At 37.3% G+C, this 144,179-nt stretch overlaps 1 protein-coding gene across 13 annotated transcripts; it reads left to right on the top strand.

The window, feature by feature from the left end:
• The first annotated feature begins 65,796 nt into the window (after positions 1 to 65,796).
• CD55 (CD55 molecule (Cromer blood group)) lies at positions 65,797 to 111,494 on the top strand. Of its 13 annotated transcripts, none has more exons than XM_054471102.1 (11): positions 65,797 to 66,365; positions 66,881 to 67,066; positions 68,994 to 69,185; positions 70,057 to 70,156; positions 71,183 to 71,268; positions 75,528 to 75,716; positions 81,089 to 81,214; positions 81,725 to 81,805; positions 83,825 to 83,845; positions 91,909 to 92,023; positions 104,005 to 104,128. In XM_054471102.1, the coding sequence occupies exons 1-11, from the start codon at positions 66,266 to 66,268 to the stop codon at positions 104,126 to 104,128; spliced, it is 1,320 nt and encodes a 439-aa protein (XP_054327077.1). In that variant the 5' UTR covers positions 65,797 to 66,265. The 13 variants fall into 13 exon arrangements, with proteins under 13 accessions (XP_054327077.1, XP_054326554.1, XP_063528783.1 ...); XM_054470579.1 differs by lacking the exon at positions 91,909 to 92,023 and adding an exon at positions 84,824 to 84,941; XM_063672713.1 differs by lacking the exons at positions 91,909 to 92,023; positions 104,005 to 104,128 and adding an exon at positions 111,222 to 111,486.
• The last annotated feature ends 32,685 nt before the right edge of the window (positions 111,495 to 144,179 follow it).

Below are 144,179 nucleotides of genomic sequence, written 5' to 3'. Positions count from 1 at the left end.
TGGGATCTGGAGAACAATGGCCCTCTTCTCACAGCTCTACTATGCAGTGCCCCAGTAGGGACTCTGTGTGGGGGCTCCAACCACACACTTCCCTTCCACAGTGCCCTAGTAGAGGTTTTCCATGAGTGCTCTGCCCCTGTAGCAAACTTCTGCCTGGACATCCAGGTGGGTGTTTCCATACATCCTCTGAAATCTAGGTGAAGGTTCCCAAACCTCAATTCTTGACTTCTGTGAACCTACAGGCTCAATAACCACGTGGAAGTTGCCAAGGCTTGGGGCTTGCACCCTCTGAAGCAATGGCCCAAGCTGTACATTGGGCCCTTTCAGCCACAGCTGGAGCTGAAGAAGTTTGGACGCAGTGCCCCATGTCCCAAAGCTGCACAGATCAGAGGGGCTCTGTGCCCAGCCCAGAAAACCATTTTTCCCTCTCTGTGAAGGTCTCTGACATGCCCTGGAGACATTTCTACAATTGTCTTGGTGATTAGCATTTGGATCCTCATTACTTAAGCAAATGTATGCAGCTGGCTTGAATTTCTCCCCAGAAAATGTTTTTTTTGTTTTGTTTTGTTTTCCTATTGCATTGTCAGGCTGCAAATTTTCCAAACTTTTATGCTCTGCTTCCTCTTGAATGCCTTGCTCCTTAGAAATTTCTTCTGCCAGATACTCTAAATCATCTCTCTCAAGTTCAAAGTTCCACAGATCTTTAGGGCAGGGGCAAAATGCTGCCAGTTTGTTTGCTAACACATAACAAGAGTCACCTTTGCTCCAGTTCCCAACAAGTTCCTCATCTCCATCTGAGACTACCTCAGCCTAGACTTCATTGTCCATATCAGTATCAGCATTTTGGGCAAAGCCATTCAACAAGTCTCTAGGAAGTTCCAAACTTTCCCTCATCTTCCTGTCTTCTGACCCCTCCAAGTCTCTTGGAAGTTCGAAACTTTCCCACATTTTCCTGTCTTTTTCTGAGCCTTCCAAATTGTTCCAACATCTGCCTGTTACACAGTTCCAAAGTCACTTCCACATTTTTGGGTATCCTTATAGGAGCAACCCACTATCTAAGGTACCAATTTACTGTATTAGTCCATTCTCACACTGTTAATAAAGACACACCCAAGACTGGGCAATTTATAAAGAAAAGAGTTTTAATTGACTCACAGTTTAGCATGGCTGGGGAGGCCTCAGGAAACTTACAATCATGGCAGAAGGGGATGCAAATACACCCTTCTTTACATGGCAGCAGGAAAGAGAAGTGCTGAGCAAAGGGGGAAAATCCCATTATAAAACCATCAGATCTTGTGAGAACTCACTATCATGAGAACACCATGGGGGAACTGCCCCCATCATTAAATTACCTCTTGCTGTGTCCCTCCCATAACATATGAGGATTATGGAAACTACAATTGAGGATGAGATTTGGGTGGGGTGGGGGCATTTATTATTATAAACTTTCCTTTTAATACCACTTTTGCTGCATTCCATGTTTTTGTCTTGCAATCTATTTTGTCTGATATGAGTATAGCTACTCTTGCTCTTTTTTGGTTTCCATCACCATAGAATATCTTTTTCCATCCCCTTATTTTCAGTCTATATGTGTCTTTTTAGGTGAAATGAGTTTCTTGTATGCAACAGATCATTGAATCCTGTTTTTTTTCATCCATTCTGATACTCTGTCTTTTTACTGGAGAGTTTAGTCCATTTACATTCAATATTATTATTGATAAGTAAGGACTTACTTCTGCCTTTTTAAAAATTTGTTTTCTGGCTGTTTTGTGGACTTCTCTTTCTTTTTTCCTTCTTTTCTGTCTTCCTTTTAGTGAAGGTGATTTTCTCTGGTGGTATGATTTAATTTCCTGCTTTTTATTTTTGGTGTATAAGTTGTATTTTTTTTTATTATAGGTTGCCATGAGGCTTGCAAATACTATCTCATATCCCATTATTTTAAGTTGATAACATCTTAACACTGTTCGCATATATAAACAAGCAAAAAGAAAACTAATAGAAACTCTATTTTTTAACTTTGTGCCCTGCTTTTTAACTTCATGTCTCTATTTATATCTTATTGTACTATGTATTGAAAAGTTGTAGTTATTATTTTTGATTGGTTCATCTTTTAGTCTTCTACTTAAGATAAGACTTCTTTACATACCACAGTTACAGTGTTATCATACTGTGTTTTTCTGTGTACTTACTACTACCAGTGAGTTTTGTGCTTTCAGATGATTTCTTACTACTCGTAATGTCCCTTTCTTTCTGGTTGAAGTGTTCCCTTTAGCATTTCTTATAGGACAGGCCTGGTGTTGATTAAATCCCTCAGCTTTTGTTTCTCTGGGAAAGTCTTTACATCTCTTCATGTTTGAAGGATACTTTTGCCAGATATACTATTCTAGGGTAAAAGTTGTTTTCCTTCACCACTTTAAATATGTCATGCCACTCTCTTCTGGCCTGTAAGGTTTTCACTGAAAAGTCTGCTGCCAGACGTATTAGAGCTCCACTGTATATCATTTGTTTCTTTCCTCTTGCAGCTTTTAGGTTCCTTTCTTTATCCTTGACCTTTGGGAGTTTGATTATTAAATGCCTTGAGATAGTCTTCTTTGAGTTAAATCTGCTTGGTGTTCTGTAACTTTCTTGTACTTTGATATTAATACATTTCTCTAGGCTTGAAAATTTCTCTATTCTTATCCCTTTGAATAAATGTCCTACCCTTATCTCTTTCTCTACCTCTTAAAGCCAACAACTCTCAGATTTGCCCTTTTGAAGCTATTTTCTAGATCTTGTAGGTGTGCTTTGCTTTTTGTTATTCTTTTTTCTCCTCTGACTGTGTATTTTCAAGTAGGCTGTCTGCAAGCTCACTAATTCTTTATTCTGCTTGATCTATTCTTCCATTAAAAGATTCTGATACATTCTTCATTGTCAACTGCATTTTTGAACTCCAGAATTTCTTCCTAATTCTTTTTAATTATTTCCATATCTTGGTTAAATTTATCTGACAGAATTCTGAATTCCTTCTTTGTGTTTTCTGTAATTTCTTTGGGATTCCTCAAAACAGGTATTTTGAAAACTTTTCCTGAAAGGTCACATATCTCTGTTTCTCCAGAATCAGTCCCTGGTAACTTACTTAGTTCATTTTGTAAAACCATGTTTTTATGGATGGTCTGGATGCTTGTGGATGTTTGTCAATTTCTGGAGATTGAAGAGTTAGGTATTTATTGAAGTCTTTGCATTCTGGGCTTGTTTGTGCCTGTCCTTGGGAAGGTTTTTGAGATATTCAAAAGGACTTGGGTGGTGTAATCTAAGCCATGTCTGCATTAAGGGGGACCCCATATCCATTAATACTGTAGTTATTGCAGACTCATAAAGGTACCACCTTGGTGGTCTTGGATAAGATCTGGAAGATTCTCTGGATTACCTGTTCTCTTTTCTTATTTTCTCCCAAACAAACAGGGCCTCTCTCTTTCCATGCTGAGCTGTCTGGAGCTGGGGTTGGGGTGACACAGGCACCTCCGTGGCCACCATCACTACTGTGCTGGGTCAGGCCTGAAGCCATCACAGCACTAGGTCTCGCCCAAGGCTCACTGTAATGACTACCTTTCTACTGCCTATGTTTGGTGAAGGCTCTAGGGCTCTACAATCAGCAGGTGATGAATCCAGCCAGGCTTGTGTCCTTCTCTTCAGGGAAGCAAGTTTTCCACGCCCTTGGTAGGTATAGAGATGGCATCTAGGAGTCAGGGACTGGAGTTGAAAACCTTAGGAATCTATTTGGTATTCTATTGTCCTGCAGCTGAGCTGACACTCAAACCACAAGACACAGTCCTTCCCATTCTTCCCTCCCCTTTCCATAGGCAGAGGAGCTTCATTCCATAGCCACCACCACCACAGGCCCACAGTGAGTCCTGCCAGGCTACCACCAATGTTCACTAAAGGCACAAGGGCTCTTCAGTTAGCTTGTGATGAATGTCACCAGGCCTGGGACTCACTCTTCAGGGAAGTGGGCTCCCCTCTGGTCCAGGGAATGTCCAGAAATGCCATCCAAGAGCCAAGGCCTGGAAATAGGGACCCCCAAGAGCCTGCTTGATGGTTTACCCCCTGTGGTTGAGCTGGTATGTAAGGTACAAGACAAAGTCTCCTTCACTTTTCCTTCTGCTTTTCTCCAGCAGGAGGAGTCTCTTCATAGCCACAACAACTGGTAATGTGCTGGGTCTCACTTGAAGCCAGCATATCTCAGAGTCTTACCCAAGGCCCAGACTGTACTACCTGGGTCTCACTACTGATTATTCAGGGCCCAAGGCTCTTTAGTCAGCAGGTGATGAGTACTGCTGGAACTGGGTCCTTCTCTTCAAGGCAGCAGTTTTCCTTCTGGCCCAGGGTATGTCTAGAAATGTCATCCAGGAGCTAGAGCCTCGAGTGGGGGCTTCACAATTCTGGCTCGTACCCTATCTTACTGTGGCTGAGCTGGTATCCAAGATGCAAGACAAAGTCCTTATTACTCTTGCCCTTCTTCTCCTCAAGCAAAAGCAAGAGGTCTCTTTTGGAGCCATGAGCTGTGCTGTCTGAGGTTTGGGGAGGGGTGGCACAAGCCCTGGCTGTCCTGGCTGATGTCTCAGTAGGTCACATGCCCCCCAATTCCATGGGCTCGGAGCCCAGCTCAGAACTAGGACTTGCCTTGGAGTTGCAGTTCTTGTGGCCCAGACTACATTTCAAGTTTATTTAGTCCTCAAAGCACTTTAGCCTGTGGTGGCGAAGCTTGCTGGAACTCAAGTTCCAACTACTGGGATGGGTGATTCCCATCTGGTGAGGGCTCCTCAAACTGCTTCCTCTATAGGTGGGCATCTGCTGAGTTCAGCCTTATTTTGTTTTTCGCTGTGACAGGGGAGCACTGAGGTCAATGCAAAGTCTCACAATTGCTGCATTCTCCCTCTCCCAAGCACACAGATTCTCTCTGCCCCATGTGGCCACTGCCAGGGGATGGGGTGGTAGTGTCAGCAATTCAAGACTGTCTTTCCTATTGTCTTTGGTGCCTCTGTCAGCAGTAGGAAGTTAAAACCAGGTACTGTGAGTGTTCACCTAGTTTTTGGTTCTCAAGAAGGTGCTTTTATTGTGTAGATAGTGTTAAATTTGGTGTTTCTGTAGGAGGGACAATCAGTGGAGATGTCTATTCAACTATCTTGCTCCTCCCCTATTTCCAGATCTAATTTTTAATTTTTTATTGCTATACTATGGTTGTACACATTTGGGGGTGCATGTAATATTTTGACACATGTACATAATGTGTAATTATTCAATCATTGTAATTGGGATATCTATCGCCTTAAACATTTATCTTTATGTTGAAAACATTACAGTTCTCTTCTAGCTGTTTGGAAATATACAATAAATTATAGCTAACTATCAAATACCAGAAATTACTCCTTCTATCAATCATATTTTTGTATCCCTTAACCAACTTCTGTTCATCAGTCTCCCCCTACTTCCTTTGCAATGTAATTTCTGACATTCCTGACTGTCACATCTAATCACTTCTAATCAGAATAACAATGACATTAAAAATGTCATTTATGCCAGGCACGGTGGCTCACACCTGTAATCCCAGCACTTTCGGAGGCCGAGGTGGGCAGATCACCTGAGATCAGGAATTTAAGACCAGCCTGGACAACATGGCGAAACCCTGTCTCTACTAAAAGTACAAAAATTAGTTGGGCATGGTGGCGGGTGCCTGTAATCCCAGCTACTCAGGAGGCTGAGGCAGAAGAATTGCTTGAACCCAAGAGGCAGAGGTTGCAGTGAGCTGAGATCACGCCACTGCACTCCAGCCTGAGCAACAAGAGAGAGACTCCGTCTAAAAAAAAAGAAAAAGCCCTTCCGATTTAGAGTTACTGTGAACCTTTTCAAAGAACCTAAGTATATATTCTAGATGTGGCACAGAGTGAGAAGTCTCCTTATGTGCTTTATATTAAGATTCTGTCAGTTGATGAATAAATATATGATATTTGTATTACTATAAATATATCCTATATGTACACTACTATGATTAATGATGACTGTTAAAGCTATTTATTGTATGTGCAAAAAACTTTTTAATATTTAAATAAATAGGAAAATTGTTTCACAGTTAATATAAATACCAATAGTGCATTATTTAGAGAACATTAAGAAAAACATAATTTTTCTGCCAACAAACATCTAATAAAATTAAATAATTGTACATGTCAACATACAAATACCTGTAGCATTTCTATAAAACAATATCAAACTAGCTGAAAAGGAAGTCAAGAAACCATTTACAACTGCAACAAAAAAATAAATACCTAGGAATAAATGTAACTAGGGAAGTGAAAGACATCTATAAGAAAAATTACAAAACACATTGATGGAAGAAATTGATGACACAAAGAATTGGAAAAACATCCCAAGCTCATGAATTGGAAGAATTAATATTGTCAAAATCACCATACTGCACAAAGTAATCTAAAGATTCAGTGAAACCCAAGCAAAAAATATCAGTGATATTCTTCACAGAAATAGCAACGACAATCTAAAATTCACATGGAACTAAAAAAGAGCCCTAGTAGCCAAAGCAATCCTGAGCAAAAAGAACAAAGCTTGAGGCATCATGTTATCTGATTTCAAAATATAATACAAGGCTATAGTAACCAAAACAGCATGGTGTTGGTATAAAAATAGACCTGTGGAAGAGAATAGAGAACCCAGAAATAAAGCCACATATTTGCAGCTAACTCATCTTGACAAAGCTGACAAGAATTTACACTGGGGAAAAGACATCCTCTTTACTAAATGGTGCTGGGTAAACTGGATAGCCACATGCAGAAGAATGAAACTGAATCCCTATCTCTCATCATATTAAAGAATCAACTCAAAATGGATTAAAGACTTAAATGTAAGACCAAAATCTATAAAAATACTAAAAGAAAATCTAGGGAAAAGTCTCCTGGATATTGGCCTAGGCAAAGAATTTATAACCTCAAAGAACCTCAAAGTACAGGCAGCAAAAACAAAAATAGACAAATGTGATTTAATCTAACTAAAAAGCTTCTATACAGCAAAAGAAAAAATCAACAGAGTGAAGAGATAACTTGTAGAATGAGAGATAATATTATTCATCCAACAGAAGACTAGTATCCAGAAAACACAAAAACATCAATACAAAGAACACAAATACAAAGAACAGCAAAACCTCCTGAAATAATCCCATTAAGAAATGGGCAAAAGATCTGAATAAGTACTTATCAAAAGAAGACATACAAACGGACCAGGCATGGTGGCTCATACCTGTAATCTCAGCACTTTGGGAGGCCAAGGCGGGCGGATCACCTGAGGCTAGGAGTTCGAGACCAGCCTGGCCAACATGGTGAAACCCGTCTCTACTAAAAATACAAAAATTAGCTGGGTGTGGTGGCAGGCATCTGTAATCCCAGCTACTGGGGAGGCTGAGGCAGGAGAATCACTTGAACCCAGAAGGTGGAGATTGCAGTGAGCCAAGATCGCGCCACTGCACTCCAGCCTGGGTGACAAAGCGAGACTCCATCTCAAAAAAATAAAGTAAAAAAAAAAAGACATACAAGTGGCCAGCAGTTATATGAACAAATGCTCAACACCACTAAGCATCAGAGAAATGCAAATCAAAACCACAATGAGATATTATCTCACCCACTTTAAATGACTATTATTAAAAAGTCAAAAAATAACAGATGTTGGCAAGGATGCAGAGAAAAGGGAACTCTTTTTTTTTTTTTTTTTTTAGATGGAGTCTTGCTCTGTTGCCAGGCTGGAGTGCAGTGGCACAATCTCAGCTCACTGAAACCTCCGCCTCCTGGGTTCAAGCGATTCTCCTGCCTCAGCCTACAAAGTAGCTGGGATTACAGAGATGCGCCACCACACCCAGCTAATTTTTTTGTATTTTAGTAGAGATAGGGGTTCACCACGTTGGCCAAGATGGTCTTGATCTCCTGACCTCATTATCCACCCACCTGGGCCTCCAAAAGTGCTGTGATTACAGGCGTGAGCCACCGTGCCCAGTTGAAAAGGGAACTCTTATACACTGCTGTTGGGAATGTAAATTAGTATAGCCATTATAAAAAACACCATAAAGGTTTCTTAAAAAATTAAAAATAGAGCTACCATATGATACAGCAATCCCACTACTGGGTATTATTCAAAAGAAAGGAAATCAGTCTATCAAAGGGATACTGGCACCTCCATATTTATTACAGCACTGTTCACGGTAGCAAAGAGATAGAATCAACCTAAGAGACCACCAACAGATGAATAAATGAATAAATAATATGTGGTGGCTGGGCACAGTGGCTCACACCTGTAATCCCAGCACTTTGGGATGACAAGACTGGTAGATCACCTGAGGTCGGGAGTTCGAGACCAGCCAACATGGAGAAACCCTGTCTCTACTAAAAAATACAAAAATTAGCCTGGCGTGGTGGCACATGCCTGTAATCCCAGATACTTGGGAGGCTGAGGCAGGAGAATTGCTTAAACCCAGGAGGCAGAGGTTGCAGTGAGCTGAGATCGCGCCATTGCCATTGCACTCCAGCCTGGGCAACAAGAGCAAAACTCCGTCCGAAGAAAAAAAAAAAAGAATATGTGGTATATGTGCTATATGTACACAATGGAATATTATTCAGCCATAAAAAGAATGAAATCCTGTCCTTTACAGCAACACTGAATGGAACTGGTGTTCATTATGTGAAGTGAAATGAGCCAGGCACAGAAAGACGAATGTTGCATCTTCTCACTCATAGGTGGAAACTAAGAAGTTGAACTCATGGAAGTAGAGAGTAGAACGATAGTTACTACACATCGGAAAAGGTCTGGGAGAAGAATATAAGGAGGTTGGCTAATAGGCACAAATATACAGTTAGACAGAAGGAATAAGTTCTAGTGTTCCATAGCACAGTAGGGTGAGAACAGTTAACAATAATTTCATGTATATTTCAAACTAGCTAAAAGAGAAGATTTAAAATGTTCCCAACCCAAAGAAATGATAAATGTTTGAGGTGAGGGATATCCTAAATACCCTGATTTGATGATTACACATTGTATGCATGTATCAAAATACCACATGTATCCCATAAATATGTATAATTGTTATGTATTGTGATGGTTAATATTTGGTGTCAACTCGATTGGATTGAAGGATGCCTAGATAGCTGGTAAAGTATTGTTTCTGGGTGTGTCTGTAAGGGTATTGCCAGAGGAGACTGACATTTGAGTCAGTGGACTGGGAGACGGAGACAAACTCTCAATGTTGGTGGGCACCATCCAATCTGGCTGCCAGAATGGCTAGAACACAGCAGGCAGAAGAAGGTGGGATAAGCTGGCTTGCTGAGCCTTCTGGCTTTCATCTTTCTCCCCTGCTGGATGCTTCTTTCCATTCCTCCTGCCCGTGGACATCAGATTCCAGGTTCTTTGGCCTTTGGACTCTTGGACTTAACACCAGTGGTTTCCCAGGGTCTCTCAGGCCTTCAGCCACAGACTGAAGGCTGCACTGTTGGCTTCCCTGCTTTTGAGGCTTTTGGACTCAGACTGAACCACTACTGACTTCTTTCTTCCCCAGCTTGCAGACAGCCTATCGTGAGACTTCACCTTGTGATCATGTGAGTCGATTCTACTTAACCCATTTATGCCTGAGGTTGCAATTTTTTTGTGTGAAAAATCAGACCTTGGTGATGACCTTGTGCTCAAGGATATAAATAACTCCCACATGCTTAGCATTCCAATAATGGAACATTAGGCATATGTAAACTCCCTTCCAGATATACATACATATATCCTATTAGTTCTGTCCCTCCGGAGAATCCTGGCTAATATATGTATCAATAAAAGTATTGCTTGTTAAAAATTAATTATACGACACAGAGTAATAGATTAGATATCAAAGTGATAACTTTTACAGAATTTTTTATATGCTGGCACTCATTGTATTAAACATAATGAGCTCTAATAGCTGTATTTTACTTAATTTAGGTTACTATGCTTTTAGAAACTAGTTCTACAGGGATTCATCAAAGCAGAATGGAAAAGAGAATGTCAAATATTACCACCTCAAAATCTGACAAAGGAAAAACCTCCAAATCATAAGTAACAATCATGATAAATTGTCATCAATCTGAATATAATACATTATTATAATATGTATAAAGAAATAAAGAAATTATTAAGGAAAAATGAAGCCACAACTGAATAGCTAGCTCTTCCTCTCACCTCAGTTGAAAGTGAGGGTTTACAGAGTGTTGTAAATAAGTGGTATAGCAATCATAAAATCAATCAAGCAGCTGGCAGTGCTAATAAATTCCTGTTTCTGCATGAGAATATAAAACTTTTTAAAATGTGAATATTAAACTTTCATAATATATTTGTAATAATTATTAAACTATTTTGGGTGAGACTTCTAATTTTCTTCCTGCAACCTCCAAGCGCATTTCATGATACTATTGTAAACCTCATCTTCTACTTTGAGAAAATACTATGTTTTAATACTTGGCCATCTGCTATTAGGACAAAATGTATATTTGGTGCACTTCTAGAGACCTTTTACTAAATGGTCACCTCTAACTTTAAACTTCAAGCTTTTCCAGGCATAGTTCATTCTACTTCCAGGGCCACCTTGCCACTGGTACAAATTCTCTTTCCATGGCTCAAAATGCACATCAAGATTCTTATTGATTTATATATTTAATGGGTACAACATGGTGCTTGGATGTACATACACACAGTGAAATAACTACTACAGTCAAACAAATGTAAATATTCATCACTTTCCATAGTTACCTATATGTGCTAAGAGCACCTAAAATCTATTCTGTTAGCAAATTTTCAGTATACAATACAATATTATTAACCATAGTCTCCATGCTGTATTTTAGAGCTCTAGACTTATCATCCAATTTAACTGCAAATTTGTACCCTTTGACATACCTCTATTTCCTCCCCCTCCTTACCCCTGGTAACCACTGTTCTACTCTGTGTTTTTATTTAAAACTCCTAGAAGAAAACATGGAAAGAGCTCTTTGATACTGGTCTTGGAAATGACTTTTGGCTATCACCCCAAAAGCACAGCGACAAAAGCAAAAATAAACAAGTAGGATTACATCAAACTAAAAAGATTCTGCATAGCGAAAGAAATGACAAAGTGAAAAGGCAGCCTGCAGACAGGGAGAAAATATTTGCAAACTATATATCTGACAAAGGGTTAATATCCAAACATATAAGAGACTCACACACCTCAATAGCAAAAAACCCTCAATAATTCAATTTAAAAATGAGCAAAGGAATGAAGTAGACATTTTTCCAAAGAGGGCATATGAATGGCCAACGGGCATATGAAAAGGTACTCAGTATCACTAGTCTTCAGGGAACTGCAAATCAAAACCACAATGAGATTATCACTTCAACCCTGCTAGGATAGCCATTATAAAAAAGTCAAGGAATAAGTGTTGGAGAGAATGTGGAGAAAAGAGAACCCCTTAGACACTATTGGTGTGAATGTAAATTGGTATAGCCATTATGAAAAAAACATGGATTTTCCTCAAAAACTATATGACCAGGCAATCCCTATGCTGGGTATATATACCCAAAGGAAAGGAAATCAGCACTTTGTAGAAATATCAGTGCTTCCATGTTCACTGCAGCATTATTTATGATAGACAAGAAATGGAATCAACTTATGTGTCCATTAATGGATGAATGGATAAAGTAAATGTGATATATATACACAACGGAATATTATTTGGGCTTAAAAAAGAGGGAAGTCCTGCCATTTGTAACAGCACGGAGAACCTGGTGGACATTTATGCTAACTGAAATAAGGCAGGCAAAGACAGACAAATACTGCATGATCTTACTTATATGTGGCATCTAAAAAACTCGATTCCCTTTAAAAGTCCTCTTCAATGCTCTCCACATCTGTGTTGACTGAAAATGTATCAAGTTGATCCTGAAATAACTCCTTCACTGCTTCCCAATGTGCAGGCAATAAAAATTAGGTATCAACTCACCTGCACAGTGTTTTTTCTATATCATCTTTATCCTCTCACCCACAACACACCCATTTTATAAAGTACTATTTTCATCCTTGACACCACACCAAACCAATGAACACTGCCAAAAACTTCAGCTTCTTGTAAATATGTGATAGATCTTTCTGGAAGATCTTCAGAGCATTTTCTAAAAGGTGAAAGAATGGGATACAATGCATGTTCCTTCAGTTCCTAAGACCCTGAAGAGAAGGAACCAAGTCAGAAAACTCATGGGCTCACCTGCAGATACATATGCATATGCAAAATGCAACTCTGGTGAGTCCAAAATAGTCCACTCAATGGCTTCTGTTCATGCAGCACCCCGAGCCACAGGCTGAAACCAGGGTGAGGCAAGTGAGGTACTCACCTTGAGCATAAAATGTAAGGGGGACATCAACAACTCAGTAACCAACATAAATTTTAGTGTAATATTTTGAAAAATCAAAATTATTGCCCCCCAAATCATGATGAACAGTTCATGAAGGAATTGATGAAACTAATAAATAGAATTAGACATAAATAAACATGAATTAATAACCAATTCAGTAACCAATTTACAGGGATTAATGATTCTAAATTGTAAATTGCGGGTTGTAGGATAGGAAACAAGGACTGAAAGGAAAAAAAAGAAAACACTAGGATTTCAAGCCTCCCTGAAAATAACATCATTATCAAGAGAATGGCCATCCAATTTGGGAGTAAATTGACAGTTCAGTTCCAGACCTATAATGAAAAATAAAAGTAGCACTTAGAGAATTTTATATTGAAAGGAAGAAGAAAAACAGGATGTAATATGAGGGGGCACCAACTACCAGCAAAATCGATTTCAGGTTATAGAGTGTTTTAAAGTCAAGTTAGTGATGATAGGTTATAATGGAGGGATGAAACACCCAAAGGAAGACAAAGAGAAAGGAAATAAGAGAGGTATTGTCACATAGTTACAGACATAGAAATAACAGGAGGAAGAAATATGGGTGGGGTTGCACTGAATGCATTCAGTGACCAAATTCCCCAAGACAAGGAAGTCTGAGTGAGGGGTATTTGAATTAAACCACTCTGTCATACAACCTGAGCTTTCCTCATGCCTGTGAGCAATGTTAAGGGTAGCCTTCATCTTTTTATGCAGGTTATAAATGTAGGCATCCAGGAGCCTCATGAAGTCAAGACTCCCTCCTGCCTAGCTTGAATTCACATTTGACCATCCTTTGGCTAACTCATGCTCTCTTTCTCTCTCTCTTTTTTTTTTTAACTTTTGTTTTAGGTTTAGGGGCACAAGTGCAGGTTTACTGTATAGGTAAACTTGTGTCATGGAGGTTTGTCGTACAGATTATTTTGTCACCCAGGTACTAAGCCTAGTACCCAGTAGTTATTTTTTTCTGCTTCTCTCCCTCCTCCCAACTTCCACCCTGAAGTAAACCCCAGTTTCTGTTGTTCCCCTCTTTGTGTCAATGTGTTCCCCTATTTCACTCCCAATTATAAGTGAGAACATGCAGCATTTCATTTTCTGTTCCTGTGTTAGTTTGCTAACGATAATGGCCTACAGCTCCACCCATATTCTTGCAAAAGACATGATGTTTGTTTTATGGCTGCATAGTGTTTCATGGTATATATACCACATTTTCTTTTTCCAATCTGTCATTGATGGGCATTTAGGTTGATTCCATGTCTTTGCTAACTGTGAATAGTGCTGCAATGAACATTCACATGCATGTGTCTTTATGGTATTAATAAATACATATTATTAAATATATATGGCATATAATAAAGCCATATACTGTGTATATGGGCATATATGCAGGAATCAGATTGCTGGGTCAAATAGTAGTTCTGTTTTTAGCTGTTTGAGGAATCACCACACTGCTTTCCACAATGGTTGAAATAATTTACATTCTCATCAACAGTGTATAAGCACTCCCTTTTCTCCACAATCTTGCCAGCATCTGTTATTTTTTGACGTTTTAGTAATGACCATTCTGACTGGTGTGAGATGGTATCTCATTGTGGCTTTGATTTGCATTTCTCCAATCATCAGTGATATTGAGCTTTTCTTTATATGCTTGGGCAAATTTATTCTCAGTTTCCATCAATCTCTATTGGCATTTACCCCAAGGGACTAAATGGTCTGTCTTGGTACCCCAAAGTTCCCTGCAAAATATCTAAATCAGATCCCACTACAACTCCTGACACAAAAAATACTTTAAGCAACAACCAAAGTCTAATGGGAAAATGAATGTTAATTAGATATATTAAGGCATGCTAACTGCTATAACAAATAAGCCCTTAAATTTCAATAGTGTAACACAATAGAGGTTTCTTTCTTCCTGTTGTAATGTCCAAAATCATTGTTCCGGTCAGATCTCCTCTAGACAGTGACTGGGGACTCAGACTCCTACCCTTTTGTCTCCACCATTTTTAGCGTGTGCTAAAAGTCACCATATTTATCTACATCAAAGAAAAGGAAAGAGAGAGTATAAAGTAGACCTCTTATTAACCACCTCTTTCTGGAAGTAACACACCTCAACTATGTTCACATTCCCTTGCCTTTAAAGCTGTCGGAGCAGCTGCTTCATGGCTAATACTGCTTTCTAAGGAACAGAATTAAAGATCTTTGGTAGGCAGTTAGTCATCTCTACCACACATCAAGTGAGTGGGATTTCCACGATTCTAGATCTTTCTTTGGGACTACTATAGCTGGGCCCAAGTGCAGAGTAAATAGACATAGATATGACATGAAGGGTGATGCTGAGTTGGAAAATGGGAGAGCAGGCATGGCAGAGGGTGGGCAGAACTGTCTCTTTGACATCTCCACTTGGGAACTCTCATAGGCATCTCCAATTTAACATGTTCCCAAAGGAGCCCTTTGCCTACTCTGTCTGCCATGCCTGGCCTATAGCTACCAACTCTCTAGTCTCCCCACCATGACCTTGTTAGTAATTACCACTATCAGCTACCCAGGGCCCAGGTGAGAATCCCAGTGATCACCCTTTCTTTCTTTCCCTCTTTTGGATTCTCAATTTAATCTATGCTCAATTTCTGTTGACTCTACTTCCTTCTACACTATATTTAAAATATGTCTGGTTCTTCCTATCTCTTCTGTCATTGCTCTAGTCTAAGCTGCCATTATCTCTAATTCTTAATATCTGCAACAGCTTCCTAATGGTTCTCCCTGCGTCTACTCTTGTGCCCTTTAGTTCATTTTCTACAAAAGGAACCAAGAGATCTTTTCAAAATGTAAATTTAATCACATTAACCTGCTCCTGAATCTCTTAATAACTTTCCATTGCACCTAGAACAAATTTCAAATACCATAACACGGGCTAGAAGATTTTTCTAGGATGAGAGTCCTATCTGACCCTCCAACTTCATCCAGGACCACTTTTGGTTTTTTCGAGGTGGGGTAGTTGGGGCAGGTATTCATCCCCTCAAGCATTTATCATTTCTTTTTGTTACAAGCATTCCTATTATACCTAGTAATTTTAAAACATACAATGAATTGTTATTGATCATAGTCATCCTGTAGTGCTATCAAATACTAGATCTTATTTATTCTGTCTAACTATATTTTTGTACCCATTAACTGTCCCCACTTCCCTTCCTCTCCCCACTACCCTTCCCAGTCTCTGGTAACGAGCATTCTACCGTCTATCTCCATGAGTTCAATTGCTTTAATTTTTAGCTCCTACAAATAAGTGACTACATGTGAAGTTTGTCTTTCTGTGCCTGGCTTATTTGACTTAACATAATGACCTCCAGTTCCATCCATGTTGTTACAAATAACAGGATCTCATTCTTTTTATGGCTGAATAGTACTCTATTGTGTATATGTACCACATTTTCTTTATCCATTTGTCTATTGATGGACACTTAAGTTGTTTCCAAATCTTTGTCATTGTGAATAGTGCTGCAATAGAAATAGAGGTGCAGATATCTCTTCAATATACCATTTCCTTTCTTTTGGGCATATACCTATCAATGGGATTGCTGGATCATATAGTAGTTCCATTTTTAATTTCTTGAGAAATCTCCAAACTGTTCTCCATAGTGGCTGTACTGATTTATATTCCCACCAACAGTGTAGACAAGGGTTCCTTCTTCTGCACATCCTCACCAGCGTTTGTTATTGCCTGTCTTTTGGATAAAATCCATTTTAACTCAAATGAGACCACACCTCATTGTAGTTTTGATTTGCATTTCTCTGATGATCAATGATATTGAGCAACTTTTCATATACCTGTTTGCCATCTGCATGTCTTCTTTTGAGAAATGTTTAGTCAGATCCTTTGCTCACTTCTTTTTTTTAATTTATTTTTTAAAATAATTTTTATTGTTAATGTTGGTGGGTACATAGTAGGTATATATACTTATGGGGTACATGAGATGTTTTGATATAGGCATACAATACATAATAATCACATAATGGAAAATGGGGTATCCATCTCCTCAAGCATGTATCCTTTCTATTACAAACAAACCAATTGTTACTCTTTTAGATATTTTTACATGTATGATTATTATTGACTACAGTTACCCTTTTGTGCTATCAAATACTAGGTCTTATTCATTCATTTTTTTTTTTGTACTCATGAACCACCCCCTACCTCCCCCTCAACCCCTAGTCTCCAATGCCATTCTCAGCCTCTGGTAACCATCCTTCTACTCACTATCTCCATGGGTTCAATTTTGATTTTTAGTTCCACAAATAAGTGAGAACATGTGATGTTTGTCTTTCTGTGCTTGGCTTATTTCACTTAACATAAAGACCTCCAGCTCTATCCATGTTGTTGCAAATGACTAAATCTCATTCTTTTTATGGCTGAATAGTACTCCATTGTGCAAAAGTACCACATTTTCTTTATCCATTCATCTGTTGAAGGACTCTTATGTTGTTTCCAAATCTTGACTATTGTGAACAGAGCTGCAGCAAACATGGGAGTGCAGATATTTCTTTGATAGACTGATTTCCTTTCTTGTAGGTACATACCCAGGAGTAGGATTGCTGGATGGTATGGTGGTTGTATTTTCAGATTTTTGAGGAACCTCTAAAGTGTTCTCCATAGTGATTGTACTAATTTACATTCCCATCAACAGTGTATGAGGGTTCCTTCTTCTCCACATCCTTGTCAGCATTCATTATTGCTTGTTTTTTGAATAAAAGCCATTTTATTAACTGGGATGAGATGACATCTCATTGTAGTTTTGATTTGCATTTCTCTGATCAATGATGTTTAGCACCTTTTCATATACCCGTTTGCCATTTGTATATCTTCTTTTAAGAGATGTCTATTCAGATCTTCTGTTCATTTTTAATCAAATTATTAGATTTTTTTCTTCTAGAGTTGTTTGAGCTCCTTATATATTCTGTTTATTAATTCCTTGTCAGATGGTTAGTTTGCAAATATTTTCTCCCATTCTGTGGGCTACCTTTTCACTTTGTTGATTGTCTTCTTTGCTGTGCAAAAGCTTTTTAACCTAACATGATCCCATTTGTCCATTTTGCTTTGGTTGCCTGTGCTTCTGGGGTATTACTCAAGAAATCTTTGCCCACTCCACTGTCCTGAAGAGTTTTTGCAATGTTTTCTTCTAGTAGTTTCATAGTTTGAAGTTTTTGATTTAAATTTTTAATCCATTTTGATTTGATTTTTTAATATGGTGAGAGATAGGGATCTAGTTTCATTCTTCTGCAAGTGGATATCCAGTTGCCCCACACCATTTTTTAAGACTGTTCTTTCTCTAATGAATATTCTTGGCATTTTTATTGAAAGTGAGTTCACTGTAGGTGTATAGATTTATTTCCCAGTTCTTGATTCTATTCCACTGGTCTATGTGTCTGTTTTTATGCCACCACTATGCTGTTTTGGTTACTATAGCTCTGTAGTATAATTTGAAGTCAAGTAATGTGATGCCTGCTGTTTTGTTCTTTTTGCTCAGGGTGGCTTTGGCTCTTCTGGGTCTTTTGTAGTTCCATATAAATTTTAGGATTATTTTTTCTATTTCTGTGACCAATGTTGTTGGTATTTTGATAGAGATTGCATTGAATCTGTTGATTTCTTTAGGTAGTATGGAAATTTTGAACAATATTGATTCTTCTAATCCATAAACATGGAATATCTTTCCATTTTTTAGTGTCTTCTTCAATTTCTTGCATCAATGTTTTATAGTTTTCATTGTAGAGATATTCCACTTCTTTGGTTCAGTATATTCCTAGGTATTTTATTTGTAGCTATTGTAAATGAGATTACTTTCTTGATTTCTTTTTCAGAATGTTCACTGTTGGCATATAAAAATAATTTTTGTATGTTGAGTTTGTATCCTGTGACTTTACTGAATTTGTTTATCAGTTCTAATAGTTTTTGGTGGAGTAGTTAGTATTTTCCAAAGATTAGATCACATCATCTGCAAACAATAATAATTTGACTTCTTCCTTTCCAAGGAAGGAAAGGGCTTTTTTTTAGATTCCCTTTATTTCATTCTGTTGTCTGATTGCTCTAGCTAGGATTTCCAGTATTATGTTGAATTACAGTGATGAAAGTGGGCATCCTTGTCTTGCTCAAGATCTTAGAGGAAAGGCTCTCAGTTTTTCCCCACTTAGTATGATACTAGCTGTGGGTCTGTCATATGTGACTTTTATTGTGTTGGAGTATGTTGCTTCTCTACCCAGTTTTTTTTTAAGTTTTCATCATGAAATGATGTTGAATTTTATCAAATGCTTTTTCAGCATCAATTGAAATGATTTTATGTTTTTTGTCCTTCATTCTGTTGATGTGATGTAACACACATTGATTTGCATATGTTGAACCGTTCTTGCATCCCTGGGATAAATTCCACTTAGTCATGGTGAATGATCTTTTTAATGTGTTGTTGAATTCAGTTTAGTCATATTTTGTTGAGGATTTTTGTTTCAGTATTCTGATATCAGAGATATTGGCCTGTAGTTTTCTTGTTTTGGATGTGTCCTTGTCTGGTTTTTGTATCAGAGTAATATCAACCTCATAGAATGAGTTTGAAAGTATTCCCTCCCCCTCTATTTTTCAGAATGGTTTCAATCGGATTGGTATTACCTCTTCTTTACATGTTTGGTAAAATTCGTCAGTGAAGCCATTGTGTCCCAGGCTTTACTTTGCTGGGAGACTATTTTATGGCTTTGATATTGTTACTTGTTATGGATCTATTCTGATTTTGGATTTCTTCATGGTTCAATCTTGGTAGGTTGTATATATCTATGAATTTATCCATTTCTTCTAGGTTTTCTAATTTTTTGACATATAGTTGCTCATGTATCTAATGATCCTTTGAATTTCTGTACTATGAGTTGTAATGTCTCCTTTTTCATCTCTGATTTTTTTTTTATTTGGGTCTTCTCTCTTTTCCTCTTAGTCTGACTAAAGGTTTGTTGATTTTGCTTATCTTTTCAAATAGCTAACTTCTCATTTCATTGATATTTTGTATTTTTTATTTCAATTTCATTTATTTCTGCTATGATCTTTATTACTTATTTTCTTCTACTAACTTTGAGTTTGGTTTGCTCTTCCTTTTTTAGTTTTTTAAGATGCATTATTAGGTTGTTTACTTGAAGTTTTCTTCTTTTTTATGTAGGATACATATTGCTATAAACATTCCTCTTAATACCGCTTTTGCTGCAGACCATAGGTTTTGGTATGTTGTATTTCTATTTTCATTTGTTTCAAAAAATTTTTAAATTTCCTTCTTAATTTCTTCTTTGACTCACTGGTCATTTTGGAGCACACTGTTTAATTTCCAAATGTTGATATCGTTTTCAAAGTTCCTCTTGTTTTTTATTTCTAGTTTTATTCCATGTGGTCAGAGAAGATACTTGATATGGTTTCAATTTTTTTTTGAATTTTTTAAGACTTGTTTTGTGGCCTAACATATAATCTATCCTTGAGAATATTCCATGTGCTGAGGAGAAGAATGTGTATTCTTTAGCCATTGGATGAAATATTCCGTAAATATCTATTAGGTTGATTTGATCTAGAGTGAAGATTCAGTCTGATATTTCTTTGTTGATTTTCTATCTGAATGATCTGTCCAATGCTGAAAGTGGGGTGTTGAAGTCTCCAGCTGTCATTGTATTGGAGTTTATTTCTCTCTGCAGCTTTAATAATATTTCCTTTATATATCTATGTGCTCCAGTGTTATATTCTCTTGCTGAATCGACCCCTCTATCAATATATAATGACCTTCTTTGTCTCTTTTCATGGTGTTTGCCTTGAAACCTATTTTATCTGATATAAGTATAGCTACTCCTGCTCTTTTTTAGTTTTCATTTACATGAAATATATTTTTCCATCCTTTTATTTTCAGTCTATGTGTCTTTATAGCTGAAGTGTATTTCTTGTAGGCAGCAGGTGGTTGAGACTTGTTTTTTATTTGCATTCAGCCACTCTATGTCTTTTGCTTGCAGAGTTTAGTCCATTTACATTAAATGTTATTATGGATAAGTAATGACTTACTACCTCTATTTTAAAAAATTGTTTTCCGTTTTTTCTGTGGTCTTCTTCTCCTTCCTTCCTGTCTTCCTTTTTGTGAAAGTGATCTCTGGTGGTAGGTTTTAATTTGTTGCTTTGTATTTTTTGTGTCTCTATTGTAGGTTTTTTGATTTGAGGTTACCAGAGGCTTTCAAATAACATCTTCTAATCAATTATTTTAAAGTAATAAAAACTTAACATTGACTGCAAGAAACTAATAAGTGAAGAGAAAACTAATAAAAACTCTACACTTTAACTTCATTCCCTGACTCCCACTTTTTAACTTTGTGCTGTTTCTATTTATATCTTATTACACTGTCTATATCTCAAAAAGTTATTATAGTTATTATTTTTGATAGATATATCTTTTAGTCTTCCTACTCAAGATATGATTAGTTTATATACAATTGTAGTGTTATCATATTCTGTATTTGTCTATTACTATTTCCAGTGGGTTTTGTACCTTCAGATTATTTTGTATTATTTGTTTACTTCCTTTTCTTTCAGATTGAAAAGCACCCTTTAGCATTTCTTGCAGGACAGATTTGCTGGTGTTGAGGAAATCCTTCAACTTTTGTTTGTCTGGGAATGTATTTCTTCTTCAGATTTGAAGTATATTTTCCCTGGATATACTATTCTAGGATAAAAGTTGTTTTCTTTCAGCACTTTCAATGTGTCATGCCACTCTCCCCTGGCCTGTAAAGTTTCCACTGAAAAGTCTACTGCCAGACATACTGGAGCTGCTTTATATGTGATTGGTTTCTTTCCTCTTGCTACTTTTAGAATCCTTTATCCTTGACCTTTGGGAGTCTGATTATTAAATGTCATGAGGTAGTGTTTTTTGGATTAAATCTGCTTGGTGTTCTATAACTTCTTGAGTATTGATATGTTTCTCTAGATTTGGAAAGTTCTGTTACTATTTCTTTGAATATAAACTTTCTACTCTGATCTCTCTCTGTACCTTCACTTTAAGTCCAGTTACTTTTAGATTTGCCCTTCTGAGGCTATTGCCTACATCTTGTAGGCATGCTTCATTCTTTTTCTTTTTTCTTTCTTTTTTTTTTTTTTTTTTGATGGTCTTGCTTTGTCACCCAGGCTGGAGTGCAGTGGCGCGATCCTGACTCACTGCAACCTCCGCCTCCCGGGTTCAAGAGATTCTCCTGCCTCAGCCTCCCAGGTAGCTGGGACTACAGGCATTTGCCACCACACCTGGCTAATTTTTTTTTTTTTTGTATTTTCAGTAAAGATGGGGTTTCACCGACTTAGCCAGGATGGTCTCAATCTCCTGACCTCGTGATCCACCTGCCTCGGCCTCCCAAAGTGCTAGGATTACAGATGTGAGCCACCATGCCTGGCCACTCTTTTTTTTTAATCTCCTCTGATAGTGTATTTTCAAATAGCTTGTCTTCAAGCTCAGTAATTCTTTTTTCTGCTTGATGAATTCTGCTGTTAAGAGACTGAAGCATTCTTCAATATCTCAATTGAATTTTTCAGCTCCAGAATTTCTACTTATTAAAAAACTATTTCAGGCTGGGCATGGTGGTTAGCGCCTGTAATCCCAGCACTTTGGAAGACCAAGGCGGTGGATCACTTGAGGTTGGGAGTTCGAGACCAGCCTGACCAACATGGTGAAACCCCATCTCTACCAAAAATACAAAATTAGCTGGGCGTGGTGGTGTGCACCTGTAATCCCAGCTACTCAGGAGGCTGAAGCAGGAGAATCACCTGAATCCAAGAGGCAGAGTTTGCAGTGAGCTGTGATCGCGCCATTGCACTCCAGCCTGGGCAACAAGAGCTAAACTCCATCTCAAAACAAATAAACAAACAAACAATTTTATTCTTTTCTTTAAATGTATCTATTAAGATTCAGAATTCCTCCTCTGTTTTCTTGAATTTTATTGGGCATCCTTAAAACAGCTATGTAGAATTCTCTGAAAAGTCACATATCTCTTTGACTCTGAAATTGACCCCAGGTGCCTTATTTAGTTCCTTTGGTGAGGTTATGTTTTCCTGGATGGTACTGATGCTTGTGGATGATTGTTGATGTCTGGGCCTCCAATAGTTAGGTATTTATTCTAATCTTTGCAGTGTTGGCAAAGATTAGAATATGATGGATGTTTGTGCCCATCCATCCCTCTTGACAAGGCTTTCCAAGTATTCAAAGAGAATTGAGTGTTGCGATGTAAGTCTTTAGTCATTGCAGCCATATCTGTGTTATGGGGCACCCCAAACCCAGTAATGCTGCAACTCTTGCAGACTTCTAGAGTACTGTCTCAATCATCTTGGGTAAGATCCAGGATAATTACTTGAATTACCAGGCAGAGTCTCTTCTCTCACTTTCCCCCAAACAAACAAGAGTTTCTTTCTCTTTGTGCTGAGCTGCCTGGAGTTAGGGGAGGGGTGATGCAAGCACCCCTGTAGCCACCAGCACTGGGACTGTACTAGGTCAGACCTGAATTCAGCACAGTACTGGGTCTTCTTCAAGGCCTGTGGTGACTATTGCCTGACTACCATTGATGTTTATTCAAGGCCCAAGGCTCTTTAGTAAGCGGGTGGTGAATCCAAACAGGCTAGTATCATTCCCTTCAGAGTGGCAGGTTCCCTTCTGGCATAGAATGGGTCTAGAAATGCTGTCTAGCAGCTATAGGACCTGGAGTCAGGAGCTTTAGGAATTTACTTGGTTTCTTTATTTTTGCTGTGGCTGAGCTGTTACCCAAGTTACAAGGCAAAATCCTTTTCACTCTTCTCTCTCCTTTCCTCAAGCAGAAAAAGTCTCTCCCCATGGCCACCACAGCTGAGAATGCACTGGCTCACATGGTACTGGGTCTTGCCCAAGGCTCTTGGTAAATACTGCTTGGTTATCCCTGATGTTAATTCAAGGCCTAGGGCTCTTGTCTGCAAGTGATGAATTCTGCAAGGACTGGGTCCTTCCCTTCAAGGAAGCAGGTCCCCTTCTGCCCCAGAGTGTGTCTAGAAATGTCATCCAGGAGCTAGATCCTGGAATGGGGACTTCAGGACTCTGCCTGGTGCTTTATTTTACTGTGGCTGAGCTGGTATCCCGGGCATAAGACAAAGTCCTCTTTACTCTTCTGGAGCTGTGAGCTGCACTGCCTGGAGTTGGAGGAGGGTGACACAGCATTCCTTTGGCCACCCCAACTGGTGTCTCACTAGGTTACATATACCCTGTGTCCATTGGCGCTAAGCCCATCACAGCACCAGGACTTGCCCAGGAATTGCAGTCCTTTTGGCCTAGACTGCCTTTCAAATTTATTTGGAGCCCAGAGCCCTTTAACTCACAGTGATGAGACTTGCCAGAACTCAAGGTCTGGCCACTGGGATAGAAGAGTCCCCTCTGGCTAGAGCTTGTCTAAATGCTCCCTCCATGAGCACCAGCTGAATTTCACCCTGTGTTGCCTTCTGCTGTAACAGGGCAGCTCTGAGTTTTAATGCAAAATCCCACAGTTACTGTGCTCTCCTTCCTCCACACACCATGTGGCTGCTGCCTGAAGCAGGGGATGAAGGAGGGGTGGTGTAGACAATTTGAGTGTCTGTCCCATACACGTGGCCAGCAAGCATATAAAAAAAAAGTTCAATATCACTAATCATTAGAGAAATGAAAATCAAAACCACAATGAGATGTCATCTCGTACAAGTCAGAATGGCTATCATTAAAAAGTCAAAAAATAACAGATGCTGGTGAGATTGTGGAGAAAAGGGAATACTTATACACTGATAGTGGGAATGTAAATTAGTTCAGCCACTGTGGAAAGCAGCTTGGTGATTTCTCAAAGAACTTAAACCATGCAACCCAGGAATCCCATTATTGGGTATATATACAAAGGAATATAAATCATTCTACCATAAAGACATATGCACACATACGTTCATCACAGCACTATTCACAATAGCAAAGACATGGAATCAATCTCAATGCCCATCAATGGTAGACTGGATAAAGAAAATGTTATATACCGTTGAATACTATGTAGCCACAGAGAAGAACAAGATCATGTCCTTTGCAGCAACATGGATGGCGCTGGAGGGCATTGTCTTAAACAAACTAATGCAGGAACAGAAAGCCAAATACCACATGTTGATCACTTTCTGTGAGCTAAACATTGACTACACATGGAAACAAAGAAGGGAACAATAAATCCTGGGTCCTATTTGAGGGTGGAGGGTGGGAAGAGAGCAAGGATCGACAAACTGTCTATCGGATACTATCCTTATTACCTGGATGGTGAAATAATCTGTACACTAAACCCCTGTGACATGCAATTTACCTATATAACAATCTGTACATGTACTCCTGAAACTAAGAGTTAAAAAAAAAAAAACTGTCTTTCCTACCCTCTTCAATGCCTCTTTCCTTGATAGGATGTTAAAACCTGTTGCTGAGATTGCTCATCTGATTTTTGATTTTCATGAAGGTGCTTTCTTGTGTGCATAGTTGTTCAATTTGGTGTTCCTGTGGAGGGGGAAGATCATTGGAGGGTCCTATTCAGCTATCTTGCTCTGCTTCCTCTCAGAACCACTTTCTTGCTTGCTCTTGCCACACTGGCCTTTCCTGTCCTCAAAATTGCCCAGCACTTTCCTGTCTCAGGCACTATGTACATGCTATTGCTCCTGTTTTGTACTCACTTTCTTCTCTCACCTAGTTAATTCCTACCCATCCCTCACACCTTAGCTTCAATGCCACTTCCTCAGAGGGCACTTCCATGACGCCCCTAATCAACAGTTGGTTCCTCATTATTCTCTCTTAGTATTCTTCATAGAGCTTCATTTGTAATTTATTTTGTAATTACATATTTATTTGTACATTTGCTTGTTTATATGGCTCTTCTGTTAGATTGTGAATTTCATGAAGGCAGACATCCTGTCTGGTTTCTTTCTGAGCCACATCCCAGCACTTAGCACAATGCATGGTACTTGAAATGAGTGCCTGAGACATATCTGTTCAAAGAATGAATGTATGTGTGGATTATAGGAAACGATTGAAAAAAACCTGGACTCTGTTAAATTGCAAATTGTGTAACTATAACGGATTGAGTGAAAAAATATTGACTGAGACATCAGAGATCCTGTTGACAGTCAAAAGTTGGTTCAATAGTTATGGCAAAATGGCACCAGGTCAGTAAAGAAAGAAAGAAGTGAGGGGATGGTTCAATAGGGAGATGTGGGGACTGAGTGCCGGGGCTCTGAGATGAGCAGGGTGAGGGTGCACACGCTGGTGGGAAATGCAGAGCAGATGAAGACTGGTGAGCTGAGAAACAGGAATTGGGACAAAAAGCTGTCAAAGAAGTCAACACAGTGGATACAAATAGTCTTGGCACTTAATGGGGTGCCGTATCCATGAAATGAATAATAACAGCAGAAATCCAGATAAAGAGGAAAAATAGGAGAGCATTTTGAATGCTCTCTCATTCTATCCCATGGATTCTACTTTGAATCCATGTTTATGAAGTCTGTGGAGTCAGTAAGTCATAAGACCATACCCTGCTTTTCTCAGGCTTCAGAGACCAAACATGAAAAACAACATCTTTCTTTTCAGCCCAGTTGTCACTATTTTTAAAAGAGGAGGAAGTTCTTACTGTAATTCAACAGGTTCTTTTTCCTACTCATTAGTTTTCTAATATTCGTCATGCAGTTAGAGTGACTGAATTTATAATGACAAATATGCCTGCCCTCAATAAAAGTCATGAGGATCACGGATTTACATTCTGGAAATAAGAAAATGTAGGGGTCAAGGCTTGGAAAGATTGTGAATAAAAATAAATTGATGGGCTGAAAGGTACAGCAATATAAATTTCTCTTCCACCATAAAACATGTAGGGGTGGAAGATGGAGATTTTGCAGGAAAGGCAGTGAGGCAAGAAGCATCAAGATAGCTGGGTTTCTGTTTTATCTGTAAAATAAGAGTAAAGGCAAACCTGTCCAACAAGGCCAAGTGTGGGCATGGACAGGGTAGGGTTGTAGTCACTCAGATTATTTTGAACAGAAAGCAAAGTTGATGGTTTTGATTGGTCTGTTTCCAGTTTTGTTTTTTCAGGTAGTAGGAGTAGATCGCAGACATGAAGGAAACTGAAGGCTTAAGGAATGGGCTGGGAAAAAAAATTCAGCAGGAGGGCAGGGAAGAAGCAGCTAGGGCAATTCCTGTAACTTAAGGGAGTTTGCCCTGAGCAGCATGGAAATGAGGAGTTGATTCATGTAGCCTTGGTTTATTGCAATTAGACACTCCCAAGTTTTAGTAGATATTCAACAGCTAGGCAATAAATGCATTCTAGAACTGTTTCCTTTTCCAATGAAGAGAAACTACTTTGAATCCCTGTTTATGAAGTCTGTGGAGTCAATAGGTCATAAGACCACATCCTGCTTTTCTCAGGCTTTAGAAACCAAACATGAGAAATAACACCTTTCTTTTCAGCCAGTCGTCACCATTTTTAAAAGAGGAAATTCTTACCATAATTCAACAGGTTATTTTCCTTCTCATTAGCTTTCCAACACTCATCATGCAGTTAGAATGACTGAACTTAGAATGACAAATATGCCTGCCCTCAGTCATGACCAAAATATCAAATGCTCTATTTTGGTAATTTGAGCTTGTGCATTGCAAGCCCCGTTTCTCCTGACTCCACAGGTCTTCTCCTTGCAAAGACTCATCCAACCTTAACAGATAAATCCAGGGTTCTGTATAGCCTTGGGCAAGTTGATCTCATAAGAATAGAGACTTTAGTGGCTAAAATCTTATACAAATAAGTCAGTAACAGTCATTTTATATAAAAAGTATAGTGGTAAAAAAGTCATCAAGCCTCTTTGCTTCAGTAAGCACTCCAGTGATGTAAACCCACTGATGAGCTGCTGGGAAAGGAAAAAACTATGTAGTTCTCAGTGTTAATTTGGGGGAGGTGATGGCTTATCCTGATTTTTACAGGGCAAGGTACAGGTCTTGAACAGCCCTCATCTCCTCACTCACTCTCACCGTATGGACACAGGAATGTTATGTTTATTAATCATTTATGGTATTTTACATTATTGAACCTCTACAGGATGAAGGCATCTTCTGGTGTGTGGGGCTGAGGAAATTTCACCTAAAGATTGGGGCCATTTATGGCATCAATCATTTGGCTAAAATATGTATTTCTGTGGCCAGAACACGGAAGGAAGCCCTGCTTGTGCTGATTGGGGAGGAGAAGAGGAAGGCCCTGATGGTTGTGTGGAAACCAGTCTCTCTTGATCTTCACCACAATGTAGCCAAGATGTCTAGAAGGAGTTTTAGGATGTTCAGATGGTCCGCTCAATAGGAAGCTAAGATAGAACTTTGGAAGTAAGAACACAGGTACAGCTGTAAATTTGTCCCAGCCATTTAGGGTTAAGTAAAACCACTCCGATAGAGCATAAACTAGGACAAGGTCTATAAGCCCTGGGTGCACACCACCATATACAAAATCAGAAAATGATAGTTTATATGCCAGAGAGTTTTCATATATTTATATATTTTGTGTTCCTTTTATTTATTTGTTTGTTTTACTTGTTATAAAAAAAAAGAAAACCTTTGTGAAAGGTCTTAATTGTGCTAAGGGGGAAACAAAGAAATGAGTTTGTGCTCACACTTTGGCCAAAATTAAAGGGCACAGTGTTCAACTAGGGATCAGTATGAGTGACAGCAACAATTGAAATGTGAGAGCCTTAAGCAGAATGTGGATCTGGGAGGCTAACTGTTGGGTTCCATTTGAAGATTCTCTTACAAAATAGAAGCATAGTTGTGCCGCGTTTCCTTTTACTGAGGAATTCGGTTTTCGCTTTCCGGTAAACCCAGACCTTTAAAGTGAAAGCATCATCACAGTCTCAGGACTAAGATTCAATGCTGACCTTTAGCTGTTTTCATTGCAGGATATTAGCTCACCAGACAGCTGGGTGAGATGACCTCTCTTTTAAAATAAAGCAACCCTAAGGGATTGGAGCAGCAATAATTACCCTCTTATTTCTGCAAGAAACATTTATTACATTTGGAGCTGCCCTCATGATAGTCAGTATTTGCTTGAAAAACAGATGTGTTAGTTCATCTGGACTGGGCTAATGCTTGAATCTTATTATTAACAATGTATTTGTGTTCATCATTCCTCATTTCTGCATATTTTTGAGGAATTTTTCCTAACAAGGGAAAAGTTATCAAGCCGCATTTGCTTTTAGCAGATTTTTTTAAGAGTCAAGAATAATAATAAAGAACTGGACAATTTATGTTGGAGAAAGCAATGGAATTGTTAGTGGGAATAGGACAGTGACTATGTGAGTACATTTAGGACAAACATTACCTACATCCAATATGCCTAGAATTGGCCATAATTGGTTTTTGTGACCAAATTTCTTTTCATTTTGCAAATGGGAATGGCCTTTAAGGTTGAAATCAGAGTGACACAGAAATATTATTTAACAAGCTTTTAACCCCAACTTTTAGCAAAATTTATATAACTAACACATTATGTGTTTTACTTGGCTTTCAATGTCACTGCAGTTGGAAAATAAGTTTCACCTTCTTTCTTCCATGGCCTGCTCTTCCCCAAACAATGCCTGTCTGATTTTTACTGAGGTCAGTCTTGTGAAGATTAATAGCCAGAATCACAAAAACAGTTTGCTAGTTGGGCTCTAGAGTCCAAAATGTTGAGGGAATCAATTTTGTCTGATGGGACTACCAGAAGAGAAGACAGGAAGAATTGCTTATTAATTAAGCAAGTATTTAATGAGAGTATAATATGGGCTTATTGAAGTAGATGTCACTAGAACATAAAGGGAAGGCTAAAACAAGGCCTCCACCCTCTCACAATTCAAATCCACTTGAGGAGATGAGATATCAATATCAGAATAACTAAGTGGAATCAGAGAGTATTTTGGTTGAATGTCAGTGCAATGTATAGGAATTTGGGGTCAAGAAAGACCACGAATTTCCTTCCATGGCTGGAAGGATTTGTAGAGGAGGTAAGACTTTACCCTTAAACTTTACACTTAATAATTTCTTCTTTCCCTTGAGTTTGCCTAAGAATTTGGAATAATTTTTCAAGACCCCTATTAGTCTAACCAAGGACAGAAAAAAATCAACATGGCAGGCCTATGGGTCAATGAGATTTCAGAAAAAAGGTTAGCCGTCACTGACATGATTATTTTACATTTGCTGAACCCTGTTGATACTCAAACCTCAGGAGAAAAGGTTGTTGTCTTCTGCAGGGGATCCAGAACAAAGCAAAAGTCTGCCTTTGTGACTCTGGGAGTATCATTATATACAGCTGAAGCTTTTCCATTTCAGTTTCATCCAGTTATGCCTAGAGCCCAGCCAAAGGCATTTTAGGATACCCAGCAGTCTCTTTCCATAGCAGGGAATTAAGATCAGATACTTCTTTTCATTCTTCACAGGAGCCTGTTTCCATGTGAAACTGGGCAGAGTTGAGCCTGCCAAAAGGCATGCTCTCTGGATGTTGAAGAGAAATTTGCAGAAAAAGGAACGCATCAACTCCACGAGATTTCAAAATATGGTGGGCATAGGGAATGGAAATTCTAAGGATGTAGAGAAAGAAATAAATATGAAAACAAAACAAAACAAAACAAAACAGAACAAGGACTTGTCCTGCAGAGGGAATGCCCATGAATTCTCTCGTACTCATAGAACAATGAGTGCTGTGTGGAAGGTAACGGTCTCAGTGGTATCTTAGTTCTTAGCTGCGCACCTGCTTTTCATCTTCCTGTGTGGCTTTCTCTCTAATTCCAGTAAGGAAGCTTTCTAGAGGTTTGAGTTGTTCAGATGTGTGTAATATACATCCTGCATGGTACACTTTATAAGCACTTTTCCTGAAGCAGCAGGTAGCTCTCGTGTCCCTCTTTCCCCCTTCACTAGCAAATCCTATTTCTTTCCTGGAATATTGTTGGCAAGACCCAGAGAGAGGAGTTTGTCAGGAACTCGTCGGGTTTAGCATTGACCAAGCCACTATGAGATGCCTAGTTTAAGGGGCATGGCTGTTTTGGCCAGAATATGCCCTCTCCAGAACTTCCCACTTTTAGTATTTGCAGTAAGGGATTTCTCAGGCAGTCAGTAAGTTGTTTCCAGTTATGAGAAAATATTAACTGCATCAGTGAAATGAAAAGATGTGGCACTTGGTCAGTAATTTCTTTGTGGCTCAGAATCAGCAGTCATCACATTCTCAGCTTTCCATTTCTGGCAGTAAGAATGCAAAGTCTAAAACATAGCTCTGTAAAGTATTTCCATAGACATAACATGGGTGTGTGTCTCTCTCTTCAGATTCCCTCCTACAGAGCGCTCATTTCTCTGTACTTATTCTCTTTTGGATTTTAGTGTATTTGTTTTAAAGGATTGCAAATGAAAACCAACCCCTCCCCAGGAATTCACCATAAAAGTCACAGACTTTTTTTTTAATGGAAAAGATGTTTTTCCTGCAGATTTTCATCTGGTTCACACATTTAAAAAGACTTGCTCAGCATAATTGTCTTTGGGTGGGCTGGTCACATTCAGGGATTCTACAAGTGAAAGGAGGATGCTATTTCTGTTCTGAAATAATTTATATTTCAATGTTGCATCAGCTATGCTTAATGAGAAAATGAATGTATTAGTGCCATTGGTGTGTATAGCTTCTTTCCTGCTCTAAACTAATAATGCTTCTAGACTTTGTAACAAAATTTATCTGCAAAGCAGATGCTTTGTTGTAGAATGGGGAGAGATTCCAAAGTCATTTATTGCTGATAGCAAAGAAAAATGGCGGCTGCCTGGCATTTGCAAATTGCATTAATCCCCTTAATATGGACTAGATGGATTTGGGCATTTAGAGATGATACCATCATATTATGCTATTCTGTATTCCTAGATCAACAGATAATTTAACAATGTTCCTTCTCCTTAAAGCCCTCCTCTCAAGAAAAAATAAGTTCACTAACGAATTTCCCATTTTTTCCAGGCATATTTTGGGAAATATTCTATGAAAATCTGAACAGTTTGTGGGCCTTGAAGTATCCTAAAGATATTTAGAAGCTGCTAGTTAATACTGGCATGAAACCTTTCAGTGATCTGTATCAGAGATTATTAATGAAATGTGATAATGCTAATGAGTCAAAGAAAGCTCAAATTTGTGATGTGGGCAGTTGCACTTGAAATCGATGCACCAATCTTCCCCGGACACTCACACACACATATGGTGCATTTGAGCCAGTGGTAAGAGTTTGAATCCACGCATTAGCCTCAGGTTAATCAAAGACAAAAACTGCTTCTCTTGCCCTTAAATCTTCCCCTCAGGCTGCTGCTGAGCAACGTCTGAGGATCCCAAGGGCTGAGGCAGCCAGCTGCGGTAGGGAATCCATTTAGCATTTGTACCACCGGGACTCTGCAAAGAAGTGCAGCTTATAATTCCCAAAGTGAGGGTCCAAGAGAGAAAAGAGAAATAAATAGGTCTCAACTTGGAGCACATTCTAACCAGTCATAGCTCCGTTTGGAGGAATCCAGCTCAAAATGTACCTGGGAGTTACTGGAGTTAAGAGTCCAGTGATTACCCCCATGAGAGTACAGCAAACATAAAGGTAAGGTAAAATTTGGGTGACACGCTCTTCCCATGGCCAAGGTCATTTCCCAAATAGGCAATTGAATGGAGACAATTTTTACAAGTGTGGTCTATGTGTAAATGGGAGATTCAAAGTTTAGCCTTTAAAAAAATTGTTCCCAGTGGTGACCATCTCAGGAGCCAGACTGAGAGTTGCCAAGCAACAAGAAAAACAAAGGCAAGTTCCAAGAAGTTCATTAAAATCCGCAACTGCAGAGCTTTATTCTAATGTTCTCCACCCTAGTGGAAAAGACAACCCAGTCAAAATTGATGCCTCCTGTCTGTTTCCACCCTCCGCCCTTCCTCCTTTGAGCTCCAAAAGCACACTGGTTACACTGTCAACTTTAGCAGAAAATATATTTTGTCTTATACCATAGTTTTTTGTACATCTATATGTTTCCCAGTTAGATCACCGACTGTTCTAAGGCAGGAACCATGTCTTATTTGTCTTCTTACTACTATCTTAGGGCCTAAAACAATTCCTATACATAGTAGGTTGACAATAAATTGAATGTTAACTGCATAGTAACAATCTCTGCCTATTGAAGTTCTAGTTTTTCTTTAAGGCTGATTTCAAATGCTCCATCTCTTCAGAAGCGTTTTCTTATCTCTGTTGTGCTGTCATTTATCCTCAAATTCTTACAGCATCTTTTGTACCTCTTTTGTGAAACTTACTTTGTCTTGTATTACAGACATTCTCGTTTGGCCTTACTTTGTGTGCTCTGTCGAGATAAGAATCAGGCTTTACTTGGCTCCGTATTCTTGGATACAAAGTCTTGCACACAGGCTTGCTTATTCATTTATTAATAAAACTGAGCATCAACTATATGGATTCTGTAGGACTGAGCATATAAAGTGAATTAAGTAGACATGGCTTTTATTCTCACCGAACTTAAAATCTTGTGGGGAATTTGGACAAGTAAATAGGAAATCAAAGCTCAGTGCTTTGATGAGAAGGTATAAAGATCATGGGGTCACTTGACCTAATTCAGGGGATCAGAGAAGACATCCATGAAGAAGTGGTACTCACACTAAGTCCTGAAGAATGAAAAACAATGCATATGCAAAGGCCAGGAACTGGTACATTTAAGGAGCTGAAAGTTCAGAAGTTCTAATGAGCTCAAGAGAAGAATGCTTTAAATTTATATCACACCTTTCCCTCTAGAAAACTGAAGTGTAGAGGGACAAGACATAAAAAGGGGAAATCCAAGTTCACATGATGGCTAAACTAGCAAGAAGCTCAAATATTTTGTCTTCCAGATCAGTTCTTTTTCCACTAAATATTTGTTTCTTTCAAGGTCAAGACCCTCTTTCCTCATTAAGTCATGAAAACCTGTTAATGCAGGAAATACATACATGCAAGCATTTGATGTAGTTTATTTCTCCCTAAGTCATTCGTATATTTCTATGCTGTAGTAAAACAGTGTTGCCTCTGATAGTTCATCCTTAAGAAAGAGAAAAACAGAAGTCCAAGTATGTTGGCTGGAACTCTGCTATAGTAAGTTGGCTCTCTACATGTGGGGAACAACCTCACAGTCTGTGAGCACATACCCCTGAATGCGACTTAGGCAAAGCTGGTTATTGGATGGAAATCAGCATTTAGAAGGCTTTTGTTTTGCTTATCTACATAGCTTCAATGAGGAAGGAGGAAATGAGACTATAAGTACCGTGACCATATAATTTATTATCCATACTAGAACACTTTAAGAATGAAAAAGAGGACTCTTAATAATTATGCAAAGAAAACTGGTGCAAACTGGGACCACCCAGGTAAATTAGGACAAATGATTATGCTATCTATAACTAAAACACCTTTACAGATTTACACATTAATGTTCAAGGTTTCCCTTTTCTTTGCCTTTATTCTAGATCATTTTTTATAGAAGATGTTCTGTGAATAGTTGATGTTCAAAGAGTATAACCTAGAAAGCAGGAGAGCCACTTCACCTTCTCTCATCCCTAGAAAACTGGGTCTTAACATATAATTACAACATTTGTAAATCCTAGCCAACTGCATAATCAATTTTCTTGAGCCTATGTAACTACCTCACAATTTTCTTGAGCTTACGTAACTCCCTGACACTGGATCAGCACTGTCCAGTAGAACTCTGCAATGATGGAATGTCATATATGTGCTCTGTCCTACATAGTAGTCACTAGCCACATGAGTCATTGAGAAATGGAAACATGGCCAGAGTAACTGAGAAACTATATTTTAAATTTTGCTTAATTTTTCTTAATTTAAAAATAAATTTAAATAGCTACATGTGGTTAGCAACTACCATAGTGAACATTTCTAGATCACTGGAAGTAAAAAGAGGCACCAGTTGATATGGCTTGGCTGTGTCCCCACCCAAATCTCATCTTGAATTCCCATGTGTTATGGGAGGGACCCAGTAGGAGGTAATTGAATCATGGGGGCAGGTCTTTCCCATGCTGTTCTCAGGATAGTGAATAAGTCTCATGAGATCTGATGGTTTTAAAAAGGGGAGTTTCCTTGCACAAGCTTTCTTCTCTTGTCTGCTGCTATGTGAGATGTCCCTTTCACCTTCTGCTATGATTGTGAGGCCTCCCCAGCCACATGGAACTGTAAGTCCATTAAACCTCTTTCTCTTGTAAATTGCCCGGTCTCGGGTATGTCTTTATCAGCAGTGTGAAAACAGACTAATACAGTAAATTGGTACTGGTAGAGTGGGGTGCTGCTGTAGATACTCAAAAATGTGGAAGCAACTTTGGAACTGGGTAACAGGTGGAGGTTGGAATAGTTTGGAGGGCTTAGAAGAAGACAGGAAAATGTGGGAAAGTTTGGAACTTCCTAGAGACTTGTTGAATGACTTTGCCCGCCCAAAATGCTGAGAGTGATATGGACAATAAAATCCAGGCTAAGGTGGTCCCAAACAGAAATGAGGAACTTGTTGGGAACTGGAGCAAAGATGACTCTTGTTATGTTTTAGCAAAGAGACTGGCAGCATTTTGCCCCTGCGCTAGAAATTTGTGGAACTTTGAACTTGAGAGAGATGATTTAGGGTATCTGGCAGCAGAAATTTCAAAGTAGCAAAGCATTCAAGAGGCGAGTTGGGTACTGCTAAAGGCATTCAGTTTTAAAAGGGAAACAGAGCATAAAAGTTTGGAAAATATGCAGCCTGACAATGTGATAGAAAAGAAAATCCCATTTCTAAGAAGAAATCTAAGCAGGCTGCAGAAATTTGCATAAGTAGTGAGGAGCTGAATGTTAATCCCCAAGACAATGGGGAAAGTGTCTCTAAGGCATGTCAGAGGTCTTCACAGCAGCCCATTCCATTACAGGCCCAGTGGTCTAGGAGGAAAACGTGGTTTCATGCTCTGGGCCCAGGGTCCCTGTGCTGTATGCACCCTAGGGACTTGATGCCCTGTGTCCCAGCCACTCCAGCCATGGCTGAAAGGGGCCAACACAGAGCTCAGGCCATGGCTTCAGAGTGTGCAAGCCTCAAGCCTTGGCAACTTCCATGTGGTGTTGAGCCTACCAGTGCATAGAAGTCAAGAATTGCAGGTTCCCAAAGGAACCTCCGCCTAGATTTCAGAGGATGTATGGAAGTGCCTGGATGTCCAGGCAGAAGTTTGCTGCAGGGGTAGGGCTCTCACGGAGAATCTCTGCTAGGGCAGTGTCAAAGGGAAATGTGGGGTCAGATCCCCCACACAGAGTCCCTACTGGAGCACCACCTATGGAGCTGTGAGAAGAGGGCCACAGTCCTCTAGACCCCAGAATCGTAGATCCACTGACAGCTTGCATTGTGAGCCTGGAAAAGCTGCAGACACTCAATACCAGCCCATGAAAGCAGCCAGGAGGGAGGTTGTACCCTGCAAAGCCACAGAGGCAGAGCTGTCCAAGACCGTGGGAACCCACCTCTTACATCAGCATGACCTGGATGAGGGACATGGAGTCACAGGAGATCATTTTGAAGCCTTGAGATTTGAATGCCTCACTGGATTTCAGACTTGTGTGGGGCCTGTAGCCCCTTTGTTTTGGCCAGTTTCTCCCATTTGGAATGGCTGTATTTACCCAATGCTTGTACCCCCATTATATCTAGGAAGTAACTAATGCTTTTGATTTTACAGGCTCATAGGTGGAAGGTACTTGCCTTATCTCAGATGAGACTGAACTGTGGACCTCTGAGTTAATGCTGAAATGAGTTAAGACACTGGGGGACTGTCGGGAAGGCATGATTGGTTTTGAAATGTGAGGACATGAGATTTGGGAGGGGCTGGGGTGGAATGATATGGTTTGGCTATGACCCCACCCAAATCTCATCTTGAATTCCCACGTGTTGTGGGAGGGACCCAGTGGGGGGTAATTGAATCATGGGGGCAGGTCTTTCCTGTGCTGTTCTTGGGATAATGATAAGTCTCATGAGATCTGATGGTTTTAAAATGGGGAGTTTCCCTGCACAAGCTCTCTTCTCTTGTCTGCCACCATGTGAGACATGCCTTTCACCTTCTGTCATGATTGTGAGACCTCCCCAGCCACGTGGAACTGTAAGTCCATTAAACCTCTTTTGTAAATTGCCCAGTCTCAGGTATGTCTTTATCAGCAGCATGAAAACGGACTAATACACCAGTGAATGTCACCAAGATAAAACCTGAAAATCTTTCATTTATTTTTTGTCCCATTTAGATGTACACAGAGCTGGGATCCTAGTAGGCCAAGGTCTCAGCCTTTACCTTTGTTTGACTCCACCTCAAGGATCAATTTCATCTCTATTAAATATAGAGAAAGGAAAGAACATAAAATATATATCAAATCAACAGCATTTGATTCAAGCAGAACATTGATATGTTAATCCATTTTACTTGAAACACCATAGTAAGTATTTATACTAGTGGGAATAGTAATGAACATAATCACAGGACTTCGTTCCATGGTGTACAGTGCATTAAAGAAATCCACAGCCTGGCCAACATGGCAAAACTCCATCTCTACTAAAAATACAAAAATAAGGCAGGCATAGTGTACACACTTGTATTCCCACTACTCAGTAGGCTTAGGCAGGAGGATCACTTGAAAACCCAGGAAGCAGAGGTTGCAGTAAGCTGAGATCATGCCACTGCACACGAGTATCGGTGACAGAGTGAGACTTGGTCTCAAAAAAAAAAAAAAAATTCAAAATTTATAAAGAAAGTCCTACTTCTGTCAGAGCCTTCGATAAAGGGATATTAAGGCCCCAAAGCTCTATCTTCAGCATTTTGTATTCCTCTTAATACAAAAAGCATAAAGCCCAAAGCAATTGATATTAGATCTCCTTATCTCATCAAATGTTTCCTTTGTTCTGCCCTCTCATTAAACTATTTGTAACTCTTCTATGGCTCTTATTACTTTCCGTTTTGTATTAGCTGTGTAACTAATACAAAAGAGCAAAAAGTGGACACTGTGGTAGACAGGTATAATTTTACTTCTCCTACTGAAGAGTAAGTACTATAAGGACAAATACAGTTCATATACCTGTACTATATTTTCTACAATGCCAGGCACAGTTCTTTACACATAGTAGGTGCTCAGGAAATGTTTGCTTGTTTATTTGGAAACATTTTGTATTAGTACCTCACATTGTGTTAAGAATAAAGTTTCTGGAACCTGAAATGAGATAAAACATAAATTCTTAGGCAACAATGTAAATTCTTATGCAGATAGAGTAACTGAATATAAATTTGAGGGTGTGGTAAGGCTGACTTTTTTTTCTCTTAGGATTGCAAGCTGATATAATTATATTGGAAAGCAATATAGAAATTTGTATCAAAAGGCTTGGCTGTAATAATTTTGTATTTGAGACACCATCCCAATTAAGTTATTTTTAGACTATTATATTGAGGTTATGAATTGACATACAAAAAGTTGTACATATTTAACATATACAAGTTGATGAGTTTGGAGCGAAGTATACACTTGTGGAGTCATCACCACAATCAATGTCATAAACATATTCATCATCTCCAAAAGTTTCCTCCTACCCTCTTTATCATTATTACTTATACATGTGTGATAAGATCACTTAACATAAGATCTACCCTATTAGCAAGTTTTTAAGTATGCAATACAGTATTGTTAACTATAGGCACTATGCTGTACCGCAAATCTCTAGGGCTTATCTTGTATATTTATCCCGTACTTACATTTCCACCAACCAGTGTACCTGAAACTTTGTACCCTTGACTAATATACTTCCCCATGACCCCCAGCCCTTGGCAATTACCCTTCTACCCTATGCCTCTATGAGTTTGACTATTTTAGATTTCTCATATGAGTGGTACCATGCAGTATTTGTCCTTCTGTGTCTGGCTTATTTCAATTAGCATAATGTTCTCCAGGTTCGTCTATGTTGATGAAAATGACAGCATTTCCTTCTTTTTAAAGGCAGAATAATATTCCATTGTTTGTATATGCCACATTTTATTTATCCATTCATCAGCCAATGGACATTTAGGTTGCTTTCATGTCTTGGCTCTTGTGAATAATGCTGAAATGAATGTGGTGGTGCAGATATCCTTTCAATATCTTGATTTTAATTCCTTTGGATATATATTCAGATGTGAGCTTGTTGGATCATCGGTAGTTCTACTTTGAATTTTTAAAGAAACCTCCATACTGTTTTCCATAGTGGCCATTCCAATTTACATTCCCACCAAAGTGTACAAGGGATTCCTTTTCTCCACATCCTTGCCAACACTTATTATCTTTTGGTTTTGTTTTAAAAATAGCCATCCTAATAGGAATAAAGTGATATCTCATTGTGGTTTTGATTTTTGGTTCCCTGATGATCAGTAATGTAGAGCACCTTTTCATGTACCTGGTAGCTATTTGTGTGTTTTCTCTGGAAAAATGTCTATTCAGTTCCTCTGTCCATTTTTAAATTGGGTTGTATTTTTGCTATTAAGTTATAGGAGTTCCTTATGCATTGTGGATATTAACCATCTATCAGATATATAGTTTGCAAATATTTTCTTCCAATCCACCCATAGGCTGCATTTTCATTTTGTTGTTTCTTTTGTTGTGCACAAGCTTTTTCATTTGGTGTAGTCAGTCCTACTTGTTTATTTTTGCTTTTATTGCCTGTTCCTTTGGTAACAAGTCCAAGTAATCATTGCTAAGACAAATTTCATGAAGCTTTTTCCCCAATGTTTTCTTTTTCTTTTTCCCCAATGTTTTTAAAGTTTCAGGTCTTGTATTTAAGTCTTCAATTCATTTTGAGTTAATTTTTGTGTATGATGTAAGGTAAGTATCCACCAATGAAATAATTTAAATACTAGGAAATATATATACAGGATGTTCATCTCTGCCTTGTTTATAGTAGTGAAAAACTGGAAATAACTTAAACATCCAACAAGAACGATTAATAAATCACTAACTAGAAATAGACTATTATACAACTATTTTAGAAGAGGTTTTATTTGTTTAAGAATGTTCACAATATTAAGTAAAAAAAAAAATGAGAGAAAAAAGTTGGGAGGAAATACAGCAGGATACTGAGTGGTCACTTTTGATGGTACAATTAGGATTGATTTTCTCCCTCAGCTTTTCTCTTTTTATTTTTCAAATTTACTTACTGTCAATAATATGAAACCCACATTAGTAGGTAATACGTGATTTTGACACTAATTGATTCCTCTATTTAGAGGTAATTCTAACTAGCAGAGACTTAGGACAAAAATCAAACTTTTAGACAGCTAAGCACACCTAGATTAAAACATGTTTTTTCTTTTTTTTTTTTTTTTTGGAGATGGAGTCTCACTCTGTCGGCCAGGCTGGAGGGCAGCGACGCGATCTCGGCTCACTGCAAGCTCCGCCTCCCGGGTTCGCACCATTCTCCTGCCTCCCGAGTAGCTGGGACTACAGGCGCCGGCCACCACGCCCGGCTAATTTTTTGTATTTTTAGTAGAGACGGGGTTTCGCCGCGTTAGCCAGAATGGTCTCCATCTCCTGACCTCATGATCTGCCTGCCTTGGCTTCCCAAAGTGCTGGGATTACAGGCGTGAGCTACCACGCCCAGCTGTTTTTCTTTTTGGCAGAGGGCATGAGAGGTAGCTGGCTTGCCACATGCCGATCCAACATCCTGATTTTCATCAAGAGGCTGAATAGCCAAGATTTTTGTAGCTGGATGAATGAGAATTGGTCAGAGGTGAGTTCCAAACAAAATTATTAAAAATATTCACACAAAAATGTGTCTTAATGTTTATACGATTAATTTTTAAATTGATTTTGTAAAAGCATATATTAGCTCTCTTAGGAAAACTATAGTCAATGCAATAGGATTTATTTATAGCCTATAAATATGGCTATATTTATATCATTATGTGAAACATACTCCAGCATGTCATATATCTTCATACCTCTCTATGACAAAACTTCGATTGCTTTTCTGTCCAGCAGATTTAAAAAGTGGTCAGTATTTGTGTAGGACATAGGTGAAAAGAAAAAGGAAGTAGCGAGTGGAGAAAGGGAAGTTTGGGAAAGTTCAGATATAGGTGAGGTTGTAGCTCTCTGACAGTCTATTTGGGAATCAGAAATGGTGTGAGTGCCAAGTTCACTATGCATAGCTTTGCACATAGTAGACAAGAGATAAGTATTAAATGAATCAAAAGCATGGGGTTCACACTCAGAATATATTCTTTAGAGTTTTTGTTCAGATGGATTCTACCTTTTCTAAAAAGGGGCAATTGAAAGAGTAACAACTAAAAAGGAACTAAATATTGTAGAAAAATCTGAGAAAGGTATAAACAGTCTTTTCCTGGAGGATTTGCCATTTAAAACCACAACTGTTTTTAATGCCAAGTATCCTTGGTGGCCAGTGCCTAGTGAAAGTGTAGAAACTACAGAGAGCAGGATTCAAGTGCTCCCTGAGGGCATGGCTTGTAGCTTTCCACTCATTATGGAATCAAGCCTGGAGAGCCAGTGTCCTGTTTGAGCTCATTGGTACTGCTCGCCAGAGAGGGACAGAAGAGGTAAGAGGATCTGAAGAATATAAAATGGAAGATACGTGGATGGTGATAAAATTTAAGGGATTTAGTGATTTACAAATTCATGCCTTATTTGGATATGAAAAAAAAAAAAGCTAGATAACATAGTTTAGGCCAGTAACTAGGCTAAAGAAAGGAGTAGAATATAAGGTTGAATGAAATTTCCTGTGCAGTACCCAGGGACTACGAGATATATAACAGTTTTCCAGTTCTCTCACAGTTGGTTTTAATGATATCAAAAGGCTCACTCTTTCTTTGCTTTCTCCTGAGTTTTCCTGCACTCATCTCCTAGGTCCCTCGGAGAAATGCAATGGTTATTATAGTTATGCCTAACATTTCAAAATCATTTTAACTTAATCAAGCATGTTGCATGGAAAAGTAAAGGCTTTGGTGCCAGAGAAATTTGAGTCTGGTCCCTACTCCACTACTTCCCAATTGTGTGTTCTTGGGCAGCTCCTCAACCTCTCTGGCCCTCAGCTTCCTTAAGTGGATCAATGCTATCAACTTCTAAGGATTGTTATACACAGTAGCCTAGTACTTGGTGTATAGTAACCATATAGTCAAGTTCAGTTGTTACCAAATGCTCTACAGATGTATGTTTTGGGCTCTTTATTTTCAACTTAATATAGGTCCTTGCCTTCAAAATCAAGGTGAGACCAAAAGGTATGCAAATGCAGTGTAACAAACAAGCCTAGACAATTAAAAAACAAAACAAAAAACCTGAAACAATAAGACTAACATTGAATAGCAAAGCAATTTAGTGAAGAAAGAGGTTATGAGAGTGAGACACCCTCAAACCTCCTCTTTCTTTTCATGTTAAGTTCCGGTATACATGTGCAGGATGGGCAGGTTTGTTACACAGGTAAATGTGTGCCATCGTGGTTTGCTGCACCTATCAACCCATACCCTAGGTATTAAGGCCAGCATGCATTAGCTCTTTTTCCTTATGCTCTCTCCCCATTGCCGCTCCTGCCCCAAGCACCAGTGTGTGTTATTCCCTTCCCTGTGTCTATGTATTCTCATTGTTCAGCTCCTACTTATAAGTGAGAACATGCGGTCAAACTTCCTGTTTCATTTGGACCTCTCTACAATTCTGTGATAGAGGCAGGGGAAGTGATCAACGCATTCAACAAACTGGAAAAAGCAAAGCACAGATGGGTTTCAGCTCCATTACAGCTGCTATAAAATGAAATCATGGGATTAAGAAAATTTTAAAGTTTCTTTTAAGGCTGTAATTCTATTATTCTTTGGCTTTCCTAAAGTAAGCCTACTAGTTAATGTGAGATCTGATATCAGAACTCGCATTTCTTGATTCTCAGCTCAGGACTTTGTGCTAGACTGGGAAGTGTTGGAGACATAAGAGAACCTGGTTTCAAAGAAAAATGAAAATCCCAGCTGGGCAGAAATGCCCTCCTTCCTTTTCTACTGGCAGCACTTTAATACAAGCTTAAAATGTCAATAGAACAGCTTTGGCAATGTTTACTCAAATATGCTCATGCCTGAATAATGATTTCTGTCTTCACACCAGTACTTTCATTCTTGAAACTGTACACAGTTCCTGCATACTTACTGCTGCTTGATCAGTTGAAACTCTTCCATACTTAAGCCTTTCCTCATGCCAGAAAAACCACAGCTTTCCACCTCTTAGACTTACTTCATTTCTTTTGAGTTGTTTACTCCATTATTACAAAAAGCCAATCATGCTTTGCAAGATAAATATTTACTCTCAGAGTTCCACTCTTCTTTCAAAAGACAAAATAGACACCTTAGAAGAAGAGCAAAAGATGCATGTAGAATACTAACAGTGGAAGCCACATATTTCTATTGTGGGCACATAAGTGCATATATGCCTCTGGTGTGCTTTATGGTTGACTTTTTTAGACTCCAATTTGATTTGAAGTCCAAAGTGGCCTCAGCTCCCTGAAGACAATGGGGCCTTATTTTGTTTGAAGAGACAATGCCATGGCAATGTGATGTTTGCCTGGTTACAAGGACTTCCACAGAGGTCACATATTCCTGGCAAGATGTTAGCAGGTGCTGAATTTGAAATAACTATAGCATCTCTACAATTTAATTCTGCATGCTTTTATTCTATGAATCTGGTTATATATAGTAAATCCCTATTATGTGAATAAGAGGGAACTACACTTGACTAACTGTTTAGAATGCTAGATAAATTACATTTGCAATAACAGGTCACTTTTATATGCACCCAGTCATCTTTTTAACTCATTTCCTGTTTAGAAAAAAAAACTGCAGCTTGCTGCCCATGCTCATTTAATTTTACATAAACACGCTCTTTGAGGCTGAAGCAAATCTGACTGATTTTCAATATGAAAATAAAATATAAAAACCGTCCTTGAAGTTATTTCTAAATAGAACTTGTCTCTAATCCTAATGCAACAGAAATATATATGATGTTATAAGGATTAGAGACAAGAGTATTCCCAGGGCAAATGGGAAATGGGTTAAAAATCTACAACTTCATTATATTTATTAGATTATAAGAACCTTGATGTGTGGAACTTGATCTTATTGCTCTCATCTGGCACCTAGCCTAGAAATTGGTACAGAAGAGCTACTACATTGATATGTGATTCACATAGGTGTTGAGAGTACTATGAAATACAATAGCAGATTCTGTACTGTGGAAATACTAGAGGCCTCCAAGGTAGTGTTCAGGATTCAGGTTCCTTTACTTACAAACTTTGCAACCTGACCAAGTCATTAATTTCCTCCTATCTAAAGTTGTGATATAATAACATCCTCAAAATGTTACTGTGAAGAATTATTGTGAGGTTAAATGAAATTATGCATGGATGTGCCTAGCACAGTACTTGACACATAATAGGTGCTCAATGTGTTAAATCTGAACCTATTGAATTAAAAAGAACATACTGAAGAATGGGCATGAGAAGTTTCATGAGGATGAAAGTGCAGTTGAAAGAAGTAAAGGAGAATGTGATTTTGTAGTCTGCATGAAGGAGACTGGCAGTATCTCAGAGGTAAATGAAGACTGAAAGAAAAAGAAAAGAAGAGGGCAACCTTGAGTCCCAATGAGGGGTTGCAGGAATTTTAAGGAGTCTAGGAATTTTCATGCTTGGTTAAACCATTTTCTGTAGGACAAATTAACAGACTAATACTTATGAAAGTATATGGATGCTATTTTGATTAATAAGCAGAATACATTTAAAAGTACTGTATTTCTGAATTGGTGATAGCTTTTTATCATTATATATTTTTTAATCAAAGGGCACTAAAAAGTAAAACTACTATTTATACAAGGATCCAGGTTTTGATGTTCAAAATGAGTTGTAATACTGGGTTGGAAACCACTAGTTTAGACTGATAGCAATTGAGGGACTGACTATAAGACCCAGTATAAGACCTGTCATGCCGGCCCAGGAAAATCCTTGGATCAAGTTATGAGAGTCAGTGTGCTTCCCAATAAGTCCAGTAACAATTTTATAACAACATGCACAAATTCTATGTTAACTTTACATATTTATATAGGAAATTTAAAAATTCTCCCATACCAGCAATGTGAAAACGGTGTCACATCATTATGATAACACAGAGCAAACACACACAGAGCCACATGTGGAACTGAGACCAAAAATAGTTTTTAGGACAGAGAAAAAATGGAAACTTCAGGCAAACTGTTGTCTAAGAGTGAAATAATTAGAAAATAGAGATGTTGAAAAGCCCAGAATTCTGAAAAAAAAAATCTCTCTTCAAAGCAGATGATTCTCTGTGTCTCTGTCTTATACAGACATAGCTCAGTTAGTTCCTCTGAGCTAAAAGGTTGTTTGTTTATTTTGCACAGGTTCTAGTAGGTCACAGTGGGAGTTTCTGGTCTTATAGTTAGAGCAGACATTTGGGAGTCAAAAGCTATGGGCTCTATTATCATATATAATGCTGCTACTGACACCCTTTTCTCCATTCCCTTTGTTTATCCATTAGTTAGATATGGAAAAGAATTGCTGCCTCTCAAAATGTTAAGCTTCATTAATGAAGATGTGTTTGTATGCTACCAGGGAGGGAAGAGGGAGTAGTGCTCATAAATTATAGGGGAATGTTAACATTAATTTGTTTCCTGTTGTTCAACTATATATTAATTTACTATCAAGTGTAGGGTTGGGGGTAAATGTCAGGAATATAGCACTCTGCAAGGACGATTGATAGGTGGCAGAGTCCACAATTCTTCTGCTGGTCATAGGTGGTCCAAGAACTTCAGGGCCAAGAATAAATGCACATTTGTAGGAGGTTCACTTGAACTCCAAAGGAACTAGATGGGAGGCTAAGGAAAAGGAGATGAAGTCAAGGAGATGAAGTCAAGGACTGGCTGCATTTGCCATAAGAAAATACAAAACACACCCAATACATAACTTAGGCAAAGTCAGCACTGAGACTGTCTTCATTATGTCTTCTTTCTTTGTTGCCTCAAATGCTTATTGAAATCTTACTATCTCTCAAGCTTTGTGCTGGGTTTTAGATTACAAGACCGAATAAGATAGACATGACCTCCTTCCACCTGGACCTGATCATTGTTCCTCTAAATCACTTCCACACATGCATTGCCTGGGGACTGGGGACTGGATCCCATGGCCAGACCAAATCCCAAAGGTGGGTACTGAAGCATCCTTAAATTGGGACAGATATTCACACTGAAAGGTTTGAAGAAGCAGGAGCTCTCGAAAGGTAGGACTGATCTGTAGCTCTGTAAGACAACGGACCAATGCTATTAAATGGGATCTGCCCATGAGGGTACCTCTTGAGAATAAGTTGACTTTTTTCTTATTTTCTCTTGCACTGTGGTTACCAGTATATTTAGCCAAGTGTTTTTGTTATTGTTTTTATTTTATTTTCATTTTTAATTTCCCTCATACAATAGAGTATCTACTACCAACTCTTCAGAAAAATCTAATACATCAGGATAGCTTTACTTGATACCATTGCAAGGAATAAATGTATGAAGTTAAAAAAAAAAGTGTGGCCTGCCTCACATTCACTCCTCTGCTGAAACCCATGCAGGACTTTGAGGAGGCTGTACCCAGGTATTCTGGGAGGCAGCCAGCAGTAAGGGAGGCTTTTCCTTGATGGAGTTTGGAAAGAAGAGGAGACGCAGGCAATGCATGAAAAATGACTTTCAGAAGGCTGAAAGGCAAAACCTTCCTTCTCTTAAAAATCTAGGGAAATTAAGCTTTTAAGAGCATGTTTGTAGGAAGGCTGATGCTCACCTTACATTTGCTAATTAGAAGGGGAAATCTATGGAGGCTCAGTGAAAGGTGTATTGAGAGGAAGGGTGGAAACTTGAGAAAAGCGAAAAAAGTGTGAAATAGGTGAGGGGAAGGATGGGACAGAGGGTTGATGAAGAAACATATACTGTGTTCAAAGTTCAGTTAAGATGGTTTAGTGTCCATTTGGTTGTCTTATTTTCTCCAGCAGATCATCTGAAGATTTAGAAATGGGCAACAGTAGGGTTCATCTAGCTCTGGTATTTTGCCAGGCAGGTATAACAGAAAAGCAAGATAGGAAAGATAAGGGCATTGGAAAGAAAGAGGAAGTGATGGGCCATAGCATGCCAATCAGGAGAGGAAGAAATGAAGACAGACAGGAACTGAGAGGAAGATACAAAGTAAAGAAACTATGAACTAGAAGATCTCAATGAGGACAAAGAATGATAGGTTGAGAGTCATTTGATTAAAGGTTATGCTGAGAGATTCTGATGTTTGAAAAAATGTTTTTGGAGCTGGAGCAATTCCAGACAATGACATGTTCCAGGGTGTGTCTATGGGAATGACTGGCTGATGTGGAGAAGGTCCATGGAAGTTAGTAAGTCAAGGCAGTAAGTGACCAGAGTATCAAATAAGGATATGATGTCATCCTGAAAATGGGTGGATGTTGGACAGACAGGAAAACTCTGAGGGTGTTGAAGTTTTTATAAATCAAAAGCAGGGTTGAAGACAGGTCAGTACCTAATAGCAAGCAGAAGGTGTTGAACGGTAGTATTGCTCAATGTAACAATTTCCACAGAAGCTGGGAAACTTTATATAAGAGGGAAGATAAGAAATAATCTGAAACTGACAGAGTAGAAAAAGCATAGAGTTTTCATTTACTAATAGAAACCACAGAACTGGTAAGGCTATAAATATCGGGGGAAATTCACCCAGATATCGGCCTAAATTCACTCCCGATATTTCACGTAGGTTCTTTTCTATATTCCCTCAGTGTCAGCCGGCCTGAGAAATAAAGGGACAGAGTACAAAAGAGAGAAATTTTAAAGCTGGGTGTCTGGGGGAGACATCACATGTTGGCAGGTTCTGTGATGCCCGCTGAGCCACAAAACCAGCAACTTCTTATTAGTGATTTTCAAAAGGGGAGGGAGTATATGAATAGGGTGTGGGTCACAGAGATCACATGCTTCACAGGGTAATAGAATATCACAAGGCAAATGGAGGCAGGGCAAGATCACAGGACCACACTACCGGGGCGAAATTAAAATTGCTAATGAAGTTTCAGGCACGCATTGTCATTGATAACATCTTATCAGGAGACAGGGTTTGAGAGCAGACAACCGGTCTGACCAAAATTTATTAGGTGGGAATTTCCTTATCCTAATAAGCCTGGGAGCGCTATGGGAGACTGGGGCTTATTTCATCCCTACAGCTCGACCACAGAAGATGGCCACCCACTGAAGCGGCCATTTTAGAGGCCTACCCTCAGGGATGCATTCTCTTTCTCAGGGATGTTCCTTGCTGAGAAAAAGAATTCAGCGATATTTCTCCCATTTGCTTTTGAAGGAAGAGAAATATGGCCCTGTTCCACCTGGCTCACTGGTGGTCAGAGTTTAAGGTTATCTCTGTTGTTCCCTGAACATTGCTGTTATCCTGTTCTTTTTTCAAGGTGCCCAGATTTCATATTGTTCAAACACACATGCTCTACAATTTGTGCAGTTAATGCAATCATCACAGGGTCCTGAGGCGACATACATCCTCCTCAGCTTACGAGATGACAGGATTAAGAGATTAAAGTAAGACAGGCATAGGAAATCACAAGGGTATTGATTGGGGGAAGTGATAAGTGTCCATGAAATCTTCACAATTTATGTTCAAACATTGCAGTAAAGACAGGCGTAAGAAATTATAAAAGTATTAATTTGGGGAACTAATAAATGTCCATGAAATCTTCACAATTTATGTTCTTCTGCCATGGCTTCAGCTGGTCCCTCCATTCAGGGTTCCTGACTTCCTGCAGCAGCTGGATTGGTATTTTTTAACCATTTCTTTTATTTTAAATGGAATTTAAATTTTAAATGGAAAATGAACTATAATCTGGTAAATGGCATGTAGTTTGTTACCTTGCTTGCTATTTTGTCTTATTTTCTGCCCCTTGAGTTTATGTTAGTCTTAGGCTCTACATCATTCTTCTTTGTGCCTGGTAGAATGGTTTGTTTGTACCGCCCTGCAATATATTTAATATTATGATGGCACGTATTATGTACCATGCCCAGATCCTGTGACTCACAATTAATAGGAAAGATTGAGACATTAATCATTCATTTATAGCTAAGTGATGTGTTATTTTATTGTTTTATTTATTTTATTATAAGCCCATAAGATGATGGCTGTTATGTACATAACCCCTAAGACCAAGATTGCTAATCAAAGGAAAGGGAACTAAACTAAATCTCTGTTCTTGGCAGTGTCACTCATTGTCCATTCATTCATATGTTTATTGACTCTATCTTATATGTCATGCACTGTATTAGTTGAGAGGTAATACGACTCATTCCTAATCTTTGTCCTTGAGAGGCCATGGTCTAGTGGCAAAAACAAATAATTACAGATCTTTGTTAAATGTTGTAATAGAATATTGTTCAAGGTGTGTGGGAAGGTTACAGAAGACTTCCTGAAGCTGATAATAGTTAATCTGCATCCTGAAGTAAAATGAGTCAGGCAGGTATGTAAATAAATCGCATTTTAGGTAAAGGGCAAAGCAGCTGAGGTGGAAGGGCTGGAGCCTAGACAAGCAATGCACATCACGTTCTGGAAGCAGAATGCAGACTGCCAGTTTGCAACCTCCACACATCATATCTGCTTATCCTGAAATTACACTGGACTTTGTGGATCCTTCAAGCAGAAAAGGCTTCACTAAGAAACACTGAAACATATTCAGATTTCAGCTGCTAAATTAAAACTACTGACATTTCTCAAAGAATCTGATTTGTCCATTAAGTACAAGCTGATACCATCACAGACATTTTTTATCTTAGGAGTGCCTTTTGGAAACTTAGACTTCAGTTACATATTTGAAATGGCAAAAACCTTCTTGTCAAATAGCACTTCAGTTAGAAGCAAAACCATTAGTGCTTTGTGCGCACATTGGGCAACTGTGATCCTTCAGGATTGGCTGCTCTCGAGAAAGAAAACTCCCTACGGGCCACCACACCCCACTACTTTATCCATGGGGAAGCAGTGGTATCAAATGGCCAATGGTCCTAGTTCCTGGCACAAAGTAGAAGCATGATAAACATTAGTATTAAACATATTAAACATAGAAAACATATAAAATTAGTGATTAAAAATTAGTCAAAATCTATGTTCTACCAGGTGGATTGTTATCTCCAGCAAACCCTGGGCCTTGAATTCACTTTTTGTCAAGGAATTTTATTAAGAAACATGAGTCAAATCTGAATATTTTTTAAAATATAAATTACAAGTTAATTGGCTTTGCAAAAGACAAATGTTGATGTACTTTGTTGCATTTTAGGTAGCATTTTGGTTAAGAAGAGCCCCCTCTTTAAGCCATTTAAGAGGAAAAAGCTGATTCACAGTTTGCCTTATTTGCTAGGTGTTTCTATCCCAGAGGCAAAGAAGATTTTTCAACATATACCTCTGTTCTCTATTTTGACATATCCAGTTTTTTCCAAGTTCCTAGCCAGATGCTAAATTCATACTGGCTGAAAAAGGAGTCTCTGTTCTTAAGGTGATAATAGAGAGCATTTCATGAAATGGTTAAGCAGTAACACACATACATAGTATATGTATATATATATAGTGACTTCTGTTTAAAAAATGATAAGTGACTATTCGTATTTATTTCCATTCTTTCTCAAAATGCCACTAAAATTAGTGTCATTTTAACTAAAATTAAAAATAATTTTTTAAAGGCATAAAAACACAAAAGAATAAATGGCAGAGGAGATGCAGAAAGGTGTTTGAATTGTTACCGATTTAGCAGAAAGTAGAAAGCTAAAACCTTCCTGCCTGTAGCCAGTCTGTTTATGGGGCAGAACCCCAGAAAGGCTCAGAAATTGGAGGCACAAAGAACCTCTGGAGATGAGGAATTAAACCGAAAATAGGAGGATCAGTTGAAACTGTATATAAAGTCGACAGACCTGAAGGACCCTTCTCATATGCAGAGCATTTAGGAGACTATTATCATGCTTTTACTTTGTGCCAGGAACTAGGACCATTGGCCATTTGATGCAGCTGCTTCCCTATGGATAAAGTAGTGGGGTGGGGTGTGGTGACGTGTAGGGAGGTTTCTTTCTCGAGAGCAGCCAATTCTGAAGGATCACAGTTGCTCAATGTGTGCACAAAGCACTCATGATTTTGCTTCTAATTGAAGTGCTATTTGACAAAGAAGGTTTTTGCCATTTCTCCTACCCAGAGAGGAGGCAAGGGGCATTACATGGAAAAATCAAAACCAGAGTAGTTCTCAACTCTAGGAAAACTGACAGTGAAAGAAGAAGTGTAGGAAAGGCAAACATTGAATGGTGAGACCCGTAACTCCCTGGTGAGACTAAGATCCCAGAATGTTGGCACCCGGGCTTATACCTCTCTGTTCCATTCCAGGTGAGACTTCAGAGTATTTCTTTTTAGGGAAATGAATGAGACTAAGAGAAAATACTTCCAGATGCTAACATATGGGGTTGTTTCCCACACTGTCAAGTTCCCAACCCAATAACCCTACACTGAAGCCAACCAGGAAACACACACAGTTTACAACTAGCTTTTTGGAGTCTCATTTGTAAATATTGAAGGAAACATTATGGATCATAAGACGCTTGAGGAGGCCTCCAACATGAAATACAGAGAACAAAACTAACAAACACAGACAAAAAGAAACTCAGAAGACAGACAATGCAAACAGAAGAAGAAAACAAACCACCATCAAAACAAAGCAAAATCCTGTATATTTAATATCATCACATATAAAAGAAGATACTATATATGTTAAATGAGTAAATAATGCTGGTTAAAAATATTCAGAGAATAAGAGCTCATGGAAATTACAAATATTATAGCAATAATAAAAGTTCAACAGAAGCTCTGGATAAAAGTTGAGAAATTTTAAGAAAATATAACAAGATGAGAAACAAAAATAGAAAAGATACAAGGTTTAGAGAACTAATAGGAGTTCTAGGATTAATAGTCTGACTAATAAGAGTTCTAAAAAGAGTATACTGAAAAAAATTATCAAAAGAATAATATAAGAATAGTTTCCAAAATTGGAAGACACAAGTTTCTAGACTGAATGGTCCAGCACAGTGAATGGAAACAGACTAACACGTCACATTGTGATTAAAATTTCGAAGTTCCAAATTTACAGAGACAAAACCATAACTTTCAATAGAATAAAAGTGGATCAAACATAAAGAATTAAGAATCAGAATGACATTACTATTCTGAAAGTAATTCTAAAATTAGATGTCAATGGATAAATGCCTTCAAAATCCTAAGGAAAATGGTTTCAACTCAGATTTTAAGACCTAGACAAATTATCAATCAAGTTTGTGGGCAGAGTAAAGCCTTTTCAACATTTAAAAAAATCTAAAAAAGAAAATTACCTCCCATGCCCCTTTTTTTTCCAGGAAGCTATTGGAGAATACACACCTTCAAAATGAGGAGAAACATACGAAAAGGAAGATAAGAATTCAAGAAGCCGGGCATCCAACAATAATAACTAAAGAGGTAAGGTAATTCTCAGGATGACGTAACAGAAAGTCCAGATTGGTGAAAGACAATGAAGAACTATAAGAGGTTTGTACTCCGAAAAGAAGAAGGAAAAAAGTGGAACTCACAGTCTGTCTAAAGTTTTTGACCATGTTTCAAGGAAGTATATGGTTCTGTGCAAAGCTAGCAAAAGGTACATTAAAAAAATGAGAAAACAACAAAATCAGGCAATTACTAACTAAAAGAAGTATAAAGAATTTGGTACAAAAAAGGAAATTAATAATGCACTACATGCTAACTTGTTAACAATTTTTACATAGTACCAATACGATAAATACAATGTTAATTTCAAACTGCAATTAATTATGCTGGAAGGATGTGGGAAGTGGGAGTCTTAAGAGAGTTAAATTATAATCTTCACAACAGGAAGTCAACAGATAATACCTACTGAATATTTCTACTTTTTGGAGGGATGTTGGGTTGGGGAACTACTATTTCATTTCCTTAAAGTACCATTTGGCTTTTTAAATTGCCTGTGCACATGCATATACATACATAATCTAAAGCTAAATTTTTAAAACCACATATAAAAGCCATGTGGGAAAAGAATTATTGTGAATGCTTAGTAAAATAATGTATGCACAGCACATAATACAATGTTGATACACCATAGAGTATTAATAAAGTCCCCAAGATTTGCCCACTTGGGATAGTCTTATTAACAAAAGTTAATCTTGTTAATAAAACAGTAAACCAATATATAAATCTTTACTCATCAGTCCCTAGTAAAATTTTCCAACTGTTGTGGAAGATATAAAGAAATATGAAACATCATCCTTACATTAAAATACCTTCTAATAACAGTTATGGCAGTTAATATTTAATTGGTGTTAAATGTACAGTAGGCACTGTCCCAAGTTCTTTACATATTATCTCTTTTAATTCTATGAGACATTATTATCTCCATTTTATTATATAAATGAGGAAACTGAGGCACACTAAAATAAAGTAACTTGTCCAGGCCATGGAGCTCATAAGAGAGGGAGGTAGGATTCCAGTCCAAGCAGAAGGCTTGGGAGTCTTAAATTGCTTTATAATCTAATTGAGGGGAAGAAGAAACAGAGCTAAACAACCTTATATGATTTAAGGAGGAGCTCAACATAATACTGGAAGAGATGTCACAAACAAATGCAAGCATACTTTAGGGGAAATCGCTGTATTACATTAGGAGATCAGAAGAGAGTGCAAACCCTTCAGACTGATAGCCAAGGAAGCATTTAATTGGACCAGCTGGGTGGGGAGGGCATTCCTTGTAAGTGAATCAACATGCAGAGGTGGTAACCATAGCATGCCAGGGATCAGCGAGGAAGGTAATTTGACCAGAGCATAGCACATTTTGTTCATCCACAAATAAAACCTGTGAGAGCAAAGCAGGAAAGGCCTAATAACAAATTATAAATGGCCTTGAAAGCAGACTAAGAAGCTTGGACTTTATTTTGTGAAAACGGGAAGTGATTGCTGGGCATGTGCACTTAATTTGGACATTGTACATGTAATCAGCTGACAGGAAGAGAACAAGTAATGGCTTATTGTGGCAGTCTGGATAAGATTTATCAGAATCTCAGACTAGCCTGGGGTAAGTGAGAGTGGAATTGGCTGGATCCTGGATGAGAAGTCCCACAAGGACTTACAGAAACAATTTGCATTTTATCTTTCTACCAAGGAGAAAAGTTTTTCAAACTACAAAGGCTAGATATAATTAAAAGGGAATCAAATTTCAAAAAGTTCAAGTAGGAGTATCTGCTTTGAAAAAATGAGTTTCTAGGTTTCAACAAGTTACAACACAGCATAATCAAATACTTAACTATTATGATTATGAATCGGCTGGCAGGATTTCTTTTAAAATGAAAGTAAAGCTTTCTAGATGTAACAATAAAGCATGCTCAATATGGAAAAAATATATAAAGAAAAAATCAGTAAACTTATTCACATACCCTTAGTTCGGTTATTTTTTTTCAATCTTTTCTATGAATAACTTTGTTTCCATGTTAATACAAAGTTACAATTGATCATCATATTATATATAGAAGATATAATTTTCTTCTTGCTTAAACATTTTAATAAAACATTTTTCAGTCTTTTCTTTGAATAACTTTGTTTCCATGTTAATACACAGTTACAATTGAATTTTCTTCTTGTTTAAACTTTTTTTTTTTTTTTGAGACGGGGTCTCACTCTATCGCCCAGGCTGGAGTGCAGTGGCCCAATCTCGGCTCACTGCAAACTCCGCCTCAAGGGTTCACGCTATTCTCCTGCCTCAGCCTCCCGAGTAGCTGGGACTACAGGCGCCCACCACAATGCCCGGCTAATTTTTTTGTATTTTTAGTAGAGACGGGGTTTCACCATGTTATCCAGGATGGTCTCGATCTCCTGACCTCGTGATCCGCCCACCTCGGCCTCCCAAAGTGCTGGGATTACAGGCGTGAGCCACCACGCCTGGCCTTGCTTAAACATTTTAATAAAACATTTCATATTCCATTACAAATTTATTTGTATACATAACTAATAATTGCATAATACTTAATAATGTGTATATATGTACTAAAAGGTTTTTAACCATTCCTGTGAAGTTGGATATTTAAGCACATTCTAAATTCTCTGTTTACATAAGCCTAATATCTCCTGGCTCAAAATCAATTTTCTGTATTGTGGATTACCTCCTCAGGCCGGCTTTCCAGCTAAAAATCTTAAGAAAAACAATGGAGAATGAAAGAAGTAAACAGTTTAAACATAACTTCTATTTAAGAGGGCATGAAATGGTTAAATTGCAAAACCTTAGTGAGTCAGCAGAGTGACTATTTTTAACCACACTGTCCCTGAAGGACAACTGATAATGATATATGGGAAGTAACTATAGTGTAGAAAATATCTAAGCAGGCATAACTAGTGTTTAGTAATTAACATCAGAATGACATTATAGTTATTATTATTATTAATTTTTGAGACAAGAGTCTCACTCTGTCACCCAGGCTGGAGTGCAGTGGCACAATCTCGACCCACGGAAACCTCTGCCTCCCAGGTTCAAGCGATTCTCCTGCCTCAGCCCCCTGAGTAGCTGGGACTACAGGCGCCCGCTACCACACCCAGCTAATTTTTGCATTTTTAGTAGAGACGGGGTTTTACCATATTGGCCAGGCTGGTCTCGAACTCCTGACCTTGTGATCTGCCCTCCTCGGCCTCCCAAAGTGCTGGGATTACAGGCATGAGCCACCGTGCCCGGCTGTAGAATGATATTATAGTTACATCTATACTTGAATGTATTTTATATTGCATTTCAATTTATTTACATGTATTTTAACTTAACTGGTAAAATAGACTTAACTGGTAAAATTCTGAAGCATGGGTATAATTATTCTCTTAATGTACCTTATTCTTTTAAATTTCTGAATTAATGGAATCTGTAGACATTATTACAAAGATATATCTGAGCCAGTTATATTACTGAAATCACCTTTGCAAAAATTATGACAGTGAGAAAAATGTGACATAGGAAAATTATGACAGTAAAGGAAATCTGACCTAACCAACTCCATCTTTGTTCTAACCTCCAAGCTGTCCTTGTTCATTCCTGGGTACAGGCTGAACTAACTTTGAGAGGAGTTTAGCTCACGGTTTAACTTTGAAACAAAGATGATAACAGCCTTCCCCAAAACAAACCCCCTCCTTGTTTGGGGACCAGATTGCCTTTGTAAAACTAACAAAATTACCCACAAGATTAGGAATTATGGAGTCATGCAACCAGAGATCACAAGATTCCTAACCTCCTCAATTGCTCTGATAGATAACATTAACGTTGTAAAACCTAAGATTGGTGTTCGAAGCATTTTTCAGACCCTGCATTCTGATAGACCAGCTGGTGCCACCCAGACTGGTAAATTGGCTCATCTGGTTTTGTGGCCCCCACCGAGGAACTGACTTAATGCAAGAGGACAGCTTGGACTCCCTGTGATTCCATCCCTGACCCAACTTATCACCATTCCCCATTCCCTAGCTCCCTACCAGCCAAACTGTCTTATAAAAATCCTAGCCTCTAAATTTTTGGGGAGGCTGATTTGAGTAATAATAAAACTCCAGTCTCCCATTTAGCCAGCTCTACATGTATTAAACTATTAAACTTTGTCTACTGTAATTCCCATCTGCATAAATCAGCTCCATCTGGACAGTGGGCAAGAAGAATCTGTTGGGCAGTTACATTACCCACTGACAAAGTAAAAATCTGGTGCTTGGAGTGAGCAGACCAAATACACAACACCCTTTAAAATATGGTGCTTGCAGGGATCTGCTTTTTATTTTGTAGTTTATTGTGAAGTGTGGGTGGTGTGATGGGCCAAGCACAAAACCTGCAGACAGTTGATGATGTGGGTTCATGCTTTACCCTGATTATTATTAGATGTATGACTTTGGACTTGTTAGAGAATCACTGAAATTCATTTAGAGGTTAGTAATAACTCCTATCTCACAGAGTGGATCTGAGAATTAAGTGAGATATTAGTGAAAAACATCCCACAGATGATAAGTCCTACATTCATCTAAATTGTTGCTGTCATTATTTCTGTCTGCCACATTATCCTGGCACAAGGTTTAGTGGGGTTCATTGAGCAGGTGAGAGGTGATGTGGAAAAGATCCATAAAATTACCTCATTAGTTCTGAGAACCTATCACTAGCTCTTCAGATGGAGCAGTGAGAACAGGCTGGGATCAAACAGTATGGAGAACAGAACCTCCTTGGTTCTTCTTTCATGGGAAATTGCATCAGAAGTTCCGGTGGATGGCTTGGTAATTGGTGAGCATTCTGATTCAACACTGTGTCTCTCAGAATACAGTAAACAACCAAGGTTACACCATCCACATCAAATGGTTAATGCAATATGCTTATAACTGTTTTGTGATTTTGCCAATTTTCTCATATATATAACAGATCAGTGTTTTGCAAGTCAGCAAAGCCCATTAATGTTCTCCATGGGCTCAAATTATTTCACATCCATGGTTAACACTACTTCAAACTGACTGACAAAATCAGGGGGCGAAACGAGAAAAGGTATATTCTTGACACATAACCCAGTTGATTCACTGTTGCCAAAGCCCACCAACTCCACATCTGAGACCTTTGATTCCATTTTATGACTTTTAATCAACTTCATTGAGATATAATTTACATAAAACAAATGGAAACATTCAAATTATCCAGTTTCATGAGTCTTGACAAATGTATACACCATGTAACCACTACCCCAATAAATATATAGAACATTTTCCCCCAAAAGTTCCCTTTTGCCATTTTGCAGTAAATTCTCCTACCCTCTTGTACTCCCCACTCCAGATAGTCATTACTTTGATTTCTATCATCATAAGTTGATTTTGCTTGTTCTGGAACTTCATATAAATGAAATCATATAATATCTACTCTATGTGCCTAGTTTCCTCTGCTCAGCAAGTTTCTGAAATTCATCCCTATTGTGTGTATCATTAATTTGTTCCTTTTTAATGTGAAGTAGTGTTCATTGTATGGAAGTGCCACAATTTGTTTAACCACTCAGCTATTTATGAATTGTTTCCAGCTTGTAGCTGTTATAAATAAAGCTGCTATAAGCATTTATGTACAAATCTTTGTAGACATTTTTATTTTTCCTGGGTCCATACTTGGAAATATAAGGTCATATGGTAAGTGTCTGTTATGTAAGAAGTTACTGAAGTATTTTCCAAATTGGTTCTTTTCCATGCAAACCTGACACACACACAAACCCTGACATAATTATTATAGACCTTTGGGCTGAATGGACTAAGTGACATCAAAATGAGGCCGCATGCTTTGGAAACATGAGGGGGAAAGTATGTCACAGAAGTAGTAGAGGAGGTGGTGTCAGATGGGGGACTTGAGAAAACAGAAGTGTTTTCAACAAAACCTGCAATTATTGTTTGTCTGAAGTAAATTACCTTCTTCATAGCAGAACATTTGGCTATATGAGAAAGTACTATTTATCCTAGAGAAATGATCGTCATGTAGGTAAATGGATTTTATTTGACATCTGAAAGAACAGTGCTAGGAAAATACTCACCGATGAACACTTTGAGAAAGATCGAGGAACCCCTTAGTCTTCATTATGCACCAACAAATAAAAGGTAACACGTAGAGTGGACGGAGCATAATTTTAAATCTCCCCAGACCTGGGTTCAAATTTTGCTTGGCTTTGCCATCTGTATTGTTTTATCCAATCACTTCCCCCTCTGAACCTGTCCCAACATGTGCAATTGTAAGTAATAATAGTTTACTCATGGCATTGCTGGATGGTTAACCAAGGTTAATTAAGTCTCAAAGTGAGAGTATCAATGGAAGGTGATCCCTTCAATGTGAATTTCTTCTTTCTTCTCTCCTTACCCTTATGCAATTCTAGTAAGCTTAAATTGTAAATCTGCTTAACTTGCAAGCTGATAAATCAAGGGAAACAAACTGCAGATGGGACTACACTGGAGGGAAAGAATCCAATGTTTACACAATTCTGAATCTTGGTAAATGACCTAATCTTTGCTAAAGGAAAAATACTACTGGGTGGGGAAAGAATAAGGAAAACAACTAAATGATCTCCACATTGCTAATACATGAGAATTTTATATTGCTTTTACAGAATTTTAAAACTGTATGTCATGACATGGCTGTATTTATAGATTTCATGAAAAGTGGCCAAGTCTTGTTATAGGAAACATTCATTCATGTCATCACCCATGATCATTCATTATTGCTAATATTTATTGAGTACTGTGCGCCAAGCAACGGACCAAATGCTTTACATACATTATTTCCTTTATTCCTCACAAAACCTCTATGAGGTAATATCATTACACCTGTTTTATAAGTGAAAAATTTGTGTTTCAGAGCGGTTCGGTGCTGGACCACACTCTCACATGCACATACACTCTCACATGCTCACACACATTCATACATGCACACACACACACTCTCACATGCTCACACACATTCATATACATGCACACACTCAGATGCTCACACAGGCTTTCATACACACACTCACATGCTCACACACATTCATACATGCACACACATGCACACTCATTCATACATGCACACACTCACATGCTCACACAGACTTTCATACACACATACTCACATGTGCACATTCATACATGCACACACACTCTCACATGCACACAGTCATACATGCACACACACTCACATGCTCACACATAAACATGCACACACACTCCCACATGCTCACATTCATACATGCACACACGCTCATGCTAACATTCATACATGCACATACTCTCACATGCTCATACACATTCATATATGCACACACACTCTCACATGCTCACACACATTCATACATGCACACACACATGCTTACACACTCATACATGCACACAGTCTCACATGCAAACACATTCTCACATTCTCACATTCTCACACACACATACTAAAATGAACAAACTAGCCACGAGATTAAAAATTATGGCTCAGGAGTCACACAGCTAAAGGCTACAAGATTCTTAACCTTCCCAATTGCTCCTATAAATAACGTTACTCTTGCAAAACCTAAATTTGTGTTTGAAGTTCACACATGAACACACAGTTTCACATGTGTGTGCACACACACATTTTCTTGTTCCTGCCCCTACCTCCAAAATGGAGGTAGCAAAAATTCACTATTGTCTCAGAAAGTTAGATCTTGGCAAATAAATATTTGCTCACATAAGTCAAGCATTGCATTTCCCCCTGGCTGCTGAGCCTGTTCTCACACACAGAGGGAAGTCAGCTGCAGGGCAGGATGCCATTTCATAGGTGAACATGTCACATGGAATTAGACCACCTTTTCCTAGGTCCTGCTGAACCTGCACCTAGTGAGAAAAAAAATCTACTATGTCTGCTGCAATACACTGATACCTTGATTAGTGAATTCCTGAAGAACTCATGTATAAGAAACGGGAGAGTCCACTCATTTGTTTTCATTTATTAAAAAATACCCTTATTCTGTGAAGTAGAATTACCTGTATTTGCAGCTGCATGACAAAAATGCCTCAATATAAAGTTCCCCCCAACCCCCACCCCCCACCCCCCACCCATTGGCTATTTTAAGATAAGCTGGCAGTAAATTTAGGCTGAGTTAGAATGTAAATATGAAATAGGCTGGTTCCTTAGATGTGAGGCACAGATAGGCACATTACATACTTTGGTAGCATAGAGGAAGGTACCAGGCATGACGTCATGGCAAGGGAGATTTTCTGGAGGAATGATGCCTCGCCAGTCTAACAGAGGTGTTAAGATCCTAAGCATTAGTTCTACTGCCAGCAAGCCATGTGGTTTGGGGCTAGTTTCTTAACTTCCCTAAACACCAGCTGGTTCACTTACAAAGAGGGTGATAATATTTGCTCACAGTTTTGTATCCCTTGGCTTTCAGGAAATTGCACGATCCTCTTTCCTTTCCACTACCTTCTCCTTTCCCTTTCTCTGTCATTTGTACTTTCTAACGTGGGGCTCCTCAAGTCTCACACCTTGAGCTTCTCTATTTCCACATGCTATGCTCCCTTGGTTCAAACCTTGCCTGCAGTCACATCTCCACCCACTCCACCTCAATCTTGCCTCCGTTTCCATCGCATGCTGGACATTTCCATGTAGACACTCTGCCAAGGCATTTGAAATTCAACAAGTGTAAAGCTGAATATGGATAGTTCTTTTAAATAGGGCCGCTAATCTCACAAACTCCAAACTTCCGAGTCCTCTTCACATCTTTTTCCCCACTGTTCCTTATCTAATCAGTTGCCAAATTCTGTGGGTTATTACTTTGAAACTTGTTTGGTCAGAGCAGGAATGGAAATTCAAAAGTCTATAATAATCGTGTCAGGAGTTTTACAGAGCAACAGGACTGGAACTCCTTAATATAGATTTATTAATTTTAAAACTAAAAGACATTTTTGTTCTCTAATCTTAAACACCTGGGCTGTTATAATTAGCTAAATTGGATCTTTGCTTAGACAGCCATTCCCCTTCCAGCATCTTAGATGCAAATTCCAAATTACCCAGGTGCTTCCTCCTTACAAGTGTCAACAGTCCTTTAATGCTTCTGAATGGTGTAAAAGGCACAGGCCTTGCCTTTAAGGCTCTCTCAAATCTCTTTCCAGCCTCTCTTACCCTCTTGTTCCATTGCCTCAATTCAGTTCTCCATACTCTCCCTAAACTAAACTCCTTACTACTCTTGGAATCAACAGGCCTTTTCCTGACCCCAAACCTTTGTTCGTATCTCATCTCTTTTCCTATTTTTGCCGTATTGCATTGACACTTGTCATACTTAGTTGAATACACTGGGCCTTTAGCCTCCCCCACCCCAATTACCACACTCCCTTCTTTCCTTTCTGAAGTCCCATACCACTTTGGTTGTGATATTTGTATAGCATTTATCATGGAAAACCTCCCTACTAGATTATAGATACTCAAACACAAGTATTGACACTTAGTGGGTTTCTGTGTACTAGGGAAGTTTATTAAACAGTCTTTGATTTAGTCATTGTATGGTTCTTGGGATAAGAGTAAGAACCATGGTCCCTTGCTCTGTCAAAATCATAAACCTATTTTCTTTGTATTTTGACCTAATTACATAAGCTTGTTTTGGATTGGAAGCTCTATAGAGACTATTTTAGTGCCAAATGCTATTTAATCAATGCAGAAATAAGCCCTTGAGAGATGCAGTGACTCAGCTGAGGACACACAGTTTCTGGTAGATAAGTATGAAGCCTTGGAACTACTGCTCATATCATAAGCCCCTGGGTTCCCAAATCACCTCCCCAAGTACCTAATTCATCATCCTCTGCATACAAGAAATTTTTTTCATTCCAATAAAAAGAATGCAGTATGGTAGGACAGGAGAAGTATAGGTTTTGGAATCAAACTAGGTTTAGACTCTGACCTGGTCGCTAGTTAGTGCATGGGCTTTGGTAAACAGCCTCTCAGCCTGTTTCCTTGTCTGCAACATATGGATAGTTATCTTCACTTCATGAAGTTGTGTTGGTGAAATGGTATAATGTGTATAAAGCAACTGGAACACAACAAATGAGGCCATTTATTTAAAATAATCTTTAGTAAGTTATAAATTCACATATTTGCTTTTTTCTGAGGAATGCTTAGATTTTATTATAGATCTCTTTTCTAAATTGAGTAAATACATAGTGGATTTCTTTGTTTCCTTCCCCTCAGAATGTTGAAATTTGGGTGGTTGTAACTATTACTTAAGACTCTATCCAGTAATTGTTCGTAAAATTTCTTTTCTTTTCTTTTCTTTTTTTTTTTTTTTTTGAGACAGAGTTTTGCTCTCGTCCCCCAGGCTGGAGTGCAATGGCACGATCCTGGCTCACTGCAACCTCTGCCTCCCAGGTTCAAGTGATTCTCCCGCCTCAGCCTCCCAAGTAGCTGGGATTACAAGCGCCTGCCACCACGCCCAGCCAATTTTTGTATTTTTAGTAGAGACGGAGTTTCACCATGTTGGCCAGGCTGGTCTGGAACTCCTGACCTCAGGTGATCCTCCCGCTTTGGCCTCCCAAAGTGCTGAGATTACAGGCATGAGCCATCACGCCTGGCCAAAATTTCCTTTTAAAAAAAGTTATTGCCAATAACTAAGTATTCTGGAAGGTGAATGCTTAGGACATTTAGCGTCACTGAGCTGTGTGATAGAGATAATATTTTTGACACTTTGCAGAGCTCATTGTTTTCTCTGCATATAAAGCTATGACATTCACATAATAAACACATAGAGAGCTTTAACAGACTTCAATGTTAAGTCTTCTAACATCTGCATAACTGGTCTTGCTTGAACCTGTCTTTTTCATAATGCTACCTTGCCTTTCACAGCAATTCTGTGAGCCCAAGCAGGAATGAAGATTACCTATCTCTAATGGCACAACAGAAGGGAGTGGTGGTTAAGGTTACTGGAGGTTATTAGGGGGAATAAATGAACACCTCGTGCCACTTCTAAACACTGCCAGGACCTGACATACCTTGTGTTTTTATATCCAATATGGGAGTAAAAGTTAGATATTTTAACATCAAATATGAGGATGACACTAGATGGTTTTAAAAGCCCCCCACCATAACTTCTAAACTCCACAATGTTCGAATATTGTTAGGTTTCAATGAAATCCTACAGTAGTCCCTTGCTTGGAATCACTGTAGGATTGGCTCCAGCAATGGGCAACACAAGGTTTGGTTCTATACAGTAGGTATGGGTCAAAGAAAATGCTATCATTGAAAAATTGTTGTTTTCTTCCTTATAATGCTCATACCAACCAGTAAAGAGCTATCAGAAAACCTTCAGGAAAGAATATCATGATAGGATATAACAAATACCACCACAGCTGGTCCATAGACCAAAGTATAATTCCAAGTAGGGAATTTCACTTAACGAGGCTTTAAGGCATTTAAGGGAAAAGGAATCTAGGCTAGGACTCTGCTAGCCCGACCCAGAAAAATTATTACAGGGAAGCATGTTCTTGAGGCTATTCTCTATGAAGAAGGGCAACCCACCTTGCCATCTATATCCTTTCTGTTTTTGACAGGGGTGGTCCTAAGCTGGATAGAGCTTTACTCTGACCAGTACCATATAGGTCTGTGGTTCTCAAACCTGGCTGCACAGTGTGGCACTTTAAGTAATCCTGATACCCAGTCCCATCCCCAAAGATGCTGATTTAATTTGTCTAAGGTGCAGTTCGGGCCTCTGGATTGGAACCAACCCATATGCCCATCAATGATAGACTGGATAAAGAAAATGTAGCACATATACACCATAGAATACTACGCAGCCATAAAAAAGGATGAGTTCATGTCCTATGCAGGGACACGGATGAAGCTGGAAACCATCAACCTCAGCAAACTAACATAAGACCAGAAAACCAAACACTGCATGTTCTTACTCATAAGTGGGAGTTGAATAATGAGAATACACGGACACAGGGAGGGGAACATCACACACGGGGGTCTGTCGGGGGTTGGGGGTTAGGTGAGGGATAGCATTAGGAGAAACACCTAATGTAGATGTTGGGTTGATGGGTGCAGCAAACCACCATGGCACGTGTATACCTATATAACAAACCTGCATGTTCTGCACATGTATCCCAGAACTTAAAGTATATGTATTTATATATGTATAAATATATATGAATATACATATTTATATATGTATAAATATATATGAATATACATATTTATATATGTATAAATATATATGAATATACATATTTATATATGTATAAATATATATGAATATATATATTTATATATGTATAAATATATATGAATATATGTATAAATATATATGAATATATGTATAAATATATATGAATATATAAATTTATATATGTATATATATGAATATATAAATTTATATATGTATAAATATATATGAATATATAAATTTATATATGTATAAATATATATGAATATATAAATTTATATATGTATACATATATATGAATATATATATTTATACATGTATACATATATATGAATATATATATGTATACATGTATAAATATATATTCATATATATGTATACATGTATAAATATATATGAATATATATATGTATACATATATGTATACATATATATGAATATATATGTATAAATATATATGAATATATATGTATAAATATATATGAATATATATATTTATATATGTATAAATATATATGAATATATATATTTATATATGTATAAATATATATGAATATATATATATGTATAAATATATATGAATATATATATTTATATATGTATAAATATATATGAATATATATATTTATATATGTATAAATATATATGAATATATATATTTATATATGTATAAATATATATGAATATATATGTATAAATATATATGAATATATATGTATAAATATACATGAATATATATATTTATATATGTATAAATATACATGAATATATATATTTATATATGTATAAATATACATGAATATATATATTTATATATGTATAGTATATATGAATATATAAACACATATATATTTATATATGTATAATATATATGAATATATAAATATATATATATATATAAGCTCCCCACGTGATTCTAATGTGTGGCCAGTCTTGCAAACCTCAGGCTATTTATTCTAAAGGGTTTGTAACAAGCCTTCCTCTTAAAATCCACCACACCACCATTCGGCTTTTTGGGGTCTGTTTGTTTTTGTTGTTATCCCACCCCTTTCCCCCACCCCACACCGCCCCAAGGCGCGCGCGCGCGCACACACACACACACACACACACACACACACACACTCTCTCACACTGGTGAATTTCTCTCTACAGTCAGGCTGGAGTAATCCCAAAGTGGTGTCTTTGGTAAATAAGGAGAACCCGGGTGAAGAAAATGACTCCCACCCGAACAAGGCATGCACAATGTTCACTCCCTACTGTGTTACTCAACCTGTTTCCCTAGGTCTCTGTTTTCACATTCGAGAGTGTTCTAGGAGATAACGCCCTTCCTCCTTAGTTACTTCCTCTCCCTCCCTAGTTATTTCCCCACCCTCGTGTTGGCCTTTGACAGACCTCCCAGTAGAGGGCCCACGACGCGGGAGGGCACCGCGTCTCAGCCCGAGTCTCAGCCCCCGAACTCCACCGCACCTGCAGGTCCGCTTCGCAATAGCCAAGCGCGGGGATGCTCCGTTTAGACAAACTCATGTTCGGGCAGCAAGGCCTGCGATACTTGAGCACCCCTCCCCCCTCCCGTTTACACCACGTTTGTGTTTACGTAGCGAGGAGATATTTAGGTTTCTAGAAGGCAGGTCATCGCAGGCCCCACCCAGCAGTGGAGAGAGTGAGTCCCAGAGGGGGTTGCCAGCGAGCTCCTCCTCCTTCCCCTCCCGACTCTCCCCGAGTCTAGGGCCCCCAGGGGCGTATGACGCCGGAGCCCTCTGACCACAACAAACCCCTACTCCAGCCGTCTTGTTTGTCCCACCCTTGGTGACACACAGCCCCAGCCCAGGCCCCGCCCAAAGCACTCATTTAACTGGTATTGCGGAGCCACGAGGCTTCTGCTTACTGCAACTCGCTCCGGCCGCTGGGCGTAGCTGCGACTCGGCGGAGTCCCGGCGGCGCGTCCTTGTTCTGACCTGGCGCGCCATGACCGTCGCGCGGCCGAGCGTGCCCGCGGCGCTGCCCCTCCTCGGGGAGCTGCTCTGGCTGCTGCTGCTGGTGCTGTTGTGCCTGCCGGCTGTGTGGGGTAGGTAGGGGCCCGGCGGCCGGGGAAGCCCCTGGGCTGGGTGGGAGGTCCAAGTCGGTCTCTGAGACACGCACAGGGACCGGGGACTTGGCAGGTGGGGAGCGTGGCCCGCGGTCGTGGTTCCCGCCGTCCTGTACCTTTAAGGCTCTCGCCGCTCACCGGCATTTGGGGCTCCTGCTGTGTCGGCCCCAGCTGACTTGGCTTTAGGGGTCGGCGTGGAGGGCTAAAGAGGCCCCGGCTGGGTTTGCGGAGCAGCCAAGCCTGGGAAAATCGAAAGGGAGGGCTCAAAGAGAGTGTATCCTTAACCCCCAAAAAGCTGGTCTAAAAGGATGGGAGGCCAGACCGCTGACCGCTCCCCACTCTCGACAGAGTCCAGCCTTGTGGAGCACACGATGCTGCAAACTTGCATGTCATCTCTTTCAGGTGTGGCATTTCAAGGGGGCTTGGGTCTTGAAAACAGCAACTGTGAGGACACTTGATAGTCATTTCCTTCAGTTCTGCTTTTGTCTCCCTAGGTGACTGTGGCCTTCCCCCAGATGTACCTAATGCCCAGCCAGCTTTGGAAGGCCGTACAAGTTTTCCCGAGGATACCGTAGTAACGTACAAATGTGAAGAAAGCTTTATGAAAATTCCTGGCAAGAAGGACTCAGTGATCTGCCTTAAGGGCAGTCAATGGTCAGATATTGAAGAGTTCTGCAATCGTAAGTTCTTCATCTTTTTAGAAAAGTTCTGGGAATGGAATGTATCTTAAATTTATTTTTATATATCTTTGGAGTGACTAGTAATTGATAGTTCTCTAGCGTTACTAAACCCCAGGGTATACCCTGTTGGCACTTCACACTCCAGCTAATTGAAGACATTTACCACCCCGAGTAGGTCCTGCTGCTTCATTAAGAGTTTTTCTTCCTAACACTGTACCTCTTGAAAGAACTAGTAGAGAAAATAAACAATAGGTATTGTTTAGGGAGTAAACATATAAAATATATTTGGCAATTGCCTTGAGACACATAGCGTAAATGATCTGTTTTCTTAAGTATTTTATAAACTAGGAGTTACCAAATACAACTCTGTGGTGGCATTTTTAAAAGCTCTCAATATTTACTTCAAAATCTGTTGTACATATTTATAGGGTACATGTGATATTTTGGCACATGCATACAGTGTGTCATGATCAATCAGGGTGATTGGATAGCCAGTACCTCAAACACTTGGTGTTTGTGTGGAGAATATTCCAAATCTTCTCTTCTTGCTACTTTGAAAAAATATATGTATATATATAAATTGGGATATATATATAGGGAGATATATATATATAATTGGGATATATATATATAGGGAGAGATATATATATAGGGAGACATATATATATATATATATATATATATATATATGGAGAGAGAGATGTATAAACTGTGATATAGATAGGTAGATAGATTGTTAAAAATGAATAAGAGGCCCAGTGAAGAGTTGTTTTGGGGCTAACACAGTAACCGTGTTTGATACTGATACCTAGTAGAATTAAAAGAAATGAAGATTTCTTGTTTTAGGTGAATATACATACAGTCATTCACACCTCCTGTGCCCTTTGGTTTCATAAAATGTATATTGGCATTATCTTGGAGGAAAAAAATCTGTTATTTACATAGCCCTGTATTAGCTTTGAGATATATAAGTAAAGATAAACAGACCCGACAACCTGACTTTGAACAACTTAATAGAAGCTACAGTAAATACAGAAATTGGCACAAATACCTTTAGAAGCCATGCGTGAAATAGGCTTTCACTTTTTATTTTTATCCACAATAGAGGCAGTAGGATGAAGTACATAGTCTTTGCACATGTATCATGTTTTAACTCTTCCCCATGTTATTACTTTATCCAATCCTCCAAACAACCTCATGAGGTAAGTTGGGGCTCTTACCCTCTTTATGGTAGAGGAGACAGACCCCAGTAGTTTAATAACTTCCTCCAGAGCAGCAGCTTTTATGCCAAAACCAAGGTGTAAACTTGGGTCTTCTGACTACAAATCCAATGATGACCCTTCCACTTGACCATGCCTCTCTAGATTCACATTTGTGGGCAGTCTGTTTACAGATGTAAATACTTTATACAGTTTGTGGGCAATCTGTTTACAGGTGTAAATACTTTATGTATACAATTGACTCATCCTTGCCCCCAGGGCGTGTAGGAATTAAATGAGTTTATACGTAAATAAATATTAGCTGCTATTATTGTTGTGCAGGACATTAGTCCAGGGGTCTGGAAATACCCTATTCCTGTACTGTATGGTGCTGTGTAGTTCTTTAGGGCAGGGTAAGGAAACCAACATTTGTTGAATGCCAGAACTGTGCCAGGCAACTTAAAGGTTTTTTGTTTTTTTTTTAAGTGGGGATAGTGATATGTGTGTACCAACTCTACTTCCTAAGCCTCTAGTAACTAGGAAATAAAGTATACATGTGAATACATTTGCTACATTGCAAGTGCCATGGTGATATTAATATAGTTAAGTACTAAATATGTGCAAAGCAGTAAAGAAAGGGGGTTATTAGGGTCCAGATAATTAAGTATAGATTATAAAACAAAAATTGATACTGCTTTTTTTGTTGCTGCTTTTGTTAATACTTTTAGGTAGCTGCGAGGTGCCAACCAGGCTAAATTTTGCATCCCTCAAACAGCCTTATATCACTCAGAATTATTTTCCAGTCGGTACTACTGTGGAATATGTGTGCCGTCCAGGTTACAGAAGAGAACTTTCTCTATCAACAAAACTAACTTGCCTTCAGAATTTAACATGGTCCACAGCAGTTGAATTTTGTAAAAGTGAGTAAAATTTTTTAAAGTATTTTCAACCATCTGGTGTTTGGGGGAAATAGTATCCCTTCCTTCATTCATGCTAGAACTCTATGTGTATCTATTATTATATAGGATGTTTCTTGATAGGACCATGAGTGTCAATTTATTTTGAATTAGACTAAATATTTATGTGGTAGGCATACTTATTCATTCAAAAATTTCACATTTAATTAGTTTGAGGTTACCTAAAATAAAACAAGCATATATTCTAAATTCGTTGCTTTTTCAAAACTTATTATAAAGAGAAATTAGAATTAAAGAAGTCTAAGGGTCAGGCATGGTGGCTTATGCCTGTAATCCCAGCACTTTGGGAGACAGAGGCAGGTGGACCACTTGAGGTCAGGAGATTGAGACTAGCCTGGCCAACATGATGAAACCCTGACTCTACTAAAAATACAAAAACTAGCTGGGCATAGTGGCGCATGCCTGTAATCCCAGCTTCTTGGAAGGCTGAGGCAGGAGAATCCCTTGAACCTGGGAGGCAGAGGTTGCAGTGAGCTGAGATTATGTCACCGCACTCCAGCCCGGGCAACAGAGCGAAACTCCATCTCAAAAAAAAAAAAAAAAAAGTCTAAGGATAAGAAATATCAATGGTTCAGATGATGAATTTACATATATGTGCTTGATAATTTTTTCAAAATTTTTTCCCTAGCTTTATTGAGGTATAATCAACAAATATCATTTTAGGTGTACAACATGATGTTTTGGTATATGTGCACATTGTGAAATGATTAACACAGTCAAGCTAATTAACATATCCACCACCTCACATAGTTACCTTCTTTGTGTGTGTGCCTGATAATTTAATTTAAAAAAATCAATTTGTATTCTATTCTAGAGAAATCATGCCCTAATCCTGGAGAAATCCAAAATGGTCAGATTGATGTATCAAATGGCATATTATTTGGTGCAACCATCTCCTTCTCATGTAACACAGGGTAAGTTTGGGCATACTAAAACCCTGTATTTAGGAAATGAGAAAACAAATTAGGACTTAAGGTGAGATTGTTAGTTTCATGACTGGTATTCACAGCTGGTAGCAACTAAATCCCTCTCCTCAAAGACCCTTCATCATGAGCTCATCACAGTTAAATTTAGTAAAATGGGTCAAGAAAGGAAGATTTCTTATACCACCAAAATTCTCTAAATTCTGATTTCAGTAAATATGTGATTCAATATAAAATTTTAAATGTGATTAATAAAAAAATTGAGATGATGATACTTGCAGAAATAATTCTTCAAATGTTAAATACTAAACCAATCTTTAGTTGACCTAAATAATGAATTTGCATGAGTTTTTCTATCTGCAAACAAGCTGTTACAAAACAGCATGAGTTAAAGACATTCCTAGTGTGAAAGTATTCTAAGTTCTTTGATAAGTTCTCTATATAGGGAAAAGGAACTCATTCATTGAGTACCATCAATGTCTCAGACACTGTTGAAAACTTTACATTTATTTTCTCATTTCATATCTGTAAATTAAATAATTCTATTTTACTCTGTGTGCGTCCCTACTCTTTATAAAGTAAAAATATCAGTATCACTTGTCTCCTATACGAAACACAGATATTGGTTAGGTCATGAACACAAAATCTGGGAAGTACTTTGAACCCTTTAAATATAAGTACATTCTATTATTCTGTGAAGCCCATATTTAGAACTCAGAAGTATAAAATGTTCAATCATCTGTCATTTAAAAATGTTTAAAACACTTTTATGCTTTCTAACATATTCCCCATGCAAATAAAAAATGTACATGTCGTACCTGTTTTTACTCTTTGGATGTCACCTTTTTAAACTTAATTTTTCTTTTCCTTTAAACTACTGTGTGGACTTTTATCAACTACTGTTTTATATTCACCTAATTCTGTAGTAAATATTTTAAGATAATAACCTGGAGAATTTGAGGAAAGTCAAATATGTGTGAATGTAACAAACTCTTTTTTCTTCCCCTATTGCTTTAGGTACAAATTATTTGGGCCGACTTCTAGTTTATGTCTTATTTCAGGCAGCTCTGTCCAGTGGAGTGACCCGTTGCCAGAGTGCAGAGGTAAGAGTTAAAAAATCTAAGCACTCAGGTTGTGAGGCTGAGTACTCAATGATAAATTAATTTCTGCCCCTTAAGAATTAACACAGTGTGTATTTGTAGCAAACCCACCTTTCAATATATGAGTGCTTTGCTCATTTTAAGACCTTTTCTAGTGATGTTCCTTCATTTAGCAATTGTGAAGATAAACCATCAAGTTTTCTGAGTCCCAATTCCCAAACTATAGAATGAGGATTAAAAACAAACTTAGGTTTGTATTGCACTTGGTCATTTATTGTCTAACCATTACTTCTAAAGTCAAGTATGATAAGTAAAAGATTTCCGCCCCACAATTTTATGTAAGAAAATACTGTCAATCAGAGGGTCTATGAGACTTGACCCCATATCCTAAAACAAGTGGCAATGGAAGGCCTTTAACCCAGGTCTCTTATTTCAAACCCAGCATTTCTAAAATCCAGTGTTGCCTACATGCTGCTTCTTAGGATTAAAATAATTAACTGAGATAATTATCTAGAAGGGTTTTAAGGTGTGATGTATTTTTATCATTAGAGAGGTAAGCTTATACTGTCAAGAAGAAATACGGTGTCTGTATTTGAGAATCTTCTCAAAGAAAGATATGGTGCAGAAATAATATTATAAATGGATGTATATCCAGTCAAATTTATGTCAATTAGAGACACATGTCTCTTGGAAATTGAGAGGAATAAAATACATGCAACATTTTAAAATGTAGGCTTGCTTTCTTTCCATCCTTCTCTCTCTCTACACACAATGTGCCCTCCTGCAAATGACTTCTGAAGGCCCTATTGTCAAAATTATTGATAAGTTAAAGTTTTTATGTGTTACTAGGGGGAGAAAACTAGAGTAGATTTAGTGTAATTTATCAAGCATTTATCTATTGACACTGGTAGGCAACGTGTAGGGTCAACTGATACGAAGACAAATAAAATGAAGCTGTGCCATCAAGGAGCCTGTCCCTGCCACACCCACCATGTGCCCTTCTTTTTGAGATGTCATACTACTACCATTTTTTTCTCATTATAGTTGTTTTTAAATTTTTCATCATTGCTACCCAGTTGCACCTTTCCCATTTTTGTTGTCCAGTAAGAGACATTGTAAATGATAGTAAATTAAAGATAGAAAACAAGGAAATGCTGGGCCATATCTTTGTTTGACCCAGGCAACATGTCACAAAGTTCAGACAAACAATCTCCCATCTGAAGCCAGTATTTTCACAAGCACCTGCTGTGTCATGAATTTGACAGAAATGCAAACCCACTTTATCTTCCTGCTTGCACATCTAGGCCACAGCCTTGCTTCCCTATCTGGTGTCTTGAACTCCATGCTGAATATTCTGATGTTCATGTTTTCCTCCTTGACTCTTCTGTCCTCTCTGTGACTCAGCAACCACTGACATCTGCATCCTGTAGGAAAGAGCCCCTGTTCTTAAGCAATCCCAGTGCCTTCAAATATCACTATAAGGCTTTACTTCTTTTAGGATCATTTTGATTTTCCTTATAACTTGTTTTGACCATACCAAAAAGATTGAATGGAAAGTAAATTCTTAAAAATGTACTGCTTCACCTCAAGTATATAGCCCTAGCCTATAAACACATGAGGTTGCTTCAGTGTCCATGCGTGAATATGGATATGAAGAAGGAAAGAACAGTGGACACATTCACTAATTGTCTATAGTTATACAGAAAACAGAGGTGCTGCTAGTTTACCTCTGAATGGAGCCTCACTGTCAACCTGTTTGTTTATCTCTCTGCCAATGTTTTCTTTTTGAAAATTTTAGTTGACTGATGGTATCTGCTAACCTAGAATCAGTCCCTGCTATATAATGACTATCATCCCAGACCCTTCTCTTTATCTTAACTCCCTACATCTCATCCCTAAATCATTGTGCTTTACCTCCTCAATCTGCTTTTCAAACTTGTGTTTTGCTCTCAATCTGTATACTTCTAGCATAGTTTATTATTCCTCCTGTGGACTATTGCAATTAGGGCCACCCCTAACATTTTCAGAGCCCAGGCAAGAATATAAATGGAGGTCGCTGGCCTAAGACCCACCTTGTTTCAGATAGCCCTTCCTCTTCCCACACTGTATGGGTTCTCTGGTGCATATAAGTGGACAACTCAGCCTACATACCCAAGTCATGTCCACCACATCCACCATAACTTGTATCCACCCTCCATTGTCTGTTGGGTTAGAGGTGAGTATATCAGCAGGATAGACCACCCTCAAGAACATGGACCAGTGGGAGGGACCCTCTCAGGCCCTGGAAGGGGTGTTGGCACAGGGAATTCTGGGTGCTAGTTCCTGGAGCATGTTCTGGAATGGAGGAGAAGTCGTAGGACAGGCTGTCATTGAGTGTATGCTCTCAGCCTACAGACATCTCACCAACAGGGGAGAGATTCATCCAGAGGAGGGCCAGAGCACAGCCTTTTAAAATGTGGGGTCTGAGGCAGCAATCTTAGTTGCCTGAGTTCAAGAGTGACACTGATAGCAATGGCCTCCTGTCTCCATTCTTTCACTCTATTAATGTTTCATCCATATTTTACCCAGAGCGATCTGAAACACAGATGAGACTTAGACATCTATTTCCTCCTTAGAGCTTATTCATATCTCCTATCACTTAAAAAGCCCAAATTCCTTAGTATAGTGTATAAGGCAGCCATGGTCTACCTACTGCTTGACACTCAGGTCTTGCCTTCATGTTTTATGCCTTATACATGCAAACTGCTGTGGTTTCCATGTACCTCTTTTTTTTCTTTTTTTAAATTGAGACAGGGTCTCACTCTGTTGCCCAGGCTGAAGTGCAGTGGTGCAATCACAGCTCATTGCAGCCTCAACCTCCTTGGCCCAAGTGATCCTCCCACCTCAGCCTCCCTTGTAGCTGGGACTATAGGTGCACACCACCATGCCCAGCTAATTTGTGTATTTTTTGCATAGACAGGGCTTCCTCATGTTGCCCAGGCTGGTCTCGAACTCCTGGGCTCAAGTAGTCTGCCCGCCTCAGCCTCCCAAAGTTCTGGGATTGCAGGTGTGAACCACCATGCCCCGCTGCCCCTTCTTTACTTAGCTATATTTTCCTTACTAAGAGTTCCCTAGCCCATCAGAAAGATTCCCAGGCTGGCTACTTCGGGATGACCCTTGCATTTTTTATTGAAATCATCTCTGAATCTTTTTTTCCCACTAGCTTTTAAGACATAGGAACTATATCTTGTTCAGCTTTGCACTTCCAATTATAAAAAAATGCCTAGCATGTGTTAGGCCCTCAAAAAATGTTTGAACTGAACCAATGGTATGTGTGTCTCTGCACACTCTTAAGTCAGTGTAAATCAGAACAGCTTGTTCTTGCTGCTTGTTTTGATCCAAGACCGGAGAGTGATTGATAAATGTGCTAAGTATTTTCTGTGTTCTTAAGTATGTTTGGTGTAACATAATTTGGCATACACACATATTAGATTGTCTTCATTCTTAAAAAAAAAAAAAAAGGACAACAACATCATGCCTTTAGATTATGTGGAGCCATTGAATTTTTTCTCAGGGTAACTGCCAGGGAGTGGTCCCTTTTTACAGTATAACTAAAAAAACCTCTGCTTGTATTTATTTTGTAAGTTCAGCTGCTCAGTAAGATTGTTTTGAATGAAGTCTGTGTGAGTCCATATGTGTTAAAATGTTTACTCTAGAAGTCAAAATGTAATCCTGACATTTAAGATCTCTGCTCTATCCAAAATGATCTGTACTTAGTTCTTAAACATGCTGCTTGAATTTTCAACTCCTTGCATTTGCTATCGTTTCCCTCTTAGAGTGAAGAGCAACGCTTTCTCAGCTGTTCTCTCTCAAAAGCATGGTACATGTTAGGTTTAACCTCAAGTTCTATTTCCCTGCCCAAGTCTTCTCTGACTACACTGCTTTCATCTCTAAAATCCTGCAGCATTCACTTTTCCTAGCACCGTTTTGATATGCACACATCTTACTGTAATTTTTCTTTTACATACATGTTCTGAATCTTATTATTTCTATGAATTGGTCTCAAGGTTAGCATTTGTCTTCTACACCATTTGCATTCAAATCTCCCACATACTACCAATTACTTAATAGGCATTTATAAGCATCTCTTATTGGTAATGCTGAATTTAGAAAAATGATATTTTGATTTCTTTAAAATATAATCTTTAACATGTTTTGGTCTTATTTGTAAAAATACTTTACTAGTTTTATTTATCTAAAAGATGTTGGAATTGTTTTTTAAGAAATTTATTGTCCAGCACCACCACAAATTGACAATGGAATAATTCAAGGGAAACGTGACCATTATGGATATAGACAGTCTATAACGTATGCATGTAATAAAGGATACACCATGATTGGAGAGCACTCTATTTATTGTACTGTGAATGATGATGAAGGAGAATGGAGTGGCCCACCACCTGAATGCAGAGGTAATCACTTTGGATAGTTATATTTTTGCTTTATTCTTACCCTTAGGTCTATATGTGGGTTGCAGACATTCAACGAACCCCCTAAGAAAAAAATGTAAAATGTTTACATATACATATTTGTATTTTTCTGTGGGACACAATTTTTCTACAGCTTCTCAGAAGGGTCTATGGCTTGTATACGCACAAACACACATTATGATGTGTGTATATAAAATAGGCCTCATATTTTTGGCGAATTTTCTTAAATTTGCTGTTTTATACCATGTTGCTTTCAGTAAGTTAATATAGGTATTTTGTTTATACAAAGAGATATAAAGTGGTTTATTGGAGGGAGAATCTTAGATTGAAGGCTCTAGATAGTGATCATACATGTTGCAATGACTGGGAAACTCTTGCCATCTGTTGACTTCACTGAATTAACATTCAATTCTTTTCTGCCTCCAGAATTTCTATTATTATCCATTCTCCTTCATCCTTCTAGACTTTTTTCTTTCAATGTCTTTTTATACCCAGAAGGGACTCTCAGAATCCTTCAAACTGCTCTTTAAATATATTTTAAAAGAAATATTTAGAAGATCAGTGAAGCTGGACTAAACATTGCCTAGTATCAATAGGTGGCGTTTAAGTAGTGGTGAATACCAACGTGACTCAAGCATTTGAGTATTTACTTTTATAATTATAATTGAAATTTTATTAGTATGAATTTCAAAAATTCCTTATTAAAATAGATTTTTATTGTAAGTATTATACATAGACATAATGACATAATATTAAAGCCACGGAGATGAGTACAAAATGGGAAGTGAAAGCCTCTTCTCTATCACTAGTCCTACTCGGAGAGGTAACCATTTTTTACAAATTCTTTTGTTTTATTCTAGAATATAAATAAACATACAAATATTTTTTATTTATTATATCAATGGTGTGGGTATTCATTTATCTAACCAGTCCTCTATTGATGGCAATTTAGGTTTTTTGTTCTAGTTTGGCTTTTTTTATGAACTATTATTACAAATGATGCTATAATATTCTTGTACATCTGTCACTGCACATGTATGCAAGTACATTTGTACAATAAGTTCCTTGCAGTATAATTATTTGTAACAAAGGTATGTGAATTACATTTTTCATACCCGTTAGTAACACTGCTTTTTAAAAGACCGTACCAATTTAGTCTCCCACTAATATTACATCATTGTGGTGTTTGCACCTTTAATGATAATGATTGTTAGGGAGATTTGACAGTGTAAATGGTAAAAATTTTTATTATTTGAATTCATTTAATTATGAAGTTTAGTGTGTGTGCTTTTTTAATTTGGCCATTTGATCCCGTTCATATTTATTTTTCCAAGTTTTATTAAATGATCAGTTATTTAGAGCTTAAAAAACCATATGGAAGTACCCAAGTAGGTCATGGCAGGCTGATGCTTCCATTAAAACAACTATAAAATCTCAATAGATTACCAAAACATTATATTTTTTAAGGCGTAAGATGCAGCTGTGGAAGCAACAAGGTCTGAATGAACTAAAATTCCTGGGGGCAGGTGGTGAAGGCAACCCATCCTGATGTAAGCCAGTTTTCCCTAGGGACCTTTGCTGATTCTGAACCTGGACTAAGGATTCACCTTGACCCAGACAAAAGACCACTTCCAGGATAGAGAAACCAGCAAAGCTTTAATGGTTATGGAGGGATAGAGTAATACATTGGAAATTGAGGCCCTCAAATGCAGAACCAATTTTTCCTAAAGGCCATTTGCTAATTTTGGGGCTGCATGTGAGGCTGGGAAGCTTGACCCAGAGCTTCTAAAGTACAAAATGAAATCTCTCAGAACCTGATGGTATTTGGATAGCATATACCCACAAGAGGAACAGGCTTTTATGTAGCATACCACAGGTCTCCCCTTTAGCTCATCTGTGCTCATTTTGAAACTGTATAGGGAAGGACATTAGATGGTTGGGAGAACTCTGAAGGACAGACCTGGATCTCCTGCCATCTTCCAAAGGTGAAACAACAAAAATCCACCAGGCTTTCAATCAGAAGCCCGGAAGGGCCACTTGCAAGGAACAGAGGCAAGAGTAGATGGAGTCTTACTGAAACTGAAACCCAGCTCAATTCCTAATAGATTGAAGATATGATTACCTCAATGCAGTCTGCTTATCAGAAAGGCAGATCATATCATCCGGATGTTTTATATACAATGTTTGGCGTACAACAAAAGACTGTTAGATATGGAAGGAAGCAAGAAAATATAACCAAATCAAGAGAAAACAAAACCAAATAAAGAATATCCAGATAATTGAGTTAGCAAATGAGGACCTTAAAATAACTGATTAACAAGTTTAAGATGATAAAAGAAAAGAGAACTTCAGTTGAAAACTGTAAAAATGGAGTAAAATGAATATTCTACAACGGGAAAATATCTGAAATTAAGAACACAATAGATAGGTTTAGCTATTCAGACAGAGCAGGAAACAGTATTAGGAACTGAAAGATCAGTTAAAAATACCCAAACTGATGCACAAAGAGAAAAAGGAATGTGAAATATAGATAAAAGTTTGAGACATTTGAGACATGTTAAACTGTGCTAACATGTTAGGAAAAAGAGAAAGTGAGACAAAAAGGAAGAGGGGAAGGAGGAGGAGGAGAAGAGAAACAGGAGCAGAAGAAATATTTAAAATGATACTTACTCAGAATTTTCCAAAACTGATAAAGTACATTAGTCAACAGATTTAAGAAGTTCTCTGACTCTAAGCTAAATGAAAATAAAACCACTTTAGCAAAAAATCTAACTCTAAGCTGAATAAAAATAAAACCACTCATAGCAAAAACAAACAACAAAAACTTCAAAGAAGCAACAGTAAAACTGATTACTGCTCAGCAAAAAATGATGCAAGCCAAAAGACAATAAGAAATCTTTAAAATACTGTAAGAAAATTACTGTTCACCTAGAATTTTATACCCAATTAATATATCATTCAAAACTGAATGCAAAATAGAGATGTATTCAGACAAAAACCAAGAAAACTTTGCACTAGCAGACCAAACATGCACAGAATGAGAAACTAAAGGAAATTCTTCAAGTAAAATGAAAATAATCCCAGGTAAAACAAGAAAATACAAAAGGAAATGAACACTGACAAGGATAAATGAATACTGAGTTTACAAACAGTGAATGTAATGTCCTGTGGGGTCTGAATTATACATAGAATACAAATGCACAATAACAATGCAAAAGGCAGAAAGAGGTAAATTCATTTAAAGGTTACACAGTTCTAGCAGTACTGAAAAGGTGGTAAAAGTGATAGTTTGCATAACTGACTTATAGTCTAATAAATATTGTGATCTCTAGGGTTGCTACAAATGAATGACAGAAGAATACATAAATCACAAGCTAATAAAAGAATAATAATGGATATTTAATCCAAAAGAGAACGAGAGAGAGAGAAACAGAAAGGAACACAGAATAAATGGGAGAAATAGAAAACTAATAAGGTCGTTGATATAAACCCAAGTATGTCAGTAATTATATTAAGTGCAATTTGACCAAGATTGTCAGACTTAAAAAGATTTTAAAAAGAACCTAGTTCTTTACTATTTACAAGAGACACAGTTTAATTACAAGAACACAGAATAGTTGAAAGTAAAGGATGGAAAAATATACCATGCAAACATTAACCCTTCAAAATAAGCTGACAGTTACATTAATATCAATGTATATTTTAAGATGAAACAGTTCATAATGATAAGGAGGCCAACTCAACAGTAATATATCACAATCTGGAATCTATATGTACTTGATAAAATGGCTTCAATCTATATGTAGCAAAAATGGACAGAAAAAATAGACAAATACACATTCATAGTTAGAAAATTCCACGCCTATCTCAATAGCTAATAGGACAAGCAACCAAAAATCAGTGAGACTAAAGATCTGAGCAACAATTAAACATATATACATATGAGACCATTGAACCTATTAGGACCGATGACAAGTATGTTTTTTCAAGTGCACATGGGATATTTACCAAAATTGACCCTATGCTGGGCTCTAAGCTACAATACATTGCAAAAGATTGAAGTTATTCAGAGCATACCTTCTAGCCACAGTGGAATTAAACTAGATGTCAGTAACAAAAAGATAACTAAAAAATTAACTTCTAGGAAATTTAAACTCTAAGGTAGTATATACCTTCTCTGGATCAAAACTGAGTACTAACTTGATAGAACAAAGAATAATTTAGAATAGTTTTTATATAGGAGGGTCTTAGAATGAAAAGTTCATAAAAAAACTTTACTTATCTTAATAATGATAATCATTGTTTGAGTGCCTGCTAAATGCTGTGTTACCTGCTAGACGTTTTACTCGATTTATCCCTTATAGCAGCCTGTGAGATAGGTTAGGAGGCAGAAAAAAATGACCGATACCATCTGAGTTCCTAGGGCATCCCGTGTGTGATGGGGCTGGCAACAGTCATCCTGGATGATGTCATCTCTTGCTTCAGGGACAGACACTGTGAAATAGCTTACTCAATTATTTCCCTTAATCCTTCCTCAATAATTATTACTCAATCTGTTCTGCTTTTATCCTCATTTTACAGATGAGGAAACTATAGCTTAGAAGGGTTAGGGACTTGCTAGAGCTCACTAATACGTGGTGAAATCAGGCTTTGGCACTTCCCAATACTGCCTCAACAGGGAATTTGTATAAGCGACCCAATGGTAGATGGGCTCTGAAGACCGAAAAGGTTGCTCTGCTGTTAGATTTATGCTTCTCAGAATATGTTGTTAATGAAAGTTTCACCTGACTTGTTATCTAGTCTGAAATCTAAAGAGGAACTAGTGTATGGAAAGTTGGTAACCAGCACAAGAGAATTAAAAGGAGTTATTTTTACTCAGACTCAAGTATCGCTTTAAACAAGACGTGAAACCAAACAAGTTCTCAGGCTCATTAAGGTTAAGTGATAGAAAAGGCTGTGACTGTCTCTGTTGGCTTAGTTGTTCTAGAACAACATCCTGTTGTTCTTTAGTATTAGCACAAAAGATAATTTGGGAGAGAAAATAGAGATGTGCCACAGAATAAGATCACTAGTGACTCTTTGATTTGTTTATTTCACAAGAAGCAGCTTAAGCACCTCAGTATACGTTGGTATAAGTCTTCTTTAGTTACCCATAGGTATAATTTATATCAAAGCAAATGCAACTTAGAACTTCAGCTCCTTGAGAAATACACAATAAGAGTTGGTTTCCTGAAAGTCATACCTAGGTGTTTGTGGGGAGAGAGAAAGGATAGCCACAGAGCAAGCAATGGCTAAGAATCTTAATGTGGCCAGCAATGTTCAGCTAACTTGTTTCTCAACCTTTTCTTTCACAGGAAAATCTCTAACTTCCAAGGTCCCACCAACAGTTCAGAAACCTACCACAGTAAATGTTCCAACTACAGAAGTCTCACCAACTTCTCAGAAAACCACCACAAAAACCACCACACCAAATGCTCAAGGTACAGAGACTCCATCAATTCTTCAAAAACACACCACAGAAAATGTTTCAGTTACAAGAACCCCACCAACTCCTCAGAAACCCACCACAGTAAATGTCCCAGCTACAATAGTCATACCAACACCTCAGAAACCCACCACAATAAATGTTCCAGCTACAGGAGTCTCATCAACACCTCAAAGACACACCATAGTAAATGTTTCAGCTACAGGAACCCTACCAACTCTTCAGAAACCCACCAGAGCAAATGGTTCAGCCACCAAAGCCCCAGCAGCAGCTCAGACATCTTTCATATCAAAAACCCTATCTACAAAGACCCCTTCTGCAGCTCAGAATCCTACGATGACAAATGCTTCTGCTACACAGGCCACACTAACAGCCCAAAGATTCACCACAGCAAAAGTTGCATTTACGCAGAGTCCTCCAGCAACACGTAAGTCCACTAATGTACATTCCCCAGTGACTAATGGTCTCAAGAGTACACAAAGATTCCCTTCTGCTCATATTACAGCAACACGGAGTACACCTGTTTCCAGAACAACCAAGCATTTTCATGAAACAACCCCAAATAAAGGAAGTGGAACCACTTCAGGTCAGTTGACACTGTTCAGGTTTACTGAGTATGGATCTAATGTGCTATGGTGGAAATAGGAATTTGACCAAGATTGCAGGATTAAATGGTCTCAATTTATTGTAGCCAGGGTTTTTCATACTAATACTTTTTACTTTATTTGGAAGTGGACTTGGATTGTACTAGGGCAAATCTTTAAAAAAAGAAACATTTACAGTAATAGAGAAAAAGACTGTGGCCCCATTAAAAAAATGCTAAATTAAGATTGGTAAAAAAAAAAATTCTGTTTTCTGTAGTAGTTTTAGGGAGTCAACGAATTATTCAAGACCCCTTCAAAGAACCAAATATGTACTGTCTTTAAGGTTGAGTCCTGGGTCTGGTTCATTGATAGAGATCCATCCCTCAAAGCATGCTAAGGAATCTTTCCAGATTCCCTAGAGTTGCAGATCTGGTAAAGCATCTCAATAGTGTTGTCTAAGTAATTGAAAATAGAGAGATCCTTTCAAATAGTTCGTATTATTACAAGGCTCTATAAACGATAGGTTCTCAGTGGCACCAAGTAATTGTGTTTTATCTATGGTTTTACCCATTATGACCGTATTTTCAAAATGATTTTATATATTTCATAATTGTTACCTTGAAGCCTATTTTGCCAGCACCTGGATATTTTTAAGAATTTAAACATTACGGATGTTATTGTTAAAGTTCCCTTACTACATTTCCCCAGCCCATTTTTCTCCCTCTAAGGCAATTACTGCCCTGAAACTGATGTGCTTATTTCCTGTCTGTTTTCATTCTTATACTCCATGTTTCCATAAGTAGTACATAATAATGTTTCATATTTTTAAAATAATTTACAGCAACTGTGTATGTTTCATTACCTTTTAGCACTCAGCATTGGTTTTGTGGCTTACGTTGATTAATTTAGATTTACTTTACTAATTTTAATTCTTTTTGTGGTTTTTTTACTTCTTTACAATTTTATGACATCTCTTGGTCTAAAATTTCTAGGTTGAATACATCCAGTTTTTAATAGGGCAAGGCAAAGAGAAATAAGCGTCACTTATAAATTTGTTATAGAACTAACTTTACTGACATATTTCCTTCTGTAAAAAATATAAGATAATTTGACACATTTAAACTGAACCTAATGAGTCAATTATAATATATCAATATTTGGGATCAAATTTTACTCTTAGGTACAATTAATTTACTCTTTCAGGGCACAATATAAAATGCCATATTTAACTCTTTTTTTTTTAATTGAAAAAAAATTGTAGTCACCACTTACTGAGTATATGCTATAGCAATATGTTCCGTTCACCTTCTATTTGATGCCACTTGTCTGTACCACAACCTTGCAAAGTATCTTCAGATTGATTTTATAGATGAGGAATTAGAGGCTTAGAGATTAATTCATCCAGTTCATATCCAGTGCACAGTTTAATCCTGCACTTTTTCTGCTGAGTAATATTGCTTGTTCTAAATGGCACTCTTGAGTCAATGTGTTCACCTCGCTTAGGAGAGCAGCTTATTTATTGTTATAAATATGCTTATCTGAAAGTAAATTTATTTTTGCAATGCCTCATCCATAGTCATTGAAAGATATAAATAATAAGGTGATACGGGAGTTTTGAGTTTTGATATAGTCTGTTAAAAGGGACTTAGTCGTCTTATAGTTTCTTGATAGTAGGATTGGATCAGCAATTATTTACTGTTTAAGTTTTCAAACATGTTTCTTGCCCTCAAGTCTTATAACCAAATTTAAATGGCATTTATTTTGGTAGTCAATAACTCTTTATCATAATTTATATTTACAGTGTTGATTCTGTTGAACAGATATAGACAGTAATGTTTACATTCTACTTGATTAAGTTAATGTGTAATTGTTTTTATAAATTTACAATTATTTCATTTATGGAAATTTGAGTTGCTTTTGAGTTTTCTAGTGTAGTTTATTGATAGTATATGAAATTGCTAGCAAATCAATGACTTTAACAAATTTTTGTTGTTAATCCTTTTTTTCCCCTTCGTCTGTAGGTACTACCAGTCTTCTATCTGGTAAGTTTGGCTCTCAGGCCATTAAAAGAAATTGTTTTCACTGTGGGATATACAATCCGTATTGCTAGGAGATAATATTGTCTTCTTGTTTTTAAAAAAATTTATCCTGCAATGTATTTTTAAACTTTTTAGTATGGAAAACTTTAAACGTCACTCAAATAGGGAAAATAGTACAGTGAATCCTCATATACTCACTTGGATTCAGCAATTTTCAACTCATGGATACCCACTTCCCCCACACTCCCTGGATTATTTGGAAGATAATACCAGACATTGTATCATTTCCTTCATAAACATTTCACTAAGTAACCTTTATAAAAACATAACCACATAGCATACCTAAAAAAATCCAGTAATTCTTTAATATCAGCAAATATTTAGTCAATATCCAAACTTCCCTGATTATCTTATAATTTTTTAATTGATACATAATGTTTTTTATATTTATGAGGTATGTGTGATATTTTGTTACATGCATGGACTGTGTGATTCTCAAGTTGGTATTTGGGGTATTCATCACCTTGAGTATTATTTTTGTGTGTTGGAAACATTTTAGGTCCTTTCTTCTAGTGACTATGAAAAATATATCACACATTATTGCTAGCTATACTCACCCTACTCTGCTATTGAATATTAGAATGTAAACCTTCTAGCTAATTGTATGCTTATACCCATCGGCCAAAGTCTCTTCATCCTCCCTCCTACTCACACACTTTTCTCAGCCTCTGATATCTAACATTCTTCTCTCTACCTCCATGAGAACTTTTTTAGGTCTCACATGTGAGTAAGAGCATGTGATATTTGTCTTTTTTGCTTGGCTTATTTCATTTAATATAATGGCCTCTAGTTCCATTCATGTTGCTGCAAATGACATGATTTTATTCTTTTTATGGCTGAATGTATTTCATTCTATATATGCTAGATTTGTTTTCTTTCTTTTCTTTTCTTTTTTTTATTTATTTTTTTTTTTTGAGACAGGTTCTCGTCCTGTCACCCAGGCTGGTATGAGGTGGTGTGATCGTAGCTCACTGCAGTCTCGAACTCCTGGGCTCAAGCGATCCTTCCACTTCAGCCTCCCAAGTAGCTGGTACTACAGGTGTGTGCCACGACACCCAGCTAAGTTTTTGAAATTTATTTTTTGTAGAGACAGGATTTTCCTATGTTGCCCAGGCTGGTTTCAAACTCCTGGCCGTAAGCGATTCTTCCGGCCTCCCAAAACATTGCGATTATAAGTGTGAGCCACTGCACCTGGCCCCATGTTTTCTTTATCCATTTGTACATTGATGGACACTTAAGATGATTCCATATCTTTGCTATTGTGAATAGTGCTTCAATAAATACATGAATGCACATATCTTTTTGATATATTGGTTTTATTTTCCTTTGGATAAATACCCAGTAGTGGGATTGCTGGATCCTAAGATAGTTATATTTTTTTATGTTTTCAGGAGCCTCCATATTGTTTTCCACAGTGGCTGTACTAATTTACATTCTCACCAACAGTATATAAGATTTCCCTTTTCTTCACGTCCTCACCAGCATCTGTTATTTTTTGTCTAAAAATGGCCATTCTAACTGAGGGTGAGAACTGATATCTTATTGTGGAGCTTGATTTGCATTTCCATGATGATTAGTGATAAGCAGTTCTTCATATACCTGCTGACCATTTGTATGTTGTCTTTTGAGAAATGTCTGTTCATGTCTTTTGCCCACTTTTTAGTGTGATTATTTGTTTTTTGCTAGTAAGTTGAGTTCCTTGTATATACTGGATATTAGTACCTTTACAGATGAATAGTTTATAGATATTTTCTTCCATTTAACAGGTTGTCTCTTCACTCTGTTGATTGTTTCGTTTGCTGTACACAAGCTTTTTAGTTTAATATAGTCCTATTTATCTATTTTTGTTTTTATTGTCTATGCTTTTGAGGTCTTAGCCATTAAACCTTTGCCTAGACTAATGTCCTGTAGAGTCTTCCTGAGGTTTTCTTCTAGTAATTTTATAGTCGTAGATCTTATGTTTAAGTTTTTAATCATCTCGATTTGATTTTTGTACGTGGTGAGGGGCAGAGGTCCAGTTTCATTCTTCTGTATTTTCCCAGCATTATTTATTGAAGAAGGTATCCATTTTCCAATGTATGTTCTTGACACCTTTGTAAAAAATCAGTTAGCTATAAATATGTGGATTTATTTCTGGGTTCTCTATTCTGTTCCATTATTCTGTGTGCCCGTTTTTATACCAATACCATGCTGTTTTTGGTTACTATAACCTTATATTTTGAAGTCAGGTAGTGTGATGCTGCCAGCTTTGTTTTTGCTCGGGTTGTGTTAGCTCTTTGGACTCTTTTTTGGTTCCACAGTCATTTTAGGACTTTTTTTTTCTATTTCTGTGAAAAATTACATTGATATCTTGATAGGGGTTGTACTGAATCTTTAGATTGCTTTGGCAGTATAGTCATTTTAACAATAATAGCTCTTCCAGTCTGTGAGCAGTGGATGTCTTTCCCTTTGTGCCCTCTTCAATTTCTTTTATCTGTGTTTTGTAGTTTTCCTTGTAGGGGTCTTTCACCTCCTCGGTTAAATCTGTTCCTAGGTATTTTATTTATTTTTTTAGTCATTGTAAATGGAATTGCCTTCTTGATTTCTTTCTCAGTTTGTTCATTATTGTATAGAAATACTATTGATTTTTGTATGTTGATCTTGTATCCTGCAACTGTACTGAATTTATCAGATCTAAGAGTTTTTGGTGAAGTCTTTAAGGATTTTTTTTTTACATATAAAATTATATCATTAACAAAGAGGGACAATTTGACTTCCTCTTTTCCAGTTTGGATGCCTTTTATTTCTTTCTTTTGCCTGGCTGCAAGTTAATGAAATGAAAACTTGGTTCTCTATGAGCCAAATGAAAACTTGGTTCTTCAATGAAATGGAAACTAGGGCTTACAGCACTATGTTGAATAGAAGTGGTGAAAGTAGGCATCCTTCTCTTGATCCAGTTCTTAGAAGAAAGGCTTTCAGCTTTTCCTCATTCAGTAGAATATTAGCTGTGGGTTTGTCATGTGTGACCTTTATGATGTTAATATGCTTCTTCTATGCCTAGTTTGTTGAGAGTTTTATTGATTTGTATGTGTTGAATCATCCTTGCATCCCTGGTCGAAATCCCACTTGGTCTTGGCATACTAATTTTTTGATGTGGTGTTGGATTTGGTTTGCTAATACTTTGTTGAGAATTTTTGTGTCTGTATTCATCAAGAATATTGGCCTGTGATTTTGTTGTTCTTGTTGTGTTCTTGTCTGGTTTTGGTATCAGGGTAATGCTGGCCTTGTAGAATGAGTTAGGGAAAGTTTCCTCCTCTTCAATTTTTTGGAATTGTTTCAGGAGAATTGGTGTTAGTTCTCCTTTGTATGTTTGGTAGCATTTGGCTTTGAATCCATCCAGTCCTGGGCTTTTCTTTGTCAGGAGACTTTTTATTACAATTCAGTCTTACTACTCATTATTGGTCTGTTCAGATTTTCTGTTTCTTCCTGACTGTGTCTTGATAGGGAGCATGTCTCCAAGAATTTATTCATTTCCTCTAGGTTTTCCAGTTTGTCAATGTATGGTTGTTTATAATAGTCTCTGATATTTTGTATTTCTGTGGTATCAGTTGTAATGTCTCTTTTTTCATTTCTGATTTTATTTGGGGCTTCTCTCTTTTTTTCTTGGTTAGTCTAGCAAGTACTTTATCAATTTTGTTTATCTTTTCAAAAAAAAAGTTTTCACTTTATTGTTTTTTAGTCTCTATTTTGTGTAGCTCTGCTCTGATTTTTCTTATTTCTTTCCTTCTGCTAATTTTGGGGTTGGTTTGTTCTTCCTTCTCTAGTTCCTTAAGATGCATTGTTAGATTGTTTATTTGAAATCTTTCTACTTTTTTGATGTAATCATTTATTGCTGTAAACTTCCCTGTTAGCACTGCTTTTGCTGTGTCTGATAGGTTTTGCTACACTGTTGCCATTTCTATTTTTTCAAGAAATTTTTTTATCTAATCCTGAATTTCTCCCTTGACCTAATGGTCATTCAGAAGCATGTTGTTTAATTTTCATTTATTTGTATGGTTTCCAAAGTTCCTGTTGTCATTAATTTCTAGTTTAATTCCATTATGGTTTGAGAAGATACTTGATACAATTTTGACTTTTTCAAATTTATTGAGACTTGTTGGTATCCTAACATATGTTCTATTCTGGAGATTGTTTCATGTGCCATTGAGAAAATTCTGTAGCTATTGGGTGAATTCTTCTGTTAGTGTCTGTTAGGTCCATTTGGTTTAATGTGCAATTTAAATCCAATGTTTCTTTGTTAATTTTTTGTCCAGATGAGCTAATGCTGACAGTGGAATGTTGAAGTTCTTAACAATTATTGTATTGGAGTCTATCCCTTTAGATTGGACGATATTTGCTTTATATGTTTGGGTGCTCCAGGATTGGGTGCATACATACTTAGAATTGTTGTATCCTCTTGCCGAATTGATCTCTTTGTCAATTATATAATGACCTTCTTTGTCTCTTTTTACTGTTTTTTACCTAAAGTCTGTTTCATCTGATATAAGTACAGCTACTCCTGTTTGTTTTTGGTTTGTGTTAGCATGGAGTATCTTTTTCCATCTCTTTACTTTTAGTCACAATGTGTTTTCACAAAGGAGATGAATTTCTTGAAAGAAACATATAGTTGGGTTGTGTTTTTGCATCCATTCAGCCAGTATACATCTTTTAAGAGGAAAGTTTAATCTGTTTACATTCAGGGTTATTGATATGTGAGGGATTATTCCTGTCATCTTATTAATTGATTTCTGGTTGTTTTGTTCCTTTTGTTTTCTCTTATTATTGTGATGTAGAGTTTTTCTTTCATAACATTTTAGTCTTTTCTCTTCTTTGTGTGTTTGCTCTACCAGTGGTTTTTAAAATTTCTGTGTGTTTCCATGATCGTAGATATCATTCTTTCTCTTCTGGGTATAGCACTCCCTTAAGCATTTCTTGTAAGCCATCTCATGGTGATGAATTCCATCATCATGGTGATTAATTCCATCAGCTTTCTTTTGTGTGGGAAAGACATTGTTTCTCCTTTATTTATGAAGGATAACTTTCCTAATCCTTGGCTGGTAGTCTTTTTCTTTCAGCGCTTTGAGTATATCATCCCATTCTCTCCTGGCCTGTAAGGTTTCTGCTGAGAAATCCATTGTTAGCCTGATGGGTTTCCTTTATAAGTGACTAGATACTTTTCCCTTGCTGTTTTTAGAACTCTCTCTGTCTTTGACTTTTGACAGTTTGACTATAGTTTGCCATGGAGAAAACCTTCTTTTTTTTTTGGTTTAGAGACAGAGTCTCATTCTGTCACTCAGCCTGGAGTACAGTGGTGCAATCTCAGCTCACTGCAACCTCTGCCTCCCAAGTTCAAGTGATTCCCCCACCTCAGCCTCCCAAGTAGTAGCTGGGATTATAGGTGTCTGTTACCATACCCGGCTAATTTTTGTATTTTTAATGGAGACAGGGTTTCACCATGTTGTCCAGTCTGGTCTCGAACTCCTGACCTCAGGTGATCCACCCGCCTTGGCCTCCCAAAGTGCTGGGATTACAGGCATGAGCCACCACATCGGGCCAGAGAAGACCTTTTTAAATTGTATCTACTTGGTGATCTCTGAGCCTCCTGTGTCAGGATGTCTAAATTTCTTGTTAGACTTGAGAAATTTTCCTCTGTTGTTTTAGTAATAGATTTTCTAATCCTTTCACTTTCTCTTCACCTTCTGAGACTCCTAAAATTTGAATAGTTGGCCACTTTAGGGTATCCCATATGTCATGTAAACTTTGCACATTTTTTATTCTTTTTTCCTTATTCTTATCTGACTGTGTTATCTCAAAAGACCTGTCTTCAAGTTCTGAGATTATTTCTTCTGCTTGATCTAGCCTATTATTGATGCTTTCAAGTATATTATGTATTTAATATTTCATCAAGTATATTATGTATTTCATCAATAAATTATTTCCAGAAGTTGTTTGGTTCTTTTATATGTATCTCTTTTTGGTAAACATCTCATTAATATCCTGAATTGTTTTTCTGATTTCTTTCTATATTTTTAAAACAAATTTTAAAGTTTGTATTTCACCTCCCTGAGCTTTTTTAATATCACAACTTTGAATTCTTTTCCCAGAATTTTGTAAATTTACTTTTGATTGGGATCTGTTGCTGGAGAATTATTGTGTTCCTTTGGTGGTATCATATTTTCTTGGTTTTTCACGTTTCCTGCATCCTGAAGTTGATATCTGTGCATCTGATGTGATATTTGCTGTTTCTAATTTTTCGAATTTGCTTTTGTAGGGGAGGACTTTTCCTGAAGATGTATTTATGGTGTCAGTTAGGTGGGGCACTTTGGCTTTGATTCTGGGTGCATGCAGTAGTGTAGTTTCTGTATGACTTTCAGCTGTAAATAGCATCAGTGGTATCTGTCATTTCCTCAGTGCCTTAGGATGCAGTTACTAGTGGAGATTTGCTAGGGAATGGGATGCCATGTGGGCCAATCTTCGGACCCAAGTGTTGGCAGTGGTGGGCTGAGTTTGCCTGTCCTTGGGCCCAGGGTGATGTTGCTGGCACCAGTGTTAGCAAACCCAATCAGGCCAGTTATTGGGTCTCCAGGTGGCTCACTTGGGTGCCAGAAATGGCAGGTGACCTGGTTCTCAGGCTACTTGGCAGCAAGTGGGGGCATGGGTGATGGCAGTAGTAGTGGTGGGACAACCCTGTGGGACACAAGCAGTCTGTGCCAGTGTTGGCTGTGGCTGCGGTGATTGGGCGGGTCAGTTTCCAGGTCTGCAGGTGGCTTACCAGCTGCGATGTTAGTGGCAGGTTGAGTGGGCCTGACTTCAGACCCCAGGAAGAGTGCTCAGCTGCCAATGGTGGTGGACTGGCTGAGCATCCAGGTACCTAGATGGCAGGCTTGTGTACTGACAGGGTGAGGCTGGGCCAGATGGACTTGTCCTCAGGCCTCCCTGTGGTGCATGTGAGTGCTGGCTGTGGTAGGAAGAGGTAGAGTATTCCTAGGCTACTGGTAGAATGCTTAGGTGAGGACAGCGTGGCTGTGCTGTGGACCAGCTACTTGGGAGAGCAGTGTTGTTTTCAGTTGGGAGCAGCCACAGAGAGGTGGCTGGGGCACATGCAGTTTGCTCATGCCTCAGCCCAAAGCAGCCAGCAGCAGCCATAGCTGCATGCATTGGAATTTGTCCTCAGGGAACCAGAAAGTGCCTGGCTACTCCTCTATTGGGGGGGTCAGGTCGCTGCCAGTGGCTCCTGCTTTGGCTCAGGCAACAGTGGCCCCAGAGCAAGATGCAGTCTGGGAGGGGCTGGGCTCTCAAAATAGTCTTGTGTTGTGGCTGCTTAGGACTCGGGTTTGTAGTACTCAGTGTGAACTTACTCTCTGGAGTAATGCCATCACACTGTCTCCAGGCAGCTTCCTATGTTAGATCTAGGGCCTACGAGAATCAAGGGACTCCTGTAGCTAGGATTGTGGGAGTCTTCAGAAGGAATGTGGACTGCTGGGGTTCTCTCACTTACTCTTTTCCTGTATTAGAGAGTCTCTCCAGGCTTCCAGGCAATCTCAGCCAAACAGGCTGCCTTGCTTCTGTCTCTTGTTTTGCTTTGGTGCATCCTGTCACTTGTTTGTTAAATTCTAGCGTTCTCTCTTTGGTGATCTCTTCAAAATGTGATTATGTAATTCCTGCTTAGGTTTCTTTCCATGGAAGAGGAGAAGACCAGAGGCATCTAGTCAGACATCTTGAAGCCACTTCCCATGATACTGTCTTAGGAAAACAATCAACATGTAGCGTTCATGGATACCAAAGGGAAAATGGGTAAACACTTTTTTTTTTTTTTTTTTAGACGGAGTGTCGCTCTGTCGCCCAGGCTGGAGTGCAGTGGCACGATCTCGGCTCACTGCAAGCTCTGCCTCCCAGGTTCACGCCATTCTCCTGCCTCAGCCTCCCGAGTAGGTGGGACTACAGGCACCTGCCACCACACCCGGCTAATTTTTTGTATTTTTTAGTAGAGACGGTGTTTCACCGTGTTATCCAGGATGGTCTTGATCTCCTGACCTCGAGATCCGCCCGCCTTGGCCTCCCAAAGTGCTGGGATTACAGGCGTGAGCCACTGCACTTGGCCAGGTAAACACATTTTTTTCTTCCACCTTTTATTTTAGGTTTGGGAGGTACAGGTGTAGGATTGTTACGTGGGTAAATTGTGTGTCATTAGGGTTGAGTGTACATAATATTTCATCACCCAGGTAGTGAGCTTAGTACCCAATAGGTAGTTTATTGATTCTCACCCTCCTCCCACCTTCCATTCTCAAATAAGCCCTGGTGGCCGTTGTTCCCTTCTTTGCATCCATGTGTACTCATTGTTTAGTTCCCACTTATAAGTGAGAAGATGCAGTATTTGATTTTCTGTTCCTGCATTAATTCACTTAGGATAATGGTTTCCAGCTGCATCCATATTACTGCAAAGGACATGATTTCATTCCTTTCTATGTTTGTGTGATATTCCGTGATATATATATACCACATTTTCTTTATCCAGTCCACCACTGATGTGCATCTAGGTTGATTCCATGTTATTGTGAAAAGTGCTGATGAACATATGTGTGCATATGTCTTTATGGTAGAATGATTTTTGTTGGTTTGGGTATATACCCAATAATGAGATTGCTAGGTCACATGGTAATTCTAAGTTCTTTGAGAAATCTCCAAACTGCTTTCCACAGAGGCTGAACTAATTACATTCCCACCAGCAATGTATAAGTGTTCTCTGTTTTCCACAACCTTACCAACATTTGTTATTTTTTCACTTTTTAATAATAACCATTCTGTCTGCTATGAGATGGTATCTATTGTGGTTTTGATTGCATTTCTCTAATGATTAGTGATGTTGAGCATTTTTTTCATATGCTTGTTGGCCTCATGTATGTCTTCTTTTGAGAAGTGTCTGTTTATGTCCTTTGCCCATTTTTTAAGGGTTGGTTTTTGTTTGTTGATTTGTTTAAGTTCCTTAGAGATTTTGAATATTAGAACTTTGTTAGATGCATAGTTTGCAAATATTTTCTCCTTTTCTGTAGGTTGTCTGTTTTCTCTGTTGATATATATTTTTTTGCCATGCAGAAGCACTTTAGTTTAATTATGTCCCACTTGTCAATTTTTGTTTTTGTTGCAATTGCTTTTGGAGACCTCATCATGAAATATTTACCAACACCTATGTCAGAATGGTATTTCCTAGGTTTTCTTCTAGAGTTTTTATACTTTTAGGTTTTAGGTTTAAGTCTTTAATCCATATTGAGTTGATTTTTGTATATGGTGAAAGGTAGGGGTCCATTTTCAATCTTCTGCATATGGCTAGCCAGTTATAGCATTTATTGAATAGAGAATCCATTCTCCATTGCTTGTTATTGTCGACTTTGTTGAAGATCAGATGGTTGTAGGGGTGTGGCTTTATATCTGGGTTTTCTAACCTCTTCCATTGGTCTATGTGTCTATTTTTGTACCAGTACCATGCTGTTTTGGTTACTGTAGCCTTGTAATATAGTTTGAAATCAGGTAGTGTGATGCTTCCAGCTTTGTTCTTTTTACTTAGGGTTGTTTTGGCTATTTGGGTTCTTTTTTGATTCCATATGAATTTTAGAATGTATATTTTTTAATTCTCTGAAAGGTATCATTGGTAGTTTGATAGGAATAGCATTGGATCTATAAATTGCTTTGGGCAGTATGGCTGTTTTAAAAAATTTTTTATTAATTTTTTTTTTTTTTTGAGACAGAGTCTCACTCTGTCACTCAGGCTGGAGTGCAGTGGCATGATCTTGGTTCACTGCAACCTCCGTCTCCTGGGTTCAAGCGATTCTCTTGCCTCAGCCTCCCAAGTAGCTATGATTACAGGTGCACACCACCACACCCAGCTAATTTTTGTATTTTTAGTAGAGATGAGGTTTCACCATGTTGGCCAAGCTAGTCTCAAACTCCTGATCTCAAGTGATCCACCTGCCTCAGCCTCGCAAAGTGCTGGGATTACAGGCATGAGCCACCATGCCCAGCAGTATGGCCCTTTTAAAAATACTTATTCTTCCTATGCATGAGCATGTAATATTTTTCCATTTGTTTGTATTGTCTCTGTCTTCTTTGTTTTGTATTTCTCTTAGAGATCATTCACCTTCCTGGTTAGCTGTATTCATAGGTATTTTATCCTTTTGTGGCTATTGTGAATAGGATTGCATTCTTGATTTGGCTGTCAGCTTGACATTGTTGGTGTATAGAAATGCTTCTGATTTTTGTACCCCAAAGCTTTACTGATGTTGTTTAACAGTTCTAAAAGCTTTTGGGCAGAGACTATGGAGTTTTCTAGGTTTAGACTCATATCATCTGTGAAGAGAGATAGTTTACTTCCTCTCTTCCTATAATGGATGCCTTTTATTTCCTTGCCTGATTGCTGTGGCTAGGATTTCCAGTACCATGTTGAATAGGAATGATAATAATGGACATCCTTGTCTTGTTCTGGTTTTCAAGGTGAATGTTTCCAGCTTTTGCTCATTCAGTATGATGTTGGCTGTGGGTTTTTCCTGGTGGCTCTTATTATTTTGTGGTATGTTCCTTTGATGCCTAGTTTGTTGATGACTTTTAACATGAAGGGATGTTGAATGTTGTCAAAAGCCTTTTCTACAACAATTGAGATGATCATGTGGTTTTTTTGTTTGTAGTTCTGTTTATGTGATGAATCACATTTATTGATTTGCATATGTTGAGCCAACCTTGCATCCCAGGAATAAAGCCTACTTGATTGTGGTAAGTTAGGTATTTGATGTGCTGCTGGATTCGATCTGCTAGTATTTTGTTGAGGATTTTTGCATTTACTTTCATCAGGGATGTTGGCCTGAAGTTTCCTTTTTTTGTCCTGTCTCTTTGCCAGATTTTGGTATCAGAGTGATGCTGGCCTTATGGAATGAGGAGTCCCTCCTCCTTGATTTTTGGCATAGTTTCAGTATGATTGGTACCGGCTCTTGTTTGTATGTTTGGTGGAATTTGGCTGTGAATCCATCTGGTACAGGGCTCTTTCTGGTTGGTAGGTTTTTTAAATTACTGATTCAATTTAAGAACTTGTTATTGGTCTGTTCAGGTATTTAATTTCTTCCTGGTTCAATCTTAGGAGGTTGTATTTTTCCAAGAATTTACCATTTCTTCTACATTTTCTAGTTTATGTACATAGAGGTGTTCAAAATAGTCTCTGAGGGTGTTTTGTATTTCTGTGGGGTTGGTGGTAATGTCCCCTTTGTCATTTGAGATTGTGTTTATTTGGATTTTCTCTCTCTTTATTAGTCTAGCTAGTTGTCTATCAATCTTATTTATTCTTTAAAAAAACAGGTTTTGGTTTTGTTGATCTTTTGTATGGATTTTTGCATCTCAATTTTATTCAGTTCAGCTCTGATTTTGGTTATTTTTTTTTCTTCTGCTAGCTTTTGGGTTGATTTGCTCTTGTTTTTTCTAGATCCTCTAGAGGTGATGTTACTTTGTTAATTTGAGATTTTTCTAACATTTTGATGTAGGTGTTTAATGCTACAAACTTTCCTCCTAACATTGTTCTGGCTGTGTCCCAGAGACTCTGGTATGTTGTATCTTTGTTTTCACTAGTTTCAAAGAATTTCTTGATTTCTGCCTTAATTTTCAGAATGCCAAAAGTCATTCAGGATTAGACTGTTTAATTTCCATGTAATTGTATAGTTTTAAGAGATCTTCCTGGTATTGATTTATATTTTTATCATGCTGTGGCCTAAGAGTATGGTTAGTATGATTTTGGTTTTTTGAATTTGTTTAAAATTGCTTTATGGCTGAGCATGTGGTCAATCTTAGAGTATGTGCTATATGCAGATGAGAAGAATGTATATCCTGTTGTTGTTGGGTGTAATGTTTTGTAGATGTCTGTTAAGTCCATTTGGTCAAGTGTCAAGTTTAGGTCATGAATATCTTTGTTAGTTTTCTGCCTTGCTTATGTGTCTAACATTGTCAGTGGGGTGTTGAAGTCTCCCACTATATTGTGTGGTTATTTCCATCTCTTCATAGGTCTTTAAGAACTTGTCTTATGAATCTGGATGATCCAGTGTTGGATCTGAAAAGAGTAATAAAAACATTATCATTACTATCATTATTATTTATTGTGGTTATTTTATATTTTGAATGAACTTCTAAGATAAAAGATTTATCTTGAAAGATTCCAACTGTTGGAATTCACTTTGTTTTAAATAGAAATAAATGTGTTTCAAATGAAAGTTTGATGATTTAATGATCACAAAAGTGATGAGTTTAATAAATGAGTTTTTTCTCACCTGCTCAATGGCACTCAATGAAGGTTTGAAATGCCTTTTTTTTTCCTGAAATTCTTTAAGTATTATACCCTTTGATTTTCTAGAAAACTTTCCTTAGTCTTAGTTGGAATTCCAGCTTGTGTTAAAAAATAAAGAGGAAGTCCTTCCTTCTTAAACTGGACATATGGCAACATTTTTTGTGTGTGATTTCATATTTGTAGGACATAAACCTGAAAATTATATTCATTAAATTTATTCTGTGAATGAGGTTACTCTTCTTTAAAGATAAATTAACTCTAACTGCAAGAAAATTGTTTCATCAATTACACTGCAATGTAAGTAAAATGATACAGATGATATTTGAATTTTGGAAGTATTTGATTTTTTTTTCCTATTCTGCTAAGGAAGAAAGACTGACTAATGTTACAGAACTTTCTAATTTGCCTTGTAAATGAAGCATGTGTTGTGAATTTTAAATCTATTCTTCCGTTGGCTCTGTATAAGTGTTTCCCAATTTTTTTTTGTCGGCAGAGAGGGGTGCGTTAATTCTTGCTCTCTTCTCACCAAAGACCTTTTTAGACATTTTTTTCTTGATCATCATCCACCACACATATACTGTAAATCAGTTTATGTATCACATATATATCTGCACTCTGTACTTAAAAAAGGAATTTTTTTTTAACTTTCATCAGGTATCACCCCAATTGAGAATGCTTGCTTTCTGTTGGTTTTGTTTTTATTTTTTTTTTAAGACAAAATCGTATAGAAGAAAGAACTTAACCTCTGGAGTCAAAGCAGTTGGATGTTGGTTTGAATCCTGTTTTTTTCACTTAGTGATTATTCAACCCAAGTGATTAACTTAATCTCTCTGAGACTCAGTTTTCTCATTTAAGAGATAGAGATTGTGATTCCTATGTGAAGTATTTGAAGCTTAATGTGATTAGTGGGTATGAAAACTCCAAGCACATCCTAAAAGTAGCATAAATATTAGCTTAAGGAAATCACTGCATGCAATCACTATTATTTTCCTAAGCTGGATTTCTGATAATTTTATCACTCCCTCTGGCCACACCAAAGAATAAGAACAGTCTTCTATTCAGGTAATATTTACATGTTTTCTCTGTGGCAAGTACTGTACTGATTTTTTTAAATGTATTATTTCATATTCTTCTCACAACAATCTTATAATGTAGCATTTATACCCCATTTTCAACTAAGAGAACTGTGGTTTTGCGAGATTTGTAACTTGCCCTTCACAGACTAGTAGGCAGTAAATAGAGGCCGATGACTAGTTTCTCTATTACCAAGTTTTTGTTTTTTTTTTTTTTTGGAGGGGGTACAGGGCCTCACTCTGTCACCCAGGCTGGTGTGCAGTGGTGCAGTCTCGGCTCACTGCAACCTCTGTTTCCCAGGCTCAAGTGATCTTCCCAGGTACTTTAAAAGATAGAAAGATGCTCATCCTAGTGACAGACCAAGAGACTATGCAACCCAAATTGGACAATTAAGGTGCCCTGATTCCCTACAAGTATTGCTTTATTCCCCTCTGTTGCCAAAGTCCTATACTGAGAAATTCATAAGTCCCTCATAGGGACTAATAGATCAATTTAAAGAATAATAAATAAGAAGTCAGGAAATAATGAAATATAGAAAATATTTTTTCTGTATCCCCTAACAATTGTGTACTTATTTATCCTTTAAACTTGAATATGGCATATATTACAGACTAGCCCAAATCTAAATGTACTTTCGAGAGTCTTGACTCTTAAGTAGCTATTTGAAGTTAATAAGATGTGGTTACAGAGGTCTTTATGTCTTATTACATGCCCCTATACATCATAAACTTAAGTCTCATTATAAAGTGACATCAGTTATCTGCCTGTTATTCAGGTTTAAGTCAGATAATCTTTCTGTGATATGTTTAGTCTGGAAAAGGAAGTATGTGAATTTCCCTTATTAAAAAAATTGAAGAAATACAGAGGTACAGAAAATCCAACGATGATGGCAAGACACTTAAAGGGTCCTGTGGATGTCTCTCTGAGGAAGCAGAGTTGAATCTGCATTTACAAAATGGAAAATTTAAGGGTTACTCAAGCATACTATTTTTCAAATCATCTACGAAAATCTCTTCCCAGGGTGACTTGTCCACAGGCCCTTTATTCTGTTACATTAAGTATGCTATAAGCAAGAACAAAACCTTTCCATAACTTTTTGTTTTCATAGCACATGCATTGCATTTCCACTTTGTTAGCTCTGCAAGTTAGACCTTTTGAAGTGTCTGGGTCATCCCACATTTCTTCAAAAAAGATGACGTGCATCCTCTAGGTCACTCCAGTTCTTGTAGGTAGGTAGATAGAATTCTAAGTTGGGTTCTTTGGCAGTGAAGATGATACCCTATATATTAATGTAGTATCTGTCTAATGTAAATTTTGTTTGATGAATATCAGGTATTTTATTGAAAATATTTCAAACAGTTAAAATTATGGCCTGAATCTGGGGCTAGAAGTAAGTTTTTCTATGGCAATAAACTGTTTGACTTACCTTTTCTTGGTCTCAGTTTTCTTATCTGGAAACAAGATATTCAGTGCAATTTAATAAATATTTGTTAAACACTTTCTACTGTTCTACTATTTGCCATGCACTGTGTTAATAATGAGAGGTGATCAAATGAGATAATAGGTGGCAAACTGCTTTGCAGTGTTTTCAACACTATGGAAATACAGTTCTACATGATGGGGAACCTTACTAAGATACTCCTTTTGTTGGGGAGAAAACCTTTTTCTAACATTATGTTATTTTCCCACCTAAGAGCTCTTCAGTTTAATCTTAGGAACATTGGAATCATAATTATTATTTCATTCATTATTTCATACTTTCATTTTTCCCAAGTTGCATAAATCTTAATGTTGATTTACCTTTGGTTTTCTGTAGATACCTAGTGAATTTTGAGATCATAAACAGTTGCCTTTGAACCTGAAAGTTTTGTTTCTAATTTGGGAGATAATATTCTCTTATTAATTTACTGAGAAGATATGTAGAATTTTGTTTTTCATATTTCTGTGTTTTGCCCTGGTTTTCTGTTAAACCATCAGCCTCTACACTTTCTTCTGGAACTGTGTATATGTGTTGATCATTATTCTGGGAATAGCCTTTTACTTCTGTCATCCAGATGTTCTAGATCACTCTGAATTTTCTGTCTTGATTTAGCATTCAAATAAAAAATAAGATATTGAAAATGGTGGAATTAGTGGGAACTGGTGACAGAAAGGGGGAAACCCAAAATTTTTTAGGAGCTGTGATTTATTTCATGGATAGTCTTTCTAAGTTAATGATACAATTCTGGGGGATCAGTTAAATAAACTTCTAAAGTAAAATACTGTAAAAACTTACCTGTGGTAGAAATAGCTGTTTTTTAAATCACAATTTTCACATGGCAGTGCAATTGTACAGTGTCTCTATTTTGCTGATTTGGAGCCAAATACACTCATTAGTCACGTTAGATTCAGTTACTATTCTAGTGTCATCTGTCATTTTCTTTGTAGTACAGACCAATAGAGTTGAGTCCAAGGACACTGGGCAGGGTTGGTGGGGGTGGTGGTGGGAGGGGGGGCTGTTGGTGAGGAAGGGGAGAATGAGGATGGTGAGAGAAAAGGGCAAATGGGTGCATTTGAGAAGAAAGATTGTGTAAGCTATAAAAATGATTTGATGTTGACCAACTTATTTGACCAATTATTTGCTGTTGTTCAGCTCAAAATAGTGCTTTGAATCTTAAAAGTGAATATAACTTTTTGAAATGAAATTTAATCTACCATAGACTGAACACTAAAAAGCATATTCTGTAGACAAAGTAAATATAGTTTGCCCTCCAATCTCAGATGTTAATAGTACAGGCATATTTCCTGTGATGGAGAAATGTCTACATATCTGTTATATCTACTATAAACTAGGTAAATATCCTTCCCATTAACCACATATGTTAATGTTCAACTTCCTTCTTTCTGAGACTCAATTTACTCATCTAAAAAATGAAAGTGAACTCTAAGATACTTTCTAGCTCTAAAATAACATAATTCTGTCACCATATTTGAATGCTCAATGATCAAAACATTTAAAATCGATCATGATTGGGTTGAAACACTTTAGAAACCTCTCAAACCTGTCAAAAAATTTTATTTGAGCATTGTGATACTCTAAATATATATCTTCCTTTTTCTTTCAAAGAAAACAGGACAAATAAAACATGCATTTGTCAAAAATTTGTGACATAAGGAAGCCATATACAAAATGCAATTAATATCTCCTATTTTTTAACTCACTTCATAACCAGTATGTATGTCATTGTGAAACTATAATGTAATTTTAATTGCTCATGTTTCTATTAACTGTGTTACTGTATCTTTTCCCCTTCAAGGATTTCTTGCTGGTACTATATTAATTGGTACCCTAATTCTAGTCATTGGACTATGGAAAATCAGGGTGAGCAGAAATTCTGATGATTTTTAAAAATTTATTCCTAGTTTATTTCCAGTAAAATTTGGTACTGTATCAGTAGATGACTCTCTTAGCTTTATTTAAATTTTGGCGTGTCTCTGTATTCATTTTTGTCTGTAATTACTATCCTGGATTAACAGACTTCATGTCTGTTTTTTCTCAGTATATTCAAAGGTGCATTTCAAAGCAAAGTGACTTGAAGTCTCATTTTGTGATCTATTGATCCACTGATTTTTTTCCACTCAGTGTAATTTATGATAGTATCTAGTGTTGCACAGAAGCAAAGAAATCTGAGAAAAATCAACCTCTAACATACTGTGAAATTGCCTGTGATTAGGGCTTTTTCTCAGTTATATTAATAGATGCCAGTCCAGCTCAAAACAGCGCAGTGGTTGAGACAGCAGACAAATGGGGGAAATATAGTAACTACCTCATATGATTATAATCATATATCAAATGAGTTGCCACCTGTCAAGTACTTAGAACATTGCTTGGCACATAGTAAGCACTCAGATATTAAAACAACAACAGCACACACACACATCAGTATTATTTAAAATATCTAATCTGCATTGAATATACATAATGTTAAGTATAAATGTCACGATTGGCTCTGATGTGTCCTGTAGAAAGAGGATGATTTAAATCGACCCTCTTCTGTTTTGTAGTTTTAACTGTTCAGAAAGCTAGTTGTGGAATTTATACAAACTTGAGTTATTTCTAAGCTGCCCTAATGCCTGTCCATTTTTCCCATTAATAAGAAAACTATTAATTTAATGCTGTTATTAAATTGTCTGTTTTAATTCTTTAGATGATGTGACCTATCTCCTTTTTACCCTCTACAATTTTTCTACTTAAATTAAGAATATTACTTAAGCCTATTATAAGTTAAAGTATGTAAATATTCTTTAACTCACTAAATGAGTCAGTCTTTTAGAAAAATATTTGACCATTAGGTCCAGGGGAGTGATTAATAATTTTTACAGGCATTTGCTTAATATCAACAAAATATTCTAGCTGTCATGATAGCAAATATAGTAAGACATAACTTTTTCTCCAGATATATCAGAAACGTTTTAGGAATGTGATTTAGAGCCTAGCAAAAACTCACAGTTAGTTCTAAGTCATCTAAAGTGAGTTGGTATGGAAGCATCAGCAAAGCTACTCTGAAAAAAAATTAAACCACCAATCTTATGTACTTTCTTATATTTGTTCCAACTCTCCTTTTGAAATACTGTTGTCAATTTATCAAGTTATAAAGTATCAATGTATAGAGTATTATCAATTTACCAAAGCTACTGCTTTGAGACTCCCTGGATCGGTGGGAATGGAGACTGGGCGGGGGAAGGGGGAGGGCGGGCAGGGGCAGGGTGGCAAGATGTGATAAGTTTACCAGGTGCTGTCTCTTGGCTTTCATCAGTTTCTTTACATACTTTGGTAAGGTGATTGGCTGTGATACTTGTATGTCCTATTAAGGACATAAAGTACTGGAACATAGAAGGAGGGAATACAGTAATTTCTGCTTATCCTCGGTTGGGGGGCGGGGTGTTTGAAGACCCCCCAGTGAATGCTTGAAACAACAGATAGTGCCTAACCCTATATGTGCTGTGTTTTTTCCCATATGTACATACCTATGAGATAAAGTTTAATTTATAAATGAGGCACAGTAAGAGATAATACCAACGAATAATCAATTAGAACAATTTATTGTAGCAAAAGTTATGTGAATGGGGTCTCTCTCTCTCTCAAAATATCTTATTGTATTGTACTCATCTATTTTCAGATTGCAGTTGACTGTGGGTAACTGAAACCACAGATAAGCAGACTAGTGTATTGATTTTGAATTGTATTTTGGGGTTTTGCAGTGAACTTAATTGCTTATTTTCTGAATTAGAGGGAAACTCATGCAAACTCCTAAGAAAGAATTTGTCTTTTTTATGTGCACATAAAAAACACTCCACTTGCCTTATTTTGGAAACATAAGCTGTTGAGGGTAAGAGCTAGCTTTATATATGTTTAGCTAGCCTCCTGATTTCATACTGATTTAATTAAATATTTGATCTTAATTAAGACAGGATATAGTTAATGTGCAAGTGATAATGTGGTTTCATTTAATGATTCTTCATGTTTGCCTATCAGAGGATTGATTTATTTCTTTTAGAAGAGTTAGGTCTGTATGATAAATTTTAGTTTAGGGATGGAAGTGTAAGCAGATGCCTGACTTTGTTTTTTGATTGAAATGACAGTTACATAATTCAGTTCAATAGTTTTTTTCTTCTCTACTATTGAGCTCTTATAATGCACATGAGAGCAACAAAGTACTCAATGTTGTGTTTGACCATTTAAGTGTGACTGGTGGTACCTCAGAAATAAGACTTTCTGGTAAATTATAAAAGGTATATATGGTTTAATAAAATCACATTTCTGTATCTTGCAAAATATCCATTAATACCCTTGGCTAGGGGGTTCTTCATGACTCTTAAAGGATAATAGAGGCTTAAGTCTCTACTGTCACTAGAGTTGTTTTTTTCTTTGTTGAATGAATGACTAATACATTGAATCTCTCATTACTATGACACATTGTCAGTTCTGGACTTGATAGCAGTAATGCTTATCATCTCATCCTACATTTTGAACTCAGTTTATTGTAACGATTAGATGCTATAAAATATTCGGGGGGAAAGGGATGATATATTAGGACTTAAAGAGAATGCCTTCATTATGATAATTTGCATCATGAGATGGTTGACCTACCTTGTATTTCTCCTTTTGCTTGGTGGCTTTTAGAGTTTTCAGTGTTTAAGAAAAATTATAATATGTGCTAAGATATCCTTTTATAGGTCATGTTTATAGATCTTAAAAGACATCTCATATCTTTATACAAAATTATCACACAAAAATAACTTGGTGTAAATGTATCTGTAAAACTTTCTGAGTGTCTTCATCTCTTAATCTTCTCTTCCACATGTAGTAGTATTCAGGGGTTTTTATTTATTTATTTATTTTTAACATCTCCCACACTTAGGAATTCATTGACTTTTAATCTGAAGGTAACTTAATTCATTCTAGCTTAGCCACTATTCATCTCGAGAAACTAAAAACTCCATGTCACATTTAGTTGTTGCTGTAGCTGATAAACCCCATCTGTAGAATCTTGTCCATATTCTATTACTCATTATTTTTTTTTTGTTTTGCACCCCAAATTAACTGATTCTTTTTGGTGATTTATCACATAGTAACTAAAAATTAATATTTATCACTAGTAAATAAAATCAGTTTGATTTTAACTTTTTTTTTTTTTTTTTTTTTTTTAATTTTCAGGGCACAAGTGTTTCACATTGACAGGTTTGCTTGGGACGCTAGTAACCATGGGCTTGCTGACTTAGCCAAAGAAGAGTTAAGAAGAAAATACACACAAGTATACAGACTGTTTCTAGTTTCTTAGACTTATCTGCATATTGGATAAAATAAATGCAATTGTGCTCTTCATTTAGGATGCTTTCATTGCCTTTAAGGTGTGTTAGGAATGTCAACAAAGCAAGGAGAAAAAAGGCAGTCCCGGAATCACATTCTTAGCACACCTATACCTCTTGAAAATAGAACAACTTGCAGAATTGAGAGTGATTCCTTTCCTAAAAGTGTAAGAAAGCATAGAGATTTGTTCATATTTAGAATGGGATCACGAGGAAAAGAGAAGAAAAGTGATTTTTTTCCACAAGATCTGTAATGTTATTTCCACTTATAAAGGAAATAAAAAATGAAAAACATTATTTGGATATCAAAAGCAAATAAAAACCCAATTCAGTCTCTTCTAAGCAAAATTGCTAAAGAGAGATGAACCACATTATAAAGTAATCTTTGGCTGTAAGGCATTTTCATTTTTCCTTCGGGTTGGCAAAATATTTTAAAGGTAAAACATGCTGGTGAACCAGGGGTGTTGATGGTGACAAGGGAGGAATATAGAATGAAAGACTGAGTCTTCCTTTGTTGCACAAATAAGATTTTGGAAAAAGCCTGTGAAAGGTGTCTTCTTTGACTTAATGTCTTTAGAAGTATCCAGAGATACTACAATATTAACATAAGAAAAGATTATATGTTATTTCTGAAGCGAGATGTCCATAGTCAAATTTGTAAATCTTATTCTTTTGTAATATTTATTTATATTTATTTATGACAGTGAACATTCTGATTTTACATGTAAAACAAGAAAAGTTGAAGAAGATATGTGAAGAAAAATGTATTTTCCCTAAATAGAAATAAATGATTCCATTTTTTGGTATCATGTAGTATTTGAAATTTATTCTTAAATGTGACTACTTTATTTCTAAATAAGAAATTCCCTACCTGCTTCCTACAAGCAGTTCAGAATGCCGCGCCTTGGTTGTCCTAGTGTGAATAATTTTCAGTTACTTTAAAATTATATTGTACTTTCTCAAGCGTGTCATATCCTTTCCTATTAGAGTACCTATATTACTTGTTACTGATTTACCTGAAGGCAATCTGATTAATTTCTAGGTTTTTACCATATTCTTGTCATCTTGCCAATTACATTTTAAGTGTTAGACTAGACTAAGATGTACTAGTTGTATAGAATATAACTAGATTTATTATGGCAATGTTTATTTTGTCATTTTGCTTCATCTGTTTTGTTGTTGAAGTACTTTAAATTTCATACATTCATGGCATTTCACTGTAAAGACTTTAATGTGTATTTCTTAAAATAAAACTTTTTTTCCTCGTTAACCACAATTATCACAACTAGCAGTACTATCAATAATTTCCTAATAGTTTCTAATATTAGGAAATTCTTTGAACTTTCCTAGAAGTTCTAAGAGTAGGCACATATCCACCTATTCATTCATTTGTTAAATATGAGGGCCCGCTCTGCCTATTCTGTAATAACACAGTGCTTCCAGGGATAGCATTAACACTGGCTCAGCTATTCAGAGAAAAAGCTGAGTGCCTACTGTGTGCAAGTTGCCATATGCTAAATGTGAGCTTACCAAGATAACTGCAAGTGTCTGCCCTCAAGTTGCTTATAGTTTGCCACAGGAAGACCAAAATATATACTTATTGAGAGAAAGAAGATAAAGTTACAAGTGTTACAGCCCCGAATATGGTGGGTGCTTAAGCTGTTTGTTAAGCAGTTGAGTGGCAGGGAGGGAGACATTCAAGGCAGGAAGCTGATTGAGAAAGCAGTAATAGATGAGATTATAATGGCAGGATGGTCGAAGTAGGAAAGGCTTAGAGCAAGGGCTAGACTATGTCATGTGTTCTGTGTAGAAGTGAAAATTGTAAGCTCTAGACTTTTTATTCTGCTCGATCAAATTAGAATCAATGAGCATAAAATAGGTTTATAATAGCAAGAACTTGCTATTTAGACAAGGGTAAAAGCGGAAATACTATTAAACAGTCATTTACCTTGAAGAAAATATAAACAGTAGGCTTGCTGAGGGTAAAGATATTTTCTTGTAGGATTTATATTTACTGTGTATCCTGTAGTTATTAGGTTGAGTGGTTTTATTTTTGCTTAAGATAACCTCTCCTGTGAGATTTTACTTTGATTGCAAAGGTCGTATTGCTTTTCCTCTTGAGACTGATGTATTTGTACAGCAAGTTATACCGGCTCACTGTAGAAATTTGAGTTTTATAATATTTAGCCCACTATCACGGTCACTTTTCTGGGAACACTTGAACATGAATAGTTTTTGTCTTGTCACACCCTAGCCCTGTTTGCTTTGGTTAATGTCCAATGTGCAAATGCCTCATTTTCCTCCCACCCATCCTGAGTGTTTTCTTCCTCCTTACCAAAACTAAAAACAGCCCCTTCCCTGAAGGTACTGCTTCCTCTGCAGCCTATTCCAGTGGTGGCTGGTTTATTTTCATGCATATGACTCATTGTTAAGAGGTGGTGGAGGTGTTTTCCTTGTTCCTCATTGTCATGTCTTCCATCTCAACCCCCACACACATCTCTTTAAAAAGAGTAACTGTCCATTCACTCTGGTAGGGTAATTTACTAAAATGTCAAATGTTTTCCCTATAATTCTCCTTGGTGAAAAGCATGAATTCTGGAGACAAATCGGAGCCCTGGCATTTATCAGCTGCAGGACTCAAGGGATGTTCCTTGTCAGTGTACCTTAGTTATCTATGTGTAAAGTGGGCCTAAAATCAGTACCAGCCTCATAGGATTTACAATGAGAATTAAGTTAATACATGTAGAGCTTAAAATAGTGCCAGCTATGTAGTAAGTGCTCAGTAAGTTTTAGCTCTTTTTAGTGCACAGGTGGAGAGATTGCCTTAGGTGGGAGCATGCAGGGCTTCAGTAGATACCAGGAGGGAACTGTCGCAGGTGGGTTGGAGATGCCCATGGTGGCAGCTTTTGGAAATTGATTTCACATTTCTTCTGTTTTCTCAGGGACATATACATCAAGGTCATCATGAAAATGATGACACATGAGGAGGTGTTATGTTTGAAGACAGGCAGAGAAGGAAAGGACTAGAGACATTTAGTCAATTAGCAGGCAATGCTAAAGACCCAGTTGAGGTGAGTGCTCATGAATTTAGAGTGCAATCATCAAACTTGGTTCTGGGTTTTTCTGCAGTCATATTTAGCTTTCTAGATACAGTCTCAGAAAAAACCAGTTGCTTGGATTTAATCATGATTGGGTGTTCCCAGGTAAATTTGATGACGTGAGTTGAGCATGTGCACAAGGGAGTGATTAAAATGATGGACCATAGAATTTAAGCTATGTGAGAAGGGAAGTGAAGACATATGAGTGGTAGGAAACAATGAGTAACAGGATCAATATTTTGTAGACCTTAATGGGGTCATGTCATTGTTAGACTTGGGGTACTATTTAGGATGAACTAGAATGGTAATATGCAGTAGTGAGAAATAAGAATGCGTCAATTGAGGGTAAAACAGAATTGGCGACCAGAGGACAAAGCTGTCTACAAATACACTTCCCCTTCATTTTGGGCACAAAGTTAGACACATTTCCTGGCACTCTTGCAGTGAAGTGTAGACATAGGACTGAGTTCTGACCAAAGGAACATGATCAGAGATGTATAGCATTTCTAGGTCTGGCCCTAAAACATCCCCATATGTGATCCTCCTTGCCTCTTTCCCTACACTGAGTTGATGAAAGTGACTGTAGTAACCTACTAAGTCATGTGCTAAACATAACAGAACCACAGAAAGGAAGGAGCTTGAGTCATTGCTTTGAGGAGAGCTGTCTGCTGATCAGGAACACCCACTTTAGATTTCACATAAAGAAGAAATAAACTTCTGTCATGTTTGAGTTCCAACATTTTGGGGATTGGTGTGTTACGTTATTGTGGTTGACATTATCTAAACTAACACTGAAGCCTTCTAGATTTTGGTGATGCAAGGGTTTAGACAGAACTATGGTTGTGAGAAGTTGAAATAAAATGGTGGACAAAAGTATTGGTGCGGAGGAGGCCATGGAACATCTTAATTGATACTGAAATCACCAAGAAGCATGGGGATTCATGTTAGAGAGTGATACTGAGTCAGGGGCTAAAATCTTCATGAAATGAGGAGGACTGGCTTGTACATCTGAAGATGATTGCAAACAAGAAGATAGCAGGTTCTATATTCTGATGATATGTGACTTGAAGGAAAAGGGTTTTGTGGAAAGGAAGGAGGACTGGTCTGCAAATAGCAATGAGGAATAAAATAGGGCACCAACTTCACCTCTATGCCTGGTACTATGTGGAATGAAAGTGCAATGAGATATTTTTGCCTACCAGAGATTTGTTTGCACATTCAAACCCACTCTATGATCCTCTTCCACTCCTTATTATTGCAATCCCCCTACTTTCTGGTCACCCACCCCTGTCTGTTGAGGGATTTGGAACTGGCTCACTGTCTCCCAACCATCCTACAATCTGGTATTATCCATAATTATTTCACATTGACAAGGATGACTCCTTATAACATCTGTGCCTCTGGTTTTATTGACCTTTTGATTTCTAATGACCTCCTTCACTCTACCTGAGTCACTCATCTCCATGGAACCTTCTTAAATCACTAATTCAGGCATATTTTCTTGCTCAATATAATCTTTTCCGCTTTCTAGTTTAGTTACTGCAGTATGTTCATCAACTCTCCACTTTCTTCCTATTTATAAGTCTCCTACTATGATGGATATTTTCTGTTTGTTCATCCAGAACCACTCTCTAGCACACTCCAACTTGCTGTGACCTCAGAGGCTGACCTATAATGGAAGCTGTGGAGGGGAGAGCTGCATTCCTTCTAATTTTTGTTTTGTCTCAAAATACTCAACAACTTCTTATTTTATTTCCTTTTTTTTTTTCTACCATCCTATCACCAAAGGATGGCTCCCCTTCCTTTTGCCCTTTTCCTCTTGTAGGAACTACACCTTTCAAAGGCTATCAACTCAGATCACATTATGTTTATGGCCCTTTCCTGAAGGTAGTGCTTGTAGTTAGTGCTCTGGTCTACAAGGACACCTTTTCAGCATTTTCATTTTTACGGCAGACTCTTACTTTCTGGCAATGGTTTTGGAGCAATTTGAGGACTCTGCTAGCTCAGCTTTTTTCACTTTCATTGAAGTCTTTCCACAGACTGCCCTTGCTCACCACAGAGGCTTCTAGGAGCAGTGTGAAGGACTCTTGGGTTGTTTTTGTTTTGTTTGTTTTCTTATAGGCAATTTGAAGTAGGTGCTTTGTCTTCTAGTTATGTTGAGAATGTGGTTTTCATGTGACCACACTTCCTATTGTGGCTGTGGAAAATCAGATGTTTTTATATATTATTGGTGGGAATGCAAACTGATATGGCCATTTTATAGGAGAATTTTCCAATATCTAAAAAAAACCCACACTTACGCATTTACCCTTTGATTCACCAATCTCACATCTAGAAATGAACTCTGAAGATATACCTCCAATAATATGAAAATATACAGTACAAGGATATTCACCAAAATATTGATTGTCATTGCAAAAGGCTGGAAACCACCTAAATGCTCATATGTAGGACTTGCTAAATAAGCTATGTTATATTCAAACAGTGGAGTACTATACAGCTCTGAAAAAAGAATGAGGAATATCTCTATGAACTATTATGAAATATTTCTAGGATATATTATTAAGTGAAAAAAGTAAATACAAAAGACTGGTATGCTACTTTTCATGTGAAAAAGAAGAAATAAAAAATACACATCCTCGTTTGTACAAAAAGAAACATAGGAAGGATAAACTAGAAACAATGAGATAGTTATATACAAGGTATAGGTGGAAACGATGGGGAAGATGGGAATTCCTTCTAATTTTTGTTTTGTCTCAAAAATTTTAGAATCATTGTCTCACGTATTAAAAAGCCAAGTAAATATAAGCAATGAAAATAGGGAGAGAGGGGAGAGAAAAAATTCAACAGAATACAAACACAACAAATGAACATATATATATATATATATATATATATATATATATTTTTTTTTTTCTTTTTTTGAGATGGAGTCTCACTCTGTCATCCAGGCTGGAGTGCAGTGGTGCAACCCCCATCTCGGCTCACTGCAACCCCCACCTCCCAGGCTCAAGCAATTCTCCTGCCTCATCCTCCCAAGTAACTGGGATTACAGGCATGTGCCACCATGCCCAGCTAATTTTTATATTTTTAGTAGAGATGGGGTTTCACCATGTTGGCCAGGCTGGTCTTGAACTCCTGACCTCAAGTGTTCGGCCTCCCAAAGTGTTGGGTTTACGGGCGTGAGCCACCACACCCCACCTCTTACTGTATTTCAAATGAATAACTTGACCACAGTTAAGAGGGAGCTGTGAGGTAGAATTGAATTAACCTTGGAACACAGTATTTTGATTATACAAACAAAGGGCTAAAGACAAAAATATGAACAAATGTTGGATTTTCTCTAGTGGGTTTGTTTTTCATAGTAGTATGGGTTAGCAGTTTTAACACTGTGCATTCTAAGATGGGGTAGGTAAGCAAATATATTGCAAATAATGAGTCAGGTTTCTCACTGTTGAAGGGAATTACAAATAAGGAAACACTAGCATGGAGCCTGTAGTATTTGTAATTTGAGTTATCAGTATAAACTCATGATTTTGAACATAACTGATACACAGAGAAATGTGTATACACACACACACGTGCATATCTGTATTAGGTTCTCCAGAGAAACAGAACCATTAAGATATATATAGATATATGGAAAGATTTACTGTGGGAATTGGCTCATGCAATTTTGGAGACCTAGAGGTCCCATAATATGCCATCTTCAAGCTGGAATCCCAGGAAAGCAGGTGGTGTAATTCTGAGATTGAAGTCTTGAGAACCGGGGGAGTCAATGGTGTAACTCCCAATCTAGGGCTTAAGGCCCAAGGACCAGGGGCTGCTGGTGTGCAGATGCAAGTCCTGGAGTTCAAAGGATTGAGAACCAGGAGCTCTGATGTCTGAGGGCAGTAGAAGATGGATGTTCCAGCTCAAGAAGGGAAAGTAAGAATCCGTCCTTCCTCCACTTTTTTGTTCTATTCAGATGAGCCCTCAATGGACTGAACGATGCTCACCCACACTGTGAGGGCTGGTCTTCTTTACTCAATCCACTGACTTAAGTGCTCATCTCTTCTGGAAACACCTTCACAGACACACCCAGAAATAATGTTCTACCAGCCATGGGCCTGTTACTTAGCCCAGTCAAGTTGACACACAAAATTAGCTATCACAACATCTGTGTGTGTATATACATATGTATTTGCATGTGTGTGTATATATGTGTATATATATTCATGTGTATGTATATGTATGTTGTGACTGGGTGTATACACATACATATATATAAAATATTTCAATATATTAATATATTTTGTATATAATATGTTATATATAATGTTATATATTATATAGTAATATAATATAAAATATATTTATAATAAGACATTTTTATAATCTATATTTTGTTATACATTATATAAATATATGTATATATAAATTATATACTTATAAATGTTATATGTTATGTATATTATATATGCTATATGTATTATATATGTTATGTTATATATAATTTATTGCATATATTTATAGTATATGAAACATATATAATCTGTCTTCTTGGAAAAGCATACAAACAATGAGACTCCAGATCCAGATTTCTTTTTTTTTTTGAGACAGAGTCTTACTCTGTCACCCAGGCAAGAGTGTGGTGATGTGCTCTTGGCTCACTGCAACCTCTGCCTCCTGAGTTCAAGCAATTCTCCTGCCTCAGCCTTCGGAGTAGCTGGGATTACAGGCAAGCGCCACTACGCCTGGCTAATTTTTGTATTCAGATCCAGATTTCTAAATGTCTTTCTCCAGTTAAAAAAAAAAACAGGGCTCCTGGGAGAAATGGCTGATCTCTGGGCTAGGGTAGGGAAAGTAAAAGGTGAACCTGGAACATCTTGTGGTATCACAAATTAAGTGTTCTGAAAATAAGTGCTGAAAAAATTATGGTGACATGTCAAATGGATTCAGAAGCCAACATGAACAAGCTCCCACTGACCAAATCTGAAACAATTACAGCAAATAAATAAATAATGATGGCAATGGATCATAGCACATAGAATAAAATAAGAATTTGAGTCCATACTGATACGATTGAATAATAAAGAGAAGAAAGATACCTTCTTTATAGCAAGATTCCAATTACCTACATGTAGTTTTTAAAAAATGATGCAATTAGAAAGTCAGCATTTGGCAACCATCACAGTAATAATTATTTCGGGCAAGAATCAATGAATGCTAAATCAGTAAAAGTCTGATGAGAAATAATTATATAGTCTTCAATTTTTTCTCCACAAAATACTTTATTGCAAATAATAACTTTGCAGAACAAAAACCTGACAGACACTATTTTAGCCAAGTGATCAAAACTAACATCACTGATACTGGGACAAATAACACCTACTTCCTCCTGATAGGATACATTGAAAAGAACTCTGTCATTTCTGTGGTATTGTTGCCAAAAATCATAATCTGAATCAAAATATGAGGAAGCATCAGAAAAAAGACAACTTGACTGTCATCCTACAAAATACCTCTTCCAGAGTGGAAAGGTAATGAAAATCAAGTAGAAGAAGGCAAATAAAAATTAATTTAAAAAATTAAGAAATGAAATAATAAAGGTAAGTGTAAAAATTAAAATAGAAAACAAAAATAATAGTGAAAATGAAATCAAAAGCTGGGTCTTTAAAAAAATAAAATTGATAAACTTCCATTTAGATGGATAAAGAATAAAGAGATAAGACAGAAATTGCCACCCATGAACTTTTAGTAATGCAACAGAATACATCACTCACTGCAGAGCATAATCATTGGAAGAAAAATATGAGAATATGGCAGGCAACTTTATGCCAATAAATTCAATAAACTGGGGATCACAATTATGATAAACATTCACTTTTGAAAGGGCCATGGAGGAAAATGAACCAGGAAGATTCTCCCTGGGGCAGAGCTACCACTGGATGAAATGAACAATTCATTGAAAGACACAAATTACCAAAACTAACCCAATAAGCAATATAAAACTTGAATTGCCCTATTAATTCAAGAAATTGCATTTATAATTAAAAATCTTTCCAAAAAGAAAAATTCATGCCTAAATGGCTTCACTTGTAAACTCTAGCATTTAAGGAAGAAATAAAACCAATTGTACACAAGCTCTTTGAGAAAATAGAAAATACTTCCGAACTCATTTCATGAGGCCAAATATATAAGAAAACTACAGACAAATATCCCTCATGAATATAGACACAAATATACTTAACAAAATTTTAACAAGACAAATTAGTATATGTAAAAGAATACTTACTATACATCATGATGGAATGAGGTTTATCTGGGGAGTGAAAGGTTGGTTTGACATCCAAAAATTAATCAGTGTAATTCACCATATTAGAATAAAGAAGAAAATATAATCATTTCAATAAATGTAGGAAAAGCTTTTTGTGAAGTTCAACACTAATTTGTGATTTAAAAAAATCTATCAGCAAACTAAGAATAAAACATTTCTCTTAATCTAATTAAGGGCATCTTCAAAAATCTACATCTTTCACTGTACTCAATAGTGAAAGCCTCAATGCTTTCTACCTAAGATAAGGAACAAGGCAGAGATATCTATTCTGCCATTTCTGTTCAACATTATACTGGAAGTTTTAGCCAGTGCAGTAAGGCAAGAAAAAGAAATGACAGTCAATAAATTGGAAAGGGAGAAGTAAAGTCGTTTTTATTCGTAGATGACATGACCAAGTATTAATACATAGAAAGCTTAAAGAGTCTACTAGAACTAATAAGTGAATTTATTGAGGTCAGAATACAATGTTAATGTACAAAAATTATAATTTTATATATTAGCAATGAACAATTAGAAAATGAATTTCGAAAACAACTTCATTTCCAACAGCACCCAAAAACAAGTTAGAGATAAATTTTACAAAACATGGAAGATAGTTTCTTTTCCTGTGCAGAAGCTCTTTAGTTTAACTAGATCCCATTTTTCATAAAAAAGAATGAGATCATGTCCTTTGCAGGGACATGAATGAAGCTGGAAGCCAACATTCTCAGCAAAGTAACACAGGAACAGAAAACCAAACACCACGTTTTCACTCATAAGTAGGAGTTCAACAATGAGAACAGATGGACACAGGGAGGGGAACATCACACACCGGGGCCTGTCAGGGAGTGGGGGGCAAGGAGAAGGACAGCCTTAGGGCAAATACCTAATACATGCGGGGCTTAAAATCTAGATGACAGGTTGATAGCTGCAGTAAACCACCATGGCACATATATGCCTATGTAACAAACCTGCATGTTCTGCACATGTATCCCAGAACTTAACATGTTTTAAAAATGGGAGAATTCTATTTTTAAAAAAAAACTATAAATTTTGCTGAGAGAAATTACAGACTTAAGTAAATGTTATTAACATCATTTTCATGGGTTGGAACACTCAATATTGTTTTTTTTGTTTGTTTTGTTTTTTATTTTTTTTTATTTTTTTTTTATTATTATTATTATTATACTTTAGGTTTTATGGTACATGTGCGCAATGTGCAGGTAAGTTACATATGTATACATGTGCCATGCTGGTGCGCTGCACCCACCAACTCGTCCTCTAGCATTAGGTATATCTTCCAATGCTATCCCTCCCCCCTCCCCCCACCCCACAACAGTCCCCAGAGTGTGATGTTCCCCTTCCTGTGTCCATGTGTTCTCACTGTTCAATTCCCACCTATGAGTGAGAATATGCGGTGTTTGGTTTTTTGTTCTTGCGATAGTTTACTGAGAATGATGATTTCCAATTTCATCCATGTCCCTACAAAGGACGTGAACTCATCATTTTTTATGGCTGCATAGTATTCCATGGTGTATATGTGCCACATTTTCTTAATCCAGTCTATCATTGTTGGACATTTGGGTTCGTTCCAAGTCTTTGCTATTGTGAATAATGCCGCAATAAACATACGTGTGCATGTGTCTTTATAGCAGCATGATTTATAGTCCTTTGGGTATATACCCAGTAATGGGATGGCTGGGTCGAATGGAATTTCTAGTTCTAGATCCCTGAGGAATCGCCACACTGACTTCCACAAGATAGCAGTTCACCACACATCAATTTATAACTCCAATAGATATTTTTAAAAAGTTATTCTAAATTTATATTAAAATGAATTGCCTCTCTTAAACCTCCCTTATAATTTTTTTAAGAGATTTCAGAAAACTAAAAACTATATTGCACAGACTCCATTGAAGCTAGGAGTCTAGGAAAAAATTTGATCCACAACGTAACAAGCAGTTATGTGATATTTATTTGGAAGTCAGAATTAAGGTATAAGTCAACTTCCTACTGCTGCTTCTATTTCCAGCAAGATAAGATCAGCCATAGGTGATTGTTTGTGGTGATCTTTTTCTACTTTCATTTATCTAGTCATCAACTTTATGGGAATAAAAATCTGTGGTAGTGTGTCTGGAATTGTTGGGTTCTTGGTCTCACCGACTTCAAGAATGAAGCCACAGACCCTCACAGTGAGTGTTACAGTTCTTAAAGATGGTGTGTTTGGAGTTTCTTCGTACTGGTGGGTTTGTGGTCTCCCTGACTTCAGGAGTGAAGCTGCAGACCTTCGCAGTGAGTGTTATAGCTTTTAAAGGCGGCGCGTCTGGAGTTGTTTGTTCCCTTCAGTGGGTTCGTGGTCTCGCTGGCCTCAGGAATGAAGCTGCAGACCTTCGCGGTGAGTGTTACAGCTCATAAAGGTGGTGCGGACCCAAAGAGGGAGCAGCAGCAAGATTTATTGAGAAGAGCAAAAGAACAAAGCTACCACACCCTGGAAGGGGACCCAAGTGGGTTACTGCTGCTGCCTAGGCAGCCTGCTTTTATTCCCTTATCTGGCCCCACCCACATCCTGGAGATTGGTCCATTGTACAGAGAGATGATTGTTCCATTTTACAGAGAGCTGATTGGCCCATTTTACTGAGAGCTGATTGTTCCGTTTTGACAGGATGCTGATTGGTGTGTTTAGAAACCTGGAGCTAGACACAGAGTACTGATTGGTGCGTTTACAATCCTTTAGCTAGACAGAAAAGTTCTCCAAGTCCCCACTAGATTCGCTAGACACAGAGCACTGATTGGTGCCTTTACAAACCTTGCGCTAGACACAAAATGCTGATTGGTGCATTTACAAACCTTTAGCTAGACATAAAAGTTCTCCAAGTCCCCACCTGACTCAGGAGACCAGCTGGCTTCTCCTAGTGGATCCCGCCATGGGCGGAGCTGCCTGCCAGTCCCACGCCATGCGTCAGCACTCCTCAGCCCTTGGGCAGTCGATGGGACCGGGCGTGGCAGAGCAGGAGGTGGCGACCATCAGGGAGGCTCAGGCCACCCGGGAGCCCACCGGTAGGGGGACTCGGGCATGGCGGGCTGCACGTCCTGAGCCCTGCCCCGCAGGGAGGTGGCTGAGGCCTGGGAGAATTTGAGCGTGGCGTGGGCCGCCGGCAGTGCTGGGGGACCTGGCGCACCCTCCACAGCTGCTGGCCCGGGTGCTAAGCCCCTCGCTGCCCAGGGCCGGCAGCGCCAACCGGCTGCTCTGAGTGTGGGACCCACTGTGCCTTACCCACCCAGAACTCGCACTGGCCTGCGAGCGCGTCATGCAGCCCCGGTTCCCACGTGCGCCTCTCCCTCCACACTGCCTGGCAAGCAGAGAGACCCGGCTCCGGCCTCGGCCAGCCCAGAGAGGGGCTCCCACAGTGGGGCTCCCACAGTGGGGCTCCCACAGTGCAGCAGCGGGCTGAAGGGCTCCTCAAGCATGGCCAGAGTGGACGCGGAGGCCGAGGAGGCACCGAGAGCGAGCGAGAGCGAGCGAGGGCTGCTAGCACGTTGTCACCTCTCAGTAGCAGAGCGATTGTAGCAGCAGCAGATTCCTGAACTCCATGACTTCGATGGTGTGATCCTGAAGTCAGTAGTTCAGAGGCAGTTCTCTAACATTTCCAGCTTTCTTTCAAAGAAACTAAGAGGGATTTTTGTTTTCTTCACTGAAATGTGGCTAATCCAATATTCCACAACTCTTAACTATTTTTATTTCAGTTTCCTTACCCTTAGCTAATCAATTAAGTTAATCCGCTAAGTTCATCAGTGCCTTCCAGTCCACTGATTTTCTCTCAACATTCACTTTTGAAAGGGCCATGAAGGAAAATGAACCAGGAAGATCCTCCCTGGGGCAGAGCTACCACACTAGAGGCACACAATATTGAGTATAATGAGACTTACAGAGAAGAATATAGCAATCTGGGGAAGCAGACCACACTTACTGAAAGTAGCACTGCAGAAGTAGTGCTTATTAATTTAGATTGTAATTTGAAATTGCCACATTATTCACTTCTAAGATTTCAAATTGCTTTATATCTGACAGTTTGTACTTCAGACCTGCCTATTTTTGTTTTACAGGTCCTATTTAGTTACTAATGGATATTGATCCTTTATTTCTCAGATTTGTTTTGATATGTTTATCACATTTTTCTATTAAGAGAAATTCCACTTAGAGTCAGTTCCTTTCTAAAGTTGATTTTGTTGGCTCTCTCTCATGGCATTGCATTTCTTTGCATTTTACAGTTGTGATTTGCAATTTTTTTAAGTAGACTTTTTGGTTTGTTTCATTCTTTGATAGATTGTATTAATGTTTCTAATTCTTTACTCCTTCCCTTTTACAGAATTATACCTGGACATCTTTTGCCAGGTGACTTTTCAGTGCCTTCCACTATAGTAGATGGAATATACTTCCCCACTCCATTGAGCCCATTTTTTGTTGGCTAACCTATAGTTTTAAGATTGTAATTTTTTAAATCTAGTTACCTTGGTTGCTTTTTAGAGAGCTATTCGTCCCAATAACTTAGACCACCATTATTTAAAAATGGAATTCCTAACCACAATGTATGTACCTCATCATAGGAAGGAACACAAATGGGGGAGTAGAAGAAAACAGAAATGTATTAATAGGCGACAGTGAGTACTTCAGCTTTATGCGTAATGTTTTATTTCCTGTATTACAAAGTAAAAGATATGAAGCATTTGACTAAAAATGTTAATTTATATAATTTGAATGATGGGTACATGGGCAGTTGTTATATTTATATATACTTTTATGTATTCTAAATTTTTTTCTCAAAATAAAAAAGAGAAACAGTCAAGGGTTAGTATTGTGTCATCAAACTCATTACAGACTTCAATTCATTTTGTTTTATTTATTTCTGAACAGCATAATTTGAGGAAGTACAGCATACTTTAAGGAAATCTGTAGAAGGGCAAAGTAAAAGCATTTAAAAAAGTCTCATCACCTGAAAAGGGCAGAGAAAAAAAGAATAAAAGGAAGATGTGTTCTAGAGGTCTCATCTAGTTTGTATAGGGAAGAAAGTTGAGGTAATACAGCTGTACGGGAAAAGGGATAGATTAATATATACTTGGTCTTGAGAGCAGACATGTTGTTAACAATGAATGAAATGGAAACACACAACAAATCTTTGAAAGAATGAGATGAACCTAAAAAAAACCAACAAAAATAAGAAAAAAAGGAAATAATGATTTAAAATAGATAATGAAGAAACTAAGATACAGACATTAAATAAAATATAAATGGATTATTTTCTTTCACTAAAGCTTAAAGACGTAGTTTGGATTAGAAAACAAAAGCTGTGTATGAGAGACATGGTGAAATAGTAAAGAAGGGTGGAAAATAAAAGATAAGCAAAGATAAAATGTAAGGTCAGACCAATTATAAAAGGCAAAGATTTATGAAAAAGGTAACATTCATAAATATGTATATATCAACCTACATGCAACTAGCTAAATACATAAAGCAAAATCATTAGGAATTTGATAAGCCTAATAAAATATAATTATGACTGAAGATTTCAATACATCTCTGCCAAAATCAAAAAGATTTTGTAGAGAGAAAGAAACCCAGGACAGGGAAAAACAACCTTATATTATCTAGAGACAATATGTTGGCTTTCCTCTACACTAAGACACTTTGATACTGGTGCTTTCTTGATTTCTTGATCTTACCAGAACATGTCAAGTGAAGGTTTTACACAACTACAATGCCACTCCTATGGGCTGACAGCTGTAAAGAGATGCATCCCAATTCTAGAGATGTTAACACGTGAGAAAAATGTTTCTTAGAATCAAAGATATGAGGGGTTTTTCCATATATCAATGAAACATTTGCTCAAAAACATCATATACTTGGCCATAAAGTATATTCACTTTTTTAAAGGCCGTGTTGATAAATATGAAAAAGAAAGAAGGTGATCAACAAAGTCTTAACCACTTGAAAATTAAGATGCTCTAGATCACCCTTATATCAAAGATAAAATTTAAAAAATTAAAAACTATTTAGGACAGAGTGAAAAGAAGAACAATTTACACTAAGTTATTTGGAACACAGAGAACTTTTCAGTGGAACTTGCAAGCTTTAAATGCCTTCGTTATTAAGGAAAAGATTAAAAATAAAGGAATTGGAACTCATCTGTGGAAACTAAAGAGCAACAAACTAAATAAAAAGTTTTAACATATTAGTCAAGATACATATATAAACATAGAATATCAAATAAAACCTGAGACCTCAATCTAAGTTCTGTAAAAAACTTTAAAACAAAGATTGGAATCGTAAGGGTTAATGAAATATAGACATTTTTGACAATGCAAAAAATGTAAATATGGATAGAAAAAGTGGAAATAAATTGGTAAAACACAAAAGAGAGATTAATGGTTTGTGTCTATAATAGACAAAAAGCTCTTACATTGATAGGTAAATGACATAAAACCCAATACAACATGGACAGGTATACCGATAGGAAATTTTTAGCAAGGTAAATCAGATTGATCAAGAACATATGAAAAGATGTTGACATTCACGAGGAGTCAGAGTAAAGAAAATCAAAATAATTTTCCGAGGTGTGAAGCATTAGAATGAACACAGAATGATGGCATTTCAGGGCTAAGGCTGGAAATGGCCCCTCTAAGTTGCTGTGGGAACTGAGTAAACCTGGTCTTAACCATGTACTGAAGAAGGAATCTATCCACAAACCGAGGAGGAGTGTGGGTGCGGGTTGGGACTGGGCTGGCCAAAGGCAGCCAGAGAGGAGGAGGCCTGAGGATCACAAAACGCTTGAGGATGGCACTGCACCTGGGTCTGTACAATATGGTTTGCAATAAAACTCAAAGTCTTCCAGCCGAGATAAGAAAAAAAAAATTACAAATTACATGAATACCTACCTAGACAATCCAATTAAACTCTAACAGAATACATTGGATTTAACAATGGACCTAATATTAGGTAAATAGTGACAATAATAAATTGGATATGACAATGCAAAAATAATCCCGTTTATGAGTGATAATCATCTTAAAATATCGAAGAATGTAGGTACCCAGAAAGATTCTTCAAATATGTGAAGCAACTATTCACATTTCTTTAAAAATTGTAAGAACAGCTCTGAAAATTTAAGGTAAGTCATTTCCTTGTTGAAAAATGTGAAAATAACTAGTCATCACAAATTTAAAAATAAAATCAATGCAATTCCAAACAAATTCCAGTGAAGTTTTTGTTGAAGTGAGCTGGACAAAAGATAATGAAGGTTTGTATGTGTGAAAGAAATAATTCAATTGTATTATTGATTATATAAGGAAAATTCATTATTTCTGAAAAATTATAATTTACTTTAATCATTAGCTTTTTAATCGTAAGTGTTACTACTATATGAACAAAAACAGGTGAGGTTGTTATTCATAAGTCCAAGAAATGAGGTTGAATTTTGTTAGTTCTCAAAAAAAAGTAACTTTTAGGAATGAAGTTCATGCAGTGTTCTAATTTATAAAACAAACATTAGTTTTCAATCAGCCATTGGCATATGATATGGTACCCAGATATTCTAACTGTAGTAATTTGTTAGTGCTACATAATTTGTAATATAGTCTAAGATTGATGAGAAGTAATTTAGAATGACACTGCTTATGTAAATTGTTAATCGTTTCAGTTGAGCATGTATATTAAATTTACATAAATTCAAATAGTATCATAGATAACTTATCGAATATTTATGTTTCATTTAATTTAGGCTTTTTTAATGAAAAAAAAAGTTTTGGCACATACTAAAATCAAGACCAGCTACATAATTTGTAGAGCCCAGTTCAAAATGAAAATGCAGAATCCCTTGTTCCTAAATCATTAAGAGTTTCAAGATGGTGACCACAGGGCACTAAACCAAGGGCCCTTGTGAGCATGAGTCCCAGTGTGACTATAAGAGTTGCATGCCCATGAAGCCAGCCCTGACTAACATACCATGCATGCATTTATTTTTACACTGAAACATCTGAGAGAAGACATAGAGCTTTTTAATACCCCAAATACATAAAACGATACAATTTATCCAAGGGTTTACCTTGATTAAGGATATGATGAACTTGGATTATAAATGTAATTATTTAGCATGTAAGAGTAAAGCTTTGTAATTCCTGGTTTAAAGTACTTATTTCAGAAGCTTTCAGTCTTTAAAGATACAAATTTAGGTTTAAAATTTATTTACCTTTTTACAGAAAAAATGGATGAGAACTTAAATTTCCACTTTTCTTGTTTAAATACTTTCTGAAGGACAGAAAGTTTAAATTTGGGAAAATAAATTTTCAATTAATCATTTAGATGTTTTTATGCATAGACTTATGAGTATTTTTCTTTTTTCTTGCCAAAAATGTAACATCTGTTTTTAACTCAATATCATTAACTAAAGGGCTTAAAACTCAATTGAATAATGTCCTTTTAAAATGAATTTGGCAGAAGCTGTTTCCAAGGAGAAAAGACTTTTGAGATACAGTTCTCTAATAAATTAATTAGTCTATTTTATTTATAAAAACTACATTGACCTGGTGACTGTAGAGCCTTTACTTTTTCCCCAGCAGGTGTGTTTTCTTATACCATGACCAAATATGAAGAATTAGAAAGTTTTGCTTCGTTTCTTAATTTTTTGCAAATTTTTAGAGTCATTCTATATTTAGACAACTATTAAGTGATTTTTAATGCCAATTAAAACAGGGATTCCATTATTTAAGGGACTTATCAGAATTATCTAAAAACACCCAAACTAGTCTAGATTTTAAAAATCCTCCAATCACAACCTGTACCTACCCTGGAATTATTTCATTTCTGAAGAAGTCTGCAGTAATAGGTGCCTCATCATCAAATGCGAAATCTCTTTTTGGAGTTCTGGGAATTCCCCATTCCTTAGGGAGGAATCCAATTTTGTTGGAACTAAAAATTATACAAATGTTGAGGAGAGGGATACTTTTAAGAAAAAAAATACAAAACCATGAATTCAAATTTAGTTTCTACTGCCTTGGAAGGAACCATACAAGGAAAGCCCCCTGAAGCATTAGCATCAAGGGTAAACCTTCCTCTGCCCACATCCCACCTCTCAATTCAGGTTGGCATTCATAAAGGGGAGGAGGTAATTACCCTTAATCAATGTCTACAATACTTTTCTTCCATGGAAAATAAAGAACTGTACATATTCTGAACAAGTTTAGGTAAGCTGACAGAAGGTTGTCTTTCTGACTGCTTGCTTGACACAAGGTTCAAGAGGGAAGCACATACTCGGAAAAAAAAAAAAAAATCCTTCCATTCGGCTACCCTGAGCTTCCACTTCTGCTCAACCAGACCTTCATCTGCCCTATTCTCCAGCTGGTGGCAGTTCCTTGCAATGAGGAACAGCCATCAATCTACTCAGGAGAGGGCTCTGCTTTTTACTGAAATGTTATATTGAGGCAGGAGAATAGAGTCTGGAGGCAGGGAGCCTCATTGGACCAAAAGGAAAACCCCACCTCTTCATGCCCAAGTGATAAGGGGCCAGAGGCCCCCTTCCTCTACAAAACCCCCTTTCCCCTTTGTCACAAACAACAAATGCCTCTAATTAGTCCCAGGCTGAACCTTCACTTCAGCCTCTGATTAGCCGGGGGCCAATCCTTCATTTGCATAGGGTGTAACCAATTGGAGACCTCTAAAGGGTACCTAGCGGTGTTACCAAATTCTTTTAGCTTAATAAAAGCCCTAAAGAACATTGCAACTGGGGCTGTTGAGCTGCTTGTTTGAGCCTGCTCCCGCTCTGTGAAGTGTACTTTCTTTTCAATAAATCCGTGCTTTTGTTGCTTCCTTCTTTTATTGCTTTGGTTGTGGGTTTTGTTTAATTATTTGTTCAACCAGCCAAGAACCCAACTTGCAGTCAAGGCTTTCCATCCAGTAACAATATTTTGTTAGCTGGCTTACTTATGTTAAGTGTTGCTCACTTTCAATCCATGAATTTTATTTGACTACATTGTAAGATTCACCAATTTGGCAAATTTTTAAAGTTAATTCCATTTTTAATTTTTGTTAACAAATGTATTTTCACAAAATTCATTTGATGTTTTTCTCTTAAAATTGGTTATTTAATTCTGTTCTAGAGTATATCACATGTATTTCTGTCAATAATAGCTTTTACCTCTCATAATTTTCTGTTTTATATGTGCATTTTTATTGAATTAATCTTTCATTTTGATAACTATATACTTAACAATAAAGGACTTTTGGACATTGCTTTTAGTGTATCATGTGTTAAAGCTAAATTTCTTATTTATTTATTTTATTATACTTTAAGTTCTAGGGTACATGTGCACAAAGTGCAGGTTTGTTACATATGTGTACATGTGCCATGTTGGTGTGCTGCACCCAGTAACTCGTCATTTACATTAGGTATTTCTCCTAATGCTATCCCTCTCCCCTCTCCCCACCCCACGACAGGCCCCAGGGTGTGATGTTCCCCACCCCATGTCCAAGTGTTCTCATTGTTCAATTCCCACCTATGAGTGAGAACATGCAGTGTTAGAATTCGTTTTTAGATGTTTACTGCTCCCATTGCAAATTAGTATTGACGTGAATTCACAAAGCTTGAAAGACTTCTAAGCTGCATTTTCAGCTCTCGCTCCTCAGCCTGCTCACCAACATCCAAATAATCCTTCAATTTTCATTATTTAGATGGCTGCCTCTTTCTTTTGTCATTATTTTATGTAATGCTTATTGGATTGTGAAAATGAATAAATAATTGTTGAGAAATGATTTGTGGTGCTTTGTTTGATTTCAGTTTCCTATTGAATCATTCAGAAACAATTAAATATATTGGCTTTTAGTGCCAAAGTAAAATATCTGAAATTTTTCTAGAATTTTGGACAAAGTTCCAGACATTTCTCCTAGCATGGCACTGATGACACCAGTTCTCTCTGTATAGAATTCAGTGACATTTTCAAATAAATATTTAATTGACACAACTTTTTGTTTTAGGAATATTTGTGTGTGTGTGTGTGTGTGTGTGTGTGTGAAGATACAGGGTATCACTCTGCTGTTGGAGTGCAGTGGTGCAATCATGCTCACTGCAGCCTTGAACACCTGGGCTCAAGCAATCCTCCCACCTCAGCCTCCTGAGTAGCAAGGACTATAGTTATGAGCCACCATGCCCCACTAATTTTTTTATTTTTATTTTTGAAGAGACAGGGTCTTGCTGTGTTGCCCAGGCTGGTCTTGAACTCCTGGCCTCAAGTGATCCTCCCACCTCATCCTCCCAAAGTGCTCAGTTACAGGCATAAGCCACCAAGCACAGCTCAAAACTATTTTTATCAATAAATAAGTATAAATTTTGCTTTAATTCAGATGTTACATTAATTACATTAATTGTAGCACTACCAAATCATTAAATTACAAGGAATTTTACATTTAAAGTAAGTAAATAAAATATATATTTATGTCAAATAAAATTTGGGAATAGCTTCAGTTCTATAAGAGATTTTAATATATGATGAAGAAATAATAGATTATGGTATGGTTTGTTAAATTAGTAGTGCTGCCATAATTGATAATTGATTAAAACAATAATCTCTTGCTTTGTAAGTTTTCATAAAAGTTATTTTCTCATTTTAATAGAATATATGTTGTGACAAGTGGTCCACAACCCTAGATAACAATGAAAAACCTGTATCACTATTATTTTTTGAAGTGATATTAAGCATTTTACTCTGAAATTGCTTTAGTATTTTTAACTAATCATAGTGTTTAAATTATGATGGTTTATTCTGTCTTAAAATTCATTTCATCAATACATTGATAAAAGATTGTTTCAGAAACTTTATTTAAAATATTTTAAGGTAGAACTTATTTAATATGTACTTTTAATTATGTCTCTTGATGATTATAACTATTCTTTATTTCAGCATGAGTTTTACAAAATTTTAGTCCTGTTTTGGTGAATCTATGAATGTTTCCACTTTTAAAGATACAACATTTAAGTGCCATTTGCATCCATTTTCTTTTTTAGTATTTTTTTCCTCAATATGAAAGGATACTTAAGAGTTTTCTGGCATTTCCTGATGTTTCTCATTTAAGACTTTTACTGCACTTTTTTTTTTTTTTTTTTTTTTTTTTTGAGATGGAGTCTCACTCTGTCACCCAGGCTGAAGTGCAGTGGCATGATCTCAGCTTACTGCAACCTCTGCCTCTCAGATTCAAGCTTCTCCTGCCTCAGCCTCCCGAGCAGCTGGGACTACAGGCGCATGCCACCAAGCCTGGCTAATTTTTTTTTTTTTTTTTTTTTGTATTTTTAGTAGAGACGTGGTTTCACCATATTGGTCAGGCTAGTCTTAAACTCCTGACCTCGTGATCTGCCTGCCTCAACCTCCCAAAGTGCTAGTATTACAGGCATGAGCCACCGTACCCAGAGACCTTTTCTACTATATCAGGTGATGTTCCAGGCTGTAGCACATTAATATAATCTTATTTTCTCAGAGATTCAGAAGATTCATATTAATAATAGTAAAAAGAGGAACGTTAAGAAACATATTCAGAATTTGTTGGATGTTTATTTTCAATATTAATACACATTATTCACTAAGTATCAAAGTACTACATATTTACTAGTCACATAAAAATCTCACTCTAAGAACCATAATATCAAATCAAACTAGTTAGAAACTGAAGCAGGTATGAGCAAAAGAAGTGTTATGATTTAAATTATCATTGAAAAGATAGTTAATATGCATATTGGATAAATATCAACATTAAAACAATTTTAAGAGTGAGGCAAATCGAGTTTTAAAATTTTTACAAGCCATTATTTTATTACACAGGAATCTTATTCCTGCACCAAGGAGAAAGGAAGCTCAATTAGCTCGTTCAGAACTTTTCTTCCATAAGTTCATGTGACATTACTTCAATTATATCATGAATTTAAAGGAGGACATCTCAAAATATTATTCATAGTTAACAAATTCCAGGTCATTGGCATTATTATATGGCTCTATGTTCAATACAGGTTATTCTATTGATTTAATTTGCTTAAATGTTTTCACTCATTCAAAATAATGACAAATTGAAATTAAATATGTCTTATTTGAAAAGAATTGACATATTTCCACTAAGGATTCTTCTTTTCCAGGAACAGGAATAAGGACAACTTGACACTTTGATCTTCTTTACCAATAACTGATCTGTTAAAAATAACTTGGGTACTATGCTTACTACGTGGGTGACTAAATAACCTGTACAACAAACCCCCATGACATGAATTTACCTATATGACAAACCTGTACATGTACCCCGAAGCTAAAATAAAAGTTTAAAAAACAAATAAATACTTTGGAAGGCTGAGGCAGGTGGATTGTCTGAGCTCAGGAGTTCGAGACCAACCTGGGCAACACAGTGAAACCCTGTCTCTACTAAAATACAAAAAGTTAGCTGGGCATGGTGGCGTGTGCCTATAATCCCAGCTACTCAGGAGGCTGAGGCAGGAGAATTGCTTGAACCGGGGAGATGGAGCTTGCAGTGAGCCGAGATCATGCCATTGCACTCCAGCTCTGGGTGACAGAATGAGACTCTATCTCTAAAAAAATAAAAAAATAAGTAAATAAATAAAAATAATTGGTCTGATACACATTTTTTTCACTTCTTACATAAGTTTTGGTAATTTATTTTTCTTAGAAAAATTGCTTTTGAATCTGTTTTTTCATTTATAAGAATAATTTGTGCCTGTAATCACAGTACTTTGGGAGGCTGAGGCAGGCAGATCACTTGAGGTCAGGAGTTCAAGACCAGCCCGGCCAATATGCTAAACCTCGTCTCTACTAAAAATACAAAAACTAGCCAGGCATGACGGTGCATGCCTGTAATCTCTGCTACTTGGGAGGCTGAGGCAGGAGAATCACTTGAACTTGGGAGGCAGAGGTTGCAGTGAGCTGAGATCACACCACTGCACTCCAGCTTGGGTGACAGAGAGAGGCTCCACCTCAAAAAAGAAAAAAACAAAAAAGAATAATTTGTTATTTTATAATTATTTCAATTTGCTCCATTTTTTTGCTCATTTGTTTTTTCAATGAAAATCTACTGAGGGCAGAGCAAGTTTCTAGGTACTGTTCCAATATTTAGTATATATTGGTGAATAAAATGGTTGAAGTTTCTTCTATTATGGGTCTTCAATGTTAGTGAGGAAAGACATGGGAAAAAGCAGCAAAGTGATTTCAGGTAGAGTAAGTGCCATAAAGGTAATACAGCAGTGTGATAGGAGAGAGAATAAATGATAGAAGGAAATTTTTTAGAGTGGTCAGAAAAGGATATTTTGAAAAATTGACATTTAAGCTGAGACCTGAAAGATGAGGAGGAACCAGCAACACAGATGTGGGAAGATCTAGGAAAATAATATCTCCGGAAGAAAGAAAATACCAAAAGCTCTAAAAAGAAAATGAGGTTAAATTATATTTATTTCTATATTTTCTTTGCTAATTCACTGTATTTGTGGTTTGCCTCTTTTTTCTCATTGCTTGTGGTTTAATTTTTATTCCTAAGTCAGAGAATTAGCATTGAATTTGTTTCTTCATTCTACTACTTGTTTTCTTTTTCTTTTTTTTATTTTAAGGCGTTATTAAAATATGATTGACAAATTGCACTTGTTTAAAATGTACACTCGGATACATTTTTTACCTATTTATACCCCCATGAAATCATCATCTTCTATTACTATGAAGATACCCTTTGTGCTCTTTTCCTAAGCAGTCCCTCCACTTGGTACAATCAATGCCATCCACTCTTGCCTACTCCAGGATGTGTTCTTGCAATCATTCCTCCTCTTTCTCCTCTGGAATCAGTTTCTTGTTTCTATATTCTCCTTTACTTGCAGCCCCAAACTTTCCAAAAAAGTTCTCTATTCTCATTATCTCTGATTTCTCACCTGCCTTTCTCTCTTGAATCCAATCTAATTAGGCCCCCTTTCCATCACCCCACCAAAATGGCTCTTGTCAAAATTACTGATGACTTCCATGTTACCAGACTGGATGGCCAGTTCTTGAGATTCAACTCTTAGCAGCTTTTATTATATATAAATTTCTTTATTTGTTAGTTGTTACAACCCATAGAATATAAGGTCTTTGTTTTGTTTACTGCTATATTCCTCAAATCTATCATAGTTTGTAGCACATAGTAAGGGCAATTAACTATTTGCTGAATGAATGTTAATTGAATCTCCTTCATGTGTAGTTTTCTAGTGTATAATCTTCTCTATATTTTATGTTCCCTTTCTCCACTGGGAAGGGGAGGCATATCAATATCATTTCATAGGTCACATGAGTTTTTTTTCCTAGTTACTAATATTCTTAAAAAGATATGATCTTTAGGACATATACTGAGTGGGGTGAGTCAAGGAGAGTGCTTCAGTATTGTTTGTTGACTCTAATCATCTCAGTAATTTTTCATTTGTTTGAGACAGTCTGACTCTGTCGCCCAGGCTGGAGTGCAGTGGTACTATCTCTGCTCACTGCAACCCCTGCCTCCTGGTTCAAGTGATTCTCTTGCCTCCACCTCCCAAGTAGCTGGCATTATAGATGTGGACCACCATCCCCGGCTAATTTTTGTATTTTTAGTAGAGATGGGGTTTCACCTTTTTGGCTAGGCTGGTCTCGAACTCCTGTACTCAAGCATTCTGCCCACCTCAGCCTCCCAAAGTGCTGGGATTACAGGCATGAGCCACTGTGCCCAGCCTAATCATCTCAGTAATTGGACCCTAGGCTAACAGGAAGTCTAAGTCATAAAGTATTGTTTATGACTTAACAGACTTAAACAGTATGTTTCCTCATGGAAATTTCTATAACAGCTATTTCAAAGCTATCTGCTCTTCACTTTTTCTCCTTCACTCTAATGTACTCAAGCCTGATTTTTGCAAAGAAGTCATGACATTGCTTTTTGTTACTTTTGCTACTGCTAAGTCCTTCTTCCCTTGACACTCCAAAGTCTCAAATGGGCTGTCGATATTCCCTACTCCCAATCTATTCTATTTATTTACCTGAAATATTATATTTTTTGTTTACTTGCTATTTTATGTATCCCCCAACTAGAACACAAGCATCATGAGGAGCTCTGTTTATTTTATTCATTGCCGAATTCTTTGTGGCTAGAAAAGTGCCAGGCATGTTATTGGCTCAGTAAATGAATGTATGAATCTACTTAAATATCAGGTGTTATATGTGCCTCAGTAAGGGATATGAAAAGGCCACAGGTGTGATCCATCCAAAATTACTTTCTCTCAGCAAAAATTCCATCTTGGCATCCATAGGTTTATTGGGGTTTGTTACACATGCATTCTATTCAATACTGTTCATTGAAAAGAAAGCTTCAGTTAGCCTTTCTACCTTCTTTATTATCTGTGAGATTTGTTATAATTCCACCTTGGGGGGAACATGGGTGATTTTTAATGTAATTTGTTACCCATTGTTTTGTTTTCAAAATAATGTTTTCTTTTGTTTCTAGATTTAAAAGGTGTAAATAGGTTGGAGTTTAATAAGAGGAACAATGTATATTTCTTAATGGGGGGAAGAAGAAGACAAAGATACAGGTATGTTTGTGTATTTCATGGTGTGAAAATGAGAGTATTCTGTACTGTTGCCTTCCATTTTCTTAGTGAATTAAAAAGTAAATTATCACCTGGATGTGGAACATCATGGAAAAGAATATGACATATTTTAGAAGAACAATGGCATGATACAGTAATCTAATGAAAACCTTAGGACTCATTGGCAATGATGAATACCAGTTTAAGGTTTCTAAACACTAATATGTAGTGAAAACAATCAACCCAGATGTGTGGATTTTTTTTTCCAGTAATTTTCAGCTGCTAGAGTCCGCATATGTAGAAAGAGTAGATGATTGAATTCATCCAGGTTTGGAGCATATGTATGCTAGAGAGAAATTGAGACAACGAATACAAGCAAATTTGCAAGAGTGATTATGATGTACTACACCATCAAAACTGAGAAAGAAGAGTGTGTAAAAGGGACTAATGGATGGTGAGTAAAGTGCTGGAATCAATCTAAAGGTCTTATTTAGATTTAAAAAATTCTGAGGTGGGAAGTGTTTTAATAAATGAACTGGAAGTTTAAGAGGTAGTAGATGTAGGGATGTTTCAGATCACAAGAGGTGAAGAGTCAAGAAACTTTAAGGACAGAATATTCAATGGATTATTAAGTGAATGGTGATAGCATAAAGATATTTCTTTGTCTGTACACAACCTGTCAAATCTTGCATGTTCTGGCCCCATCTCTCACTCAAGATTTATCGTAAGCTGCCTCATTCTTGCTCCATAAGCTTTAGCCACATCAGTCTATTCTCAGTTATTTCCCTCCTAAGCGCCTTCTCACAAGATGCTAGTTTTATTTTACAGGTTTCTATCTTAGAGGCCCTTTATGACCTGCCTCTCTTCCCCACATCTTACCTGTCACATCTTTTCTCTCTGTGTTTCTTAATTTATGCTGTATCAAAAGCAAACTCTCACAACCCACATACACTATTTTCTATTCAATATTTTCTATTCAATTACATATAACTTCTTACTGTTATAATTATATATTTTGCTTCATATAGATATTTGTGATATTTATCCTATTTTGTTGTTGACTGCGTATGCTAGTTTTACAGCTGAAATTATTAAAGGATCAGTGAAATTCTCATAGTGGTAAGCATTAACTCATTATTTTATAAGCTACTTTCATGAGTTATGAGTAGATGTTTAACTGTTACTTTATTTTTATGTCAGATGCTGAATTCTGTTGTTGGTTTCCTGATAAATATTTATTTTTTATTTTTCAGGTTATCATATCTTCCTTTACATTAATTTATCAGACTTAGCCTCTTCTTCTGCTGGTAGTATTAATCTCAAGGACAAAGTCAAAAGTATTTATAATGATTCAAAGAGGTGCTCATACAGCTATTGAGAATTTTTTTTTATTTCTTCCTAGCATTTAGAAATATTCTATGTTAAATGGTAAGATAAATAAAAGAAGAAATGAAAAAGGAGACATTACAACCAATACCACAAAAATTCAAAAGATCATTAGAAGGCGTTATGAGCAACTGTATGCAAATGAATTAGAAAACCTGGAAGAAATGGATAAGTTCCTAGACATATATACCTACTGAGATTGAATTATGAAGAGACAGACCACCTAAATAGGCCAATAACAAGTAATAAGATAGACACAGTAATAAAAAGTGTTCCATCAAAGAAAATCCCAGGACCTTATGACTTTCCTGCTAAATTCCACTAAACATTTCAAGAAGAACTAATATCAATCCTACTCAAATTATTTCAAAAAATTACAGAGAAGAAAATACATCCAAATTCATTTTATAAGGCCAGCATTACCCAGATATCAAAAACAGACAAAGATACACAACAATGAAAAAACAAAACCAAATGCCAATATCTCTGATGAACATAGATGGGAAAACCGTCAATAAAATACTCGCAAACTGAATTCAACAACACATTATAAAGATTATTCATCATAATCAAGTGGGATTCATTCCAGAAAAGCAAGGATGGTTCAATATATGCAAATCAGTAAATGTAATACATCACACCAACAGAATGAAGGAAAAAATGATTTCAATAGACGCCAAAAAAGTATTCAATAAAATTTAACATTCTTTCATGATAAAAAAATAAAACTCTTAACAAAGTAGGTATAGAAGGCAAATACCTCAACACGAAGAAGGCTGTATGTGACAAACCTGCAACTAGTATTATACTGAATGGGGAAACACTGAAAGCCTTTCCACTAAGGTGTGGAACAAGACAAAGATTTCTACTTTTACCACTTTTATTCAACATTGTACTGTAAGTCTTAGAGCAATTAGGCAAGAAAAAGAAGGAAATGGCATTTAAATAGAAAGAAAGAAATCGACTTATTCTTGTTTGGATATTATCTTATAGTTAAAAAAGCCTAAAACCTTTGCTAAAAAACTATTTGAACTAATAAACGCGGTAAAGTTACAGGATACAAAATCAATTCACAAAAATCAGTAGCATTTCTATATGCCAACAGCAAACAAGCTAAAAAAAAAAGAGAAAGCAATTCTATTTACCATAGCTACAAAAAACCCCATAGAAATCTACTTAATCAAAGAAGTGAAAGATCTTTACAATGAAAACGATAAAACTCTGATTCAAGAAATTGAAAAAGACATAAACATATGGAAACATATTTCATGTTCATGCATTAGAAGAATCAATATTGTTAAAATATCCATACTACCCAAAGCAATCTACAGATTCAGTGCCATTACTATCAAAATATCAATGATATTCTTCACAGAAATAGGAAATACAATCCTACAATTTATATGAAATCACAAAAGGCCCAGAATAGACAAAGCTATCCTGAGCAAAAAGAACAAGGCTGGAGGCATCCCATTAGTTGGCTTCAAATTATATTTCAGAGCTATAGTAACCAAAACAGCATAGTATTGGCATAAAATCAGACATGTAGACCAGTGGAACAGAATAGAGAACCCAGAAATAAATCCATGCATTTACGGTCAATTCATTTTCAAAAAAAGGTGCAAAGAACATACTTCATGGAAAAGACAGTCTTTTCAGCAAATGATGCTAGCAAAACTGGATATCCATATGCAAAAGAATGAAACTAGATCACTATCTCTCCACCTATACAAAAATCAAATCAAAATAGATTAAAGACTTAAATCTAAGACCTGAAGCTGTAAAACTACTAGAAGAAAGCGTTGAGGAAATTAATTGAGGCAAAGATTTCTTGAGTAAGAGCTCAAAAGCACAGGCAATGAAAGCAGAAGTGGACAAATGGGATCATATAAAGCTAAAAAACTACAGAGCAAAGGAAACAACAAAATGAAGAGACAACCCACGGAATGGGAGAAAATATTTGTAAACTATTCCAGTGACAAAAGATTAATAACCAGAATATATAAGGATCTCTAATAACTCAATAGCAAAAACCAAATAACTGGATTTAAAAATGGGCAAGAGATCTGAATAGTCACTTCTCAAGGAAAGACATATAAATGGTCAACAGATATCTGAAAAAATGCTCAACATCACTAATTATCATGGAAATGCAAATCAAAACCACAATGAGTTACCCCAGTTAAAATGGCTTTCATTGAAAAGACAAAAAACAATGAATGCTGGCGAGGATGCAGAGAAAGGAATGCTGATACACTGTTCGTGAGAATGTAAGTTAGTACAGCCACTACGGAAATCAGTATGGAGGTTCAGCATGGAAAAAAATAAAAAACAGAACTACCATATGATCCAGCAATCCCACTGCTGGGTATATATTCAAAAGAAAGAAAATCAGTATATCAAAGAGATATCTGCACTCTTATGTTTATTGCAGCACTATTCACAATAGCCAAGATAAAGAATCAACATAAGTGCCCATCAACAGATGAATGGATAAAGACAATGTGGCACACATACACAATAGAATATTATTCATCCATAAAAATGAATGACATCCTGTCACTTGCAACAACATGGATGGTAATAGAGGTCATTGTGTTAAATAAACCAAGGGCAGGAAGAAAAATATTGCATGTTGTTGCTCATATATGGTGGCTAAAAAAGTGATCTAATGGAGGTAGAGAGTAGTCACCGGAGGCTGGGAAGGGTATTGGGGAGGGATGATAAAGAGAGATTGGTTCATGGATACAAAAATACCGTTAGATAGAAAGAATAAGATGTTGAGTTCAGTAGCACAGTAGTGAAAATATCGTATATTTAAAAATAACTAGAGGAGTGGATTTGGAATATTCCCAACACAAAGAAATGATAAATGTTTGAGGTGATGGATATACCATTACCCTGCTTTGATAATTATACATTGTGTTCTTGTATCAAAATATGACATGTACACTATAAATATGTACAACTATTATGTATCCATAAAAATTAAAACATTTTTAAAAGGTAAGAAATAGTTCTCATTAAAAATATCACTGAGATTATTTTTCCATTATAAATTATGTTTCAAAGAACTCAACACAATAAGAACATTCAAAACTCATTTGCAAGTTCTGTGGAGGTTTTTTCTCTAACCCTCTCTCATTTATTTTATCATACTTTTCTAGCTTTAAAACATATTTCCTTTAGATGTCCTGGTATAAAAAAGACAAAGGTCATATACCCATTTTGCTTTATACTTAATAAATCTAAATAGAATCAACTGCTAATCATTTCCTTTTACACCTAATGCTTTTATATATACAAAATTATTGGATCAAGGCAAAGGATTTTATAAGGTAGGGAGTGACTCCGTAAGTTGGGCTGCGTATCAGTGTCACTTCTTCAGACATACAGATGCCTGGTATAAAAGTTGGTCACATGAATTGGGTCATTTTTTATCATATCCAACTAAAACAGTCAATTGGCCAGGGGGAAAAAGCATTCAGAACACATAACATTGATCAAAGAATGCAATTCTATGCAAGCCTGGTTGCTGAAACTGCCTTCTGTAACCTGAAATTGGTTTTATCTAATTACTGAAACGACCTGCTGTGACTCTAAGACTAGTTTTACCCAAGGCTGTCACTCACCAATCAGAAGCTGCCAGCTCCCCCAAATTTTACTAGTGCCAATAAACTTTCCTACAAAATAATATGCAACATTTCTCGTTTTATTTTGTTTTTTTTTTTTTTTTTTTTTTTTTTTTTTTACAAAACCTCTAACCTCTTTGTTTTACAGACATACCATGGACCACCCAGTCTGTGTGTATGCCCCAAATTATGAGTCTTGCTTCCCAAATAAAACATTTTAAATTTAGAGATTCATCTCTAGTTTTATTTGACTTTGACACTAGTCAGATGCAGATCACCTGAGTTAGATTTTCCAGCAGTGAAAAATAAAACCCATTTGTCACAGGTGACTCACATATAGCCAAGTGTGAGAGCCACTGTTTTAGACATGAGTATATGCACAGAATGAGTAGCTGTTTACATGTAATGAGTATATAATGAATAGCTGTTTAAATGAGTAGAATGTTTTAATGTCTTCTGTTAAAGTCTGAAATATTCTGGTAGATTTACCAGAGGTCTACCTACTCTAATTTCTGGATACAAGATGCTGAATTACAATAAATCAGTATTTATGATGTCACTGTAATTGAGTTTGAAATCTAATTAACTTTACATTTTTACATTTTGCCAAATATTGCCAAGTCTATTTTTAACATTAAATGCTACTGGCTCAGTGATATGGAGAAAAATAGCATCTTAAATCATTCAGTAAAACGTAATTATAATTTTAATAAATACATTGTCACTTTTATCAAAGTAGGTTATTCACTAAAATTTTAATCTTTATTAGTTTGCTTAGAATCTTAATGAAATAATAAATCAAATGTAGTATTTTACATCTTAAAATTTTTAGTATTTAAAAAATCTTGGAAGCAATTAATATAAGAAATTTTTATATGTTGACACCAATGCTTTATAATTATTGGATTTTATTTTTCTTGACATGATTATAATAAAAGAAGCTTAGTAGTAGTGATCTTCATTGTTGTAGCTGTGGATTTCTTAAAACTCATTTCTGGTAGGTAAAATAAATCAGCCCATTGTAGCTTTAGGAAAATTCAATGTATATGTATGTGAAGGGTGTTTTATAAGGATATAGGAGTCTCACAGACCCCACTGACAGTACTATAGCTGCCTTCAGACGGGCAGTGGAGCCAGGCCCTGGAAGGCAGTCAGGGTCTTCTCTCTAACTTTCTTCTTTTTTCTCTCTGGGTGCCTGCTTACATTTTTGTTGTTTGTTGTTGTTGTTGTTGTTTTTTGTCTTTCTTTGGACTGTTCTGCTACATTATCTGTATACAGCTGGAGACATGATAACCAATTGTTTCCAGGTTTTGCATTTCTATTCAGGAGATACATCCAGACAGAAGCTAGAAACTCTTAGACATAGCCAAATTCCAGGAATTTAACTCTGGTACTGGTCAGTGAAGGGCCAAGCAACCCTGAAGTCAGTTTCTATGGCTAGAGTCATAAGGTCATCATGAAAAAAATTTCAACCAGAATCCAATCTGGTAACCTTGTAGATTGCCTAAGTCAGTTTCCAAGGAAGAAGATTACTAGGCAGAAAGTTTAGTAGATGTCCACTTGTATTAGTCTGTTCTCACACTGCTATAAAGAACTACCTGAGACTGCATAATTTATGAAGAAAAGAAGTTTAATTGACTCATAGTTCTGCAGGCTTAACAGGAAGCATGACTGGGAGGCCTCAGGAAGCTTACAATCATGGTGGAGGGTGAAGGGGAAGCAAGCACATTCTCACATAATGGAGCATGAGAAAGAGAGCAGGAACAAGGGGGGAAGTGCCACACACTTTTAAAACCACCAGATCTTATGAGAACTCACTCTCTATCATGAGAACAGCATGAGGGAAATCCGCCCCCCTGATCCAAACACCTCCCACCGGGTCCCTCCTCCAACATTGGGAATTACAATTCAACATGAGATTTGGGTGGGGACACAGCCAAATTATATCACCACTTCCAAGCCTAACTGAACGCATGTGGCTAAAGGGTACCTTTTCTTAATGTTTTGGGTATACTTCATTATTTAATGTACATATTGATGCTGGATTAATATTTAGGGGTAGAACTTCAACAACGTTATTTTTGGAACTTGTAATAAATTGAAGATTTCTCTACTTAAATCTCTTGAACTATCTAGAGAATAAACTTCAGAACTGTATCCTTATTTAAGAATTACTAAAATCTGGCTCTAGCCTTCCAATCTAGTATTATTTTGCACTCCTCCTTGATTCTTCAGCCAAACTAGAGAACTTCTCCTTAATCACAACCCACTCTCCATGCTTTAGCTATCTGTTTAGTTCACTCAAAGGGTCTTCCCACTCATATACTAATATGCCCAAATCTTATACATTTTTCACAGTTGAAATGTCAGCCCCTACAATGACCAACTCCTCACACCAAAAGGTGGCATTATTCTATCATTAAACAGACAGTAACTTTCCTACTGTGTACCTTCACAGCTGCACTAAGGAAACAGTACTGAAGATGATACGCTCTTTTCTTCAAGAGGCAAGAGTTAGCCCTATGAGTATGGGTTCAAGAAAAGGAGCAGCACATGCAAAGCCCTGGGGGTCAGAAGAAGCAAGCATAGCAAGATAACTCAAAATGTATGAACCAGGCTACAGAGTAGGTCAGAGATGTAAGCAGAAACTATTAATACATAAGTCATTTTAGATAGCCTCTACTTTGTCATGAAGACAATGGTATAATCAATCATAGAATACTTTAATGCAGGAAAGTAAAATGTGCCCTTGCAATGGTTTCCAAGCTATCTACACAAACTAACAATCATGCATATTCTGCAAATTATAGCTTGATCATCACTTTAAAATACTTAATATGAAAATACTTAATATGCATTATCACAATAACCATATTTTTCATTGCAAGAAAAAGGAGAGCTGGTAGATTAAGTGTGATTTCAAGTGCTATGACTTGTCAATAGTTTAAAAGTCTAAATTTTGCAAAAAGAATGTTTCATTGACAGTGACCATCAAGAATAGAAGATCTTCATTGAAGGCTCTTGATCAGGAATTATATGGAGCATTTTAAGCACAAAACTCTATATGAAAAGTCACGTAGAACTTCCAGTTTCTAGTTCTACATATAAGGAGGCTGGAAGTTACCACTTTGTCCTAATAACAAGTAAAACATAATAAGTCTCAAAGAATATAAATCACATAATGTCTGCTCTCAGACTGCAGTGGAATTAAACTGCCAATCAGTAACAGAAAGATAGCTAGAAAATCCCAAAATCCTGGGAGATTAAACAACACACCTCTAAGTAACACAGCAAAGGACAAAAATAAAAGAGAAAAAAAAAGACATCTCAAGGGAAATTTTCAAGTATTTTGAACTAAATGAAAATGAGAGCATGACTTACCAAAAACCAGCCAAAGGCCTTACCAAATGCTTTACCAGAGAATATATACAGATGGCAAATAAGCATGTGAAAATATGCTCCACATCATATGTCCTTAGGAAAATGCAAAATCACACAAGGAGTTGTCATTGCACACCTATGAGAATGGCTGAAATCCCAAACACTGATAACACCAAATGCCGACGACGATGTGGAGCAACAGAAACTCTCATTTATTGTTGGTGGGAATGCAAAGTGGTACAGCCACTTTGGAATATAGTTTGGCAATCTCTTGCAAAACCAAACAATCCAGCAATTGTGTTCATTGGTATTTACCCGAAGGAGTGACAACTTATATCCACACAAAAACCTGCATACAGATGTTTATAGCAGCAGCTGTTGGAGGCCGAAAAAATGAGGGCTGTGATCAACTCAGTATGCCACTGGAGGCTGTATGAGTAAGCAGCAAACTGTTTCTCATAAATGCAGAATGTTGGCAAGCTGACAAACTGCATATGCCACCCAGAAGGAATGCTGAAGGCAGTCACGCCCCTAGTCTTGTGATTAGGTACATCTGAAGCCTGTTAGTAATAATATGAACCTGTGATCAATTAGGCAGCTGACCAATCGTTACCTTCTCCTCCCTGCTCTTGCTACCCAATAAATAAGAAGGGCTATAGAAAGCTCAGGGTTGCTGCCTTTGCTCACTAGAAGCGGGGAGCGCTCTTCTTCCTCTGACCCCTGCCTTTAAAACAGTTTTGCTTTTTTTTTTTTTTTTTTTTTGAGATGGAGTCTCGCTCTGTCGCCCAGGCTGGAGTGCAGTGGCGCGAACTCGGCTCACTGCAAGCTCCGCCTCCCGGGTTCACGCCATTCTCCTACCTCAGCCTCCCGAGTAGCTGGGACTGCAGGCGCCCGCCAGCACGTCCATCTAATTTTCTGTATTTTTAGTGGAGACGGGGTTTCACTATGTTAGCCAGAATGGTCTCGATCTCCTGACCTGGTGATCCGCCCGCCTGGGCCTCCCAAAGTGCTGGGATTACAGGCATGAGCCACCGCGCCCAGCCTAAAATAATTTCTTTTGTCTTAAGTTTTCATTTCTACGTTCGTCTGTCTTCATTCAGTCTTGACGGTCTCAAGTAGTAACAGTAGTAACTGTCGTAGTGACAGTTTCAAGAAGTAATTGTGGCAGTCAGCCACAAGCAGATTTATTCATAATCATCAAAACTAAATGTTTTTCAGTAGGTGAGTGGATAGATTTTGGGACATCCAGACAATGAAATATTATTCAGTGCTTAAGAAATGCGCAGCGTGAGACAGACGGTAAATGGATCCAAATCTTTGAAATGAAGGGTTTTTTTTCTATCAACTAATAAGCAAAAATGTTGCTTTTCAACCATTTCTGATTTTCACAAACTTCACGTTCCTTATGCATTAATTCAAGAATGATTAAAAAAAAAAAAGAAAAAGAAAAAAAGGAAGTAAGGGAGAAATGAGTTACCAAGCCACGAAAAGACATTGAGGAAACTTCATTAATTTAAAGACGCCAATTCAAAAAGGCTAAATGCTTATGATTCCAAGTATATGACATTTTGGAAAAGGCAAAAGTATGGAGACAGCAAAAGGGTCAGATGTTGTTCGGAATCAGGAGGTAGAATGAACACGCAGAGAGCACAGAGGATTTTTAGGGCAGTGAAGCTACTCAATGTGATAATACTATAACGAAGGGCTTGGGTTTACTACCTGGTTTGCATGGTTTTGTTGGATCATTAGCTGTTGTCATGTAGATAGAGGCTCACATGTCATTATACATTTGTCCAAATCCATAGACTGTACAACACCAAGAATCAACCCTAATATAAACTGTGGACTTTGAGTAATAATGATATGTCCATGTAGGTTCATTGATTGGAACTAATGTACCGCTCTGGTGGAGAATGTTGATAATAAGGAAGGCTAGGGATGTATAGGGGCAGGGAATACATGGAAACTCTCTGTAACTTCGGCTCAATTTTGCTGTGTACCTAAAAGTACTCTAAAAAGTAAAGCTTATTTTCCTTTTGCTATGCAAAGCAAAGAAAAAGTTATATAAAACTCTACAGAAGTGAGAACACTGATGCTTCTCATTTAAAATTTTAAAAATATTTGGAAATTTTATATAATTCAATATACGAGGCCTTTCCTAATTCATGTTTTTTTAAAATAATGGCTATATGATATTTTTAACGTAATGAATTTTTTCATTAAGCCCCAAATAGGGGCGCCAAAATACTTCCAATTTATTCCAGGATGACATAGACATATCACTGTTTTCTATTTGTGCTCAGATTGAAAACAGTTGAAGTATTTGGGGGAAGAAAGAAATCCAGACCCAAAGGAACATACCATTTCATAAATATAGAATTAACTGATTTTGTTACTGAATAAAGCAAATATGATTCAGGTAGAAATGCATGTAGGTAGCCAGCAAATGGCTACAGATTTACAGAGTATTGTCTGTTTTTTTAATATAAAATTTGAGTTATTTTAATGAACTGAACTCTCACTCATACATAAAATGCCTTTCTCAGGATTCGAAACTCCTGGGTTTTACACTATCTTTCTCCTTGCTAATTCAAATGCAAGAAAGGTACATTCCTCCAACATCTTGCAGAACTCCTTAGGGCATCGGAATCAGCAGGTCAAATGGCAAATGCAGAAGCCAGAGGCAGAAGGAAGATGGGTGCGTTCAGCGGCCTGTCAGAAGGCAGGTGGCTGATTGCCTCAGGGATTAGCGGGGAGTGGAAATAGGCCAGGGAGGTCGTAGGGGCCAGTAATAAGGGATCTTGAATGTCACCTTAAGAACTCTGAAAGTGATGAGAAGGGCTTCAAAGTCATGCAGGCAGATGAGCCCTTAAAATTGGGGTTTAGCCTAGAAGGGTTCTTGGCTTTGCCCAGGAAAGAATTCAAGGGCGAGCCGGTGGTGTTAGACAGCAACTTGTACTGAAGTGGCAGTGTACAGCAGCAGCAGAGGTACTGCTCCTTGCAGAGCAGGTCTACTCCACAGGCAGTGTGCCCAGAATAGCAGCTCAGAGGCAGGGCTGCAGTCATATTTATACCTAGTTTTAGTTATATGCAAATTAAACGGTGGTTTATGCAAAATTTCTAGGATAAGGGTAGTAACTTCTGGGTTGCCAGGTCATTGCCATGGAAAAGTTTGGTAACTGCTGGGTGTTGCCATGGCAATGGTAACTTGATGCACTGTTGGGGTTCTTATGGAAAGCTGCTTCCACCTGGGTCCTGTTTTAGCTAGTCCTCAATCTAGTCCAGTGTATGAGTCCCCACCTCCAGAGTAGATTCCCACCTATTATCTTAAAAGGGATAGTTCCAGGGGGGTTACAGGATAACATTTGACTTTTAGATTAAAAACAGGTTGTTCTCCTTCATCATATAGTCCTCAGATGGTGATTTCAGTGTTAGAGGACTGGGTCGCTTGAGGTTGCTATAGTTGATTGTTAGAGTACTGGGAGTAAGGAGGTATTTAGTGGGCCGGTGAGGAAAAAGTAAGACCCTAGTAACAGAATGTGGCTAGTGGAAGACTTTTTTTCCTTACAAACACAACTCCCACCTCTCTTTCTTGTATGTAGGGTGTATCTGTAGATTGGTATCTTGGCCACTTTCTAGTGCCTGCAGAGAAACATAGCTCTGCCAGCACCTTCATCTTGGACTTCAAGCTTGCAGAATTGTGAGACAATAACTTTCTGCTGTTTAAGTCCTCAGTTTGTAGGACTTTGTTATGGCAGCCCTAACAGATTAATACAGTGACAGCAAACCACAGTACTATTTGCAGTATCTAGAACTTCATCATCAATATAAATCAGGGATATTTTCAAAAAATGTTACAGGTGTTACAGATATTTCAAAATATCATTTATGAGTATCAGTACTTTGAAATCACAGTTAATAAACCACTGCTAAATCATATTATTTAAGGTGTTAATAAAGGAGTACATATATTATTATATCAAATACAATTAAGGCTACAGTGCTTACACATCATCCTAGTTTTAGTAAATGGTCTGCAGATACTTACTTTGCATCAGTAGATATCTGAGGCTTACTCTGGCACTCTATTCTTTTGTAATTCTTTATCAGGCTTGCTCTGACATTCTGTTCTTCACAATTCTTTATCAAAATCTCCTATATTTACCCCTGACAGTGTAGCTAGCCCATATGATTAGTCACAACCTTCAACATTCCTCAGTTAGTGAAGGTTAGATTAACCTTCAGTTTCACTACAGAACCACTGTTTGGGGTAGCTGCTCTGAGCCCAATTGCTAAGTGACACAGAAGAACAGGCTCAACTCCCTGACGTGGAGGAGCACCCTTCCCTGGAATGTGTCACAGTTTTTATCCATGGCTTGGTAATTGCCACAAACACTGTAGCCAACTGTATACCCTGAATGAGATGCCAGCAGCTGCCAGCTTTTGTTGACGTTTTGGAAGAGAGGATGCCTGTGGAAGCCTAGTAGGAATGACGCAGAGTAGGGGGAGCTGTAGCTCAAACATGCCCAGAGACAGCGGTGAGGAGCCATTCTTCCTGGAGGAAACTACAGAGATTCCCATCCTAGAGATGGTAGGCAGGGATTAGGGGACTGGGAAATGGAGCAGAAATCAGGCTGATCAATGAAAGGACTCTCCACAGAAGCTTGATGCTGTGGTCCCCCTTCTCTACCCCAGCAAACATTAGTGGGGTAGAGATGCAGCATTGACTTTTCCGTAGACAGGGCCATCCTTAGGGCATGCAAGGCCCCAGCAAAGTGTGTGTGTGTGTGTGCGCGCGCGTGTGTGTGTGTGTATTTGTCTATGAAAACAATTTGATTTAAAAATGCATTACACAACTCATGGTCCCATGTGAGGTATAGTCATTTACGAATAAAAATTTTTTAATGAATATCAAAAGACACTAATTTGTTCATTGCCTAATCATTCCACATGAAGATTCTTCATCATGTCCAGGCACCAGACTCTTCCTTTTTGGAGTCTAGATCCTCTGTGTTTTTTATTGTCAAATGTGCACAATGTGCTGTTCTTGGTTAATTTTATATCTTCTCCAACCAGACAAAGATGACAACACTGCTATTACAATGCATGGCCCTTTAGGACCTGTTTATACAAGTTGAAAGGATAGAGATTTTCTTGCCCTTCTGTTTTCCCAATACCATGTATTCATTATTAATTATATCATTTCCCACGGTGTTGATCATCTAGTGTACCACCCATGAACAACGGCTTCCTTCCAATGACCCTCGAAGGTTGCTTCTGTGCTTCATTGATGATAACCACAATTACAAATATTATCCAAGCGGGTAAAATCTAAATAATATTTCCTCTTCTAGTCTTGTTAAATTTACCATTTGGAATCTATAGTATGTCTTCATCTGAACTCTTTAGGCCATAATCAACACATGGCTAAAATGGGATTTCTTTCCATGGGGCCTGCATCCCTGCTTTCTACCCCTTGTACCCAGTGGGAGGTCAGATCTTATGAAGAGTGATAGAGCAGCTCCATCCCCACAAGCAATGTTCACCCATCTGCTGGCATGGCTTAAGATGAGCCCAGGAGAATGCTCCATTTCTACATGCATTGGAGGCAGGGCACTGAAAGGAGG

Source organism: Pongo pygmaeus, chromosome 1, assembly GCF_028885625.2.
Source record: "Pongo pygmaeus isolate AG05252 chromosome 1, NHGRI_mPonPyg2-v2.0_pri, whole genome shotgun sequence".
In the NCBI taxonomy this organism is placed as follows: Eukaryota; Metazoa; Chordata; class Mammalia; order Primates; family Hominidae; genus Pongo; species Pongo pygmaeus.
This window is presented reverse-complemented; position numbering and strand designations above follow the sequence as displayed.

Coding starts and splice junctions, on each gene's coding strand:
- CD55 (XM_054463815.2), top strand. CDS start 66,266: ATGACCGTCGCGCGGCCGAGCGTGCCCGCGGCGCTGCCCCTCCTCGGG. Junction 69,186..70,056: donor AGCAGTTGAATTTTGTAAAA/GTGAGTAAAATT, acceptor ATTCTATTCTAG/AGAAATCATGCCCTAATCCT. Junction 71,269..75,527: donor CCCGTTGCCAGAGTGCAGAG/GTAAGAGTTAAA, acceptor TTGTTTTTTAAG/AAATTTATTGTCCAGCACCA.